General features: G+C 37.9%; 4 protein-coding genes and 1 long non-coding RNA gene across 14 annotated transcripts; 1 reads left to right on the top strand and 4 right to left on the bottom strand.

Annotated features, from left to right (window-relative positions):
• Positions 1-5,576: 5,576 nt before the first annotated feature.
• Positions 5,577-38,069, bottom strand: fnip1 (folliculin interacting protein 1). 3 transcript variants are annotated; one of them, XM_073871023.1, is made up of 18 exons: positions 37,851-38,069; positions 26,397-26,526; positions 22,960-23,091; positions 22,565-22,668; positions 22,405-22,473; positions 22,232-22,329; positions 20,640-20,723; positions 20,134-20,205; positions 18,474-18,609; positions 16,865-17,066; positions 16,428-16,513; positions 11,831-11,977; positions 11,573-11,742; positions 8,739-10,058; positions 8,465-8,631; positions 6,853-7,047; positions 6,347-6,462; positions 5,577-6,235 (listed from the first exon to the last, which is right to left on the bottom strand). In XM_073871023.1, exons 1-18 carry the CDS (start codon positions 37,937-37,939, stop codon positions 6,157-6,159), a joined length of 3,396 nt encoding a protein of 1,131 aa, XP_073727124.1. In that variant the 5' UTR covers positions 37,940-38,069; the 3' UTR covers positions 5,577-6,156. The 3 variants fall into 3 exon arrangements, with proteins under 3 accessions (XP_073727124.1, XP_073727125.1, XP_073727126.1); XM_073871024.1 differs by lacking the exon at positions 37,851-38,069 and adding an exon at positions 29,915-30,164; XM_073871025.1 differs by lacking the exon at positions 20,640-20,723.
• Positions 38,070-39,727: 1,658 nt separating this feature from the next.
• On the bottom strand, positions 39,728-47,168 carry LOC129423736 (uncharacterized). 6 transcript variants are annotated; one of them, XM_055180180.2, is made up of 14 exons: positions 46,931-47,168; positions 46,758-46,848; positions 45,051-45,120; positions 44,883-44,931; positions 44,674-44,796; positions 44,330-44,455; positions 44,145-44,205; positions 42,467-42,519; positions 42,295-42,380; positions 40,574-40,876; positions 40,426-40,475; positions 40,161-40,238; positions 39,994-40,045; positions 39,728-39,875 (listed from the first exon to the last, which is right to left on the bottom strand). In XM_055180180.2, the coding sequence occupies exons 1-11, from the start codon at positions 46,998-47,000 to the stop codon at positions 40,446-40,448; spliced, it is 1,062 nt and encodes a 353-aa protein (XP_055036155.2). In that variant the 5' UTR covers positions 47,001-47,168; the 3' UTR covers positions 39,728-39,875; positions 39,994-40,045; positions 40,161-40,238; positions 40,426-40,445. The 6 variants fall into 6 exon arrangements, with proteins under 6 accessions (XP_055036155.2, XP_055036156.2, XP_055036154.2 ...); XM_055180181.2 differs by having other exon boundaries at positions 40,574-40,644; XM_055180179.2 differs by having other exon boundaries at positions 42,295-42,377.
• Positions 47,169-48,720: 1,552 nt separating this feature from the next.
• Positions 48,721-76,363, bottom strand: acsl6 (acyl-CoA synthetase long chain family member 6). Of its 2 annotated transcripts, none has more exons than XM_073871022.1 (21): positions 76,240-76,363; positions 69,265-69,485; positions 63,810-63,921; positions 61,501-61,565; positions 61,321-61,422; positions 61,134-61,233; positions 60,870-61,048; positions 60,340-60,372; positions 59,820-59,871; positions 56,395-56,468; positions 56,190-56,267; positions 53,913-54,047; positions 53,416-53,550; positions 53,238-53,333; positions 53,082-53,154; positions 52,005-52,091; positions 51,799-51,917; positions 50,664-50,807; positions 50,463-50,564; positions 50,310-50,381; positions 48,721-50,086 (listed from the first exon to the last, which is right to left on the bottom strand). In XM_073871022.1, the coding sequence occupies exons 2-21, from the start codon at positions 69,466-69,468 to the stop codon at positions 49,946-49,948; spliced, it is 2,103 nt and encodes a 700-aa protein (XP_073727123.1). In that variant the 5' UTR covers positions 69,469-69,485; positions 76,240-76,363; the 3' UTR covers positions 48,721-49,945. The 2 variants fall into 2 exon arrangements, with proteins under 2 accessions (XP_073727123.1, XP_073727122.1); XM_073871021.1 differs by lacking the exon at positions 76,240-76,363 and adding an exon at positions 76,079-76,233.
• Positions 76,364-88,494: 12,131 nt separating this feature from the next.
• Positions 88,495-91,426, top strand: irf1b (interferon regulatory factor 1b). Of its 2 annotated transcripts, XM_055180188.2 has the most exons (9): positions 88,495-88,651; positions 89,017-89,108; positions 89,231-89,330; positions 89,420-89,631; positions 89,735-89,831; positions 89,919-90,038; positions 90,137-90,168; positions 90,355-90,484; positions 90,665-91,426. In XM_055180188.2, the coding sequence occupies exons 2-9, from the start codon at positions 89,022-89,024 to the stop codon at positions 90,784-90,786; spliced, it is 900 nt and encodes a 299-aa protein (XP_055036163.1). In that variant the 5' UTR covers positions 88,495-88,651; positions 89,017-89,021; the 3' UTR covers positions 90,787-91,426. The 2 variants fall into 2 exon arrangements, with proteins under 2 accessions (XP_055036163.1, XP_055036164.1); XM_055180189.2 differs by lacking the exon at positions 90,355-90,484.
• Positions 91,178-109,170, bottom strand: LOC129423749 (uncharacterized). The gene is made up of 2 exons (XR_008637849.2): positions 109,044-109,170; positions 91,178-93,327 (listed from the first exon to the last, which is right to left on the bottom strand). It is a non-coding gene; the product is annotated as an uncharacterized lncRNA (long non-coding RNA).
• Between the last annotated feature and the right edge of the window lie 17,851 nt (positions 109,171-127,021).

Genomic DNA, 127,021 nt, shown 5'->3' with positions numbered 1-127,021 from the left:
AAGACTAGTACACACTAAACTAAGCGGATCACTGAGACCAGTCCACACTAAACTACCTTGATCAATGAAACCCGTCCACACTAAACTACATTGATCAATGAAACCGGTCCACACTAAACTACACTGATCAATGGACCCTAAGCTTACCACTGAGACCAGTCCACACTAAACTACATTGATCAATGAAACCGGTCCACAACTACACTGATCACTGAGACCAGTACACACTAAACTACATTGTTCAATGAAACCGGTCCACACTAAACTACACTGATGGACCTAAGCTTACCACTGAGACCAGTCCACACTAAACTACATTGATCAATGAAACCAGTCCACACTAAACTACACTGATCACTAAGATTAGTACACACTAAACTAAGCTGATCACTGAGACCAGTCCACACTAAACTACATTGATCAATGAAACTGGTCGACAATAAACTACACTGATCACTAAGACTAGTACACACTAAACTACATTGATCAATGAAACCGGTCCACACTAAACTACATTGATCAATGAAACCGGTCCACACTAAACTAAGCTGATCTCTGAGACCAGTCCACACTAAACTACATTGATCAATGAAACCGGTCCACACTAAACTAAGCTGATCTCTGAGACTAGTCCACACTAAACTAAGCTGATCACTGAGACCAGTCCACACTAAACTACAATGATCAATGAAACCGGTCCACACTACATTGATCAATGAAACCAGTCCACACTAAACTACACTGATCACTGAGACTAGTACACACTAAACTAAGCTGATCACTGAGACCAGTCCACACTAAACTACATTGATCAATGAAACCGGTCCACACTAAACTAAGCTGCTCTCTGAGACCAGTCCACACTAAACTACATTGATCAATGAAACCCGTCCACACTAAACTACATTGATCAATGAAACCGGTCCACACTAAACTACATTGATCAATGAAACCGGTCCACACTAAACTACACTGATCAATGGACCCTAAGCTTACCACTGAGACCAGTCCACACTAAACTACATTGATCAATGAAACCGGTCCACAACTACACTGATCACTGAGACCAGTCCACACTAAACTACATTGTTCAATGAAACCGGTCCACACTAAACTACACTGATGGACCTAAGCTTACCACTGAGACCAGTCCACACTAAACTACATTGATCAATGAAACCAGTCCACACTAAACTACACTGATCACTAAGATTAGTACACACTAAACTAAGCTGATCACTGAGACCAGTCCACACTAAACTACATTGATCAATGAAACCGGTCGACAATAAACTACACTGATCACTAAGACTAGTACACACTAAACTACATTGATCAATGAAACCGGTCCACACTAAACTACATTGATCAATGAAACCGGTCCACACTAAACTAAGCTGATCTCTGAGACCAGTCCACACTAAACTACATTGATCAATGAAACCGGTCCACAACTACACTGATCTCTGAGACCAGTCCACACTAAACTACATTGATCAATGAAACCGGTCCACACTAAACTACACTGATCACTAAGACTAGTATACACTAAACTAAGCTGATCACTGAGACCAGTCCACACTAAACTACATTGATCAATGAAACCGGTCCACACTAAACTACACTGATCACTAAGACTAGTACACACTAAACTAAGCTGATCACTGAGACCAGTCCACACTAAACTACATTGATCAATGAAACTGGTCGACAATAAACTACACTGATCACTAAGACTAGTACACACTAAACTACATTGATCAATGAAACCGGTCCACACTAAACTACATTGATCAATGAAACCGGTCCACACTAAACTAAGCTGATCTCTGAGACCAGTCCACACTAAACTACATTGATCAATGAAACCGGTCCACACTAAACTAAGCTGATCTCTGAGACTAGTCCACACTAAACTAAGCTGATCACTGAGACCAGTCCACACTAAACTACAATGATCAATGAAACCGGTCCACACTACATTGATCAATGAAACCAGTCCACACTAAACTACACTGATCACTGAGACTAGTACACACTAAACTAAGCTGATCACTGAGACCAGTCCACACTAAACTACATTGATCAATGAAACCGGTCCACACTAAACTAAGCTGCTCTCTGAGACCAGTCCACACTAAACTACATTGATCAATGAAACCCGTCCACACTAAACTACATTGATCAATGAAACCGGTCCACACTAAACTACATTGATCAATGAAACCGGTCGACAATAAACTACACTGATCACTAAGACTAGTACACACTAAACTACATTGATCAATGAAACCGGTCCACACTAAACTAAGCTGATCACTGAGACCAGTCCACACTAAACTACATTGATCAATGAAACCGGTCCACACTAAACTAAGCTGCTCTCTGAGACCAGTCCACACTAAACTACATTGATCAATGAAACTGGTCCACACTATACTACACTAATCACTAAGACCAGTCCACACTAATAATAGTAATAATAAACTTGATTTTATATAGCACCTTTAAAGTTGCATCTCAAAGCGCTTTACAGAATCATATAAAATACATATACATAAAATTTAAGAACATATAAAAAAGATGCGTACAAAGGGAAAAAAATAACTTATATTATAACCTAAAAAAAATAAGTTTTAAGTGAGGATTTAAAATACTTTGGCCTGTCGAATCTCAATGGGAAGAGTATTCCAGAGCCTGGGAGCAAGTGAAGAAAATGCCCGGTCACCCATAGAGCATAAACGCGTCGAAGAAACCATTGAAAAGCCAGAGACAGAGGATGGAATATTGCGTCTTGGTGCATATGCAGTTAAAAGTTCAGACAGATAATGTGGTGCTAAACCATTCAAGGCCTTGTAGGTGAGCATGAGGATTTTAAAATCAACACGAAACCTAACTGGGAGCCAGTGCAAGGACTCCAGAATAGGAGCGATGTGCTCACCATGCCTGGTTCCTGTCAGGATTCTGGCTGCAGAGTTTTGGACATACTGTAATTTGTTTAGGGTAGATTTAGAAACCCCAGCAAGCAGAGCATTACAGTAGTCGATGCGACAAATGAGTTTATCAATTTTTCAGCCACAGAGAATGATAACATGGGGCGCAATCGTGCAATATTTCTAAGATGAAAAAAGGAAACTTTTACTATATTTTGGACATGAGGATCAAATGTTAAATTTGCAACAAACATCACCCCCAAATTTTTTAATTTTGTTTGAAACTCCAAAGCAGAACCATCCACCGTTAAGGTTACAGCATCGGCTTTGCGGAGTTGTTGGGGTGAACCAATTAGCATAACCTCAGTCTTGTCACTGTTGAGACAGAGAACATTTTGAGACATCCGCAGTTTTATCTCAGAAATGCAGTGTTCTAAAAAGGCAACAGCTGTGTTATCGGCAGGCTTTGAGTGAATGTAGTTCTAAACGTAGGTTCGGGAGGAGCCTAAACATTCAGGCCTGTCAATCATCATCATCATCATGGGCGTATATAAGGCAGCCTTCAGGCCTCCGCAACCAGCTGCAATTTTTTCCAGCATCCCTCCTCCTCCCCATCTCCTCCTCCTTCTCTCTCTCTCTTTCTTCCTCTTTGCAGTTCTGTTGGAGGGGGTTGAACTTGGGGCTCGAGCTCCAGCCTCAGGTTCGCTCTCTCTGAAGGTTCAGAGCTCAGGTACAGAGCTCCCTTCGAGGACAGCAAGCCAAGCTCGTTTAGCATTAATCATTAAAACCTGAATGCGAAGGCGAACTAGTGAAATATAAATTTGTGTCTGCATAAAAATGAAAATTAAGACCCAAGGATCTAAGAAAATGTACATACTAAAAAGCAAGGGACTTAGAACAGATCCGTGGGGAACTCCAAATTGCACTGTTCCAATTTTGAATCTGCATCCACCCAGAGACACAAACTGCTTACGATCTGAGAGGAAAGACTTAAACCAATATAACACAGTATCAGTAAGTCCAAAAACATTTTCCAATCAATTGAGTAGAAGAGAATGATCCACTGTGTCAAATGCTGCACTTAGATTGAGGAGAATCAAAATGGAAAGACAGCCAGAGTCCGCGGCGACTAACAGGTCATTTGTGACCTTGACTAGAGCTGTTTCACTGCTATGTAATTTACGGAAACCAGATTGAAGTGGCTCCAAAAGATTATTGACAGCGAGATGGGTGTGTAATTGTGAGGCCACAGTCTCACAATTTGAAATGGGACGAAAGTTATTGAGGTTGTCCCAGTCTCCGTTGTTCTTTTTTTAAGTGCAGCAGGTACAACACCCATGTGCATGAATCATTTACTATACTCAGAACAACCGGGCATAGGGAAGCGAGACATGATTTAAACAAATCACTAGGTATGGGATCAAGTGGAGAAGTGCAGCTTTCAATTTTGAACCTTCCCCATCAAGAGAATAAGCATCCGTTGAGGAGAAATATGAAAAATAAGAGCCGGAAAAGAGTTTCTGCACAGCAGTTATCTTTGATTCTTTCTAATACTTCAATGAGATCCTGACTACAAATGAGTACTGAGAACTTCAATGAGTATAAACTCTTATGCTTGCTTGTACAAAGTAGTTGATTTAGATTAGAAAGAACAACGTTGATGAACGCATGTGATGCTGTCGGTCAGTCAGTAGAGATGAGTCGAGTGAAAATGACAAGATCAGTTGAAAAGAGTTTCACATGCTTGTACATTTGTAATGCGGACATATTTATTGCACAATATTCCCATAAAAATTGGGAAACATAAAGGTCACAAAGAGAGGCATTATGTACAAATACATAAAGGAAAATTAAACAGTGTATACAGCTTACATTTATCAATGCATGCTAAGTAAATAAATTAAATGTATATTTGTATAAAGAAATTACATATAAATACACATTTAGTAGAAGACAAATGGATGCAGATTTGTTTGTTTTTTTTAAATTACAAAATTAAACAAATTTTATACAGAAGCATGTCGTACACATTTTAACCAGCAAAATAACCAGCAATGCCTCTTGCTAAACTTGTTCTTTAAACGTCACATCAATTAAGACTTCGATGCGCACTTTGACCCAAAGACAAAATAAGCCAATCATAAACATCTATGCAACGGTGAATACATGTGTCAAACAAATTCGATTTCCCTTTAGCTTTTTTGTGAAAGCACACCATGATTATCTCGACAGACTTTGAGGCATTTCTTCTGATTCATTCGCTCTTTGCAGGCATTTCAGCAGTAAACACGGTCGAGCTGCAAGCAAAGTGGAGTCATAGCATTAAAAATATCAGCATTTCAATCAAAAAATGAAAATGTCCCAGAATCGCTATTAAAAAAGGTCCAGCAGCACAAATAAAATGTAGTGAATGGTGACCACTGCACGTTTCCTCCGAACGGACTCTCCGGAAAGCATGTTGTGTCCTAAACAATCACACCGATAAAATTCCCTTAACAGGATGTTCTGCTAAGGTGAGTCCTCAGAGCTCATTCATGGGTAATCCTGGTAACGTTTACCTTAAATGTTTCACTGAACTTGTTGAAAAAAGTGTGTCGGTGAAATCGAAGGTTCGAGGTAGGAGCTCTTTTTCATTTGACTCGACAGGCGGACACAACAATGTTAGCTCACTTGTAAACACATTGAAGGAATATACTTGATCATCACTGCGATAATCACTGCAGAATTGTCTGATATATTCATTTAAAATCATAAAACTGATTCTGTAATTACTGAATAAACCATCCCATGTCATTTTCAAGAAGGTGCATTATAAGAAGTTCATAACTGCTGAAGTATTTGTTCGCATTGTGTGTCTTCTTTGGCTTCTACATTCGTACAGGTTGAAGAAAGAAACAAAACAAACACAAAATATGCTTCATGGAATTAAAAATATAGTTCATATGTCCCTTTATAAGGTAAAAAAGTGATATCCCCAGGTCACGTTTCTGGATTTATATGTGAATGCCACAGCATCACAGCAGCATGTAGCTTTGCTGCCATCTATTGGCAGAGCATCTGTCCTGCAGGCTGCTGACCCTGAGATGATGATTCCCACAGGAGGCATTAAACACTGATATCAGATCATTAAACAGGTCGCTGAAGCCAGTGGTCTGTCCAAGTCTGGAGTACGCCGCCCTGCTGCTGACGGGGAATAAAGAGTCTCTAACTCGCCGTGTCCCCTCTACAGGAGAATCTGGGCAACGTACGGCGAGTGAGTGCTCGCGATGGCTGCCAACAGGGGCAGATCATTAGACTCAATCCTGTGGGTATGAAGGAGAAATCACATCATTTGTTGGAAAGCGAAGGTACTGATCAGATTTGTGGCTAACAGTACAACACACAGGAAAGGAGATACTGAAGTACATTCTTACCCAAGAACCATGCCAAGCTCTTTCACGTGCACTCTGGTCTGTCCTTTCAAATACTCCGCCAACATTTTGCTCTTGAAATACAATTCCTGGAGCCGGTCCTCGAGATGCATTATACACTGGAAAGCAAAACATGACAAGTTTGTCTTACGCACATATGTGGTCTTTTTTGTGTGTTGTGATTTGAGGAAAAGCTGTGGAATTGTTAGAAATGGATGTAAATATGGTCAAGAAAAAAAAACATAAAAAAGTAAAAAAAAAAAACACTGAAGGGATGGAGCACGTGCAGAAGTTCATTAATGACAGGCGTGTCTGTGTGTATTAAACGCTAACCATGTCACTGTGTTCCTGTGATGTTTGTTGTGTAACCATTGTCACACAATGAGTTTAGATTCAAAGTAGTTTTATGGGTACAACAAACAGTAACAAAGCAAATAGAAACAGAAACAGACTGGCTTCATCAAAATGATAAAAGAAGAGCAAATGCGAATGTGGCTAAAGTGACTTACAAAGTTTGGAGACACGTTGAGACGGTAGAGCTGGCAAGTAGATTGGAGCAGGACGGAGACGAGGTTGGACACGAGCACTTCTTTACCCAGTTTGTCAGACGATCGCCTCTGGCTACTGGCCACCTGCACCGTCCACTTCTCAGTGTCTGCGATAATGCAGACGGCCTCTGCGATAGGCTCATCCAACACGGGGTGCTTCAAAGTAAGAAAAAGTCGTGTACAAGCCACAAGTAAATCCTGTTCTTGTAATAATCCATCACATTATTGAAATACATTTCCACATCTCATTTATAAAATGTCAGTGACAGTGACATTTGTGAAAATAAGATTGGCTGACACCAGCTTGGGGCTTGAAAAGTTGAGAAATGTACATCTACTCCCGGGAGGAATGCCAGTGAAGCCGACGGATCAACAATTCAGTTTGTTAATGCATGACGTCATACATTCAAAAGTAAATGAGAAGGGTTAACGCTGACGGCCTGTGTCAATGTACACTAAGAGCAGGGCTGCCACGGTGCCCTGTGCCCGTATTGTCTGTTTCCAAGTTTAGTGCTGAGGGCTCAGAGGGGGAAAATGTTCAAATTTTGGTGAAACACTCAGCTCGTCAATGTCACTTTTCACTCAGCCGTCCAATCACAGTGGAGGAGGGGCGGGACAACACCACAACAACCAACTGGCGCATAGATATGTACACTAGATGTCGCCTTGGGGTTCTAAGTATGCGTCAAACCGCCGTCATCTTGAAACAGGGGTCTTGCCATAAGAAGTAGCCAGGTTATGCCGCTATCTCCACCTGTACTTCGAATTCATGGACGATGCCGGACTTTTGTGCTGCTGATGATAGGCCTACAAGCACTATGCATTGCAGTTAGAAAAAGTAGATTTTCATAATATCAAAACTCAATGCTAAATACATGTCTGACTGTTGGAAAGAACCAAAAAAACCCCAAGAAAATCGCATTCATGACGATTTATGATGATTTTATTTCTGTTACCCAATTGCCTACAATGATGCTAATGCAGGGCTCCCCTGTTTCAAGATGGCGGCTCTATTTGACGCATTCGGTCCAATGAACTGCCGTAGCCAAGGCGACATCTAATGTACATATCTATGCAACTGGCGCATCGTACAATGACTGATAAACAAAACAGAAGTATCATAGCAACCAAAGTGCTTAGCTAAAGAAAAGCTTGCGTTTAAACGGCTCGCGATCACAATTCCAAATTTGCAGATCGCACATGCGCGAGTGCTTGTAAAAAATGCTTGCGCTGTCTCAAAAACAGTCGCAGTCTGGAGCCCTACAGAGGGTTTTGCATCTGAACTCTTCATTTATTTTAAATATTGCCTACACTTTTTATCAGTAATTATAATTTGGGAGCTGTAGTCACTAAAGCCTTACAAGTGTACCAAATATCTCAAAACATAACTATTAAATTGCATAAGAACTAATACTTAAAAGTTTATTAGTCATGGTAGCAACAAAATCGATCACCAAGAATAATCAGTGGTAATATTGATGCTAACCAACTAACTACTTGGCAAACAGACAGCATGAACAGGTGATGATTTATGAGTAATGTCAATATTTTATGAATGATAAACTGCAGTTACCTGTACAGCATGGGCGAGGTCTGACATGATGTTTTGCTTCAGTTTCTCATCATTAGGAATTCCGTGCAGAACAAAGTCTGGAACGTATGATGGACAGTATCCACCAAACAATGACCTCCCAAAGTTGGCAATACTTGGTTTAGAGTAGTTCTCTACCAGCTTAGCCCTAGCAGAAAGACATCAATCATGTTCATTTTGATTTAACAGATATTAGCGATACAAAACTAGTGCACACAGATAACACACTCCAGTAAAATGTGACGGCTCTTAGCCCCTGGTAAAGGCACCTCTAGTTCATCTTGCCAGTCGGCCTGCTCTTGGCTGTAAAACGATCCGTCGTGTTCTTGTCTGGCCATCTCCTGTCCCGCATCCTCACTCTCGCTGTCGCCAAGTGCACTATCAGAGCTCTCGTTTCGAGGAATGTCCCAGTCGTTCAGTGGGACGGCTTTCTTCTGGCCCCCATCATTGATTAGGGAAGGGACGCTCAGAGATATTTCTATGCCTCTGTCCTGCTCAAAAGAGCAGCAGGTTTTGCAGCAATTTGTGCCAAGGTTTCCAGTACCACATGTACAGCGATTGGATCCTTCTGTGCCTCTTCCTGCATCAGTCCCTGTTTGTGAGACATCATCAATAGTCCTCGTCTCCACAGGATTGTCCTCATTAAAATACTCATCGAACATGTCCACACAGTCTCCTTGTGTCCTTGGGATCAACTGCGGTAGAAATAAACCCGTCTTGTCGTCGTTGGTCTTGATTTGGTCCACTTGAGGTTTAGCCTTGGCCTCAGTCTGCTGTACACCATTACATGGTTTATACTGGTCGTCTTTTAGGAGCTTCTTGTGTTTCTTGACCTCCTTTTCCACCTTGAGTTGCCGACTCTCCATATCAGACTCGGGAGACATAGAGTCACCGATGAGAAACGTGACTTTGGAAGAGGGTTCATTCCCATCTTGACGGGATGCGAGCGAGCTCTCGTCAGGTGAAGACTTCTCTAACAGAACGTCTGATGAGCGGAAGTTCTTGATGGGCAAACCGACACCCTCCACCTCAGTCCACACTGCCGACGGCACATCTCCCCGAACCTCAAGCATGGCTCCACTCTCATGCGGCGAGGTGGATCCAACCTTTACGACGGTCTCCAGTCGAGTTTCGACCCGTACGCTCCCTGCTTCTCTGCAGACGCTGCTGTCATCCCCATCGAAAACCGGCATAACAGGACACGGATGTCTGCAACCATCTGGAGCCTCTTTATCCGTACATGTGCTGCTCTGTAGGTTGTTATCTTTGGAGGGGTAGCTGTCCTCCTCTGTCTCAGCCCCCTGGGACAGGTAGTCTTGGCTAGGCTTGTGCACAGTAACTAGCACGTAGTCAGACTCCTCCACCTCTCCACGACGCAGCGATGTGGTGATGAGCGAGCCGGGCATCACAATGGCCTCGTCCTCCGCGCTTTCCAGCAGATGCGTTTCCAGCAACTCCGAGCATCGGATGAAGTACGTCAGCACAGAGAGAAGGCGCTGAACGAGCTCCTGACGTTGACCAACCACTACCGTACGAGACAGGCGCACAGGCGAGCCGATCGCCCCGTACAGGTCACCTGCAGCAAAGCATAATGAAAAATCAATGCGGTGCAGTTTGTCTGCAATCAGGGTTCACACACCTTAGTTAACTTCAAATTCAAGAACTTTCCAGGTCCAATACCCTCAAATTCAAGGACTAAATGTGGGGACACATTTCAAGTGAGAGCAAGGGTACATCGTATTACCTTTTAAGATACATTGTTACAGTTCCCTTTCGAGGGAACTCGCGCTGCATCACTGGGGTGACACTTTGGGGACGCGTCTGAATGTGTTTATCAAATTCAACCAATGGTGAGGCTTAACGACAAAAACTGTGTGACGTGGGAGTATATTGCTATCTGAAATATTAGTATGGCAAGGGAGACGCAGCGTCTCGTTCCCTTCTCAGGGAACAACAGTTACATACGTAACCCGAGACGTTTTCATGTGTCAAACACAACTATGCAAAAAAGCATTTTGGTATGAATCAATATTCGCATACAGAAGATATAAGCATTGAAAGTGAACAGTTTAGCATGTGTGCTAAAGTCTAGAATTTATATGATATTATCCTACACTACACAGGGATTAATATGGATTTTTTTTCATTCTTGCATAAAATAGATTCAAGCATCTTCAATGATCTCTATCTGTGTATGTATATTTTCAAAAACTTCCCCAGGCCTTGAATTTTTCCCCACAGATTCACAAACTTTCAAAGATTTCAAGGACCCGTGGGAACGCTGTGCAATGGGTTATATGTACAGTGGTGGCCAAAATTATTAGAACACCTGACAGATCTGAAAATATTGACCAGTTTTTGCCTCCAAATCATGATATCATGTAAATATCAGATGAAGTGAGTCCTACTGTTTTATCCACTTTTAACTTAATATTTGGTTTATCCACCATTTGCAGCACATCTCTCTGGCATAGTGTCAAAATATTTCCTCAGGACTTCATCAGTAATCTTATCCCATGACTTCTGTAGTTGTTTACTGTGAAGTCACGTTTGGCCGCGAGAGACATTGTGTTCTCAGCTTAGACTCGCACTGTTTGTGAAGTTAATCTGATGGTGTGTGTGGTGAGCTGTCATGAACACATATCGACACTCCACACACAACAGGAACAAAAAAAAGTGTTAAATCGTTGATTTTTTCGTCATGTTTGTGGTCTCTCACATTTTAAAAATGATAGGATTAAAAAAATCTTTTGGTGTGGCCCTAGCATTATGATGGCTCTATTAGGCTGTAAATAAGGAGTATAATGATGACCATGGTGGCGATCATAAGGAGATTTAAGTCATCTTCCTTACTGGCCCTCCAAGTTGGATTTGTTGAACTAGCAAACGGCTGATCCTGAATCTGAGGTGTCCACCATCACACATGAATGGGCACACAAACACACTACTGGACTTTTCTGAAATTTACAGCAAAGATGGTTTTTAAGGATTGCCTTCAACATACACATTTTATGGTGGTAAGTAATATCTATCAACACACCACTAGGTGGCGAAATACACATATTTGAACACTACATCAGGCTTCATTACCTAATTGTGCCCAAAGTGGGTTGTAGGGATGCGTTTTGGCCAGCATGTCCACACTCTGAGAGGAGTGCTTCTCCAGAAAGATTTTAATGGGTGGCTGACCATTAGGCATGACTGTAGGAACCCAGGCTAGATGGTTAGTGAGAACAGCAGTCAGAAGCGCAGGGAGGAATCTAGAGAAAAGACAAAGAAGAAATGCGTTACAAAAAACTACTACACGACTATCCGTGCCAAACAACGCCATACTTGACGTTACTCAACTGGTTTTTGGAGGCTTGTTCCATGAGATGGGCCAGATCTTTCATGAAGTGCCCACAGAGCTGGTTCTTCTCGGGTGCACCCGCCATCATAGTGAGCCAGACGGGCTCAGAGACACGTGGCATAGTGTACAGGCTGCAGATTGTTGTCCTACAAAGACAGAAGAGCTTTTGTCAACTCGGAATGAAACAAAGAACGCTTCAGATCCACAGGGACGCCCTGCAGCCGGGAAAGACCTTTACAGCATATTTAAACTTCTGGGAATGTCACGCAGTCCGGAAATATGGGCTGCAATCCAGAGCACACCACCACCAAGATTTTAAAATGATAGCAAATCAGCAAAACGTCACAAGAATAAGTTCAGACCTAACACACATTTTCTAGCTACACAATTTGCATTCCAATCATTATTTTGTGTAATACTAAGCTTTAATACCAACTAATTAAAAGCTCATCGATGACATTCATGTTTGGTTTAATCACAGACAAATATCATTTGATCATTAGCAGGAATATCCATGCTCATCAGAAACTGGGAATTATGCAGATGTTTGCACAAATTCCTGAGCGTACTGCTAACAGTCTGACACTTGATAAAGTGCCAAGTCTTACTACAATTCCCAGTACTGAAGTTAGTGAGTAGTGACCTATAAAAAGCACCTTTCGCTTTATGCAAGTGCCAGCTAACTGACACAAACTTCAGATTGCCTAGCATAGACTACATAAGAGTTATAAACCTGCGAGGGACTTCAAAATACCCAAAACTGAAAAGGAAAACTGACTAGAAACTAAATAGAAAACTACATTTGTAAAGGCACTGCCACAATTTGTTAGGTATATATATTCAATATTATTAGGTTATGTTGATTACATTGATTTATTTATTGATTCTGTATCACCCAGTCATACTGTATGTGGCTAAAATTAAATCAAAGCATTTTATGGTTCAAAACTAGGGCTGTCAATCGATTACAATATTTAATCTAGATTAATCTAATGATTGCAATGAGTTAACTCGTGATTAATCGCAATTTAATCACACATTTTTTATCTTAATTTAACACTTTTTAAGTTTTTAATACTCTCATCACCATGGGCATGGACAAATATGGATGCTTTATGCAAATGTATGTTTATTATTAGTGAAAGAGTCGGCAAAAGTAATTTTAAGTAAAATCCAGTTAAAGATTTTGTTAAAAACAAAATAACAGCATCCATACCTTAAAATCACCACTTAAACTAATAGATTTATCACACACAAGGTCAAAAACTATGTTAAACGTTTTTTTCTTTTACTGTTTGATTGACATTGAGACAGACAGCTTTCAGATCTACTGTAATGCAAGGATCTAATATAATGTTAGACATCAGATATTTTTCCCCAACAGTAAATCAAACATTCACTTAAGACATAACAGATTATATCTGCGTGACTTGTTGTCAAAACAGATACAGTGCCCTCCACAATTATTGGCACCCCTGTTTGAAATGTGTTAAAAGTGATCAAATTAATTCTTTTTTTTGCAGAAGCATAATCTCTAACAGAAATTTTTTGAAAAATATACCCTTTAGCACAAGTTAATAATACTTTTTAAAAAGTCCACGAATTAGGAAAAAAAAAATATTATAAAATCACCTGTTCCACAATTATTGGCACCCCTAACAATTCCTATGAAAATAATAAAAAAAAGTTTTAAATATATTTTTCTGTAGTTGCTAAAATTGGTCAGGGTATCTAGGAAGTTTTAATTAGTAATTCATGACTTCCTGTTTCCCTGGAGTATAAATATGACGTGACAAAGAGGTCTTATTCTCTTACCCATTTGTCATTATGGCAAAGACAATAGAACACACCATTCAAGTAAGGCAGATGTGTGTCGACCTTCATAAGTCAGGCAATGGCTACAAGAAAATAGCCACTCGCCTTAACTTGCCCCTATTTACAGTCAGAGGAATCATTAAGAAGTTTAAAACAACTGGAACAGTGACAAACAAGGCTGGAAGAGGTCCCAAGTTTATCTTGCCACAACGCACAGTGAGGAGTATGGTTAGAGAAGTAAATTTTTTTCCTAAGCTTACTGTCACAGAATTGCATCAAAGAGTGGCATCTTGGGGTTACAAAGTCTCCATAACAGTTATCAGAACCTCTATACATGCCAACAAGCTGTTTGGGAGGCATGCACGGAAAAAGCCTTTTCTCACGAACGTAAACATCTGGAGTTTGCTAAGCGGTACTGGAACTTCAACTGGGATCATGTGCTTTGCTCAGATGAGACTAAGATTGAGCTTTTTGACAACAAACACTCTAAGTGGGTCTGGCGTAAAACAAAAGATGAGTATCCGAAAAGCACCCCATGCCCACCGTGAAGTATGGTGGAGGATCTGTGATGCTGTGGGCCTGTTTCTCTTCAAAAGGCCATTTAGGGTGCATGGCACTATGAATGCTTTAAACTTCCAGGACATTTTAAATAAAAACCAGAGGGCCTCTGCCAGAAAGCTGAAGATGGGTCGTCATTGGGGCTTTCAGCAGGATAATGATCCAAAATCTGTGGCAAAATCTACACAAAAATGGTTCAGCAGTCACAAACTCAAGGTCCTCCTATGGCCATCTCAGTCCCCAGACCTCAACCCAATCGAAAACCTGTGGGGCGAGCTAAAGAAGAGAGGACCCAGGACACTGGATGATCTAGAAAGATTATGCAAAGAAGAATGGTCAAAGATCCCTCTCTCTGTGTTCTTCAATCTTGTGAAATGTTATAGGAGGAGATTAAGTGCTGTCGTGTTGGCAAAAGGGGGTTGTACAAAGTATTAATAGTATTAATATCAGGGGTGCCAATAATTGTGGACACATGATTTCGGGTTTTTTTTTTCTGGACGTGTGGGTTCTTTACCACCAAGGTAATGTACTTAAAGCAAGGGTTGGATTTTTGTCTTTTTTTGCATTTGGGTTCTATGTTGTTTAAATAAAAAGAAGAATTTTTAGAAGTCCACGACCACATATTAAACAGGGGTGCCAATAATTGTGGAGGGCACTGTATTTTTAAAACTGTAATTCTGTGTGTGTATATATATATATCGGGGTCTATGTATGCTTCAGATGTGTCAGTAAGCGTGAGGAAGATTGTTATTGAGTCTTGTCGGTCATAATAACTCTTTAAACATCAATCTGGTCCCAAACTTTATCTCTCTTAATAACTATTTTAACATCAAGCAAGTCCCGCACTTTATTTTCTAATTTCTAATTCTAATATTTTAAAATCAAAACTAATGACGGTATACTCAGAAAACAGACAAAAGATCGTTTGATGACTATTTAGAGAATTTGGGATCACTAGACGAGAGCTTAAATGTTCTTATTTTTAAGAAAACCTCAATTTCGACCAAAATGCTTTTGCCTCAAAAGTTGCTAAAAATGAGGCCCTGCTCATTCAGACTAATTTAGACAGCACAGGTGACATTTACTCTCTAAAGGCTGCGTCTCAATTTATCCAACAACTGGCTAAGCCAAGGGTCACAGAAATTGCACGTTGCATTAATCACACATTAAACATTTTGGCAGCCCTATTCAAAGCAAATAATTTTCTAAAAAAAAGAAAGAACAATAACAACCAAAGTGATTCTGATAAGTGAAGATGAAGATGATAAGGGTTTCCTCATCTTCCTCTCTCCATGTCTACGACCTCATTAATGATGAACTTCTACAGCTCTGGATGTGTATATATAGAGAGATGCTGAGATGAGAGATTTAAAGTATTTGTTTGTCTGTTCACTTGCATATTATTGACTATTCTGGTCTGTCCTGACAGTGTGTGAGGGAGATAAGGTTGCTGTGGTATTAGGGTCAGGTTGTACTGGCTTTGGCCCAGCAGGCATATGACTGGCCACCTCTATGACACGGACACTTGACAAACCATGACTGAACCCTTCTGCCTTGTTTTCTACAGAGTCAATTAAGTAAGCAACAAATCATTGTGTTAGCAGGGTGAAATAACACACAAACTGTTAAAATGCAAATGAGCCTGAATGCACTGTCAGTCACTTTGGATAAAAATGAATGCATAATCCAATAATGATACATTATTTGCAATAAGTACCGACAATCACATTTCTTTTGCATCCTACTTTTATTTAAATCTAGTTACAATATGAGCTGTTAATTATTCATTGATTAATTGATGACAAAGAGCTATGATGACTGGTGAAAACAGATATCCACTAGTATGAAGTGACAAGTTCATTCATTTATGTCATGTCAAGTTCAAGTTTAAGGTTTAGTCTATTCATTGCAGATTTCTCTAGTACTGTAAGAGTTGATCTAAGGACAGCGTGTCATTTACACTGGACATCAATATCAGGTAAACCATTAAACTTGTAGTCTTATCTATGGACCTGTCAGTGAGTTTCCACTCGACACGTTTAATGGCACTCAAGAGCTGTTCACTGACACATGTGAAACTGCTCTCAGATCAGTACTGATTACACCAACTGTGTGTCTAAGTGCTTTAATGGATTAAATGTGCATTGCTGGAATGTTGGTGCAAATAATAAAACACCTGGTGTGCAGCGTCCACTGACAAGAGTGAGGTCTGGTCACACTTACCTAAATTCATTGAGGCCATCTACCATCCGACTGTAAGCCAAAGCTCTCTGACTGGCATCAGCAGACCTGCGGCTCTGGATCATCGCCTTCAAACAAACACAGCAACAACAAACATCAAAAGATTGCAAACTCAATTTAATTTTTAGATGATAACCACACACAGCAAACACACAGAGTAGAGACAGAAAGGGATGATAATTCATGGGTGAACTTCATTTAGAGAGAAGTGTTTTAACCCACAATACTACCCACCATTTAGTGACAATTTACCCAGTCAGCTTATCCATGCTGGTTAAAAACAACAAGTCATAAATAAAACACAACTAGTTTTTTATTAATGCTATTAATAAAGAACGAATGAGTAAAAGTATTGGGAAGTCCCAGCTGTCTCCATTAGAATAGACTGAGCATTTCACAAATATACAAACTTGTCTAACCTGTTCAATGGCAGTTTTGAGTTTGTTCATGTGACTCTCAAAAAGTGGAAAATGGGAGAAGAAAAAGTCTTGGAACTTGGCATTTTCTTCCTCATTAGGTGACAGAAGAAAGATGACACCGATAGCGATTTTCTTCTTCCGTGCAACGCCCAAGCTTGGCCCGCTGTGTTCATCAGACATGTTGAAGCTCTCCTCCACAGACCTAAAAATCAAACATTTGACTATAGTTTCAAATTGTTTAAATAAAAGCTAAGTGGTGCCTACTCTAGGAAAGGGGGGGGGGGGAAATCACATTAACCATCTGATTCTCCATCTTGAGTCAACTCATCAATTAAGAGCAAAAGCTTCCCTGCCAATGACGAGTTTTTAGTGCTCTTACACACAGGGTTCCCACACTTTAGTTAACTTCAAATTCAAGGACCTTTCAAGGACTTTCCAGGTGCAATACCCTCAACTTCAAGGACTAAATGTGGGAAGACGTTTCAAGTGAGAGCAAGGTTACATTGTGTTCCCTTTTAAGATATATCGTTACAGTTCCCTTTTAAGGGAACCGCGCTGCGTCACTGTGGAATGTGTATATCAAATTAAATCAATGGTGAGGCTTAACGATAAAGACAGGGTGACGCAGGAGCCAGGAAGTATATCGCTATCTGAAATATTGCCAAAGACGGCATTACAGGGACGCAGGAAGTATGGCAAGGTAGACGGGACGCAATATCTCGTTCCCTTCTCAGGGAACAACAGTTACATACGTAATAAGAGACATTTTATGTGTCAAACACAACTATGCAAAAAAGCATTTTGTTACGAATAAACTTTTGCATACAGAAGATAAAAGCAGTAAACAAAGCAGAAAACAGTTTAACACGTGTGCTTAAAAAGTCTAGAATTTTTTATGCTATTATCATACACTACACAGGGAATAATATGGATTTTTTTCCAAAAAAAAAACTTTAGATTTAAGCACTCTTAATGACCTGTATATTTATGTATATTTTTTAAAAACTTCCCAGGGCCTTGAATTTTCCCCCCAGATTAACAAACTTTCAAGATTTCAAGGACCCGTGGAAACCCTGTACACAACTTATACAATTCTGTGTATGTTTTGATCATTGCTCTGAATATTATCTCTAACAAAATTCCTTCACAAAAATGCAATTATTTCAGCTTTTTGTTCAAAATTTGGTATTTCTGGAAAAAACCTACACATATTTGAAAGATGATAAAAAGAGAACAAATGAAGATAGGACGAAATCTGTTCTTTCATTTGATATATTGAAAGAGTTAAAAGCTGCTAAAATAATAAATTTTCAAAATAAACAGAGCAGCATGTAATTGGCTCTAGGGTTGTGCTCAACTGAATGGTCAAAAAATATTTCTTTGGTCTTCTGGCCCAAACAAGTATTTCGGTTTAAAGCAAATCCCCCTGCGTTCTTGCTGATTGGAAAATACATTTAAATTTTGTCATTTAGCAACACAAGAACAGCAATAAATAAGTGCACTGGAAAAAGTCTCAACAAGTCCAACACAGTACACATAGCCAAGGGTTGGTTAGTACTTTTTTTAATACTAAGAGGAGATTTAGTGTGTGCATGAATACGTTTTGTACCATCGAGGGAAGACGCCGTTCTCTAAGCTGGTGGTCTGGCTGCGTAACCAGCGCCGTTGGTAGCTACTAGCACAGCTACTGGTGATAGAGGAGCCCGGTGATGGAAATGGGGTGATCAACAGACTACTTAAAGATGCTGTGGAGAGAAAAGAAACAGTGTTGAAACCTCACCATCCACCATTAATAAGCTCAGCACTCCACAGCCTGACAGCATGAATCACATCACACACAACTGAAAGTTTTAACTTAGTGATATTGGGTCTATACAAATCCTCAAGCAGAAAAGCTATAGCAACCTAATAACCTGAAAAATTAATTAATACTTTGGATAATTATACGAAAATGTAAACATTATGAAATGACACTAAGTTAGCATGATTTAAATAGCATTTAAATGATTTAATTGGTTAACAGTATCCATTAGCGCATGCAGTCTAGACTAAAAAACAGCTCAAATGTTTTGACAAACTCGATTTTTAAACTTCAGTTTAAGTAATGTGCATAATACTACCAGGAATGTGTATTAAAGAAAGGTAAAGAGCTCAATGAAAATGAAGCATGTGTAGAGTGAGACCTGAATTAGCCTCATTTACTAGTGCTGGCAGGCAGTTTTAGGAACTGCTAAATATAATCGTCTGCATGTGATGCTGCATTACACAGAAAAAGATCTCAGCTATGCTGCCTGTGACCTCGCTTTCCACTGCACAAGCTTTTCCAGCTCCAATGCATCTTCACAAAGCTGCACGATTCAGTTGCACAGCTCAGATATTCCTTTGCTCTGATACGGTAACTCTTTAAAATAAACTTACAAAAACCCAAAGTGTGTAGTTTTTGTCTCTAGCATCAAATCGAAGACTAATCATCCAATAGAATTGTAATCTAAACATGCATAATGCCACTCTTGCTGACAAACAGGTAACCCCAGCCCAAACTCACATCACTGGTTGAACCAGACTGCTTACATGCACATGTCTTTGAATATTAAAATGGGCAATGAGAAAGATATTTAAAAAAAATGCTAGTTTTTTAATGCTCTCAAAAAAGACAGAATTTAGTCTAGTCTAGTTTATTTCTTTATAAAGCACAATTAAAACAACAGAGCTTTGAGTCTGTTCAATTCTAACAGTGTGTTCACACCAGACGCGAATAACGCAAATAAATTGCTTCATTTGTGCGTGAAAATTAGACATGAATATGCTCAATTCTCAATTTAACTAGCTTGTAGTCTCAATATGCATAGCTCAAATTGAGTAAAAAGCATTTTTTACAGTTTACCAGATTGTCCGACCTCCTCACGCAACTTCTTCCAAGCAAGATCCTTTAATTCCTGTTTCTAGTACAAAGATGTGTCGTAGAGCTCCACATACAACGACAATGATTTTGTCCTCAATTGTTGTTTCATATTTCTGCCTCAGCTTTCTCTGTCGTAATCACATCACTACTAGAGCAAGCTCCTGATTGGTTAACGCTGCGCAAATATCCACCAAAGTTCAGATTTTGTAACTCAATTCGCGCTGCATCATTTGTGCAAATCGTGTCATTCGGGTAAAACTATTTTATTGCGTCATTGCATTGACATAAAATGTAAATCACTCAAGCTTAACACGTCATTCGTGCCTGGTGTGACCGCACCATAAAGTTTCATAAAAAGAAAACTGACCTGATCGGGCGATGCCACTGTCCCTCTCATCATACGGTCCTCTGCCTGGCATGTCCATGGGGTTACTGTGGCCTGTGACAAAAAAAGAGACATGAAAGGATGCTCTGACATTTTAAGAGAGTTTAGGTTTCATCCACACCCACCACCCATTACATCACCACAGTGATCTACCTACAAACTAGCTCAAATGCATGCACATGGGACAGAGAGAGAGAGAGAGAGAGAGAGAGAGAGAGAGAGAGAGAGAGAGAGAGAGAGAGGAAAAAAGGATGGGATAACGTGTGGATGCAACTAAATGAAGACTGATGCTAGTTATGAAACCACCACAAACCTACCAAAATTATCTGTCCTAATAGATGTGACACCATCAAATAATAAAAACTCTACCAAACGTAGTTGCACATGCACAGAAAACAAATGGCATTAACATGCAGAGACTCATACATGCTTATAAAGCCTGACATGCACACACACACACACACACCTTCACACACACATACGCCAACCTGAAAAGAAAGAGGCGCTCTTGATGAGACGGAGAGGGCCCTGCTCTGAGAACGCCCGGCGTGGGCTGCAGAGCTGAGAGAAACCTGTACGGTAAAACGATCAGGAGGAAGAGACGCATTTAACTGTTAGTCAAGTACAGAAGAGACACAGACACAAGAATACATCTGAAACCGTCAGGACGACACAAACACGTGTGCAGCGTCACCACACAAGATCATACTTTTTACTGTACAGCATATTTTTGCTGCTCATTCTGTTCCTTTTATTCTGGTACTCTCATCAAGCAGGGATTCATCACAAGCACTGTCTGAAACACAATGAGTATGCAAATCTAACTACATTAATTGAAAATAAATGCATGATCACATTGTTTCAGGCAGTCTTGTGTGGATTTCAGAGAAACATTATTATTACAACAGAAAGCCAGAGACACACTGACAGACAATGCTGAAATCAAAGACGTAAAGCAAACTGAATGTGCAACATTGCTACATTTTCCGTTGCTAATCTTTCTCTCACAATACTAAAGCCTTTAGCGTAGCAAAGATATCCGCTTGTGAAGTCTGACGCCAACTTCCGGGTCCAAACGTTCCATCAGACTTAAGCAAACAACAAACTATACTAATAACAACTCATAGTGCAGTGTAAGGGGCGATTCACATTTCGCGTTTAAAACCGCACAGAAAATGTGACAGTTGGTTGGTTCTTGTCACATGACCTTCGGTGCGCTTGCGGCATTCTGAAGTTGAAATGTTTTTAACTCAATGCACCTCACTTACTTTATGAGCGCACATAAAGCGCGCATACATTTAAAATAACAATTTGGGCACGCAAAAGACGTGATATGTGAATCGCCCCTAAAACTACAGAAAATTTGTGAAATTAATAAATAGCGCTCATAAACAGCTGTTGAGATTGTAGCTTTGTATGAAGCGAGTGGAGGCTTGGACCCAGAAATGGTTTTCTTTACATCACAACTTGCTCAATACTAGGTTATGGGTTATTCATATCCATGTCTGACTTGTATGACAAAGCTCTACTACTGCATAACCTACTATAGGGAATTACATTTATACTGTATCATTTTGTAATGCCTGTGTGTTAAAGAACAAAAATAAAGACTTTTAGTTTGGGTTATATTTACAGTTGTGATAGAAGGTTAAGGGGGCGTGCACACCAAAGTGTTTAAACACAGCTGAAAACACAAGGCGGACGCCAACTGTGGCCGCTTGACGGCATTTCTAATCATTTTTGTTTATCAGTCTTTGTACAATGCGCTGGTTGGTTGTTGTTGTGGTATTTGTCCTGTAATGGGGGGCTGGGTGAAAAGTGACATTGGGGAGCTCATTTTTCAACTTTGCGTTTTTCCCGCGCTCAGCACTGAGCACCCAGAGCGTGGCCATTTTTTAAAAGTGCGGCACATCCATTGGAAACAATTGAAAACATACGGCAACTGCGGGCGTTAACGCCTTCGTGTACACACCCCCTAATAAACGGCTATAATCTCCGACTGAGCTGAAGTTTGTTGTCGCCGTGTATGCGAGTAACTTTTCACTGGTTAAGAAACATTAATGGGATGTTTTTGCTTTACCTATATTGCCTAGGAAGCCATTGCCTACAGTGTTCTGGTCGGGTCTGAGTGAATTGGAGTCCTGATTGATGAACTCCAAACTGTCCTGCAGTGTGTTATATGAACAAAGAGAGATCAATCAAGCATCTGCATGTAATCTTGTGTATGTGTGTGTGTGTGTTGCTTACGTGTTAAGGCTGCCGCATACACTGCCGCCTGTCCTCGCTGTAAACACTTTACTGAGCATCAGCTGTGGTGGGGATCTGGAGACACACACACAGATATAATAGGCACTGAATGTTCAGCATGAATTTGGATCTGACCTTTCTTACACTCGTTCAGATTCAGTCTCACCTTATCTGGTGAATCTTCAGCGTTGAGCCTTTGTAGCTCATGGCTACAGAACCGAACATCATTTCACCAAGCATATTAGCGTCTGATGAGCACCTGGTTGAGCCCTTAGGAAGTGTAAGAGAGAAATGGATGAATCAAAACAAATAAAGCAGGGTTGAGTACTTGTCAATGAGTAGATATGGGCAATAAGCACTGAATGCAGGCCAGACCTGCAGGTCAAACATTTAACTGATAAACTACATCCATTTCCCGTGTCACATTTATACTGTAATATAAACAATCTGAAATATGTAGCTGTATTGATCCATAAAAAACTATTCATTATAAGTCCAACTTAAAACTGTGTTGATGTTTGTCACATTAGTATGAACTACTGTAGCTTTAAGAGGTCTCACCTGGAAGCGGCTTTGTTCTTTAGGCTCTGAGGTGCAGGATGAGCTGCTATCCAGAGAACTGGAGCTGCCCCCTGTAGGCCTCAGCTGACAGCACCTTCCGAACATCTTCGCCTGTGTCTCTCCACACACCCTCTGCAAACACCATATACAGACAAAATAAACAACTAGACAGTGCAGTGTGTTAGAGTGAAATAGACTGAACATAATGCTTATATACATGAAGAAAAAAGTTATTTAGCCAGGAAAGAGTTTGTGACTAATATACTGTAGTGATCTTGCATATCTAATGTTGGAAATGGAGTCTAAAACAAAATGACAAGAGTTTGGTATCTATTATTATTGGCATTAATGATTAACTGTTAATCTAATAAGCTTATCAATGTCCCCTGTGATGCATTCAGTTATCCCTCCTCGCCTGCATGACGTAATTTTTGTCATCAGGAGGGTCTGCGGTCGTCTGCACACCACGTCCGCATCAGTCCAATTTTTGAGACCACGAGGATGGTACGGGTACAACAGTGCATGCACAAGAAAAATTGTGTTGTACTGTACTTATGCTCCTTTATTCAATAATTTTCCACTCTTAAATCCAAATTACATTTACAGTTATACACACACACACACACACACACATACACACACACACACACACACACACACACACACAAAATCTTACTGGTTATGATGTATGTTTTGTTGGTCTATGTATTTGTATTTTGCATTTCACTTCTATTCTGTAAATATTGTAATTGTCTGTTTGCAAAAAAAAAAAGTTTATGTCTTTCTTTGTTCAGTCGAGAAGAAATTATGTTTTTTGAGGAAAACATTCCAGGATTTTTCTCATTTTAATGGACTTTAATGGACCCCAACACTTAACAGTTTTAATTCAGTTTAAAATTGCAGTTTCAAAGGACTCAAAAGGATCCTAAACGAGGCATAAGGGTCTTATCTAGCGAAACGATTGTCATTTTTGACAAGAAAAGTAAAAAATATGCATTTTTAAACCACAACTTCTCGTCTATCTCCGGTCCTGTGACGCGCCAGCAGGACCACTGGGGCGTAGTTTCGCATACGTCCTCCGTGACCTCTTGACATGATGACGTATTACGCGAGATGGCGCTGGTGTGTCACAGGACCGGAGGAAGATGAAAAGTTGTGGTTTAAAAAAGTGAAATTTTTTATTTTTCTTGCCAAAAATGACAATCGTTTCGCTAGATAAGACCCTTATGCCTCGTTTGAGATCGTTTAGAGTCTTTTGAAACTTCGTTGAAACCGCAATTTTAAACTGCATTAAAACTGTTACGTGTTGGGGTCCATTAAAATGAGAAAAATCCTGGAATGTTTTCCATAATACATAATTTCTTCTCGACTGAACAAAGAAAGACATCAACATTTTGGATGACATGGTGGCAAGTAAATTATCTGGATTTTGGACTAATCCTTTAAGAAGTGTGAGAAACATTATAAAACATTTTCCTGCACTGTGGATATCTTTAAAACAAATCTGAAGTTCAGAATGAATAATGACAGAGATATTTTACAACACAAAAAAACCCTATTTGCAGTCATGTGCGTTAGCCATGATTAGTTTTCTGCCTATCTGTCAGTAGCTGCATTCGCATTACCCTTTAAATTGTGCACATTGACAATGTGAATTAAAAATATGATCAATAAAACACGTCAATTTCGCAAAACTCCCAAATGTCGCAAAAATGTTTTCATATTTAAAATAAATAAAGTCTTCAACAAAAAAAAAAAAAATGAGTTGAAGTCACACAGATTGAGGCTATTTAAAAACGTAATGCAAGTATAGTGCAAGATAACAGATCCAGCACAGATTCAGATAAGAGGACTGAGTTAATAAGTGTTGTTACAGCGAAACGTGTGTGTGTGTTGCGTGCTCAGCTCAGTTTCACTAATGGCTCACACAGAGGCGTCTCGTCCTGCCCTGTGAAGAGCACAAAGAAACTTGAGCATGTGATGCTGTCATATGACTTCCTTAAAAACTCGTGAGCTGCTCACTCGCTCTCTTCTGCTCTCGCTCAATGACTCGCTCTCTTTCCTCTGAAACAATATCCTCTGCCAAAAAATGTCATGTGACTGCAGCCGCAGCTCTATATCAGCAATCTCTAGAGCCTCACCCTAACACATTAGACAGGCTGTTTATCATTCATTAAACACACAAACATTAGCTTGAACCTGTCGGTTATACGACTGATCCGCATCATGAAAGTAGCATTGATTCATCTGCTGTATAAATAGATTTAAATAGTTGAGATGAAAAAAGTGAACACTTGTTTGTTTTATTAGTGAAAGTAAATAATAAATAATCATCAGATTAGGCAGACCTTTGAAAAGTTAAATGTTGGCAGTGTTATTTCAGCCAAAAATGAGTAAATTGTCATTATTTATGTTTCATCCTAAACTAGGGATGCACCGATAGGATTTTTTTGGGCCGATACCGATTCCGATTTAAACAGACAACTTCTGGCCGATACCGATACCGATATTAAACACTGGTATACAATACTATACAGTTGGTCTATTAGCTAGTTTATTTCTGCATCAAATTATTTTTACTGAACATGGATTGGATCTTATTAACATTCAACTGACCAACATAATAAGAGAGGCACAAATTAAGCTAAAACAAATATAATAAGGCAGCATGACAACCCTCAAAGGTGCTTTTTGCTATTCAGCATTTATTTTATTAACAACATTAACTCATTTTTTACATATAATGGATTTCTTTATGCAGTTAATTAATAAACAATCGGTATCGGCTTTTCGTGCTATTGCCGATATGCAGATGGTTTCAAATTCATCAAAAATCGGCCGATAAATATTGGTGGCCGATACATCGGTGCATCACTATCCTAAACGGATGTGACTTTATTTTGCAGATGATGTCAGGCAAGATGTTTACACAGCTACTGTTCATGCAATGAAATTAAATAATAATCAAAAACTGATAAAATATATATGAAATGGTCCTTTAAAATGAGAATAACTTGCATTGCATGGAACAACAACATTTAGTATTCTGTTCAACTTTTCATTTTGTGTTTCTCCAAAGACAGACAATCATGGAATAAATAATTACAATAAAACATAGCAATTTTAATTTTGTAGCAATTATACTGATACAGTACTGATATGCATGTATGTGTGGGAATTAACTGGAAATTGCGGTATTGGTCCATAACCACCTGTAGTCTCATGACAGCTAATGACAAACAACCTGGAGACGTGACAGAGAGAACAAGCGGGTGGGGCGGGAACACCTCTTGTCATGTGAATGTGAAAGAATGCTTACACATTCACTGTCAGCTGATGCTATTATTACTGTTGATAAGGCCTCTGGTACAAACTGGTTAGGAGTTGAGTGCTCTCTGGCTGTAGGAGAGGCCCTGCAGGGGGCACTAATTGCTTACCGTGACCGGGGCGTCTTCTGTGCTCCTCTTTCTGGCATCGGAGTCGAAAAGAACATTTCTCCCGCGCCGCTCGCAGTCTTGGTAGACGATGAGGCGGATCTGACTGGGGTCCAGCTCCGGGGAGGCCCAGCTGGGGGAAGACAGACATGGACGTGAGCATGAACGTGGCACAACGCCAGCACAGTGACTTTTACAGACCGACCACACAGTGCTCCGGTGCGGACACAACACTGACCACACAGACAGCTGACTAATAAGCTTCCTTCAGCTGTCACCTGTCATTGTCTGGACTACCATTTTGACAGCTCCTGCATTGCTACCATTCCTTGGGTTTAAAATTGTCCTGTTTAGTAAAGAGTGGCAGGCAACCTACCCGAGAAATGGGAATAAACAAAAGCGGGTTGTTTATGAGGTGGGATTTGGGTAAAGGGAGCAAGGTTAGGGAATGGAACGACTAAAGGGATGTTCACATTATAACAATAAAGATCACTATTAAAAAAATCTAGTTTAAACATTTTTTATTACAGAGAATAGCAGAGTTCACACCACAACTACCGTACTTTCCGGACTATAAACCGCACCGGAGTGTAAGCCGCATCATTCTAAAATGCGTCATTAAGACGAAATAACATATATAAGTCACAGTGGACTATACGTCGCGTTTATTTAGAAAATTATTTCACAAAATCCAAGCCGCAGAACAGACATTTAATATGGAAAGGCAAGTTATTCAACTAAATAATAGCAAACAGAACAGCAGGCTAAATAGATGTCTGTACATTAAAGTAATAATATCAGTTATTTAAACGATAAACCATAACATACAGAACTTACCTGAAAGGTTGAATAGTCTAAATTAACCGAACAAGCCAACTAGCGTGAGGTTCGTCATTCCACATTACTGAATCCATTAAATTACATAAATACAGAAGCAGCATATGACGGACTCTCGCGGCTGTAGACGGTAATGTTGTCTCTTGCCTCATAAATGTCAAAATTAATTCATACTGACTTACAAGGCACACCTGACAGTAAGACACAGCACCAGCAAAGTTAATAATGACAAAAAAAACACGGCTTATAGACTGAAAAATACGTTATAACAATAAGTGGGTGATTCTCACGAAACCATTGAAACACCACGGCACTAATGATTTTGTAATATAGTAACATTAAAAAGCATCAGAATTAACACAATACCGTCTTCTACCTTTCACAATGTGTGATTTCAACATAAGAATTTATAATTGTAAATTTTATCTGATTTTCTGCTGAAATTCTCATTACCGCAATGTGTCCGGCTGTGGTTGAACATGCGTTATGTTGTAATTTAATCAAATTAACACAAAAAATATTAAGAAAAAAAATAAATGGATGTTTTGCTAGACTACTTTAGATGACAAAAAAATATTTACTGAATATTCATGTATAATAATAATGAAGAAAAATTAGGAAAATGATGTGTCCATGCCTGATGTTCTCATCCTCCGCAACACTTTTTGAGAACAGTTTAAGCACACATACAGAATTTTAATAAAGTTTGATTTTGAGTGACCAAGCACATGGACCAGTTACTTCAAGATGGCTACCAGGTAAGATCATTTTTTACAGTTAATTTGAAATATTGTCTTGTCAGAATGCTTACACAACATTTTGATTATCATTACCGCAACAGATGCTTATTAAATGTTAATTTAATTAATAGAAGCATAATACTTTGATTTTAAACGCATGTGCTGAATCTCCAAATTATGTTTTTTCAGGTTTGTCACGTCATTTTGAAAATATGTCAGTTTTGATGTTTTCTGACTGTTGCGGTAATGAGATTTTTTAGGACTAATTTTTTAAATTATGTTACAAAAAGTGTTAAATGATAAGTAAAAGTTTTTAAATTAATGTTCCCATTTACTCCAGACTTTGTTTTTCAATGTCTGGTGGGGAAAAAAGTAAATTTAAGCAATTTTTACATTTTCATGCTTGACATTTTTAAAAGCAAGTTTTCGTGAGAATCACCCAAAGATGCAAGGAATGATATCATTGGGATCACTTTGAGAATTTTTTTTCTAACTGATGAACGATAAACCAATGACACAGCCATTCAAATCTATTTGAACTTTAAGTGCACGCACATTTAAAATGACAGATGACACTGTGGAGAAGCTGATTACTGAGGTCCATAAACATGAAATGACCTCAGGTATCCAGCGCTGATGTGAAATTCACTACGTAATGCTTTTTTCTACTACACTGACAATGCCAAAAGGTAAAATATTAGATTATACAAACTACTAGATTCACTGTTTAAAGTTTAATGCGGCGTGTTTATCTGCTGGTTATACACGCTGTGTAAGTACAACAAAACAGCATATTTATACATTTAATGACACATAAACAATTACAAGCATTTTTAGTATCGGAAATAAGTCATATTAGTTAATGCCATTGAAGGTAAATGATTTGCGCGAGTACTGCGCCTCGCGAGCGAAATAGCATCAAGTTATTGTTATTGTCGGGTGCTGTGGACCCTAATATAGTTATCGTTATAGTTAGCATTATAATGTGAACGGCCCTTAAGTCAGAGGAAAGAGTTATTTCAGTGCTCTGCGTCAATGCAGGTGAAGAAAGGCACAGGGCAGGCGGTAAAGTGCACGGTTGTTTACTCATCCCACCAACTGCAAATTCCAAACAACTGCTCTCATTCTCTTCACAGAGGAAAATGAGTCAAACATAGGGTTGATGACAGCATCACTCGCTCTATCAGACATCTCATCCTTCATTCAAAATAACAAAACACTACATTTGAGCACAGTTTTGGTCTTTAAAAACACGCCGTAGGACAGTAGGGGCAGAACTCACAGCCTTTGAGGGATTCCTTCAGCGTTCCTTGGATGAGCCAAGAATAACTTTCACTACAGGATGTTAAACATTCACACATCAGTTGCCTCACAATACAGCTGTGTATGGTTTAAAAAAGCCAAACAACACAACCATTTTACCAATGTAGTACACCAGTTCCAAAAGCTCACATCACCCACCTAACTAGCTGCTGTATACATGAATAAGGATCGTTTATCTTTTAAAATTGTATTCGCTTAACCCGAGTATGGCAAATACTCATGTTGTTCAATAGTAGTACTGATAACTATTTTTCATGTTTAAGTTACAGGCTACTGTCATGATGCTACTCAGATATTATGCGAGACTGACAACAGGAAAAACTTAAAGATTACAGTTAATAAATAAAAAGACTGACAGCCTTCACAGCAAGCTCTCAACCCGGTAAGCATAATCTCCCAGCGTATGTCGTATACGTTCTCCAAAGCGAGGAGAATGTATACGACCGCACATCACACTCGTCTCTCACATACAAGACTACACAAACCATAAAGCATTCACTCAGTCACTCTCCATCAAGGCCCCCTGGCTGTCTTGACTCCACACAGACGTTGTTTCTTTAGCAGCTTCGAGCACAGATTCAAACTATTAGCACACAGTTAAAGCAAGCAGGCATGGAGTACCTGGACATCTGTGTAATTGTGCCAGTGCGCTTTCCCATCCTCCCTATCCCTCAGCCTGCTCTTCCTCACCCACGAGCAACGCTAAGAATAGCACTGAACTAAATCCAACAAACAACATGAGACTGTCAGGTGACCTCTAGGCCGAGCCGGACAGCGCCTGGACAATAGCATCTGTACGTCCTGGTTGAATATGGTGAAACTGAAGAAAGTGTGAGTTTGACTAATGCCCATAGAGAAGACTAATCTGTCCCTGGCTCTGACCTCTGACCACATCTCACAGCCCTCCCCTCAGATGACGGTCAGTGTAAGGTTGCACCAGAAGCACGCGGGTGTTACATAAAGAAACTTTTCAGACCGTGACGCAGTTCCTGTCCGCTAACCGGGGTCATTTTTGAACACATGCGATGGGAATTTTTCCAGGCTACATTCCTATCAGCTCTACCAGAGCCTACTGTCCAAAAATAAATGAAGCCCTTCAAGACATCTTTATAGACAACAAAATAATAATCTTAGGGAAAATAAATAATAAAATAATCTCAGTGAAAGCATAAAATCTGTTGGTCTAAGCAACATTTATTCACAGCATCCATTCATAGACTGTGTTTTATAGGCTAACGCTCATATGTTTCACTGTAATAGTAGGAATGGACCGTTAAATCAGCCGATGATGCTTGCGATGAAATGTCACTCACTACATCCAAAACCAGAGAGTGCTCTCGTGCAGAAACTCAATATGGGTTAAGCACATATTTATATTGCTGTTCGTCAAAACTTTTCAGGTATTTTCTGATAATACAGAATCTATATAATGATTATTTTTGACAAATGTTGCTTTTTCAAATGCATGTTATAAACGACTCAAACTAACAGTGATTTCAGATTGATGAGGACTTACTGATCAAAAGCCGTAGTCAGGGTTCCCACACCTTAGTTAACCTCAAATTCAAGGACATTTCAAGGACTTTCCAGGTCCAATATCCTCAAATTCAAGGACTAAATGTGGATACATTTTAAGATAAAGATCACTGAAAAAAATGATTCATTGAATTTAATCAATTTTTTAAGGTAAGTGGTTGCAATCAATTTATTTAAACTACATTTAAACCAAAAAGATTATTAACGTAAAACAAAATATAAAACTTTTGTTTAAATGTAGCTTAAATAAATTGATTGCAACCACTTACCTTAAAAAAATTGATTAAATTTAATGAATCATTTTTTTCAGTGATTAAGATACATTGTTACAGTTCCCTTTCGAGGGAACTCGCGCTGCGTCACTGCGGTGACACTTTGGGGACGCGTCTAGGGGTAAGTGCATTTGAATGTGTATATCAAACTCAACCAATGATGAGACTTAACGAGAAAGAAAGGGTGACACAGGAGCCAGGAAGTATATCGCTATCTGAAATATTGCCAAAGACGGCATTACAGGGACGCAGGAAGTATGGCAAGGTAGACGGGACGCAGCATCTCGTTCCCTTCTCAGGGAACAACAGTTACATACGTAATCAGAGACATTTTTATGTGTCAAACACAACTATGCAAAAAAGCATTTTGGTATGAATCAACTTTCGCATACAGAAGATATAAGCATTTAAAGCGAACAGTTTAGCACATGTGCTTAAGAAGTCTAGAATTTTTATGATATTATCCTACACTACACAGGGAATAATATGGATTTTTTCCAGAAAACTTCTTGCATAAAACAGATTCCAGCACTTTCAAAAAAATTTTTACCCAGATTCACAAACTTTCAAGGATTTCAAGTGCCCAATGGAACCCTGTGTAGTACACAAAATAGCTGTGCATAATATCAGCTGTGCAATTTAGAATATCGGGCAGGTATTATTAGCGTGTATCAGCATTTCTCGTTCCAACCCCAATATGTAATATTCTACAGAGATGAATTAACTTCAAGATCTCCAGGCTCCAAATATTAGTGAACTCTTAAAGACTTAAAACGGACAGCGTATCTTTCAGTACCTTCAATCACCTCTCCTCTTTATTTAAAGCGGATACCTTAAAATATGTGTAACTAGCGCTAAATAATCTCTTAGATAAATTCACACAGAATCTTTTTCAAACTTTACAATTATCATTAGACCACTGTTACATTTACCCACAAAATGTCCAAAAATCAGCAGAGACACTCTTACTATTAAATAACTTGTTTTTTGAGCTGTGTTTTGGTGAATCTTGTAGCTAGTGTTCAAAAAATTTGGGGACAACCAACATTTAAATGATTATATCATGGTGGTTTAAACAAAGATAATTAAACTATCATTAGAAAGTTTTAAAAAATGTGTTCCTCATCAAAATGATGCAGCAGGTCACAAACAATAAAAATAGGCTAATGTAATGTTTTTTTTTTATTCTGCGGTCTTCAGCACTCAATTCATCATAATAACGCGTATTTATTTTCACAAGAATACTGGAGCTGTTTAAGAGAGAAATCTGAGATCTGCCAGTGGCAGGTCTTTGGGTTTGGCTGAAGGTAATCCCCTGCCAGAGCACACAAAAGCTTTTGGCTCAGTTGAGAACGATGTGCAACATGACCATCTGCCCCTGCCAAAACCAAAGAAACTCCAGCAGCATTTTGGTTCTTTAGCCATTCACATGCCCACTTTGATATTCTTAGGGATAATCTAACTTATCATCACTATGAGCTCTTCATACAGAACATGATGCCTTCAATACTTGCCCTAAATAGTTATCATGTAAGTTGTTGTCCACACTGCAGAGTAAACAACTTAGACTAAAGATACAAATTGGAAATGTAATAAATGTAGGCAATATATTTTGGATTTATTACAATACAAGAGACATGATGATGTGCTACCAAACAAGGTAACAACTGTAAAACCTCATTCACACAGCACTTTGGTCCCAGAAAATACCCGTAGCACTTCAGTGTGAACACAAACACGTCCCGTAAATGTTCTGGGATCTTTCCCGAAAAGAGGACCTAGTAACATTCCCGGAAAACCCTCTGTGTGAACAAGACGCAGAAACAATGCCGTAAGGGGCATTGTTATGGTTCAGTTCTTTAAAATGAGCGATTTACAAGCATTTGAGCTTATAATAAATAAAAATGCTCACGTGTCATCGCAACAAGATATATCGTTCAGCTCTTTAAAACAGGGTTTTAAAATGCACATTAACAATCACGATGAGAAATGTCTTCAAACTGGAATGAAGCAGAGATCAGGGAGCTGAGATCATTCACCAGCATACTAGAACAGCATGTCACGCGCCCCTTTATAATTTTTAATAAACAAAAATGCACGCGAGTGGTTTCTGGAGAAAGAAATCACAGATAATAAGCAACCTTTAGACGCTGCAGAGAAAAACTAACCAAGTGCAGGACTTTAAACAGGTCATGTGTCTTTACGGGATCTTAACGATGTGTGTGTGAAAGCACATACAGATTCCGGAAAATCATTGTCACTGTGAATGAACCAAAAATCAAACATTGCTCCAGGAGGCGCAATGTTATTACGTAGTGCCCCGAAAATAGTCCCCTGCTATTGAAAAATACTAAGGGGACTATTTTCGGCTGCTGCGTAATATCATTGCGCCTCCGGTTCTTGATTATTACGCCAGAATGAGAGTATAGTTCCTAGCCATATCTGCCTAGAAAATCGCTACTTTAAATTTTCCATCTGTCTTAGTACACGATGTAACTACAGAGGGGTTAAGTTTTAAATAGGAAAAATATCGAAAGTGGTAGTGCCAGACCCGGAAATCAGCTGAATGGATTCCAAAACGAAAAAAAATCCCTTTAAGTATTTTGGATGAATAAGCTTTGATATGAATTTCGCTGCATTTAGACTGTGAAACCAATTAGACCAGGGGTGACCAACCCTGTTTCTGGAGATCTACCCTCCTGCATATTTTATTTCCGACCTAGTTTCAACACACCTGACTCTGACCTGAAATGCTTGATTGCCAGGTTCAGATGTGTTTGATTGGGGTTGGAGCTGAACTCTTCAGGACAGTAAATCTCCAGGAACAGTGTTGATCACCATTGTATTAGACAATAGGTGTCTGCCTTCAAAAAGCTTTAAACAAAAACAAAACAAGTGATGCTTTTTGTTCAAGGCTAATTGACGCCATTTATAAAAGCAGTGTAGAGAAGGAGACAGTAAATAATCCAGGATGTGAGCTTTAAGAATTACAGCAAAGTCCAGCACTGTGTTTCTTGTGCGTGAAAACAATCATGCTGGACCCGGCCCAAACCACATCTACTCAAAGCAGTGGAGACCCTTGTCTTAAAGGTACTGTAAAATGTAAAACTGTATTTACCTACCTATGCTTAATAAAGAGTTTTGTACATGGTAATGACATATCGCGAGCCTCAGACATGATTGTTTCCTCCTTATTTAAACCTTGTGCATGCAAAAGACCGCTGGAAAACAGGACAATCTCAACATAACACTGACTGTGACGTAGGGCTGGGCGATTCGTCCCCATAAAAAAATCTGAGATTTTTATAAAAAACTCGATTTACGATTCGAATCGATTTTTCCCCACCCCCATTTAAAACAAAATAATTGCAAACTGTATATATTTTTAAAATATATATTTATTATAATTAATTAAAATGCATCAACAAAAAATTGGAGGAAGGGTTAGGAAGGAAGATTTGGCAAATGCAAAATGTATATCAGTGTTTCCCACAGATCTGAAATTTACTTGTGGTGGTAGCTGGTGAAAAGGGCAATCATTATAATTCACCGACAAAAAATGGTCTACTATACATGTACTATACACTACTATACACAATACTTTGAATTATTGAACATTAATATTAATTTCACATTATATTTCATTAATCTAACCACCCCAAACTTTCTTTGCCATAAATAAAGCTGACACTGTTTGTCAAAGCACCACAAAACACTTAATGTTTTTGCACTGATATATGAAGCAATTTGATGACTCCTTTTATCAAACTTAATTTAATTCAATACTATGTACAGTATTTTAATAGGCAGTGCAGGTTTATAGATTATACATGTGACTGGTGTTATAATGGTAATAATTTCTATTAGATAGGCACTTTTACTATTAATAGTAAGATTATAATAAAATGGGATAAAGAAAATGCAGCGCGTGGTCGCAACAAGAGCCAGTTGTTATCACCATAGAAACCGGAGGCACGCTGAAACTGCACTCGAGCATTAGCGCGGTAGCGCTCACGGACGTTCTGCGATCGACTCTGGTTTTAAACACAATACTTATCATACTTGGGACCCAAAGTAATAAACTAGGACCGACCCGGACCAGACTGACCATTTAAAATATAGACCCAGAACCATACGGGTGCTCTCAGTGAAGAAAGACCTCTAATGGTAAAACTCTGCTCAAGTTCAGAAACATGAAAGGATACAATGTGACACTGTGAGCTTGCTTCGCGTCGCACCCAATTCATTGAGAAACAAAGAGCACGTGAACGGACACTCAACGGGAGAGACACAACGTGCTTGCACGCAAAATGAAGCCAACTTGGATGCTATAAACACATATGCACATAAGCATATGCGACCATTTGCATTTTGGTCGGAGTGTAGTTCCCTGGCTGCTCAGTTACCTCAGTATGTGCTGCAGTTGATCCAGTGTGCCGCGCTGAATGATGAGTTTATGATGCGCTGGATGATGAGTTTATGACGCGTGCATCTTCACGGGCTCTCTCAACAAAACACGGGTCATCCAGTCAAGTTTAGAAAATTCGGAAATTCGTAAAGTAATTTTTTTTCCTGGGCGGGTCGCAATTTATCTGGGCGGAATGCCCAGTAGAGCCTATGGGAAACACTGTATTTACTGCGCTATACTTCAGAGGGGAAGAAAAAAATCTAAAAAAATCGATTTTTTGAAAATATGAATCGATTTGACCTACCAACTCGATTTTAAAATCAAATCGATTTTTTTCCCAGCCCTACTGTGACGTAACAGTTGAGATGTACGCCCCCAACATAGGCCTGTCGCGATATACAACAAATCAATTAATCGCACGATAAATAAAATGACCTCGATCATTTTTTTCAGCCGCGATAATTTACATTTGCATGCTTGTTTGTTTTCCTCGTCTCTCTCTCTACCAAAGAGACTGGATGACCACTCCGGTGCAACCTCGTCAGACATTTGTCAGTCGCATGGTCTGTGTGGGGAGAGGGACTCCTGGCGTAGCCTATCACAGAGTAGGCATACTGAGGAGTGTAGCAGGAGAAAACACTAGTTCGAGAGTTGGAGAAAAAGATGGATTATGGCTGTTTACACTTGGCATTACCATTCGTTTTCATCGATCGGATCACAAGTGGATCACCACTTTCGACCATTTTCAACCACATTCAGAGGAAGTCGAAACCCCTTTCTATCGGATTGCTTTTGTAGTGTAAACGCACATGTGGTTGAATGTGTTCGAACGCGACCGCCTTCTCTCCACCCATTTATGTAATCTGAGGTACTGAGCACAATGATTTACGTCTTTTCTGACTTCTGGGGCGAACACACTATTTTTAGCCTTTCATTGATAAATCTAAAGCGGCTGATCTCCGCAGTTTCATTTTGCAAGCGTGTGAAAGTTGTACGATCCTATTTCATCAATTGCGCTGAACATTAAGAGAAAACTCTAACATATACATGTACAAAACACTGTGCCCCATGTTTACTTACAAAACAAGCAGTGGACTCTGACATAATATTAGTTTGCGTCCATATAAACTCATCATTATTCCTGCATAAGATCTGTTTACACACACAGAGCTACTAAAGGAGCTGCTCTGAGAAACAGCCAATCAGAGCAGACCTCAACATTATTATTCATGATCCTTTTAAATAAGGTAATAGACTATTTCATTCTAAAGAGAAATCCTAGGGTTGTAAATGGACATGTAAAACCATCTCTGGATCATTTTGCACTTAATAAAGCCACAAACCTATCTAGATATAAGTGAACAATTTAACAGATTATTTGTTGGCACCTTTAAATATACATGAAGCACAATATTAGTGTACCACTACAATGACAAGGACTACTACTACTACTACTACTACTACTACTAACTACTACATGTAAAACTAGGGTACTCATAAAATGACACATTTTGTTTTGCAGTCCAGTGTAGAGGACCCACTGAACCTTCTTTTACAAGCGATTTCTACAACCAACCTCATCTACAATCACCAAACTTGACGTTAATATAAATAAAGCTAAAGTTGAATAATCCAAAAAGCTTAAAACAATACAAATGTAATATGTAACAGAAATGCTAAAAGCGAACTGCAGTGCTTATGCTAAAGTATAACAATGTTATGATGCATCTATGAAGCTCCCAGTGACTGACTGCACGAGAATGTTGGATGACAACATCACGTGGTGGGAGTCCCGCTGACAGAGGTCTGAGTTATAACACGAACATTACCTACATTAAATGAGCACAGTATAAAATATTCACGGAATATCAGAGGAGTTTACATCAATGAGTTCATGATAGATGGAGGCCATAAATATTCTTCTCTTAATCGTGTGAACAGCACTGTACACGCGCGCGAGACATAATAGCGTAAAGTGGTGAACTATTTAATACAAATTTTAAACACACACACACACACACACACACACTCACTGATTAGAATGATAAATTAAGCTGGGCTGTGTGGTATACGTTCACTTAGTAAAGCGGGTTTCACTTAAACGTTAGATCAAATAACGTTAATGTTTTGATTGAACGTGCTAGCACGAGGCTAAACAAACAATCTGTACGTTACACAAGGAAAACAATACTCCATTACTATATATAAATACAATCCAGGAAATAAATACATTCTTCTTTAACAACATAAATGAATATATAACGAATGTGTTGTCATATTTCCCTCTAGACTTGAGACATTGCGTCTCCTCAGTGCAAATGAGCGCGAGCTCGACACGTACCTGAACACGGCGTCCTCTTTGTTACACTTCACCGGCGGTGATAACGCTTTTCCCTTGTTAAAAAGTTTATGAAATAACGTGGGAGCCATAATGGACCCACCGTTTAGAAATTAAAATTCCTTTTGTCTTTTCAATTCCTGAGATACAATCGACTTCTGCAAACGGACTCCATTTGTGGGACAGTCATATGACTGACATTAGTCACAGGAGCTGCTTGGCAACGCTCTCCGCTCTCCTATTGGTCAATCATTCCCTGCGCTTGCCTTGAACCCTGCTGGTTGGCTAACATTTCAGCCCTTGCATCACGTGTCACAATCGCTGTGTTGATGTTTTGCCGTGTGTCTCAATTCGTTCCCTAGCTCCCGAGGTCGTGAATCAGTATATCGTGTACACAGGTTCGGGCACTGGTAAGGACCCTAGCTCACTTCACATTGGGACGATGTTCACTTATTTTTCTGTCACGGCTGCTTAAGCGCGTTGTAATCACTCACAGCTGTTACTCATCAACAACCGGCAAAACCAACATCTTTCTGACTTAATTTTAAAAACAGTACATTGTGAAAAATGCTGTCATTATTCTCTTACATATCTGTGCATAAAATTGGAGGCATATAATTACATTTTAAATGTAATAAATATATTTACAATTTTAAATAAATATTATTCTTTTAAATATTGAGTAGATTGTGGTCCCTTACTGTGTAGCAATGTGTGTTTATATTTACAACTAAAACAAACGTTTGTCTTTATAAAAGTTCTGTAACATTTCATAAAGTTTATTGAGTTGGATCACGTGATGTTCGGTTGGCGAGCTTCAGAAAAGGTCACGTGATTTCCGGCTAGGGAACATAGGGATCATCGATGCTCACTGTTTTTTGCGTTGCATTGTGGGAATTTTTAGGGAACGAACGTTCCAGTGCACTGAACGGATTTTGCGATTGAGACAGCCCTTAAAATGGCCGACTCCCTGATCAGTGCCCTGACTACTGAACAAGGGAGCTGATTGAGACACACGGTTGGTGTTACCAGTTCAATGTGTTAAGGGTTAATTAATATACACTGCGTGACATACAGTGTTGGGTGTAACTAGTTACTAAGTAATTAGTTACTGTAATCTAATAACTTTTTTCTTCAAGTAAGGGATAACTCTTACTTTCCAACTAATTTAATTACAGTAACTTCTGATGACGTAATTGAACTAAATACTGTGTATGGACCTTAGAAAACTATTAAAGTATGAGATTAAAATTCATATTATTTATGCATCCTCCTCACTTTAAATAATTTGGTGAGTTAATAAGAATAATGGTAAAACTTTAGTGTAGTTTGCAATTCTCACTATAACCTGGTTGGTTATTAGCATTAACATTACTGAGATATTGGCTGTTTATTAGTAACTTTACTTAAAAAGCACATATTAATTCCTGATTCTGCAAAACCTTATTATACATCCTTAATACTACCCAATTCCTACCAATATTTAAACTACTTTACGAAGTATTAATAATAATAATTATTAGGATTATATTGAGGCAAATGTGATTAATAATTAGTTAATAGCGAGAAGTCAACCTTAAAAAGTGTGACAAGAATAATTTTATATGATTTATTCAAGCCTATCTTTCTATCATTTCCTAAATAGAATTTGGAAAGTAATTAGTAAATCGTTTCTAATCTAATTAAATGATTAAAGATGTAATAAATAACTTACCCAACACTGGTGACATGCAATGCACATAAAGCAGGAGTTTTATTATACATTAAATGCAAGATTACATTACAGGAGATTATACATTAAATTCACCGTAATCTCAGACAAAATGTGATGCATTAAAATGTTTTGATAGATCAAGGGCAAGTCACAAAAACAACGCAAATTTTTTTCTTGTCATTCTTTATTTATCTTTTAAACACACATATATATACACACACTGCATAAATAATTGTATAAATAAGTTTTTTTTTTTTAAATAACATTTGTATTCAATGAAGCTCATTTTTGGGTCACAACTCCACCTAAAGAATCTTTAAAACAAAAAACGAATTAAAATAAACCCAAACATCACTTTAGTCCAATAGAAAATCTGATTGAAACACAAATTATGGATTAAAATGGTAAATATATTTTAAACATAGTCCTTACCCATTATCTTATCCAGAATTGCTACACATTGTTGGCTTGTCATTCTCGAGAGCTGCAAAATCATTTTTTAAATGCATTTTTAAAAAAAATAACGTCAACACTAAAGTTGGTTCTATATTACTCTAATGCATCTTCCTTGGACAAATGTTTTCTATATAATGCCTCACCATACAGAAATCATCCACCCTCAAGTCTTCAACCGCGGAGAAGTCAAACTGACACAGCACAAGGCTCTAAGTGAACCACTACATTCAGAAACAAAACACATTTGTTAAATAAAAAGGAAAGCAAAAAATAACTCAACAAAATCATCATCTACTTGTTATTGTCTTTAAGTCTTAGCTTGCCCTCTGCTGGTCACTGTATTCTTCTGTACACTACACATAATGGTTCTTTTAAGGGGAACAATATTAAACAGGAACATTTCCCAACCTTGTTTTGAAGGAAGTTTCCTAAGATGCTTGGGATACTATAGAGATTATCTAAAAAGAACAGAATTACACGCCAAATAAATGATGAGTCTCTTTATAACATTTTCTACCTATTATAACATTGCCAGAAGAAGAAAGACAAAAGTTACCATTTTGGCAGGAAACTGGAAAGAGTATTTTTGTTTTAGTCTCTGAAAAAATGCTTCTCTCTCACATTCATCTGCAAAGTCAAAGAATTTAGCTGGCTTTGAGGAATCGTCAGAGGATTTCAGTGACATGGTCTGAACTTCACTTAAGACGTCTTTGGTTCGTTTAACCAGCTTGTCATTTTGAACTCCATAGTGATGACGGCCTGTTGTATTGCATCTGTGGCTTGATATATTCCTTATTCTCACAATATCACTGAACATCACTTTTCTGCATTTTATTGGTTTCTTATTTTCTGTAAAACACTAGAGAGTAGTTATAACACAAAGACAAAAACATTATATACACACACACAAACACTCATACATAATGCACAAACATATGAAGAGCTCAAATGCAAAACCCGCTAAGTGCATCTGACATGTTTTCTTGTAAATGAGGATTTTTATGACTCTCTCCCAACAAAGCTGAATGACCTGAGGCCGGGATTAAGCGGATTTAAAGCAAAAGTGTGGGGTTTTAGGGCTTTCGCATCTCAGCTCCTCACATATATAAACATTCAAGAGTTTGCGGTCACTTGACTGAAATGTTTTTCATGATCTTAAAAGCCATTAGCTGTTAAGGCATGTCTGAATGTTTAAAACGTATAATTATAATAAAGTGTTAATTTGCCCTGTGCACACCCACAGTGCCCTTCATGTGTATATAGTGTTTTCTGTGTATTTTGTGTGTATATTATGTACATCTATGTATAATGTATACTGTGATTTATACAGTTTGTCCTGTTATACTCTGCACTGTCTGGAGCACGCACTCAATACTTTCATTACATATGTGCTGTTGGTGATGCAACAAGAGATTTTTTTTTATTAGGGGACAAAATACTATTGCATCAGTAGTAGTACCAACATCATAATTTTAAATTAGAAAACAAACATTTAAAGAGCACCCATTTAATTTCTAAAAACAACATTATTTTGTGTATTTGGTATAATACAATGTGTTTGCGTGGTGTATGGTTAAAAAACACATTTTCCACATACTGTAAATTTTTGTACCTCCAGATTTCACTTTCTTCCTGAAACGCACGGATTTGAAAAGATCGGTGTCCCTGGATTGGCCAGCTAATCTGTACGTTGTGATTGGCCTGAATACCTCTGACATCTGACGGAAACGTGACCCTCCTTACCATGTTGAAAAGATTTGGTTGCTAACAGGAGTTAACTTGCAGGCTGTGAGTCCGACGCGAGAATAATTATGATAATATTAGTCTTGTCTACATCACCAATCCCAGGAATAAACTGTTGCCTACAAACGGTGTGTATGTTGTAGTCCAAAAAAGAGATTTACGTTGGAGACGATAACCCGCGTCATCGTTTTTCTTTGAGATTTGTACCATTTGCATACCGTTAACATGTACTAATACACACTTACACATCAAAGGAAATTTAAAAACGCAAATCAGACAATAGGTGCTCTAAAAAGTTTTGAAATGTAAGATTTAGATGAAACAGTTAAAAAAAATCAGCCAATAAGAGACTATTTAGTACAGTTTAAAAACCATCTCAGTGTGAGACATCAAGAAGTTCCTTAATAAAATGACAAGTAAACATTTTTGCAAACTTTAGACAAAGAGCGACCATACACTGAAGATGTGAAAGTACTTAACCAATCCCTATACATTATTATAGCTTTTGACTCTGAATAAGCAAAAAACATTCACCTGCTTTTCCACAACAGGAGAGAAACGTGGCTCTCTTTTGTCCTCGACTGGTGTTTTCTTTTCAGCTGGCTCTAACGAACATCCTGCTAAATGCAGACACTGAGAATTATTTATCATGCCATTTATTTGTAACTTACATGTGGAGAAAAAAAAACACATCTTTTCCAAGTACCTGATGTAATGTCAGATGCCAAGATTTCTGAGAGCACGCGTACAGGGGAGAGGCTAAAAAACATTAAATGAATGAAATCCATGACCTTTTATTTAACAAGAGTCAATCTTTACTTCATTAACCCTTTAGAACCCAAGGCAAAAATAGGTTATTTAGCACACATTTTGTTTTTTGACTGTCAAAATGTTGCTTTTTTTTCAGAAAACAACTGGCTTTCAATAACAATCACTGATCATTACTGTGTGTTGTGAGTTAATTAGACTTTAAAGGGGGGGGGGGGGGGTTTAATGGTATTTCAAGCATTCTAACTTATTAACACAGTTATAGAGTTGTTTCCTCATGCTAAACATAGGCAAAGTGTCAAAAAAGCAGTTTGGCGTGTTACAGAGTATTTCTGTGCCGAATGCATTTCGCCAGGGTTCGTACAAGTTTCGGAAAGTTTTTTTCGATTACAGGTCCAACTGACGTTTTAGGGGTTTTCTATACGTATCACTTCTTTATATGGGCACTTCTCCCGGAAAACCCCGCCCACCCGTCAATCAGCGAGAGACGCTAGAGCTTGCAAACAGCTTATCACGCCACTCAGCTTTGTTTAATTTCAAAAGTCAACAATGGCACGAAAGATGAAGTGTGTTTTTGGATGTAAGGACAAGACATCCAGCCTTATGGAAACGATGGATATAGTTTATTATCCGGATTAGCAGCGGAGTTTTGCGTGTGTGTTTGATGCGCTGGATTTTCCCAACCGGGTCATGACGAGTTGCACACGGTAAGTAAGACTTCTGTCTTATGTTGGAAATAGTCGCGTGCATATTATATAAATGACACAAACATGTAGTGAATCATAAGTTAAACAGTGTTGTATAGTGTTGCATGACTCGTACTCGCTCCTCCCGTGTTATAACTCCTCCTTCTTAATTTTTTCGTACGTTATCGTAAAGATTCGGTAAAGCTAATCTTTCTTTTATAAATCTGATTAAACTAAAGACTCTTCGGAGATATAAAGGATGTCATACTACTCTATAGGTACTCCAGATTAACATCAGAAATACAAAAACAGCGTGTGTTACGTGAGCTTTAAATAGACAAAAACACATTTTACTGTTTTTATTAATAAATAATAGAAGCAAACTGGTGATCACTTTAGAGTTGAAAACTATACTACATATAGTGTTACCTCCGGAGGTCACATATGCAGGTTGCATATGTCATCAAGCCTGATTTATTTCAGTTAATTGAGCATTACATTTGAAGTCATAAGCATATATAACAATTTACGATTAACTATGAATAATTTTTAACTTTATAGTTGTTCATTTTCTGAAATAAGACTTGATGACGTATGCAGCCTACAAATGCACCGCCGTAGGCCTATGGGGGCCGACACATCCCATCCCAGGGGTTAAAAACCCTTCAAGAATTTAGACACAGGACTGTAACAACAAATGAAACTATGTACAATACACACATTTGGGTCTATTTTTTTGATACAACATTGATTATGTTTTTATATTATATTAGCATAAACTGGCATGACCTTTGAACAAAGTTAACATGGTAGTGCAAATTAACACCAACATGAGTGTCCTTCTTGACCGTCTCTGTGATAAATACATATTTTAAAATTTTAACTTTCAATCCCAGACTTTCCGTGCTATTTCAAAGAAATAAGTCTTACCTAACGGGTGACAATGAAGATGAACGTTTCCGTTTCTCTTTAACAGCGTCTAATGATAGTTCTGCAGGAAGTTGAAAACAATCATTATGATAAAGACTCTTGTTTTTTTACTCGGCACTACATCTGAACTAGCCTTTGTATAAAACATCCCTTGCTGTATTTAATGAAGATCAGTCGTGACATACCGAGAATGGAGGAGAGGTCTGGAGCCTGATGTAGCGCTATATCTTCTGCATGACTCAGATCAAGAAGAGTTGAGTTTTTCACACCATTCAACATTCCATCTTTACCAACTATGGTGATCCCCTCATCTGAGAAGTAAACAAACATCATTCTGTAAGCTTTACAGCAAATGATATTTACTTAAAACAATCTCTTGTTCATCGCTCCCTAGCTTTACACTCATTTCCTTCTTGTAAACCAAGCTAACAATAAGCAAAGTCTACAAAGACGCAATGTTTAACGATCCTTCGTTCGTTTGTCACTTTGGATAGAAGCGTCTGCTAAATGAATACATTTCAAGTATTACCACAATTATCAGCTCTGCGAAACTCCTCAATAGATGAAAGCGTGGAGTCAGTGTCTAAAGTTGAAGAATCAGTTTCCAAACAATCCAACAAGAAGCTGGAAACCCCAGAGGGCATGGTTATGCCTGACCACCGAGAGAAAACATTACATCATTTGGAGGGTAAACTTAACCACTAATCCAACTATTAGAGAGAAAGAGTCAAACCCAACTTGTGGTCTCCTGACTGGAATCTTTGGAGGCACTGGCAGTCATCAGGGTCTGCGCAGAGAGGAATCATGCAAAGCTCTTAAAATACACAGCCTGTGCAGGTATTTAACATTTGAACCACATTGTTCATGCTATTTACAGTAATACATGTAATATCATGTGAGTCACACCTTACAATGACCTCCCCTGGATCCTGAAGATGATTGGCCATTGAGATTTCTTCTTCCTGTCTTTACAACTCTGACATTTGCAATTCACACACAAAAAATAAAATTAATGTTGCAAAAGAAAAGCAACAATATATTTAAATAGCGCTTTTTCACATTTTTGCACTGTTGCACAGAAGATTAACAGGAAATAACTTTTAGATCAAATACACAACCATTTAGTTTTATTAAAGGGACACCAGGCAGCCAGGCATGCACAACTCTTGCTGATTCGCTCATGAATATTAATTAGCTCATGTTTGCGTGGAAACATCTGAGCATTTGAAAATGACATTGGGGACATTTCCTGCATGGAGATTTTTATTACAGACATATTATGATGAACACTGTCAGCAGTCGCGCCACCCTCCCTGCCTCACACACAAAATAATAAAATGATCACTATTTTGTAAATGATATACATTTATATTTATATGAAGTGAAATTAAAAATCGTCTGCTTTCCCCATATGTCTCCTCTGCCTGTCTGCACATTTCAAGTTTAGATGTGGGGCAATCGGGAAATGGTCCACAGGAGGCGGGTCTTTGTAGAGGTTTAGATTCAAGAAATAAGGACGTATTATGATATGACATCAAATTTAGCCAATCAACGTACTCAAATCTAATCCGAGATGAACAATTTCTATGTTGCCCCATACTGCTACATTAAAGACTGAGGGATAGGAGCGCAATTTTTACTATGTGACGTGGACTTATTCTGGGCAATCTCCTTCAATACCCATTTGCAAAGAGAACTTTGATAACTGAAGATAAGAGAAGTTACCAATGCTTATGGTTCTCTCCCGTTCTTCTTCAACAAGGGGTTGTGTACACGTGGATCGCTAAATATTTTACTACAAATAAAACTTTAAACTTATTTTTGCTACAGAAACCATAGTTTTGTAGTAAAAACTGTGGTATTTGTAGTAAAACTGTGGTTATACAAACGGTAATCAATGCACCTAAAAGCATATTACTACACTTTTACTATAATAAAACCATGGCATGTTAAAGCATTTCAGTATCAGCAGCACAAATTTAACAAATCAGTAATCAAAAGAAGCTCTGATATGAAACAACATCGGACAAATGCTAAATAAATTCTCATGAAATGAGTAAAAGCATTTGCTTTAGTGATTGTAAGCGAAAGGGAGTATACAAAATACTAATTTCATAATTAGAAAAGTGCAAAAGAAAAACAACCTCTTAAAGATAAATATAAAAAATATATATATTTTTAGATGATTCATATTGTGTTTTTGTTAAGTTAAATATACTAGTTCCCCCTTGCACTTACTTACTTTTGGTTAACTTTGTTTACCTCTCCTGAATTTTCCACAACTCCTAACATTTTAAATTAATTTATTAAAATACTACTACTTTATGATGTGTATAAGAGAACTTTCTAAATATCATTTTAGCGCATGCCAGTCAATTTCAGAGCGCCACCCTCAGGCTGATTTGCGCAAGGACAATAAACGTCTGGCAAATAATCTTCTGTTTTCTGAATGTAAAAACGTAGTTTGCAGTAAATTATCAGTAAATATTGTATGAATCAATGGTGTGTGTGTGTGTGTGTGTGTGTGTGTGTGTGTGTGTGTGTGTGTGTGTGTGTGTGTGTGTGTGTGTGTGTGTGTTTGTATGAATGTAATGTATCAGAAAAGAATCCCACCTGTCTTTAATGAATCCAAACACGTTACATTTACTCCGCTGTCGACCACGGCGAACACTTCGACTTACTTTGGGTACATATGTTCTGATATCTATTGATTAACAACAACTACGAGTAAAAATGTGATTTCACTAGGAATCAGTGCCACATTAGCCTACATAAATACATCATACCGATAGATGAGGTAGCTCTCATCGGGGTCACATTGCGACACTGTCCTGCTGAAGATTTCTTATTATTCATATTAAATGTTAAAAAGTCAAGCAACGCCAGCAGCTTTTGATAGCAGTGTTTCCCCTTCCAAATTAATTATTTAAAAGCCCGCTGTTATCTCAAATAAACCTCGTTGGCTGTTGTTTATAGAGGGGCACGTCGCTTAATTAGTAATGTGCCACCAAACGTAACCTAGCAACGTCATTAATATTAATGAGAATCGATACGTTCGACTTCACGAGGCCGCAAGAACCGACAGCCGGATGACGTCAAAGTACCGCGAGAACGATTTGAGAAATCATACGAAGTCTATTTTCGTCTCCGGGTACTTTGATGTCATCGCGGCGCCGCATGAAGTCGAACAAGCCTTATGTTTAACCCTGGAGAACCCACCGGTCAAATTTGGCCAATTTTAATTGCTGCTAAGAGAAGGGTTCTTGGGTTCTCCAGGGTTAAATATATATGCTATAATGCTAAATACATTTTGTAGAAAATAAAGGTTAATTAAATATATTTCTGAATTATAAAATATGTTCAGTTTTAACCTTCATTTATCCACATATATTTCAAAATGCACATTATTTCAACATGGCAAGAAATGTATTTTAGGAAAATATATTTTATAAAGTGTATTTTTGACATATATTTTATTTAAATTCTTTCAAACCTGTTATGCATATGGTTTGTAACACAAACAAAAAATAAAAAATTTCTTTCAATGGGACTTGTATATATTACCTTGGTTTGAAATATAAAGGGCTAAATATATATTTTAAATGCTTTAAAATATATTTATTTTTAAAATATATTTCAAAATATACAAAAATGCCCCAAAATATGATCTATGTTAAAATATATATGTTGGCACTCTTGAATCAGTCTCACATTACTTCATGTCTCTGGCTGTGCAGCACCACATAAGGCCGAACACACAAACTTAATTTGAGATCTTCTGGCTTTGTCGCTGACAAAGTTGGACAGCAGTGAAGTATTTTTACTCAAGTGCATTTGTCAAGAATCTATTCTTTATCACATTCTTTAGAAAATAAAATTGAATTCACTACATTACCGAGCATCCTTTTACTTCACGCATTTAGTACATGTAGCCTTTTGCATAAAAATCTCAATCTCGCAGTAGGCTACTAGACAGGCGCTGTAGGGATAGCTGCCCACTGTGTGTGTGTTCACTGCTCACTGGGACGGTTTAAGTGCAGAGGTCACATTTCGAGTATGTGTTCCATACTTAACAAACATTTCACTTTTACTTTAAATTACTTTTGCTTGAAGTGAGAGATCTTTTAAATTTAACTGTATCGGGCAAATTCAGCCATGTATCATCTATAAACCAAGTGGCTAAAACTTTGAAATTTGGTCATTCGGACACTTTAACAAGATAAGTTAGTTATAACCATATGGCAGACATATGGCAATTCATATATAATGCACATGCTTTTATTACCATGAAGAATTTGGCCTAGTTTATTTTGTTTGTTTGTTTAAATTTTTTTGTAGAACTCTCAAAAGATTAATCACGATTAATACAAAATAAAACTTTGTTTTTGCATAATATATGTGGGTGCAATTATTTTGTATGAATACATACACATATGTATGAAATATATTCACACACAAACTTTTATTTTGTATGCGATTCATGGGGATTAATCTTTTGACCGCAATTACACCACAATAATTTGTGTGACTTAAATGAAGAAAATTGTTATCCTGTACTCATGACCATCACAACCAAAAGAATTACAAAGAATCCTTTATTTTTACAGTTTTGCACACACTCATCACTATCTTGGACTGGTGAATATGCAGAGATGTACATGCACATGAAAGACTTCAGGAAAAGATTCAAGTAAACCTTCAAAAAACCAAAACATAAAATGGTGGTAAAAATTGTGAGGAAAAACTGGAGCTTGGTGCATCTAAATGAAGTTTAATCTTTAATTATAATAAATTAATACCGAAATATACCTGATAGCTCAACCAATTATCTGTCAAGTCGATAAATTTTTTTATAACCTGCAAGTAAACAGTACAATAAAGTCCAATACTTTAATATAAACCAAACCGGAAGGTGGAAAAGGCCTGAACGTGCTATATGGAATCTGAAATGATTAAAATGAATAAATTAAATTCTCTGCAGATTGTTTTATGATCTATTTTCATCCATATCCCTTCAATAAATACAAAGATAAAGTTCTGATATCATTCAAGAACAGTTTTAAATGTTATTGGGTTTTCTACACTGCAAACCATTGCTTAAATATTTCCACGTCTATTGTTCTTCAGAATGTACACTACTATTGAAATACTTTGGATGAAATGAAATGGAAAAGCTAGTTTATTTGTCAGCCGAAAATCGTATGGCATGCTCACTTTTGGATCATGTGAGCCACAATTGTAGACACCTTTACTACACAGAGCATTATAACGTAACTATAGTGTGTGTGTGTGTGTGTGTGTGTGTGTGTGTGTGTGTGTAAAGGTCTACTGATGTCCTGGAGTACGAACCTGTGAGACACAGCCTCGTGAAATGCTGGGTATACATCATGCATTGCTTTTAGCTCAAATGTGCTGGGTTTGCCATCCAAATTCCCTTTGAACCCGTAAACAAACCCAACACAAGAACGGACATGTACTGTCAAGGGGTGAAATAATTTTGCCCTCCTTGGTCCGGTGAAAAAGAAAACAATGAAGCACGCATGCTCGAACTGCTTCAGTCTCATGAGGAGGACTAATTTGGTTGTAGCGCTGCCACATTTCTAAAGGCGCACCGACTGTTGACATTCACAGCCAAAGGAGGATTTACTCTTAAATGACTCTTTTAGCCAGTATAAGCTCATGCTTTGCCCTGACGCCGGTGGCCCGTTTTCAGTATTTGTGCCAGCTAATTTTCTGAATGAAGAAGAACAAAAAGGTAATGAATGTCAGTAAAATGTCCTCGTCTTCTGGTGACAGTACAGTTACATGGAAATGTTGCTGTACAGTTGTTCGATTTCTGTCTTGAAATATTCCTTCAGCTCCGGTCTCTTGGCCTTTAAAGTGGGGGTCAGCAATCCGTTTTGTATGGAGAACAGTTCTTTATGAATGTGGATGTCTTTAACCTGGAAGAAGTCAAGTAAAAATTGTTACATTGCATTGTCAAGAATTATCTTGAATGTGTTTCGTCATTGCTCATTTTGAGAGTTTGGACCAGGATTATCTGTTCATCGAAACAACTAGCAAACCATGGCAGTTTAGTTAATCAGTAACTTTTTTTAATTATCCAGGCCTTAAAGTAAATTTCATCAATAGCATTTTCGCACACAAGTAATTTCACATGCATACCTGCTCAAATGAATGGAGGCCACTGTTTTTTCCCAAACGCACCATATCATCTAAGATCGCCTGCTTTATTCCCTGTTGACAAAAATTAATAAGATGGAAAAACAACTATTAATGTATATAATGTATTTATTTATGTAATTTATTTATACTTACTTGATTTTCACACAGTTCGTCAAAACAGCCCCCAAAGCCTTTTTTCTGAGCCCATGAGGGTAACACCTCTTGATCAGGTACGACGATTCCAACCAGACACGACTGCACAAACACATTCAAGATCATCTACTATAGTTACACACTCATGTATCATACTATAGCTATAGCTTAATGCAGATCACACAAACATTTGTGACTAACCTGTAGACTGTCACCATGGACGTAGAGCTGAGACACAGGTTCACTTCGGATGTAGATGTTTTCAATTTTCTCTGGAGAAATGTATTCACCTTGAGCTAATTTAAAGATGTGCTTCTTTCTGTCAATGATGCTCAATGTGCCATTCTGATTGAAACAAGATAAAGACAAATAAGGTTAGGAGTACAAAGTACACAAAAACCCTTCATCCATCCATTCATCTGCCCAGTCAATACTGATGGCCACTAGATGGCAAACAAATTGAATTTCAACACGACTTTCTTTCTTTTTTCTGTGTTTCTGGAAGTTATTCTCAATGAACTACTCATGCAATGAAGTGCAGCAATTATGTCATCAAATAAAAAGGTACAATGTAACACTATTGACCAGTGTTGGGTAGTAACTAGTTACTAGTAAGGAGTTACAGTAATAATATTACTTTCCCTGGTAACTAGTAGTGTAACTACTTACTAATAAAATGTTTGTTATAATATTACAGTTACCATCGAAATATGGTACAAAATCACAATTGTTGCTGTTTTAAAGTTCAATCATCCTTGTCATAACTGTCATGCATGAATGTGTATGTATGTGACATCACCAACACAGGAAGCCAGCTCTTTTCTGTTTTGCTAACAGCTTTGGCTGGTTCCATCTGCTTGCAAATTTTACTAGTTGTTTAAAAAATAGTCTGAACCAGTTGTACATTCATTTATCTTTAACTTTTATGGATTTACACCCTGCAAAAATGAAACAATTACCAATTTTGGGGGTGTAATAGAAAGTAATATGACTAGTAGTGTAACTAATTTATGTTGGCTTTGAGTAATAATAAGTAAAGTAGAAATATTACTTTTGAAAGAAGTAACTACTAATGAGTAATATATTATATTTTTGGAGTTAATTGACTATAAAGCATCGTAGTACAACATTTCTTGAATATATATAATATGCCTTGCTACTGGATATGTTTATTATTAATCTCTATCTGAATAGTCGGGGAAAGTTTCAGACAACATGAATTCACAGGTTTAGGTGTCATGCTATTTTACTATCTAAATAAAAGTCATTCAAGCTGAATAAAAAGATACAAGAATAGCAGGATTTTGTGATTTTGGATAACCGAGGTCATACATACCGGTAACCACTTTCCAATATCTCCTGTATGAAGCCATCCGTCTGCGTCCAGGGTCTCGGCGGTCTTCACGGGGTCTTTCAAATAACCCTTGAAGACGTTTGGACCTTTCACACAAATCTGACATAGACAGAAAACTGTACATTTCAGACTCCTTTTCAAAAACATTTCTGACTCTTTACTTTGTTATAATGATGTTTAACACATCTCTCCTTCTCCTTTAGCAGCAAAGTAGTTCTTCTCGGCCACGTCCACCAGTTTAATGAGATTACATGGCAGTGGTGCTCCAACGTGACCTAGAGATGAGAAACGAAAGAAAACAATACACGATCCATACTTAAACACTGTTGCTTAGCTTCTATACATTAGTTTGTATGGTTATCTCAAGTTCATAATATGCAGATATTAACAAAATAAAAATTCTGCCCCCCACATGTTCTTCACATAATAAAACAGCAGGGCTCTAAAATGGCATGAGGGCAATAAATAATGTGCATGAGTGATCTCTTTAATGTTTTCTTGAATTTAATGCATATCTTAATGCAACAGCAAAAAAACCTCAGAAATCCATATGAAGATCTATCAACATTTCAAAACATTCACATTAAGAGCATGTCTTTACAGAAAGAAATATGAGACTAAAAGGAAACATTTCCGTGTTTATAACCTTTACGCTTACACTGAAATTGAGTGTTTGGTGGATATAAGACACAAGAGGGAGCAGTTGACTCAAACATTATTGAAATTTCACATTGTGTTCAACTTTCATGACCTTTTGCAACATCATTCTGGTGCTGTGAACACATGACTTTATGTGAAAAACACTGCCGGGAGCTGATTGAAGTTACTGAAATGACTGTACCCGGCAATCACAACTTTCCTGTCACCTTCAGCTTTAATATTAACCAATTACACCTGAGCAATAAAACTGAACACAGAAGAGCAGTGAAGACACTTCATCTGTTTGACTAATAAAATAACTTTTATATAATGTAAGTAGTAAGTAGTGCTCTGCTGGATGTTTTAACACTTGACTATCCAGTTGATTCAGACACTATAAAGGAATTTAGGGAAGCCCGTGTTTCAGTATTAGTCAAGAGGTTTTCCCTCCCACTCGAGAGCAAATGACAAAAGATTTTATTTCCTGCTAATTAAATCACGTGTTTGTTTATAAAAGTGCTCATGGGGCTAAAAACAAGCTAATAAGTGATTCACCAAATACAGTGAGTCATTCAGGGACTTTTCACGGTTTTATAATACAGAGAAGATTCATGTGTACATCTTACCAGATGTCCAATCCCCAGGGGTGGTAAAGGTGCATCCAGCTGTGCATTCTGTCTGACCGTATGCCTCATAGACCTGCGAAACAGACCGAGGATGTAAAAAAAAAAGGACTGTTGTGGGATTATTATGAGATGAACAGACTGATGTGTAACTCTAACCTGACAGCCAAGAGCAGCTCTCAGAAAGCCCAGAACCGTCGGAGAGGCCGGGGCCGCCCCTGTAATGATCATACGTAACCTGCCACCCAGACTGGCCTGAAATATAAAAATGTGAGCCTTTCATTTCAGTACACATGCTTCTGTGAGTCTCATCATGTGTGCTGTATAGCTCACACACCTGGATCTTATGGAAGAAGATCTTGTCCCATATACTGTCGCTGCGGATGACACCACGGCTCACCTCTGCTCCTTTTCTCTTGGCGGCAAAGTTCAGCAGCCAGCGTTTCACAGAGTTGTTTGCCTGACTGAAGATCTGAAAGATAATGGAGATTACGGTCGTGTCATATCGTGAATACAACACACAGTAAAGTGACTGCATTCATTCATTATATAGCACTGTGCTTTATACAAGTGCAAGTGACAATTATTACAAAGATCATGTCTTTATAGTAGTGTAAAACAATACCATATTAAGGCACACCCTTAAAAATAAAGGCTCTCATTGGGTTCATTGCAGCGATCACATTTTGGAAGGTTCTCTATGAAACCATGCAGCCTGACAGAGACCTTTATATGAATCCTTATTTTTAAAGTGTACTAAATCTCATTAAATCAAACTTCAACACTGAAATAGTTTTACACTGTTAGGTAAGGTTGACTGGTGAGTCATCTCACCTTGTCATACATGCGGTTTAGGAGACGAGGCACGACAGGGAAAATTGTGGGTCTGAGAGCCTGCATATCATCGGGAAGAAGACGGATATCCCCCTGGAAAAAGCCGATCCTCCCACCGTGGCAGATGACTACTGACTAGAATGCAGAACAAATATACATTTACATTTATATGTTAAGTAGTCACGTTAATCTAAACAAACATATTATCTAGAATATTATCATACATACATGGTTATTGGGTCAGATTTAATACTTTAATCCTAAGTAATGCTGTGCTGAAGGTGAGGGGTTAACAGACGACACATGAGGTTATGCCCAATCTCCAAAATAACCCTTCATTTATTCGCAAACTTATTTTCTCTCTAACTTTGAAATTTTATCTGAATATTAACCTCGATAAAATGTCCTGACGGTTAGTATTATCATTTTAAAATTTAATTATCATTACAACCGTGTTTGATTACCGTGATTTTGAAAACTTGTGTAAATCCTGTCCAGCAAGAATCAGTTTGAAGCAGGTGCGCACATGCAACATAGCTTTTTGCACAAGAAATCATTTAAGGGATAATGTATTGTATTCATTCACGTTAAATTTATTTTTATACCACAGAAATAATTTAAGGGACATGAAATATTAAATTGTGATTTTCAAAAATAAAAATAAATGTTTTTTAATATGTTTTCAGTGTGTGTATCAGTTCTTTTTGAACATTTTCATCCCATTTTAGCAAAACCATGATAATATTGATAACTATAATCATGATATGAAATGTTCATACCGTCCCATCCCTAGTCATTTAATAAACTTGTTTTATAGTATATGGTATTAATGATGTCTTTATGCTTATTTGTCTTTATTTGCATTGTTTTAAAAATGGGTCAATTCTTTGGGCGTAAGATGGCACCCAAGTGGGTAGTTGCTTCTGTACTAAGCCCCTCCCCCAGAGAGTGTCAGTCTTTATTGATTGATGATTGGTTCTTTTAACTGGAAGGCGGGACTTCTGTCGCCAGAGCCGTCATATTGTCCTGTATTCATAGTAATAGGGTTACTCAAGTTGTCCTATTTGTCAACCATTTAATTGGGAGGACAGTTATCTTGAACAACATATTTCTGACAAATAATAAAATCTATCATTAACTGTATTGCAGCTTTTGTTACTTAAATTGTGCAAAAAGAAAACTTTATTCAGAGTTGTTTCACCTATTAGATTGTCAAGCGCTCACATGACTCTGTACAGAGCCCCTCCCTTAAAGAGAATCAGTATTTAGGGATTGCTGATAATTGGCTCTTCCGACTGGAGGGAGTTTCTTCGCTTGAGCGCCCATACTGACTGTTGCCTTCCCCCATTCATATAGTAGTGCTCTATCTGTTGACATCTAGTATCTATGGTTATATTCAATATATTTGGTATAGATCAACTTGTCTAGATGAACCGGTTCTCATCATGAATATAGGCATAGATTGTGGAATGGTGTTAAGAAATAATTGATACATAATAATTGAAATAATTTCATATTTTTCCATGATTTTCTTGTAACAATGAAATTAGCAAGAGTTTACATTTATTTTCTCTTATAACATATGGCAGAAATGCATATGGTTCCAGACTTAAAAATATGTATCAAAATGAAAATGTGTTGTTTTATATTGGATTTCAAATTTAAACTCATAGGGGCAGTTTCCCAGACAGGGATTAGCTTAAACCAGGACTAGACCTGAGTTTAATTAGGAAATATAACTAGTTTTAACAAACATACCTTACTAAAAACATTACTTGCATGCATTTTGAGGCAAAACAAAGGGCACTGATGTATTTTAAGATATGTCAGTGCAAGTTGTTTTCAGTTTGGACACCTCTTACATTTATTTTAGTCTAGGACTAGTCTAATCCCTGTCCGGGAAACTGCCCCATAATGTTTCAGCTGTCAATATCGGATTACAGAAAAATAAAAGGTGAAATATTTGTGTTTAAGAGAATCTGGGTCATGTAAGGACAGTTGAACGGCTGGGATGGAGGAAGTGATTTTCACATGCTTCTGTATGTGTTAGGTAGGTGTGGTTTCATGGCCTTGTTTGTGTTCACAGTTGACACAAAGCCAAACTGTAATCTGACACAGCAAAGCTGCGCGAACCAAAAAAGCAGAAGATGCATGAGTTTCTGCCGATGACTGGGAGAGTTTCTTCAGTAGTGACTGATGCTTGAGACTTTACAACATGACATAAAAAGAGTTTAACCCGGTGTGCAGACACATGTTATTATAGCCTACGGGTCTCACCTCTATCAACCTCTCAAACATGTGAGCCAGAGGCAGGAAGGAAATGAGAACGTCGTCTTGGTTCGGAAAGATGACTTTCTGCACAACAGAAATAGATGCACAGAGAGACTGTGGTTAGTAGTCAGTCACATAAGTGTCTGCAACACACGGCACGTCTCAATCCAGTAACTTCATTAGGGTTAAACTAACAAATGACTGCACTTACATCCGTCACTTTCAAAAAGCCAGCAAAGTCGGCGACGACATTCCCGTGGGTCAGCATCACTCCCTTTGGATTTCCTGTAGGATAGCATGCAATATTATCTTGATGCTCCTGTGTGACCTACAGCATCTGTCGTCATTATTTCAACATTCAAACATTGTCTTGCTTTTAATAAACAGAAGAAGCCATCATGTGACAGCACCTGCAAAAATGTCAGGCATGAAGTGATCTGAATGTCATTGAATCTAAAGCGACCCCTTCGTCGGGTGCAGAATGATTCACAGCAATACTTATATATGTATAAAAACAAGTCCTGTACTGTGTTTGAACACTAAAACTAAATATTTTGCATTAGAGAACTACACTGTCCAAAAAGTCATTATTTATTTATCTATCACTGCATGTCATTGGCGGTCTGAAACTTGATGAACATGTGAAGTGATATAACCAGTGAGTGATTGTACTACTACAAAGCTGCCTGTCTCAGTGAACTACAGGAGCACACAGTACTGTGGTTTAAAACAAAATATCATACAAAGTAAAATTTGTTGCAAGAATGCAACGACCTTTTATATAAACTGACTTCCCTTTTCCGAGAAACCATCACATTAGCTGTAGACTACTGTTCAACAAACCAGAAAGTGTCCAAATGTCTTCCTTTTAACACTGCATTTCCTGTTTTATTATTAAAACTTTTTTGTCAACTGTCAACTACTTTTGTGAGTTGCATGTGTCCAAATATTTAATATTAAACTGTTTATATGAAATGTTAAATTCTATATGCACAAAGGATCTAAATAGTCATCTGATTGCAGTGGCGGCTCGTGACTGCTCTTCTGAGGGGCGCAAATTCAAAATAAGTGTTCGGAGAGTCATGTGTGTTGCCCGTGTTTTCAAAATATGTGTTTGTTGCATCATGTGAACCATGTGCATCACGTGTCTTGTCAAAACAAGTGCCCGCTGCACACGCGTCAAAACCGTTTATAATAAAAGAGACGTTCACAAAATACACGCAAGACACTTCCTTAAGTAAACTCTGATTACACATGAGATTATGCGAGTATCTGGTAAACTCGAGCATCTCTTTTATCATAAACCCTTTAGATGCGTCTGCAGCAGGCACTTATTTTGGCATGACACGTGATGCACATAGGTTCACTCGACCCGCAGAACACATATTTTAAAATGATGAAGCACACACATGACGGGCTACATACATGTTGTGATGAACTTCGCATCGAGCGCCCTCAAAAAAAGAAGTCACCGGCCGCCACTGTGTGATTGGTACAATGGTCTCACTCCCATAACAACCGAATACAATAATAAACTTCATAGGCATCCACCTTAAGCCTTGCTTATGCTCGACGCGTTTGCATAAGCGTGTTGGTGTGCGTTGCAAAAATTATTAAATAATTAAAACAAATTATGGCGTGTGGGTGCGCAAGTTATCAATATCAACATCTTTATCAGAGAGCTCAAACAGTGGCTTAAATCGGGCCAAAGTTGTTCTCATGTGTAATTGTGCTTGCTTAGTATACAGTGGTTTTAGTGTTTTTTAGTTGTAAAAGCCTCCTATGGACAGGTGTCGAAAATTAGCACATGTGCTATAACACTTTAAACAATGCATCTGGTTCGTCCAATGTTATTGCTATGTCCATATTAAATTAAATAAATAAATAAAAATAAAAACGACCTCGTTTCATGTGGAAGTGTGCACAGCAATTTTTGTAATTGCACATGCAGCTTCCATCTGACAATGACCCTCCTTGAGCAGGTGACGTATCTCTTTGATCAATCTATGCATATACTATATATCTGACACTTAAAGTAAAGTATGGCAACTTTCCCATTTACAACACAATTTTTTTTACATATGATTAAGAGTTATTGGCCTATATTTGTATTGTATGTACTAAACCTTCAATACAAAAAAGATTTCTATATTGTTTGTTTAGTAAAGACTTTAATGAAATGATAATGTTTAATAAAGTCCAAATTTCATCTGTTCAATTCATCCTAAAAACATTAAGATTTTTCTTTTGGATTCAGATAAAATTGTTAAACAGTAACAGTATGTGAACGCACAGAAACCTTCGCCATGTCACTTGTACTCCACCATTGGGCCAACGGGTGGTTTCCCTTACATAGGTGTCAAAATAGCTGGAAAAAACACCTGTGATGTAAAACAATTGACATTTCCTTCATTTCATTCTTTTTAAATTCTTAAAATGTGAACTAACTTCAGATAATTGCTACAGAGGACAACATGACAGACAGTACAACAGAAAGGAAGTGCAGGATAAATGAATGAGAGTGCTTCATGATGATTATTCATGAAGCAAATCAACCAATCCATGCAAGAAACTGTTGTCACCTACTTCTTTCATCTATATCTGAGAATGAGTACATTTACAGCAAATGTTGAATTTTTAAGTGAATGTAGGATCTGTTTATATATGCAATAAGAGAAGTATGCAAAGCGGAAGTGATTGCATTTATAAAATGGTTCCCACACAATACAAATAATCAAGCAAAAAAAAAAATGCAACTTTTATGAAGTAAAAATCCCTAAAAGTCTTCTTCCCGCTGGTCCCTGACCAACAGTAACCAAATGTTTCACATATGTTTATATTGCCAAGGGTGCTGTGCAGTGATATATTGTGTGCAGTGCTCATAGATGTGTTTTATCATAAATAAAACACAACTACTGACCAATTATAATCTCAGGTCTAAAACAAACCGTTTTTATAAATTCAATAAGGTCCCCGAAGCTGTGCTGTATATTGTAAATATGTCACAGCTAAAGGGTGGAATTGACTCCGCTTTGCATTGTGCCTAACAACACCCTTCAGTCCTGACTTATTCACAATACAACACAGCCTTAAGTACCTTAATGCTTATATAACTTAATGCTTGCATTATGCCTGTTTAAGCTGCCTTTATTTAAAAAAAGCTTGCAATTACACTTGCAATCTTAAAATATATCAATGAGATGGTTGTATCTCAAAATGCACACAAGCAATGTTTCTGCTGTTTGTAAAAAACACTTAAATGAAACTTAAGGCCTAGTCCTGGATTACTTTAAACCCTGTCCGGGAAACTGCCCCTATATGTAGCCCTAACCTGCTTGGACCCTGATAATGAATTTCCACTTGATTTGTGGTAATCAGCAGATTTAACCATCATTTCACCTTAAAATCACAATAATCACATCCTCCTGAGTAGTTTGAAAAACTTTTATACCATTTATCTGTATGCCTGCGTGCATTAGCATATCATTGGCTGAATATTTGCATTGCAAGGTTACTGCTGGACCTAATAAAGTCACAACAAAGTATTAAGGTGTTTGATCACACGTTTACACAACGCTTTATTACATGCATATACAAATGTATAAAGTAAAAACAAAAGAGGTATATATGACCGACCTGTGGTGCCGCTGGTAAAGCACACGATGGAAAGATCATCCGGTTCAGGAGGCTGTGATAAACATTCAATACTGCTGTCAATGTACTGTACACTTAATCATGTGTTACTTAACATAATAAATTATGCACTGTAAAAATACGCAGCATTGTTGTCAAATCAACATACATTTTTATCTTAATAAGCTAAACAACTTGATTGTATAAGTTGTCAAAGTTTTACAAGCCAAAACTGAAAATAGTAGGTTAAACTGACTTGCAAAACCAATTTACAAATATGTACAGTATTTAATTTCAGAAAATAATAGAAAGTGTGAAATTGTATTCATTATTTTATAGAGCAGGCATAAAACAACATTTTAATGCCCAATATTTCATGGGAACTAATAAGGCATTTTAAGTTACATAAGATGGCATCTACTTTAAAGATGTTATGGTCGACTGAGTTTCTTAGTTTCTTTTATTCTTAGTGAATAAAATGACTCTTAAGTTGAGTATGTGAGTTTACTGATATCACACTTACCACAGGCTTCCTGTATTTTTCTTTACCCACAGCCTAAAAAACAAACAAACAACTTCACATGTTTTTAGGTAAGCAATAACATCAATTTTTTTTTTTTAAATATTTCACTAACCCTAAAATTATTCACAGATTTAAAGGCAACAACTTTCTCTCCATATAGGCAATTGGTTCTGGTTTAAAGATGTTAACTAAAGCATTGAAGAAACACATACAGTAAACTTGCGTGTCACAGGTTTGAGCATGCTCTTTTCAGGAATGTGACCTTTCTCAGATAGTCTTTCCTGATATATTTCCAAGGAAGCTAAACATACTCATACATTTAATTTGCATCGGATTACACAATACACAGCTCTTTATCTCTCAAATGACAACAAGACTGTGGAATTCATCCTGATGTGACATTCAACTTTATTTTTTAGAAATGTTTTCACAGAAACAATATGACGCGAGCCAAAGGCTACTTTAAAATACCCAAGGCAGCATCATGTCACATCTAAACTACAGGACTGTGTGTGGACCGACGTTCTTACCTCAAGATCTTTAAGGGCCTGGATATGAACTCCACATCTCTGTCCTTTCTCCACGAGCTGGAGGTCAAAAGCATCCATTAGGATTATGGTCTTAAGACCTGCCGTTTCTCCTCTCTCAACATTTTCCAAAAGCACTTTGGCTTTCTCCGCTTTGTCACAGATCACTGTGGCGATTTCAGCTGTGAAATCAAACATTCATAGGTAAATACACACAAAGCGAGCTAAACTATGAGCAATTGATGGTGGAAATGTTAAGCGTTGTACCTGTATTAATGATGTATCGTATAGCGTCGGGTCCTAGAGTATCATAAAGTGGCACCACCACCATTGAATACGAGTAGCATGCTAGCTCTGATATGATCCACTGAAATATAATAGAAAAACAAAAAACCTTATTCCTGACCGCTTTCCATGAATGGCTTGTACTTTGTGCTTTTGCGAGATCTTTTACCTCTGGCCTGTTTTGTGCAAACACACCAATGAACTGATCAGTATTGGGCTGACAACCCTGAGACAACAAACCAGAACCCAGGTGCTCCGCCCTGCTGAAGACCTAATGCAGATCACAGATGACATGAGGCAGGCCCGCACGGACAAATTTAAAAATAGTACATATTATTTCAAGACTGACCTCTTTGTAGGACAGCCATTTATAGGGCTGACTGGGGAGTCTGGAGCCTAAAAATGGTCCATCACCTGAATAAAAACATACATGTGTATAGAGATAAATAATAAAGAATACATTTTTTGACTATTGGCATAGAGACTGTTTGGCACGATGTCATGGCGAATAATCAGACACTTAAAGGTATAGCGGAAGATTTTCTTTTTCCGGGGGGATCATCAAGACTATTGGTTATCCTAGTTGTCAATCATTCTTGATGATGTGTTTACTAGTGGGGGTTGGTGACTTCTTTTTTTAAAGCGCACGCTGCAAAGTTCGTCACAACATGTATCTAGCTTGTCATGTGTGTGGTTCGTAATTTCAAAATATGTGTTCTGCGCTTTGAAAGATCGTGTGTGCATCACGTGTCTTGTCAAAATAAGTGCCTCAGTCGCAAAGTTTCTACTCGACAGGTAAAGTTTGTCATGCTATTTGGAGAAATCCATTTAAAATCACTGCTACCCTACTGAAAAATCCAGCTAAAACCAGCATAAGCTGGTAGCTGGTTTTAGCTGGTTTTAGCTGGTTTTAGCTGGTTTAAGGTGGTTTACGCTGGTCCTCCCAGCCTGACAAAGCTGGTCATGCTGGTGGGCCAGCTGGTATTCCAGCATGACCAGCTAAGTCCAGCTAGACCAGCTTAAAATGCGACCAAAACACACCTAGACCAGCTTGCAAACCAGCAAAACCAGCTAAAACCAAGCTGGGGACCAGCTAAAACCAGCTCACCAGCTTATGCTGGGTAGTAAAAGTTGATGTAAGCTATGATTAGCAATGCTAGCCCTGGCACAAGTACCATCTTTAAAAGTCCTTTAACCGGGAAGAGGCTGTCTGACAGACCCCTGATAAATCCTTACTCCTATTCTTTATGTGTAAGGTTTTTTTTATCAGTGTGGTGCTCAGATCCTGACACACCTGATGTAGTTTTGTTTTATTATGTCAGCATCTAAACTGGTGCTCTGTGTCTCTTGTGTTCTGTGTTTGGAAGCACATGGCCTTTGTTTTCTGTGTGCCATGTGTTCTCCTGTCTCTCATCTGCCCCTTTTCCACCAAGGCAGCTTGAGTGCTTGTTCATAGCCAGAGCTCAGTTCTTTCTTTTTCAACACCCAAAGCACCTAAAGCTCTGAACCAGGAAAAGTTAAACATTGCTGGTCTAAAAATAAGAACCAATTGTGTCAGGTGCTGGGGGTGGGGTTACTGTGACACAATACTAGAAGGGTAGCTACATGCTAAAGGGGGTCGCACACCAGGAGTGAATTAGACCTGAGTCTGACCCGACCAAGTGGCAAACTGAACCCGAATGTAAAAGGCAATGACATGTGTGCAATCTGCAGCCCCACACGAACCAGTCAGACAGAAAGGAACCCAGTGGCCTCCAATTAATTTAAGTTGTTATCAAATTTGATTGACAGGTATGGCTCAACCAAAATTAACCGCCAACCACATGATGTCACAAGCACCCTTGGCAAACAGAGGAGAGGTTGGAAAATGTTGTCCTGGGTATGTTCGGCAAAAACACATTCATTTTAAATTATCCGAGACCAAATGCCGCTGATATAATACACGACCCGTGTCCGAGGCACATGTGAAACTTTTAGACCCAAACCCACTCGGGTCTTGGGTCGGGCCTCGGGTTTTCGGATCTAAGTGGACCCGTGAAGACCTCTAGCCCGTATTGTTTTTCCTCAATTGCAATCTTAGTTTATATATAATACATCCAGCTGCAAGCACGCGTTGGATTCACCATTCAAAATTTATAGATAAAATTAATTTACTGTATACGGCGCTGCACAGACAGACTGACGTATGACCAGATCAGAGTACCCCAGGAGCAAGTCAAAAATGTAGCAAAATTGCTCTCGTGGCACTTTAATGTCATACACCGATTGGTCTGCGCAACGCGTCATAAAGTTGTGTGTTGTGTAATAAGCAGGCTTGTACGGATTCCTCGCCCAAAGATACCCACAAAAAACTCTGAGATTTCTGCAGTCATTGACAAGTATTCATACGCTGTGCGTGTGTGTTTGTCAGCAGTAGAAGCCTGAGTAATAAAATCAATAATATATAAACAAAGTGTAATTGGTCTTGAGTACTCATTTAGTTTGGTGTGTTTAGATTATGACAGTCTCTTTATTAGCACCAATCAATTACAAATCCTCACGGTAGGCTTCTCCTCTTTCTCAGTGGATGACTGCTGTCATCTGCAGTTACAGACTTTTGTTGGCGGCCCTGTCTTAAACAGTAATATAAGAATAAGTGTGTGTTCAGCTGAAACTCACCAGTTATGTGTAGCCCTCGCTGAAAGACCTCATACATTGTCTTGGCATCTTCATGGTAGTAAGGCAACAGCGTTGAGCTGCTACCCATCATGGACCTGCGAGCTCCATCTTCCTTCAGGAAAACAAAGATGAAGGAAATGTTTAGGAAGCACCAACCTTGTTGGCAGCATATTGCACTGGCGTTACGGGCGAGCTGTCATTTTCTTATGTCTTCACTACTCTGTCTTATGAAGTAAATGATAATAAAGAAGAGAGGAGAACATACTGTAAGTGTAAAATGGTGCAGTCAAATATAACAATTATATTACTTATAGAGTGCATGAAGCTGATTTGTCTTAGATTTCCAGGTTTATGGAAGACAAAGACAGTCAGGCATTCACTGAAACAGCATTTGTTCAGAGTTTAATGAAAAAAAAGTGTTGACGTGGTTGTCTGGTACTTATTTGCATTTGCATTTGTATTTCTATTTGCATGAGACTATATACTGTAGGTTATGCTTGACATTTAAGTTTCAGCAGATGTGTATACTATGGATGTGGTTACTTATGAAACTGGGTGTGGACAAAAAGCTGTCTATGCCGTTGAAATACAACACAAACCAGTGAAACACCTTCTGTGTTATCTAAGGACATGAGCAGGCCTGACAAGGAGGGCAACATTGAGATCGCTTAAGATAAAACATGACATCCCCGACATGAGATTTACAAATGTATGTGCAAACCATTCATAATTTAAACATCAATAACCTCCTAAAATACTCACAAAGGGGTTTGTATGAATGTATGATACATCTGTTCTACATCTGTACAAACTTTATAGGCGACTGGGTGACGTTGGTGTTTTAGGATGCTCTGGTTAGCTTTCTGTCTTAACTACTTTGCTTATGCAAAACACAGCATTCAGGCTCATATACACTGTAAATCATGGAGGCAACAATGAAAGGAGACATTTGTGTCAACACGAATCCTATTTTTATCAAACCTCTGCTAAACAGGATCATCCAGGTGCCAAAATTTTTTTGCACTAAATGGTCTCACCTGTACACTACCAGTCAGAAGTCAAGACACACCTCAGTATCTATTCTTGATTATTATACAGGTCTCTGGAATGCTCGATTCTGATTGGTTTGAGGTTTCTTATTCCCAGATATGGAAAACTAATTACACAGCATCATCTCGGTACTGCCAATCTTGACAGGAGCAGAAATTAACTATAAATATGTCTCATTCATAACATACATAAGATTTATATTTACAACATGTTCTTCTTGTTTGAAATTAGTGTCTTTGTTTAAAGTCGTTTGAAAACATTTATCCTCACAGAAGGTTTTGCATTTGTTAAAAAGGAACTAATACAATTTTTTAAATCAATATTTTGTGTCCATGTGGCAAGTTGTCATGTTATGTAAGGAATAACTGACGACGGGCCGTTAAATTGTAAGAAAATAATGCACACTCAAGGTGGATATGCGGCACGAGGCGAAGCGGCCCTGTGGTATAAAAGCGGGAGAATGAACAGCTAGCTCTTCAGGTTGAAACACAGTGAGGAAAATAAGTATTTGAACACCCTGCTATTTTGTAAGTCCTCCTACTTAAAAATCATGGAGGGGTCTGAAATTGTCATCGTAGGTGCATGTCCACTGTGAGAGACATAATCCAAAAAAAAAAAAAAAAAATCACAATGTATGATTTTAACTATTTATTTGTATGATACAAAGTATTTGAACACCTGAGAAAATCAATGTTAATATTTGGTACAGCAGTCTTTGTTTGCAATTACAGAGGTCAAACGTTTCCTGTAGTTTTTTTTACCAGGTTTGCACACACTGCAGGATGGATTTTGGCCCACTCCTCCACACACATCTTCTCTAGATCAGTCCAAAGATTCTCCCATCAAAGATTCTTTATTGGGTTTAGGTCTGGAGACTGGCTAGGCCACGCCAGAACCTTGATATGCTTCTTACAGAGCCACTGCTTGGTAATCTGGCTGTGTGCTTTCAGTCATTGTCATGTTGGAAGATCCAGCCTCGACTAGGGTGACCAGATGAGATTGGCTGAAATTCGGGACGGGGGGGGGGGGGGTTCATCCAATAATAGTTTTATTTATTAATTTTATTTAATAATAAAAGACAATGAATTTCAAACTGAATCAATCATATTAATATAAGTACATATGCTTATAAATAAATTGATATAATACGTATAGTATTTTATACTTTATACAATAATAGTTCATACAATAATAGTTTTCTTTATTTTACTTAATAATAAAAATAAGGAATTTCAAACTGAAGTTACTGAACTAATCATATTTTTATTAATATAAGTACATATGCGTATAAATTTATATAATATGTAAAGAAGTATTTTTTAACAAAGTGCTTTGCGTGCCCTCGACCAATCTGACTCCTTCACGCGACTGACTGTCACTGCCTGCACTTTCAACTGTTCTCGCGGCTGCTGCAACTTTCGCTCTCTTAGTCAACTCTATAAAACAAAAAGCTCCTATTGTCTTTGTGCATATAGATGAATAAGATAAATTAATAGAAACAATACAACGTCAGCATATTTCGCGGAGGTTTTAACTGCTGCCAGCACAATGAGAGCCTACAGTATAAAAACAAGATGCTGCAGCCAATGAGCAGCCGGCGGCGGCTGGCTGCAACCAATGAGCAGCTGGCGGCGGCTGGCTGCAGCCAATGAGCAGCCGGCTGGGGCTGGCTGCAGGATGACTTAACCTCCTCGCTCATCAGACAACTACTACTCAAGATTTTGCTTTAGTATAATTTACGGGGAAATAAAAGCGGGATTCGGGATTAAGATTTTGCTTCAGTATGATTTTCGGGACAATTAGAGCAGGATTCGGGATTCGGGACAGCAGCTTAGATTTCGGGACTGTCCCGAATTTTTCGGGACGTCTGGTCACCCTAGCCTCGACCCATCTTCAATGCTCTAACTGAGGGAAGGAGGTTGTTCCCCAAAATCTCGCAATACATGGCCCCGGTCATCCTCTCCTTAATACAGTGCAGTCGCCCTGTCCCATGTGCAGAAAAACACCGCCAAAGAATGATCCTACCACCCCCATGCTTCACAGTAGGGATGGTGTTCTTGGGATGGTACTCATCATTCTTCTTCCTCTAAACACTTTTATTGGAATTATGACACAAAATATTCTATTTTGGTCTCATCTGACCACATGACTTTCTCCCATGACTCTTCTGGATCATCCAAACGGTCATTTGCAAACTTAAGACGGGCTGGACATGTGCTGGTTTAAGCAGGGGAACCTTCCGTGCCATGCATGATTTCAAACCATGACGTCTTAGTGTATTACCAACAGTAACCTGAAAACGGTGGTCCCAGCTCTTTTCATTGAGACTCCACAAGGTGAGATCATGCATGGAGCCCCAGTCCAACCCAGTCTCACGGAGTTCGTGTGGGTGGCACGAAGTGTAAAAATTGTGCAATACATGCCCGAGGTTCCACTTTGGCGTGCATATGCGCCGGTCCTTCCCATTCACTTGAACGGCGCGTCTTTTTTTGTCGTTTAATTTATTGGTTTCTCATTTTTTTTCCAATTTTTTTGCCATTTTTGCTTGGGTTTAGGGTTAGAACAACTTTTTGTTATATAAAAATGACATCCTACCCAAACCCCAATTCTAACCCCAACTCCAAGCGACCATTGCTTAAATATAGACAAAAACATGGAGAAACCTGTATATTAAATAACCTCCTTAAGCAAATCTGAAATCCAACCCTAAACCCAAGAGAAAATGGTTTAGAAAAGCAGAAAAAAATTGAGAAACCTATATATAACATGTCAAAATAAGATGCGCCGTTTAAGTGAATGGGGAGAACTGGCTTATGATATGCACGCCAAATTCCAATATGTATCGCACGATTTTCACACTTTGTGCTATTTATATGCATCTACATGAGACTGGGTAGCCCGAACATTTTCTAATGACTGCTCCAACAGTGGACCTTTTTTCACCAAGCTGCTTGGCAATTTCCCCGTAGCCCTTTCCAGCCTTGTGGAGGTGTACAATTTTGTCTCTAGTGTCTTTGGACAGCTCTTTGGTCTTGGCAATGTTAGTAGTTGGATTCTTACTGATTGTATGGGGTGGACAGGTGTCTTTATGCAGCCAACAAGGCAGACTAACAGGTCTTTGAGGGTCAGAATTCTAGCTGATAGACAGAGCTTCAAAGACTTATTTGCAGCTGTATCATACAAATAAATAGTTAAAAAATCATATATTGTGATTTCTGGATTTTTTTTTTGATTATGTCTCTCACAGTGGACATGCACCTACGATGACAATTTCAGACCCCTCCATGATTTTTAAGTAGGAGATCTTGCAAAATAGCAGGGTGTTCAAATACTTATTTTCCTCACTGTAAAACATCTTGATCACAAATGTTTATCTCTTACTTATAGAGAGAATAATAGTGAAATCATTGCAACTATTAAAAAAACAAATGAAATTATGGGATTTACGTAATAGAGAAACATGCACTGTAAAAAATTTCTGTAGAAATTACAGTATTACTGGGTATTACTGGCAACTAGCTGCCAGTAACTTACTGTAGATTTTACATTTATGCTATTTACTGGCAACATTTAGTTCAAAGTTAAATGAACATGAAACATTTTTAGACTTTATCTTCTACAGTAAGTTACTGGCAACCAGCTGCAAAATTACAGCAAATTTTTTACAGTGTGTTTAACAAATCAAAGGAAATCTTCTAGCTTCTCTGACATCATATAAGCTCTGCAGTCGGGCACATGTGTGCCTCCTAGGATCTTAAAGGGATAGTTCGGCCAAAAATTATTCTAAACCATGATTTACTCACCCCCCCAAGGCGTCCGAGATGCATATGTCCATCATTTTTCAGAAAAACACATTATTAATTATTTTAGAAAATATCTTACATTTAATCAAATCTAAAGTTACAGGGTCCACTCCTTCAAGTCCAAAACATTTTTTCTTCATTTTTCCTTCCCCAAAGATATCCAAACGGCACCAGGATAAATAACAAAGGTCTTCTGAGGGTAATCCATGTGGTTTTGTTGTAGAAATATCCATATTTAAAACTTTATAAACAAATAACAATAATCTATAACTAAAATGAGTTAGTCTGAAAAATGATGGATATATGCATTTCGGACGGCTTGGGGGTGAGTAAATCATGGGTTCAATATATTTTTTGGCCAAACTATCCCTTTAATTACTTCAATTTTTAGTTTGACAATTTATTTTCATGTACAAAACTAGCATTATCAGTACATAGATTCCTGCTTTGACATTCTTGCCTTGTTCCTCTATTAGTTGAGCTATAGTAAAAGTGCAAACGAAAGCCATGAGATCCTAAGTCTGTAAGTCTGCATAATTTCCATGACCCATTTTAAGTTGCATTTCATCAGTCTGTGTCCTGTGTGAGAAAACATGACCTACCTCGACTTCCTGTGACTGATGACGGAGGTCACAGGGTGGAGTAATGGCACGAGGACGAGTTGTGAACCAGTAGGCTAGAACGGCAGTGATGGCACCCAGGCCGACCAGCGCAGAAGTGGGAAGAGATCTTATGAAGTGACTCAGCTCGTCCAGTTCTGGCAACTGAAGACCCAGCAGTGAATCCTGTGACTGCATTTTCTCCATAAGAGTGGAACTGAGCTCTGAGACACACAAACACAGACAGACAAGACATCAGCATACATCCAACAGACTACAGGTGCATGGGTTAGGAATTTTACTATGAATTCAAGCTATGGCACTTCATATGCAGATGATGTGTAAAAAAGAGAAGAGAAAAGTAAGTGCGCTCTGATCTCAGACACACAAATCGTCTGATGTATTTTATACTGTATTTATATTCAACTCTTATGACAAAATGTTTGTAATGTTTTGTGACCTTTGATACAAATGTCTGCTAAATAAATAAATGTAAACATTCACATAGAAAATTGTGGAATATTAAATTAAAACATCATCTCGATTTCAGCTAAACTTGATGACTTTTATTAAAACACATTTTTCTTCCTTTTTTCATCTGAGACTAACATCTCTGTTAGTCTGTATCCAAATTCTACAGCTTTTAAGGTGCATCCACCAAATCCTCCACAGTCATTCCAGTTCTGTGCTGTATCTTTATCTTCTCTATGTGGTCATATTAAAGGTTTTTATAAAATGATGAATAAATCCCCAGACTTACAATAACAGAATGTTGCAATGGGCAAAGACTCTTCAAACATCACTGAAACAAACTGTTACAAATCCCCTGATGTACTTTAAGCCGTTATCAAAATCATGTCACATATACATTTTCTAAACGTCATATAAGCACATTCAGCAGTATCAGACGCCCCAAACCAAGCTGACTTTTTAAAGATGGTCTTGATCCAAGCAGTGTACGCATAAAAAACGCAATTATGAGAGCATAAATATTAGTCTCATAACTTAAACTCCAGCGTCTGAATCTCTGAGCAGTAAACTCAGACTATTGACACATCAGCATGTAGTTTAAAGTTCACACTCCTAACTCTCTGAAGTCTGATTTTAATGCTTTATTTTTTGTTTCCTTGTTGCTGAAGTAAAGGCTTGAATCTATGTCTGTACTTCACTCGATAGAGATATTTCTACAAAGATCCACTCACAGACTTTTTATTTTCACTTCAACAAAAAACTGCTTACGTGTGCAAAGCTACTCAGATCATTTCTGCAATATTACTGAACACAGATTCATTACAGCAGTGGTTCTCAAACTGGGGGCCGGGGCCCCCAGGGGGGCCGTTAGATGGTGCCAGGGGGGCCCCAGTTTTATGACATTTTATAAAATAATCATGAATTCTGTGGAATTAAACCTAAAAAAAATGAAGGCTACTAACCAACAGCACTACTTTGTAGCATTCAATATGTTTTGTTTAATTAAAAGTTGAGTTTTAGAACAGTTTTTTGTCATAAATTTTCTTTGGGGGGGCCACGAAGGAATGCGCCGTACACAAGGGGGGCCGCACGCTGAAAAAGTTTGAGAACCACTGCATTACAGTATATCTAGATTTTCTAAAATAGTTAGACTCACTGTTACTAAAAAATGTGTATTGTGATCAAAAAGACGCTTGTGACCTGGAAAGTCTGGCTGGTTTGTTTACCCTCCTTTATGCCAGCCAAATAGCCTTGATTACAGCAATAAAGAGCTTTATACAAACATTAACCTGATGCAACTACACATCATTTTGCTTTTATTTATAAAATGTAAATGATCAAAGTATTACAAACACTAAATTGTAGCCTACAATATAATAGAGAGTGTTGTTCAGACTATACAATGCCATTTTATTGTATTATTATAAAATGAAGTTTTATGACTAAGTTTGGGAGGAGCATGGTCATGTAATCCGACCAATCAGTATATGTAGTATAGCCGGTATATACTGCCGTCCCTCACATAGATATGTATAAATGCTTGATGTCTCGGCCGTGCTGCTGGCCAATTGAGTGGAACGTCCGGATTTGGCGGCCATCTTACCACAGGCAGCTCGCTCACTCGTAGCATTAAGTTTTAATGGTGCAGGTACTTTAAAATGACCATAACTTGCTTAATTTTCTACAGATTTTCAAACGGTTTGGTTTGTTATAAATGTCAAAGATGTACCTATGACATTGCATACTCATACAAAAAAAATCATGAAACATTTTAAAGCATCCAGAATTATAGCCATGGTTCGTTTGTAAGAATCCGAACTGTTTGAGAATTGGTAGAAAATTGAGCAAGTTATAGTCATTTAAAAGTACCTGCACCATTAAAAATCAATGCTACGAGTGAGCGAGCGCCCTGTGGTAAGATGGCCGCCAGGTGATGACGTTAGAGACTCCGCCGTAAGACATCTAGCCTTTATTATTACATATCTATGGTCCCTCACCTCTGTCCCCTGAGTTTTTTGCAGCATCCCTCCTCCACCCCATAGCCTCACACTATCAGCTGGTGCATCTTTCCCTGTTAAGGGGGAGTAGGCTACTCTGGGTTCCGGCTAATATTCCAGGCTTGGATCCCTCCCCTCGGACAGCAAGCCAAATATGCTTTATTGTCATATTTGATTATGTTAAAGCTGAACCTAAAGCTGAACATTGCACGTTATTTTTAATGTAATAAACTCTCTTACAATAAAAATAATAATCTCTCTGGGCTCAAATGTAATGTCCTTTGTTGTTGTCGTTGTTATTAATGAAAGTTGTTATATTATTTCTTTTTTTAACTCGAGTATTCATTCTGACACCAGTACATATTCCCTTAAAAAAGACAAACAGAGTCACAAGGGCTCAATAGTGTTGCTGTAATGCCGCTGTCTTTTTGTATTGTAAATGTATTATAAGATGTCCGAATGGGCTATTAGACACTGTGAAAACCAGGTATATGTAACAGGTTGTAACCATTAGGTAACCAGGTAACACCATCTCTAAGGTATTGATAATAACTCTTGTGAATTAAGATCTAGGGAAACATATTCTCAGCCTCAGACCGCTGGCAGTACATCTGATCCATTCGGCCACTTAACTAGAAACAATTCAGCAGATTTGAAAACGTCCTCTGGTTGAATTATACAGGATGTGTGTCGCGTTCTTTAATGATCTGCCTGGAAACAACACAAAACTGTCTGATCGAAGTATTCAAGGTTCACAGCATAAAGTATTTAAAAGATATCCAAGCTTGAAGCATTTACTGGAATCTAAAAGAGATATTTTAATGTGTTTGCCACTGTTTTTATAAACTTTAGAGATGTTCATGAATGATGGTTGCACACCTGCCGGTTATGGTGGAGGCATCTCTAACCCCTAAACATGACATGGCACAATGCGAAACAGGATTGGTCATTGGCCATTCAATGTGGCTTCAGTATAAAGGTCTGGGAAAGCATGATAAACCTCAGAACCACAGAAGAAGTTTGGATGTTTTATTAATTTTATAGTTTTTTTATAGTCAGTTGATTGATTGATTGATTGATTGATTAATTGATTAACTGATTGATTACAGTATAAGGGTACTTAGGAAGTCCAAATATTATTGGATTGGAAGTTGACTGAGAGTATATTTAAAGTGTTATACGACTCAACTCATCCACTTAACAGCTAAAATGTTGTCTGCCCTACTGACCAGCATCTGACGTGTATTCTGCTGATGTATCTGAACTGAGACACTCAGTGCTCGCTCAGATTGAATTATTTACTAAATATACTTTTGAACTTCTCCTCTTCAGGTGCAGATCAATTCAGCAGAGATTTGAATTCAGGCGGCATTAGATATGTATTGCCTGTGAACAGGGGTGATTTGCTTTGCATCTGCTTTCCATCTTGGGGGAGGAGTCGAAAATGTCCTGCTCCACCTCATGCGCCTTACCTTACAACCCCCCATCCCTCTGCAAAGCGTCAGTAGAAATTAGCCTGCGCTCTCACGAGATTACAGCCTATTAGTCCAGAAAGCTGATGGACGAGAGTAACCCCTGCTCTACAATGGTTATGTAAATGATTTCTGCTTTCCCTGCTGTCTTTCCATTGGCCTGGAAGTCCTCTCCTCTCACGTGTACTTTGCTTCCATCAAAATAGTTACATCAGACTCTAATTAACTACACATGAATGTTAACTGCTTCCTTTAATTGCTGCAAGTGTTATTTGCAATGAATCTGATATTATAGTAGATTGCAGTAGGCAAGCCAGGCAGACTGCATTTATACCACCATTAGTCAACCTGTGAGTACTTCCTGTTATTACAGCCGAAACACCAGCAGAGAGAAAGAGAGAGAGAGAGAGACTGGAATAGAAAAACGCATTCACTGCTATGAACCTTTCTGGCCACCGTATCATACCACCCTCAGCAGATGAGCTCTGCCTCCACCCCTCCCTCTCCTTAATCCACATCTCTCTCTCTCTCTCTGTCTACCCTTGACTACATGATACTGAGTCTTAGCTTACAGCTCATAGTTCCCAAACTCACATACTTAATAACACATCAAACAAGCTAAACTAGTCAGAGAACGCATGTGGTATAAGACACATCCCAGCAAGCAATTCTACGTTTAAAAGATGTGTGTTAGTCGTCCAAACATCTAGGCTTAAAAAAAGTGTCAGTGAAAATTGTCTAACCATAGCCCAAAAAATTCATGAAATAAAATAATAAATTAATGAAACCAAACACATTGTAATCACTATTGATTTTGCTTAGATGATGGAATCTCAAAATGATATGTAACCAAATTCACATTTATTTTGGCTAGAAGTGGGTTACTCTCAGACGAATTATATCGTGTCTGTAGTTAACCTAGACGGTGAAATGACAACTTTTGCTTGCTTGGATAGCTTCACATAGCTTACTTGATTTTTTAACTTTAGGATCTTTATAAAAAGACATTGTAAATCTAAATTCTGCTGTTATCATCTTTTAGGGGTATTTCTACTACATCTAACCTATGAGACGACATTTCTCTGTGTAATATAGTCAGGTTTTTCAGTCGAATTAATAAATTCTAAATATAATTGTGTAGTTGTTCCCAGCTGAAGTAAGTTTTTAGGTTACCAGATGTGAAAATACATTTTGGAAACTGGATGGTGCAAATACATTATGAAAAAATCTAGCGTGTAGAAAGGTTGCCCTTGTAATAACCAGTATCAAAATGAGTGATAATTACAATTACTAGCAACTACAGTATTACACGTGACCAAACCAACAATACCAATGCAAAATATGCATCGTTTATTCAGCAAAATTAGCTGCTTACTAAGGAATATTTTGATCATAAGGATCGATCTTCTCTATTCAGCAAACCACAAAAATCCAGCAAGATGTTTGCTTGTGGTTATTATCATATGACATTTCGACACATGACAGCTCCCCTAACAGGATTTATATCATGACATTTTTCTGTTATGTTCCTATATATCTCTATGTGCCTTGCAAAGCAGAAGTGGTGGATGAAGATGTGCACTACTTACAGCTATCGACTGGCTGATTGCCAACACTCATATGATTAAAGTTAAACGTTGACTTTCTTTTGTTACATTTTTTTCAGAGGGACATTGGTTACTACTCATTACAGACCAAACTCTGCACTAAATACTTAAAAAAAGAGAAATTAATTCATCGCTGTCCTGCATTTCATATTTCTCCTGTAAGGTTTCCATGTCACTGAATGCTTGTTACAGTAACAGGCACAATTTCATCAAGAAACTCACACTGACCTGGTGCTGGTTAGTTTCAATCGTTTAATTATGAAGTAAGGGCTAAGAGATTAGGTTTACCTCTGTCTCTCATCAATGCATCTTTAATAAGCAGCACATGGCAGCTGAACGGCTCAGGTTAGACGCAGTAAGGTTTGTGGTGTCCATGCACCATTCATTAGCATATATACGTAGCTATGAAAAATGTATGATGTGTCAAACACAAGCTGCATTCAGAATGAAATCTTGCGATCTTGCTCTCAAACACAATGTATGTGTGTAATGTACCGAGTTTACTCTCTCTAACGTGAATGCTGTAAGACACACACGGGCTTTGCTCTCTTACAATACAGCAATTTGCTAACAGGACAGCAGTATGTGGGAGGAGTCGCAGTGACGTTTCAGCACCACAAGCTGGACAGCGACTCTCCGCGTGACGTCACCGGTCTCCGCTTAGCGCTGGAAGCACGACACCTGCGAAGCTACAGTGATTTTATCAAGATCTATTTTAAAAATGTCGTCCATATACGACCATGATAACATAGGCAGACACACATAACTCATGTATGTCATGTGTCTCACTGCACTACATCACAATTCATCGACTACAATGAAAGTTATCCTCGCACAGTAGCGTCGCGTGAGATCTTCATCATGTGCCGCATAATGAAAAAAACCCAGAATCAGCATCTTACGTGTTCACGCTCATTACAAACATTTAAAAGCATTCAATCAAAAGCGAATGTGAAGGAATTGCTAATTCAACTAGCTGTTTAATTGCATAAACTGACATTTTTCTTTCGCAATGGCAGCTAGTTCATGTTGTAGAGGCCGCAGAAGCAAACACTAAACACTAAAACGAGATTATTATTAATGACTGAGTGCATTATAACGTCGAGCTTCACGTTTTCTGCATAATCGCGTATTTCATCCACGACATCAACCGCTGCCGCTGCATTTCATCATCGTGCTTAAATCACCGGCGCACAGATGAGCCGGCATATTCCCATCATTCCTTAATCCTCAAAGAAGCACGAGACAGACAGAGCAAAGTCAAACTCACCTAGTACAACCCAGACAGAGCCAGCAACTAAAGCAAAAGCGAGCATGTCTCATTCACTGAGCCATGGAGAGATGAGGAGATGTGAGGACGAGAGGTGATGTCCACGAGCCCGTGCAGAGAGACTGAAGGACAGAGATCTGAGTATGGAAATAATGCCTCACCTCATCTCTCCTCCCTGATGCTGCTGCTGCTCCTGATGATGATGATGATGCACCTATGAGGTTCGCATCGGTTAGCACATTTTATGCTCGATGATTCTTAATAATGCAAAATAGGTGATTGATACTATTTTCATAGCCTATATATAAAAATTGCGACAATTAAAGGGAGGTCAAACCAGATATAATTTTTGCAGTGTAATTTCTGAATAGGTGCTGTTATCTTAAAAATGACTCACTGTTAATGTGGTCAGATTGATTTAGACACATAAAATAATATTTTTGATCTAGTTTATTTGGCCTACAGTAAATGTTACAAGATGCAGCATTTCATGTGGCCTGATAAAATATGTGTATGTATTTTTGCAGCATTGATTATTCATCACTGCTTCTCTTTAGTTATTTTAGTTTAATTATTTATAATCATTATAATCATTAATGTGAAATGCTGTCCATAATAGTTTTTATCAGTTTGCTGCACAGTAATGTGAGGTTCACATTACTACTACGCTTATCATTGGAACCAATCCCCGAAGATAAAACAGTTCACGTGACACTCGTGCCCCGCCTTCCTCCCTGTTTAACCTTGAAGGATTCTCCCTCTATATAGTACATCCAGAGCACCGGAGACTCCAGCTCACGTGATTTAGCATTTTGATGACATGTCCTATACATAAAGTGTAAAGATATAAATGCAACACTGAAAGTGAACTCATGGGATTAACATACAGTAATTTCAAAATGAGTCATCTTAATTTAATGTCAAAGATCTGTTTTATCAGGTTTGGTTTGCATTATTTGTAGAACTCTGATCAATCAGACTACAGCCGATGGCTTAATGCATCTCACCAGAAAACCAATACATTCAGTACGTTGATTCATGCAAATGAAGGCATCAGGTGCATTTTCACTTCATGGTTCAGTGTGGTTATTTTCATGCAGTGTTGGGTTAAAAAGGGTTGAACCAAACCTGTTTTAACTCATTGTTGAGTGAAATATAAACAATTTCATGGTTAATTTTACCTAGTGGCTGGGTTTGTCCATTTTGGTTGAAAATAAGGCTGAGTGTATATTGTAAAAAAAGGAACATTAAACATTAACAAGTTTTTATCTTTACAGAATCTGCTATTATGTTATTATTATTTTATATTAAATGTTATTAAACTAAAATAAAAGCCTCATGCAAAGCATCCTGTGAACCAAAATCTGAAGGGAAAAAAAACAGAAAAAGGTTCCCAGAATGCTTTGCATGAGGATGTTATATTTTTATTTTTATTTTATGAAGATAAAGACTTAATGTTAATGTTAATGTTTAATATTCATTCAACTTTGAACAAACTGTTGCCAGTAAATAACATAAATGTTAATCTACAGTAAGTTAACAGCTGCATAACTACAGGCAGGATTTTTTACAGTGTATATTCTGTTTATTCAGAGCTATTTGTTGGCAAATGGTAATGTATAAAAAGCATAAGAGGAATATAAAAACATACAGATTTGTTCCATGTAGCTGTCTGGAGAGGAGGACAGACTGACCAGTGACGTAGCTGACATAGATTTGTCACTCAATCCAATGTCACCGGGCTGCCAAAGCAGATGGCCAAGGAGAGATTTAGTACAAGGCTTACTCGCGCCCGTTCTTTTCTCTTCCATATAGCCTAATGACAACTGTGTTCATATGTGAGTTTTCAGATGTTTTGGTTAACCATATCTCACTCAAGAATAATTCTAATACGGACCTTATATACTTCACTTATGAAATAGTTTATATCAATATTACAGCAGAAGTCATTCTAATGACTGGTATCTTTAGATGGAAGTACACACAGAAGTGGTCAAAGTTGCTGGCACCCTGAATCGATGCTTCATTCATTTCTGAAAGTGATGATTTTTAAAGCAACTGCCTTGCATGCTTTTGTGTGTAAATTTGCTGTAATTTTGCAGCTGGTTGCCAGTAACTTACTAGAAGATAAAGTCAAAAAATGTTTAATGTTCATTTAACTTTGAACAAAATGTTGCCAGTAAATAACATAAATGTCAAATCTACAGTAAGTTACTGGCAGCTAGTTGCCAGTAATACCCATTAATACTGTAATTTCTACAGACATTTTTTACAGTGTATTGTTTCGACAAATATATTGTAATGTGTCCTGGACTCATTGGCTATACAGATAATAGTATTTTTTAAATATTTTATCATGCTTTCATTATTAAATAAAGTTGTCGTGTGAAGCAATGCCATAGAAGTACATTTTTTATTTTTTTATATTTATTTCTATTAATGAGTCTTTATCTTTACAGAATAAAATTATAATAACAGCCTCATGCAAAGCTTTATGGGAACCAGAAATCCTTATCAACGTTTTTTAGTTTATTTCCTTCAGATGCTGTTTCCCAAAATGCATTGCAAACTGTTGCCAGTAAATAACGTACATTTAAATGTTAAATGTTGTTTATTGTTGTGTTATCTGTTAAAGGGAGAAGAAATGACATAGCAAATACTTGATGATACATTAACTTTATATCTTTACTTGTCTGGAGGTGTCTACCAGACTTGGCATCAAATTGCAAACAATATAACACATTTGGAAGCTACCTTCGATTGTTATAATAAATGTTAAAGAAAGCAAACTACAGCTTAATGTTTAAACTTTACAGCTTGCTTTGGTCAATGACATGGATGAATGCATTTGTCACAAAGTAAAGCAAAGATCCAGAATCCAAGTGCAAGTCCAAAGGTTAATAAAAATCAAAAAAGAGTTGAGACAAAACCACATATGGCAAAAAAAGAAATAAAAATAATTCTCTGGTCAAAATGTATTTTAAAATATCATGTTATGTTTACAGGTTTTGTAATAGAAAGAAAGTTTTTTTCCAATGTGACGTGAAAATTGTCATAGGCTGCATCCGAAACATACAGCAGCTGACTTGTTGCCTCGCTGACTCATTAGAGCGCCTTTAAGCGCCTATAAACAGAGAGTGCCTTTGTGATATCTAATCCCATATTTGAAAACTACAATAGTAATTTCTCGCTAGAAATGCAATCAAAATGTTTTAAATGTTAAAACTTTATTTACGCTAAATTTGTAAATAAAGCCATACTTTCCCCCTGTTTATTGTTATCACCTGCTTCCCATTTGTTTGATTATCATCCTCACCTATTTCGTTTTTAGTTATTATTAGTCCCACTAGACTTTGAGCTTATGAGTATTTGTTTGATGTTGCTGCGGGAGCATCTCATTAATATCTTTTGCGATGTCCATTTGTGCTTTTCAGTAGAAAGAAAGGTCACGCAGTGATATACCGGTTTTGCACAGTGCTCCACGTGGTACGAATTTGCAGGTCAGATTTCACCAGAGCGACCTGCGAAATATCGGTGCACGAGCTTACACTTCCGGTCTGATGCATTCGCTTGCGTATGAATGGAAGTCAATGGGACGAAAAGTCTAGTGTTACCAAGTCTAGTGTTAACATGGCAGATGTAAAGCTGCATCCTCCACCAAGGAATTTCAAATCCAAGGTGTGGAAACACTTGGGTTTTTATAAGAGAGATGGACATCTAGATAAAACCCATGCAATTTGTAAAATGTCATGCCGCTATAAAATATACAGGCAGCACAACTAATTAAACAACACACTTGAAACGGCAACACGGTGTGCGTGCGGAGATGTCTGCCTCCTTGCTCTCAAAGCTATTGTTTTACCTTGAGCATCCTTAAATTGTTTCACTGTTAAATGTTTGAGCTATTAAAGGTGTAACTGGAGATCTTTTAATCTTTTTTGCACTACCAAGGCCGGTTTGTCAAAAGACCATGTGTTAAAGGTCAAAAGGCACTCAATATAATTTATCATTTTCTGTCTGAAACACAGAAATAAATTGCAGCATGGCAATGAAGTAAATCTTTTTGCAGGTAGCTGCTTCATATGTATCTTTAATGTATTGTATTGTAGGCTATACATCGAGATGTGTATCGCATCAGCCTCAGTTATAAAGATGTCTAGTGTCTTTTTGGAATTATCACCTCTCACCACTTTCCCAGATAACTGCGTCTGTACTTTTCTACGTGTTGGCCTCAACCCCGCCAGACAAGCGCAGTTGTCCGAAGTGGGTCTTCAAGGAAGCTTCGCCGCAGTTGTGGAGTGGGTGCTGATCCTGCAGATCTTTGTTCACCATGGAGGATGTCACCAGCCCTAATCATGAACCAGAGACCAGCCAGCCTTTATCCTACTGCACTGAACGTGAGCCAGAGCCCACCGCAGACGGAGAGCACGGACTTTGGAGCCAACGTCTGAGCCCATCTGACCTCCAGAGCCCAAGCCTCTCCAAAGGTCTAACCAGGGGCCCATTTCAATAAGGAAGTTCAACCAACTCTAAGTTAAAACTTGAACTCTGAGTTACTGAGATGGGAAACTACAAGCATATATTCACAAATAATTAGTTGTTGTGGGAAATTGCTGCTCGAGTCATTGCGTAGCCTACATTTAATTTTCATCACTGATATTAAAATATTAGATAAACTGAGGACTGTACATCATTGAACCTTATATTCATTTTCATGCAGATGCAATCACATGGACCAAAAAAAATATATGATAGCAGTTAAAAATAAAATAAGGCATAAGACTTTGGCATAAAAGCTACGGACTTTACAAATGTTTGAAATTAAGAAACGAAAATACACCAAGTCAGTATACGAACTCAGATAGCCGAAAGTACGTAGACGTTGCCCACTATGCACAGCACTACCCACTAGAACAGTGGCTCTATGAATTCATAAAAAACATAAAGCAACTGCTGTAGGATATAAGAGCACGACGACTAAGTTTGTTATTAGTCATGCAATCTTTATCGATATATCTAAAATGAATGCAAAAAGATTATACAACTCAAATAAATGCACGTGGATATGACAAAAATCCATTCTGGGTCTCATAATTCTCTCCCAACATAAATGGAACTCGCTACAAATGAATGCAAGATTATCATCTACAGCAGTGGTAGGCAACATCGGTCCTGGAGTGTCTGGCAGATTTTAGCTCCAACCCTGATAAAACCGTACCTCTCTTTCTAAAACAGGTCTGTTACCCACTCAGGATTAACATACCTCCCATTCTGTTTCCCTTATTTCAGGGTTAAGATACTCAGGGGTGGTTTCCCGGACAATACCGTGCATCACTGTAGGTGTTCTGGTGGAGTACGAGGGCTTTGAGGTAACCCCCGCCCACAATCTCACCACTGAGGGTGAGCTGCAACAGTCTACTGGCTATTTGAACTATTTGAATTTCTGCTGTCTCTGTTGGTCCTGCACAGCTCTCCTTTGTCTCCACTGGTCCCGCCCAGCTCTCCTTTGTCAACCTGAACATCTGCCATCTCCACAAGGGTCCCACCCAGCCTCCCACTCCCTTCTCCTCTTTCGAGGTCAGCTTTCAGATCTGGGTCCTCTGGCAACTAAAGACCCCTCAGCTCTGCGCGTAGGGTCGGCTGAGCCTCAGATTCTCCAGCTGCCAGCTACCTCAGGGGTGGTGTTCCCCATGTTTCCGCCTCCAGCCTTCAAGACCCGGACTCCAACTCGGCCCATCGACGCAATGGCTCTACCTTGACTCCTAGCTCTCTCGTCTCCATGTGGCCTGTCATCCGACTTGCTTGGCCAGGCTCCCTCGTCCCGCCTGCTCTGCCTTGGTCAGTCGTTGTCCCACCTCCACCTCAGAACTTCACTCCTCCGGTGATGCCTCGTCACTCCATCCCATCAACTCTGTTGGGCTCCTCCTTCCCTCCGACGTCACCTCAGTTGCTCAGGTCTCCTTATCTCTGTCTCTGTCTAAGTTGCCTAAACCTAGGGGGTTTGGGGGAAGTACTTTCATAAGCTGTGTTTCAATTCAACGGCTGCAACCTTATAAGCATGCGACCTTAAAAGGTGAGCGCTCGGTCTTTCAAGGTGGAAGCCTCAAAAGTTTCGCGAAGACAACTGAAATGAGACGGACTAACCTTCGGAGAACCCATAATTGGCGTCACCTGCTGCACACGCCCATCTTGCCTGTCAGCAGGACACAGTGGAGACGTTTCTGACATATTAAAATAAATATAAAATCAGAAAAATATTCATTTATTTTAGAAAATATGACATGTTGCTATAGATTAAACTATTCAGCAGTATATCAAATTAATCAACCTTAGAAATATACGCAACATAAAAAGAATAATATTAACACAAAACATAACTTATAATACTAAAACAGTGACAAGAAAAATGTTTTCTGATAAATTCACTTTTATTTAATAAAGGTTTTAATTGTTTATTATCCAGCCATTTTATGCAGCCATTGCAGGCGCGCAATGACTCTTGGGATATCCTGGGCTGTTAAGGATCCATTCGTTCTATCCTTAACAGCGCGGAGAAATAAGGACACATTTTGAGGCTTCATTCTACGCATCCTTTGAATTGGGACGGCCTTACTAGCCTCAAGTCACGCTGGTGTGACGCAATCGGTCTTAAAATACGTCCTTAGAAAGTCGCAGCCTTTGAATTGGGACACAGCCACAGTCTCTCCCCTGTGTTCATTGTCCTCACCTGTTTCCCATTTGTTTGTTCAATATTCATCCTCACCTGTTTCATGTTTAGTTATCATTCGTCCTTGTGTATATATACCCTTGCCTTTGTTTGGTCGTTGTCTGGTCTTCTCTATGTGATTTATTGCACGTTATCCTGTTTATTGTTTTATAATTATTAAAGTTTATTCTGGTTCACTCCTCATCTCCTCCTCTCTCCAGTCACGTACCGTATTTAATAATAAAATATTTAAAATATTTTTCTTTTTAAAATATATTTCAAAATATATATTTTTGTAAACATTTCGAAATATATTTCAGCAAGTATATTATTTGGCCATTTTTGTATATTTAAAAAATATATATTTAAAAATAGATATAATTTTTTATCTGCATTTTCTGCTGTATGGGGATCATGAGCAGACAAACTGGCAAGCAATTGGCACAACACCACACACTGTAAAACATTTCTGTAGAAATTACAGTATTACTGGGTATTACTGGCAACTAGGTGCCAGTAACTTACTGTAGATTTTACATTTATGTTATTTACGGGCAACAGTTTGTTCAAAGTTAAACAAACATGAAACATTTTCAGTCTTTATCTTCTACAGTAAGTTACTGGCAACCAGCTGCATAATTACAGCAATTTTTTACAGTGCAAGAAACCATTGGGTGTATATAAACAGATTTATCAGAGAAATGAGACACAGTTGAGCAAAATCAGGGCAGGGACACAGGGATAGGACTTCAGGAAAAGGAAGTGACATAGGAGTTCAAAACAACAACAAGACACAACACATAACAACAATTTCTTTTTAAAATTTGTATAACATTTGTATGTCTTTTCTGTGGGTGGAACTGCTTGCACTGCAGCTCCTTGCACTGAAGAAAAGAAACCTTTGTTGTTCAAGAAAAACAAAACAAAAATGCATTTCCTTTTAATTCATGAAATCATAATCAACAATTTATGTTTTTGCTTCTGGCTTCTTGAAAATGAGGCCGCAAGTCAATATGTGAATACGACAGAACAGAACAACACTTTTTTGTCATATGAATCACTGATAAGAGACTATATTTTCATTATACTTCTATGAACTGCACACTTAATATATGTGAATTAATCTGTCCATAGCATCAGCTCACAATATCAAACTTAAAGTGTATAAAAATACAATGAATTAGAAAACAAAATATACATTTACATTAAAAGAGAGACATCTTTAAGATATTAAACATATAGTATTATATTTACCATGAAAATGCTTATAAAAGTTGTTTTTTTTATAATCCAGAATAAATTGGTCAATGTCTGCTTCAAAGGAACAGTATGTAGGATTGTGGCCAAAACTGGTACTGCAATCACACAACTGGTGGCCAACACACAAAATGACAACATAAACATCAGTTGAAGGCTGCAACTCCACTTTTTAAATGACAATATCCTGGCCAGACCACTGTTGTCAGTGATATAAGTATTTGAAATGAAAATGATTTCTTAATGTCTAGTGACATATCAGGGCCATTTTATGATTTATTGATATAAATTTCTTACATACTGTTCCTTTAACTCTTCAGATTTCTTTCTTTGATCACAGTTCATTGTTTACAATAAGACATGTGCTCTGCTAAATTTAGGATTTTTATATTCAAAAAATCTAAACAATGTTGAAGTCACAGACACTTTAACATGTCAACTTCACACTGTTTTTCCAGTGTGATCATGTTTGTCAATAGTTGTGAGATAAATCTTGGCATTGTTGTTATGTTTAGTAAGGCAGCTTCAATCGAAGAGAAAACAAATGGCTCCACCATACAACATTTGGTTAAAATAAAAAAAAACTATTATGTCAGCTCTGTCAGATGTCTTCCAGGGTTGACTTGTAGCTGAACACAAAGACTCTTTGTCATGTGTTATCAGTGGAGGACTGGCCATCTGGTCCACTGGAGTTTTCCTGGTGGGCCACTGCAACGTGGGCCGGCTTGCTGTTCCTGTATGCACATACTGTATAAAACAAATAATAATAACAGTTATATTGCTGTTTTTTTCTTTAGGGTCACTTGTTACAGATGTTATTGATGCTGCTACCTCCTTCACTATCGCTTAGCAGCAGTCTAATAGCACTCTTCAAGTCAAAATGTTGACCAATCAAATTAAAGAAGGTGGGCAGGAAAAACTATGAATGTGTGTATATTGTGGAATGGAAGAATTCACAAGTTATGACATGACTTGAAGGATTAGTTTACCCAAAAATGAAAATTCTTTTATATTACAAACCCGTATATTTTTTTATACAGCAAAAGGAAGAAGATATTCCAAACCGGTCATGAGCCTCATTAACTTCATAGTATTCTTTTTCCTAGAAGTGAATGCGGCTCATAATTGGGTTGGTAACAAACATTCCTAAAATATCTTCCTTTGTGTTCATCAGGAAAAAAGATTTATACAGGTTTGTAACCACGTGAGAGTGAATTTTTATTTTTGGGTGAACTATCCCTTTAATTGGTTACCTGGCTTTTAACTTTTCAATAAATTAATTTGTTCTAGAAAATGATTTATAAAACTTAAAGTGAGAGATCATCACACCTTAGGTTTTGTCTTGTTTATGTCATGGTTAGTAAGATGTCATTGGCAAACAGTTTAAATGCATTACTTGTAGCAAGCAGGGTGTGGTGGGCCGCTCTGGATCAGAAAGTCTAGAGCCATTTTTTAGCCCAGTCCAACTCTGTGTGATATATTATTATTTAATTTGTATCATTTGTATCATTTCCTGCATAATAGAATTTTAATTTCATATATTTGTTCTGATTTACATGTCTTGTATACATAGTAATCTGCTACAGACATGCAAGCGCACACAAACTGGATTTTTCATGAATTCCCGGTGGGCTGCTTCACTTTTAAGTTTTTTTTTTTACATTTGTCACATTAGTGAGTCGATCTTCTCATAACACTACACGTTCCGCATTCTGCAGCCTCTGGGTTGTACCATGTGAGTGAGTTTCCCCCTCCCATAGAGTTGGTTCGGTCCATAGCAGGTCTTTCCCAAAACTTTTCTCAGGTAGGCTGGGCCGGCCCTACCGTAACGGTACGCGTTTCAGGAGGATGGGTGGGAGGAAGAGGTCATGAGGGGCTGTAAAAGCCAGGTTGAAAAAAAGAAAGACATTGGAGGAGGATGCTGCCAAATATGCCAAGCTTACCGATTTATGTTCAAGGGGACAAACACAAGTGGCAACAGGTAAAGAGAGATATGACTAGTAATGATTAGCATTAGTAACTTAGTTATTCGGCTAATACCGTTGTCTACCTATTCACAAGCAAAATATAAAAATATAAAATGTAATCAAAATATTAGCCTTTTGTGTATCATAGACTATATTATGCAGTTTATATTGATAACAAAACTCAAGCTTGATCTGTGTATGCAGTGAAATTACTTTTTATTATCATTTTATTTTAATTACTAATTATTTTTTGTAGTGAATAAGTATATTATTATTGAATTAATATTAAACCTTTACATTATTTGTGGATAATGGTATTATGGTATTAATAAAAACTACACAAAAGTAAGTGCTGAACTGTTGCTTCATTTGGAATTCCACCATGGAAAAAGTGGGCCGGTCTTGGGCCTGAAACTCCCGGGCTGAACAGTGGCCCCAATCCGGCCCTGCAAACTGCTTCTTAAACTTTTCAGTGTGCGCCCCAGCTCCTGCGTGTGTGGGGTGCATCCCCTTGCTTGCGCCCTCCCCCTCACAAACTTAATATTTTAATTAAACAAAGCAAAACTGTAGCACTCTTGCCTCACAGCAAGAAGATCACCGGTTCGACCCTCGGCTAGGTCAGGTGGCCCTTTCTGTGTGGAGTTTGGGGTTTACTCCCACATGCCAAAAACATGCAAGTTAGGTGATTGAAGATCCCAAATTGCCCATCCCTCTTTAACGTGATGGTAAGCATGCAGTTACTTAATTTATAATCACAATACATAATAAATAAAACGGAAACAAGATAATCCATAGACTGAAATCAGGACCTAAGACCCAAGACCTACATCCAACAACATCTGACAAAGAAAAACTCTCATCATAAATATAGCCATAGATGCTGGAATAGTGTGAAGAATAAAGAAAAAAAATAATTAAAACATATTCAATTATACTGTAGTGATGTTGGTTAGTAGCTTTATTTTTTGGAGGTTTAAATGCACAGAATTTATGATGAATTAATGTATTTTAAAAAATATCATAAAACCTGGGGGCCCTCTAGCACCATCTTATGTCCCCTAAGGGTGGCCCCCCCACAGTTTGATATGCAAATGTGGAACAGTTCCTTCATATTTCTTTAGATTATAACGTGCTTCCATATAAACAACAACTTTCTGAGACTGACACAAATAACAATGATTTAACCGAGTTGCTTTTTTTAAATTCGTACATTATAGCTTAGATAGTTGAACTTAGTGCAAGTCCATCTGATGCAATATATGAGTTTACATGAATGCAAGCACAGGCTGTTTTTAGATCATGATCTAAGAGTGCAGCAGTTACAGAGTTCATACTTTACATGGATAGCTATTGCACTACTGAATCTCAGTATTCCAGGGGAACATCGCTGGATTATCCTTGGGAAAACCCTGGAATTTACAGAGCAGAAACTCCGAGGAAAAGCCCCTCCCTGGCAGAGACACACCCCCTCGTGACGCGACACGCCACTGCATGAAGTAACTACAGTGAGATCCTTTTATCTTTTATCTGACGGACGTGCGCCGTCACTTTGCCGTCTCTCTCGTATGTTATTTTTTAATATATATACTTGACCTATATGCATTGTCAAATAAAAGTCTTCGGTTCCGCTGCGTCCCATGCGCTAAGTTTAAACAGAAAGCAACCGCGCGTCCCGTACAAACAAAGTGAACTCAAACTAATACATATCCACTACTAACTACACTACACTAACGTGATTTATGCCCTCCATGCAAGATGATGTGTCATGAGAAGAAGTTATTATTTAACGTCAGTGCTATGAGAGGTCAGTCACGGTTTCTTTGAAACACTGCTCTTACAAGAAGATATTTCTGACGACAGACGCCATCTACAGGTGAACACGCGACACATTTCCCGGAAAACTTCTGACTTCTGTTTCTGCACGGATAGAGACTGGATTACACAAACTATTTCAACTTCAGTGAATTTCTGGCTGTACAGTAGTTCAGCCTTAATGAAAAATAAAATAGCATTATATGGTTGGGATGTTTCTGTAAATAAAGTACCCTTGCATCCATCAGTGCATGATTGCATTAATAACATTTAACGAATAAATATTTCAAATAGAACATAAATGTGCAATAAGAATTCAATAAAGCTTCATGCATATTAAATCTGACAGTCCCCAATTTTGCTACGAATTCTTGGACACGCAAGATTGATATGATCTTATTTATTTATTATGTAGATTTCACGACTGTTATTGCTGGAGTAGTGTGTAATATTAAATCCTATTTTTTTTTAATAATGTATAATGGTCTACTATATGGTTCATATGGTCTATTGTGTTTTTTTTGCGGTGTGTGTTTGTGTTTATCTAAACTAAAGTATCTTCCGCATGCAGACAGTCTATCTAACAACAGCATGATTTCTCGGAAATCAGGCTGGCAGGCTGAAGCGCTCACTCAGAGTTTGCGCATGCGCATTCACTCGCAGCGAAATGGGGAAAACCCGCTGCGGGTCGCAATAAAAGCGCGCTGACGGTGAGCTCCTCAGTACAGTAAACGCGAGCTCATCATACATCACTCCTTAGGATTTACGGCTTACCAGGAACTATTGCTCTTTTCACCGTTTCTCTATTTGGATACAACATCAGATTAAACTGTAAGTGTCTATGACATTTTATGCCGCTTTTTGCAATTGTTTAGAAATGTTTATGGAATGCATTTTACATATCTATTACAAAAATATTAATACAAAAAAATTACATATTTTATATCATAATAAATATATATGCATATGTGTCGCGTGCATCAATGTCAGCAACAGCAAAGTTTTTATTAGTTTAAAATCGCAAATTGTGTTTTTCGTAGAAAACCGAGCGATTTAGTAATTATTCATTTTTTAATTGTTTTGATACATTGAAAAGACGTATGCGCTTCGTGCGTTTCTTGAACCGAACATTGCATTTGTAGGCTGCATGCACACAGAAGAAATTAAAGTTTTTTATTTATTTACTTGTGTTACAGAAATCATGCCTGTGTCCCGAATGCGCATGAGGCCATGGCTCGAGGCCAGAATTGACTCCAATACAATTGCAGGACTCATGTGGGTCGACAAGGTAAAGTACTAACCATTATATATGCAGACCTATACACCTGTTACATATGTCAGGTGTCTTCTACAAGAAGCGGACCGATCCATGAACATGCATTCTCATGCATTTTTTTTTATTTATTTTAGGAACAAGGGATGTTTTCAATTCCATGGAAACATGCCGCCCGTCACGGCTGGGAGATGGACAAAGATGCTTGCTTGTTCAAGCAGTGGGCCATCCACACAGGTAAGGAAGTATGCATGCATATGTAGACCGTGCAAGGTTGATAATCACGATCGCATTAGTAACTTGAGCTGTCCATTGTGGATTGTTAGGTAAATTTAAGGAGGGAGTCACCACACCTGACCCCAAAACATGGAAAGCCAATTTCCGCTGTGCCATGAACTCCCTACCGGACATCGAAGAGGTGAAGGACAAAAGTATCAACAAAGGCTGCGGAGCGGTGAGAGTCTATCGCATGATGCCTGCCATCACCAAAAAGAAAGACAAAAGATCAAAGAACCGTGACAGCAGAAGGCGGGCGAAGGTGAGGATGTTTTCGCTGTCTTCAGTGTGGTGGTGTGATTAAAAAAATAGATCCAACTGTAATGCTTAAGGCTAAACGGTGTGTTTGCATTTTGTGTTTTTAGGTTAAAATACAACAAGAGATGGAGACCGACACTTACACACACATGAAAGAGGAAAGAATTACCCAAGAAAACACAATCGACAGCACTGAGAATCCAAGTACGAGCTTTCAAACTTTAAAGGTTATCTTTTAATCTCTTATATGTTTAAGAACACAAAACTCATGTAGATTTTTTTGTCCTAAAGGCACCACCAGCCCTAGTGTTGTTGTCCCAGACATCTCCGGATATGAAGTTGAAATTGGCCCTGATAGCACAATCGATATCTACCCCACGAAATTCCAGGTCTCACCGGTCCATTCAACAGGTAATAGAAACAACAGTTTGGTTTTACAACAACTTTCTTAAAGTTACATTCAAGACAACAGGTATTCATTGGATTTTATCTTTATCTTAAACCCTCAGACTTTGAAGATGAAAACGAAGCTATCATTGAGGTGAGTTTACATTTAAGTTTTTTTTTTTTGCCATTGTGCTTTTTCATTGACAGGAATACCCCATTTAGCATATCTTAAAATGCATAATAATTGGCAAAAATGGTAGTGTTGTTGTAGACAATAAAAACAAAACGAACAAGCAAAACTCAGTCACTTACAAGTTCCGTGTTTTGCTTCTCCATGCAGATCTCACGGCAATTGGAACGTGATAGTTCGCAGTGGCTACAAAACAATATCCTTGGAAAGGGGTTCCTGGCCAATGAAGTAGCCACAACAGAGTCTCTCAGTCCAGAAAGCCAGTGGAGTGAAAGCTCAGGTAAACGCAAAAATAACATAATAGAAAGTTACGTAACCGCAGTGGTCCGTTTCTAATTGAAGTCTTTAGTCACTTCCTTGGCTGCCTTTAAGATGCAATAATTCTGTCTGCCTCCAGTCTTGGTTGGGCCACGTGTCATACATCTGTATTAATTTGAATGTCTTTGTCATTTTGTTTTAGGAGAAGAGCTTGAACTTCGCTTATACACAGAACTAAACCCAGGTCTACCTGAAGATCATCTTTGCACCTACACAGAAATGTGGAACAGCAACTCCATGCCACAGCTCATCTGTCCTCTCTGAGAGCTGCGGAAACCTGTACATATTTTTTTTTACCTCAAACTCCATCTTAAGGACTTATGAACTTGCAGATAAACTCAACCTTGTACCTCAGTTGTATTCCGGCGGGAGTCGGAAGTCGTCATTCATTCAGTTTGGTGTCTTATGCGTACATCTGGACATTTTTCAAACAAGGTTCTTGTGTGTCTTCCAATTTAGGTGACAATCCTTATTAACAGAGATGTGTTTTTACTCTGCGTGTCATCGTGTCAGGCCTTTGTTATGAAACGGGTATTTGTCTTTACATAGCCCTGTTCTTGCAGTGTAGGACTTGTAGGAAAATGTCATGCTTTTTTATTGAAGGACTAAGAGATCTTTTGGATTATCTCAATTGAAACGGACACAAAATGTCTAATTTAAATTATGGATTGTGGATTGGATGCCGGCTGTACAGCTTTGTGACCATGTAATCTCATTTTAATGTGAACTTGTCATATTCCGTTAACAGCTCAAGTCAGGGGTTGGATATATAGGCTACATATACCATACATCAAATGAAGCTGTTGTTTGAATTATGGGATGGGGTTCTTAACTGTACATAATGTAAATATTTATTTGTAATAAAAATGTGAAAACAATTACATAAATCAGTGTTTGATTTTTATTTCCAATGTCGATTTGTGTGTGTGTGTGTGTGTGAGATCCTGTCTGTGAAATCCAGAATAAAGTTTCATAATCTAATGACGAGATGAGGAGCATCAAAGTTTGATTTCCCTTTGATCTTACTCAGTCAGTATTAAAGATATTAGGATTATATTGTCACATAATCTTATTCACATTATCTAGCATGAGTTTATTTAGAAAACTAGCCAGCTGGGTTTACATCGACTGGAGCTGTGTCCAAATTCACCCTCAATCTCCTATGCAGTGCACTATATAGGGTGTCAGCAATTTTGTAGTGTAGTCCGAATTCTAAGTGTACAACTTCATTTCCTATACATTTGTTCACTACTTTTACCCACAATGCACTCTGATTTTGAGGGTACATTTGATGTACACTGGCTAACTTACTATTTCCCATCATACAACATGAGACAAACACGTGACTGGAATTAGCTGAAGAATAGTACATAATAGATAACCATTATGACAAGGAGTTGTTTTAGTTCTCTTTATTATGAACTAATAAAATAAACATGACAAATGTGATAAACAGAATGAAAATAAATGTTAGCGTTTCACAGTACAATACAAACAAGCCGCACAGGTTTAAGGGTTATGTTTATACTACAAAAAATACTTTCTTAGTATTTTAGTCTTGTTTTCAGTAGAAATATCCAAAAAATTCTTAAATCAAGATGCATTGTCTTGATGAGCAAAGTGACCTAAGAAAATAAGTATAGCTTATAGACTACAATTTAAGTGAATTTAAAGCAAATAAATAAATAAATAAATAAATAATCTGCCAGTGGGGTAAGCAAAAAATCTTGAACTTTTTTTAAACATTTAATTCATGAAAAATGTTAGATTTTTTTTGCTTAAATTGTATATTTTTGTATATTTTTAAGGTAAATTTGCTCAGCAAGAAAATGCATCTTGATGTAAGAATTTTTAGATATTTGTACTAAAAACAAGACAAAAATACCAAGAAAGTATTTTTTTTCTTTACAGTGTAGGATGAATTTCACAGTGATGGCTAGTACTCTCATGATAATTACATCAGCGTCTGAAAGAGTCTCACTCATTTTCATTCACTTCTTCCCCATATAGTTGTCTATTTAGCATTTGCTATAGGGTGAACGAGTGAACAAGTGAGAAAATTCAGTCAGAGCTTGGGTCACATTTTTGTAAAGAAGATATACAATAGGCAGCAGGCCCAATAATTTATTGTTGGATGTATAAAAATCATTGAGTGTCATGACAGATACATGCTTCAGGGAGATTCTTTACTGAAATAATTTAATTGTATCTATTTCAAAAGGTCTGTTTGTTTCAAACAATTAAGATTAAATATCTTTTGACTCAATAAGCAGGTGACATGGCCCTATAGTTTCAGGTAACCTGTAAATCTGCTTTTTATGTCAAACAATCTCGATCCACATCAGTTGCTGTATTTTTCTTGAAAAATTAATTGTTGTGACATTTTCATTGTTCTCATTGAAACAGTGGCTTTGCCGTGTATGTTTTGTTCAATTCTTTAGGAAAATCCTTTCATTAGCTTTTCATTACAGAACCTTTAACAACGGTGACCATAACCATTTTCACTTCAAGTCCCATTTATAAGTCCCATTACACAAAGTGTCCAAAGTCACTAAATGAACACATGTAGTAAAAAATAACCTCGAGATTTACAAGAAGATTCTGTTTTACAAATGACATATTTCACAAAAAAAATTATATACAGTATATATATATACACACCATTATATACCACTGGTCCCAGTCCAGGTCAATACAGTAATATTATGGTTGCTTTAATAGTACATTCCATAATCCTGTCTTCAAAGGTCAGCAAGTTTGCACAACAGATCTCTCTCTCTCTCTCTCTCTCTCTTTATAATATCTCTGAAATATAAAGTAAAAGAAAAATATGATTAAAACATTAAGTGAAACATTCAATATTTACCTATGATTAAAGTTACATACTGTAGACTGATGAGATAAGAAACATTTTTCTGCATGTATTGAGGCAGTCTAAAGACACTGTATGTGACATGTTGTTATCTCTAATGATTTCAATCTAAACTATAGACCCTCATCTCACAAGTGTGATAATTATTTTGTCATATAGAGCTCGAGCAATGTCTGACTAAGGTCCAAGTTCCCTAAGCTGCAAAAACATAGAAGGATAGAGTTTAAAACTCATTCTTAATAAACACATTACAGAACGTGTAAAACAACATTCCCAAAGAGACTAAAGCGCTGATACATCACTCAACGCCAACATATTTGATCAGTTGTTTTTGTTCCAGAGAAAAACGAATTCTACAGTAAATTCCAAAACCATAATTAACACAAATACAAAGCGTGACGCATCAAAAAGACCTACAGTATGAATCCTATATGGCACTAATTGGCCAGTCAGTTATTAAAGCATAAACATATTTGTATATACAGTAAATAACACATAATATACTTTAATGATGTATGAGTTGCTTTATAATAACATTGAAATGTCTCCATACATGTTTAAAACATTTACCTGATTTTGCATACACTGTTGTTAAGGTGGAAGTAAGAGTTTGCTAATGCTTGTGTGTTTGTTGGTTTGACCTACATTATAGAGAAAAGAAACATGGCCTCACAGTCTATAAAAATCTTTATTTTTTTATCAAACAACTTACAAACAGTGTTTCAATTTAATGTTTCAATAGAAATGCATTTTATTTTAGAGTTATGTTTAGGGGTGGGGTTAGGCGATAAAACATCATTGGCTCAGTAAGAAAACTAATTTAATATAAAGTTAGTTATAGGAATGTGTACAGACAGACATGTCTGAAATGGACCAAACAACAGGACACTGAACTTTGGTTACTGTAGGTTAATTTTTTTAAGTGAAGTTCTGGATATGTCTTAAAGGCTTGGCTGCCATTTTGGAAATATTGGGGTTTGTTGTCACACTATATGAGATTAGTTGTCACAATCCAATTGATCATTAAACAGCAAAATTAAAACCGTAAACCACAGTTAAGAAACCCCAACCATTTCTGTCATGGTGATCCGTGTCATGTTTTGTGTCTGTTCCATATTGTCATCACCTGGACATTTGTTAATTATCACCTCATTCATTCCACCTGTGTGTCCTTAGTCTTTGTGTATTTATACCCGTGTTTGTGTCACACTCATTGCCGGATCATTGTCAGTACTACCATGTTTGTTTTCCGTTCCATGTTCATCTGTTCCTGTGTTTTGCTTAACTGCTGTTATTTTGATTCATGTGTTTTGTTTCCTGTTTATTTATTAAATGTTATTTATTCAGTCATCAAGCTCTGCACTTGCGTCCTCACTTCCTCACTCCTGCAAACGTATCATGACAATTTCTTGAAACAGTGAATACATAAACAGTTTAAAATATAAAGATAGCTGCAAGCGGCAAGGCCGGGGTCAAGCCCAACAATGGCACAAATGGGCAAACGTCAGGTTATGATCATGATGTCATGCACCCCATGTCTCTATGATGTTCTGATGCAGAGATATAGGTCTTGCTAAACAGTTGCTAGTGTATAATCATTAGGTTCTAGGGAGTCTCTTGGCATCCACAGACATACCAAGTCTCCCGGAAGTTCCAGGAGTCTCCTGAATATTGATAGTGGCTCCCTGATGCCCGCAAATTAGATACAATCTCCTGGAATCAAGAGCGAGCAAGCAAAAGACTGCTCCAAACTGTGTAGCGCACAGCAGAGAGGGAGGGGGAGACCTTGCGTGTGTGTGCTAGTGTGCTTGTGTGCCTCATTAAGCGCATGTAAGACAGAGAATATCTTGATTGGCCTGTTTCGGTAAATCAACCAATCAATTGTCAGTGTGGGCGGGCTTTTATCTCTTCTCCTGAACCGATTTAATCAGTGTATCTAGAAACAGGAGCGCCATGGCAGAGGGAGAGTGCCCCAAAAAGTGAAAATATAAGACACATTTTACGCCAGACTACACGAAAGTCTTATAAGAGTAAAAAATAATGACACGATCTTGCATGCTGTAACAGTGCAGCATTGCCCATGGCGGGTTACAAGACTGTAAAAGACATATTGAGGTGAGTTCAACAAGTTTAATTTCATGTACATTTTTCAGACCGGCTAGTTGCCAAGGCTACATGAAAACAACAAAACTCCTTAGACCTGTTTAAAGTTGCAATGGAATATAAATAAAAACAGTTTACATAAATAGTATAAGCAGCTCATATAAATGGTAAAAGTGATCTACATATTTTAATATAATTAACAAATAATTGGATAACACTTTACAATAATGTTCATTAGTTAACATTAATTTACTATTAGTTATCATATAATGAACTGAACTAAACTGAACTGAAATTAACTAATAATAAACTGCACACTGCATATTTGTTTATCTTTGTTTATATTAATTTAAACATTTACTAATACAATATTCAAATCTTGTTAACATTAGTTAATGCACTGTAAACCAACATGAACACACCATGAACAGCTGATACAAATGCAGTAACAAATGTACTGCTCATGGTTAGTTCATGTTAGTTAATACATGAACTAATGTTAACCTTTCTTTTATTTTTGGGGGAGGGGGGCATCAAGATACCTCCCTGAAATTACAACCCCAAATCAGAAAAAGCTGGGACACCGTAGAAATTGTGAGTAAAAAAGTAATGGAATAATTTGCAAATCTCATACACTTATATTTTATTCACAATAGAATATAGATAACATATCAAATGTTGAAAGTGATGCATTTTGAAATGTCATGCCAAATATTGGCTCATTTTGGATTTCATGAGAGCTACACATTCCAAAAAAAGTTGGGACAGATAGCAATAAGAGGCCAGAAAAGTTAAATGTACATATAAAGAACAGCTGGAGGAATTCCAAGGTTTAGGAATAGGAATGTTGTCCCATTCTTGTCTAATACAGACTTCTAGTTGCTCAACTGTCTTAGGTCTTCTTTGTCGCATCTTCCTCTTTATGATGCACCAAATCTTTTCTGTGGGTAAAAGATCTGGACTGCAGGCTGGCCATTTCAGTACCCGGATCCTTCTTTTATGCAGCCATGATGTTGTAATTGATGAAGTATGTGGTCTGGCATTGTCATGTTGGAAAATGCAAGGTCTTCCCTGAAAGAGACGACGTCTGAATGGGATCATATGTATCTAGAACTTGGATAAACCTTTCAGCATTGATGGTGCCTTTCCAGATGTGTAAGCTGCCCATGCCACACGCAGTCATGCAACCCCAAACCATCAGAGATGCAGACTTTTGAACTGAGCGCTAATAACAACTTGGGTTGTCATTGTCCTCTTTAGTCCGGATAAAATGGCGTCCCAGTTTTCCAAAAAGAACTTCAAATTTTGATTCGTTGGACCACAGAACAGTTTTTCACTTTGCCACAGTGTTTTCTGGAAGTATTTCTGAGCCCATGTTGTGATTTCCATTACAGTAGCATTCCTGTATGTGATGCAGTGCCATCTAAGGGCCCGAAGATCACCGTCATCCAGTATGGTTTTCCGGCCTTGACCCTTTCGCACAGAGATTGTTCCAGATTCTCTAAACCTTTGAATGATATTATGCACTGTAGATGATGATAACTTCAATCTCATTGCAATTTTTCTCTGAGAAACTCAGAAAACTATTTTTCGCTGCAGCATTGGGGGAATTGGTGATTCTCTGCCCATCTTGACCTCTGAGAGACACTGCCACTCTGAGAGGCTCTTTTTATACCCAATCATGTTGCCAATTGACCTAATAAGTGTATCTACAATGTTCTGTCACAAAGATATGTCTTGATAAATGGTTGCTATGGTACTTTGTTTGGTTGCTAGGGAGTTAATTGACTTCCACCAATGATTATACTCCAAGCCACTATTGAAACTAACCCACCTGTGTATCTACAATGTTCTGTCACAAAAATATGTCTTGATAGATGGTTGCTAGGGTACGTTGTTTGGTTGCTAGGGAGTTAATTGGCTTCCACCAATGATTATACTCCAAGCCACAAGTGAAAGAAGCTCTCCCATGTGTCTCTAATATGTTCTGATGTAGAGATATTGGTGTCACTAAATGGTTGCTAGGGACTAAAGTGGAATCCAACAATAAATATGCTCCAAGCTACGTGTGAAACAAAATTACCCCTGTGTCTCTACAGTGTTCTGACACAGAGACATAAGTATTGCTAAATGGTTGCTAGGGTACTTTGTTTGGTTGCTAGGGAATTAATTGGCATTCTTCCAATGATTATGCTCCAAGCCGCGAAAGGAATCAGCCACGATGACTATCATGAATTTGGATCTAAGTTTGCAGTAGTTTTAAGCAGAAAGAACCATTTTACATATCTCGAGCCCACTAGGTGAAGCTGTGGTAAAACCTTGCATACAACCTCAAGCCATGACTATAATGACATTTACCAAGTTTCACGTCGTCAATACACAAAAGTTCTGCGACGATAAAGCCTCAAATCTATTTTTGTGCGCTTGTTATTGAATTCGTTGATGCGTTATACAAGAACGGATTGGCCTATTAAAAAGCTTTTGATAACTTTTTGTCTGGAGTGTCTCTAGATGATACATACCAAAATTTAAGCCAAGTAAACAATTTGAGGAGTTTGAAAAACTCTAGGAGGAATTGAAAAAGTAGGTACATAATATAATATAATATGACGGACAGGAAGTATGTTTGACTATGACATATTTGGTATCATCATACTCAGCATCAGCCAAAGAATCAACAGCATAAAGGCTTATGACAGTATGGCAATTTAATCAAATATTAAAAGCATTTTTATAATTATTTGTATATCTCTTGACCACTAGAGGGTGCAGGCCTGAAGGTTTCACATGTCCTCAAAACATGTTGTTTATGAACCATACCAAGTTTCATATTGATACGCAATTGCGCTCATGAAATACTGAACTTAATAACAAAATTCTAAATGGTCGAAGCTCAAAATGGCTGACCAAAAGTTATAAGTACAAATAGCAGTTCTCAAATGTCATAACCTCTAGGTGGCACTATGATGAAACGGTCCATGCACCCTCAGGTTATGACTCATGACTGTAATGACAAGTACCAAGTTTCTTGTCAATATACAAACATTTTGTGAAGATCACGTCTTTTTTGGCGTGCTTGCTATCAAATACATTTTCGCGTTATACAAGAATGGACTGGTCTATCCAAAAGCTTTTGATAACTTTTTGTCTGGGGTGTATCTAGATTCATGCAAATTGGACAAATGACATCACAGGGTGCAACTGAATAGTCGTGATCCAATTCAGATGGAAAATGTTTTTGTTTTTAGGCCTTTTGGATCAGAAGTTATAAGCAAGTTATAAGTTGTCCAAAATTTCATAACTTTCCTACGTACGGTTCTATGAACTGCCAAAGACACCAATGCAACAAAAGACAACATTCCTAGATGATCGATGTAAATATACTGTATGAACAAAAATGCTTTCGATTATATGCAGTTTAACGTTTAAAAGATAACATACAAAAATAAGTCTAACATCAAATATGCAGTATTTTCAATGGCGTTTATGTAATACGATTCGATGATTATTAAAGGCAAGGTGCATGAAAACCAAAACACACTTGTAGCCAATCAGCAGTAAGGGTCAAGTCTACTAACCGACATCATTGCCTGGGTAACAGTTGTGTAGGGCGGGTCTATCAAAAGAAGGTCCAGATTCTATTGGGGTAGGGGCGTGTTGTTTAGGTGATTTCAAATATCAATGTTGGCTTTTAGAGATCATGGACCCCGCCTTTAAGGTCAGGTGTGTTTTTAAACATATGTTATAACATAGAATAATGAAGTAGGTGGTTTAAACAGTTTAAACACCCCCTTCCAAAAAAGTGACAATGACTAAAGATGGTATATTTCTGCCAGGTCCTGCCATGGTCAGCCTGCTGCAACCGATCGACGAGATTTGCCTCTTGCGGTTGAGGGAGGAGTTAAAAAAAAACAAATGGACACCTTCTATACAGTAGGCTGAACTATACTGTATTGAGGAGTTAAAAAAAAACAAATGGACACCTTTTATACAGTAGGCTGAACTATACTGTATTGCTGTCTTATTGCATGCTTGCGCAACATGTACCGCATCAGATCAGACACTGATGGCTCTGAGCAAAACACACATTAATGTTAATGTTTTAACAGACTAAAGACATGTTTAAATGCAGCGTTAAACTAAACATCACGTAATCTGCAGGCAATGAATGCCTGAGGTTTTCTTGCACATCCATTGCCAATTTTTATGTCATAGACAGGAATGATGGCCACTGTTTAATGTTATCTGCAGCCTGGTGCAGCCTGTGTTTAAATGCGACGGCCTAAAGTCCTTCCTCACTTTGCACTATGGAGCCCAAACAGTTTGTCCCTGCTGTACCACATCTGAAGACGTGATAATATATCAAATGTCATTTTGAGCAAATGAAGGCACTTTATCATGCAGTCCAATGCTGGCAATATTGTGTTCAGATTAAATCTAAAAAGCTTCCCGTCAGAGAAGAGCACTGATTCACAGTAATGATGGTCAAACTAAACGATTCAAATTCACTGCACAATGCCTAAAATAATGCATTGAAATTCTGGGCCTGAAGATATTTTGAAAAAGGTGAATGTACCGCCCTGTTTTATTCATGTCAATGACATAAAAGAGTCAATGTGATCTTGTCTTTAAAACCGTTCCTCTTGTTGACGTAGATGCTGTTGTTATCTTGTCACTCTGCTTCAGCTGGTTGGCTGTGTTTGTATTGAACTTCTTGTCACGCCATCTAGATGTTAAGCTATATGTAAAGTGTTATTGTGAGCTCATCTAGCCAGTCCATCAGCCAAATTTACACACGTCTAAAACACAATAGGCTATTATATCGTATCTATATTGCATTTACATAAGTAATATCTAGGGCATTGGCCTACTGAAGTGCTGTTGTGAAATGAAAGGCTTTGAGAACAAAGTAACCAGCTGATGACCTCATGTATACTGTAAGACACCAGAGTGGTCCACAAAACCAGAAGTAAATTACAATCATGATGAATACCGTATAAATGAATGAGAGAAGTCTTATGATGATGATGTACATACTGTATGATCTAACAAACACACACTAGTGACACAAACATCACAGCTTACTCAACTTTACACAATAATACTTAAGGTCCTGACAACAAGTTTAAACAGAAAGAAATATAGGTTTATGTTTTCATGTCATCGCAGATAAAAAATCCAATAATTCCAAATGTATGAATGTAAATATTGTAAACACTGATTGTATGGGGTGACTTGCTTGTGTTTGTCACAGATCGTGTTCTTACAGGTCTTTGTATCACTGCATCTCTCAACCACTTCCCGTTTCTGTCCGCCCAACTGTGCGCCCACCATGAAACAAGCCTACAAAGCTTTCAGCTTTTCTCAGCTTAAAGAAAGAGGAAGACAATTGTCTGCTTAGTTGACAGATTTCACAGAGTTACTTGTTTCCAGTTATGTGTTAAGAGTAAAAAAGTAAAAAAAAAAAAAGGTTAAAATTGTGGCAGTAGAAAGATTTTGTTACTGTAAAGATATAGTGTACAATAGGATTCCTGCTTCCTTTTTAAAATAGCTCATATGCCATGCACGAGGTGATGTTTAGTAATCTGTTTAGATTGTTACTGCAGTTCCCCATTCAAAGCTTGAGTCAGAATGCACAATAAAAGACTAAAAGTACCGTAATAACCACTTCTAAAACCAACCAGACCAATGTGAGACGTTATCTTTTCAACTGTCATGTGAGTGTTTCACGGTTCTTTCCAAACCATAAAGTATTTAGCTCATTATACAGACTCACCATGTTTATGGGTAATTCTTTATGTTTTCTACATAACAAAATGTGCACTGCTGGTGTATATATGTCAGGTCTGGTGGTACTCATATAAACACCAGCAGTGTATATATTTAACACTAGTGATTTTGCTGTGATAAAGATTTTTTATTCATTATGGTGGTAAATGATGCAATTACACTCTAAAAAATGTTGGGCTATTTTTAAACCAGCATTGGGTCAAAAAGGGACAAACCCAGCCCACTGTGTTGTAAAACTAAATAATAAAGCTTGTGGACAAACTTTATGCTGGGTTGAGAAAGTCTGGCCTGAATGTTTTTGAAGTTAGACAGGTTTAACATATGGACTTTTAAAGAAGTTTACTTTAGTAGTCTAGCGAAGTGGTTCTCTATACCAATCATTGGGACCCCCCTCCCTGAATGTTGTAGATGTCTCCTTATATGAAACACCTGATTTCACTCATCAGGCTCCTTAATTAACCTCACCAACAAGCTGATGAACTAAATCAGGGGTTTTATATATGGAGACATCTGAAACATTCTGGGAGGGGGGTCCCGAGGACCGGAATGGAGAACCACTGGTCTAGCCCCTTATGCAAATTAACCAAGTTTTTTGTGTGGTAAAAGTGTACTAACCATGTTTTTTTGGGTGTATTGATTACTATTAGCAAAACCATTTTTGGTAACCTTGGTTTTACTACAGTAACCATGGTTTTTGAGTTTTAACTGTAGTAATCCCATGGTTAATTTTCGCAAGGGGCCAGCTGTTAGCATGTTTTAGCATGAAGCTAGTATGATGTAGCTATAAGCTATCGTGCTTTTGTCAAGCCAACATAATTATGCTGGGTTGGTTTAACTCATTTTAGGTCAAAATTATCATTTTCTGGGTTATCCAACCGCTGGGGATGTCCCTTTTGACACAACGTCGGGTTTGTAATTGCATAATTGTTTGTTAGTCTATAAGGTTACCAGTGTTGGGGAAAGTTACTTTAAAAAGTATTGCATTACAATATTAAGTTACCCAAAAAGTAACTAATTGCGTTACTTAGTTACTTTTCATGGAAATTAATGCTTACATTACTTTTTAAGTTACTTTTGCCTTATTTTTTCTTACTTGGCTAAGGCTTGATCTCTTTCAGGCCTTGCAGGTGTTTTTTATGACTGATAAGCTCTGCATTCAGAAATTGCATATCTTCATCGCAAAAATGTCAAGCTCTGGCCTGCCATCTCCTTTTTTGACTCAAACTGTTCCTGATCAGGCGCACACGCATAAAGTGCGTAGTTGTACATCGAATAATTAAACTGAAAAGTAACTTGCATTACTTAAAGTAACCTAAATATTAAAGTGTACATTTATAAAGTAATGCGTTACTGTACTCGTTACTTTAGAAAAGTAATAATATTACGTAATGCACGTTACTTGTAATGCATTACCCCCAATACTAAAGGTTACTGCAAATATGATGTTACATACACAATTTATAAAGCTTAAATGTATCAGATATTATTGTCTCCACTACTCAAAACTGAGTTTAAAACTTTTGAAAGATCAGATTTGTATTAAGATCAGTGTTTAAATAGTAAAAAGTCTATTAAGTCCTCTGCCTGGACAGCAGATTGAGGTTGTGTTTATTCAACAGATATTTGCTGGATTATAACAACCCACCATTGGATCATTTTTAACCCAACGGTGTGTTCTGTCCAATATTTACCCCAAAATTCAGAGTGTGGATTTATCTTGCACATTAAAATGAATGTTTACTTACTGTTATACAGTGAGAAAGGAAAACAAGTCTTTGCAACAGCATCAGTGAGTCACCCGACCACAGAGGTATCTCCCTAACAGTCTGTTTGGGGCCACTGTTGGTATTTCCCTAAATATATAGCTCATACCCCCATAGATCCTGATCCTGTGGGACATTAACAATAGCTACTCGTACACTTGTTGATATAAGTTGACTGCACTGGAAGGATGTGGTAAGAAAACGTTAAGGTGACAGATGATTTAGTGCGCTACTCTTCCTCTTAACACGGAGGGCAACTGGTTACGGTTGAATGCTGTATTTGGGCTATAACTGCCTCTAATCTGGTACCTCCTCAGATCTGTGGCCAGTTGCATAAAATTCGAAGACTAAAAGTCATTCATGTATTTTTCTCTTTAAGATTGATAATATAAAGGTGAAGTGGTTCAATTTAAATCAATTTAGACTGATTATCCCTTACTAATTCCAAGTTGTCAGACTAGTTCTTAAAACACTTACTGTAACTTCACAACTCTGTTTTATGAAACCGGGCACTGGTACAGGATTTCCAACAACTGCTCCACTCCATTAGATGTGAATACAAATCAAATCATCTTATCAGAACATCTAAAAAATGTGTTTAGCAACACCATGTTTGAAAGCAGAACAGTCACAATAACTGTGTGAGGAAAATAAAACATTGACCCCATTTACTAAAACCTAGGTCAGATCTATTGTTGTCTGCTTGTATGCTTTGTTATGTTAACCATGAAGAATTAAACAAAGGTGGATCTTTGATAGTATCATAACTGAGACAGCAGGACGTGGTTATTGAATTTCATCATGCATTGACTGGCCATGATGAATATTGTTATATATGTTACTTTAGCACATCTCCAAACTGTGTACTGCTCGTGCAAATCGTTTTTCCATTCCTCAAAGCATGACGTTCAGAGACTTAACTCTACAATCAACAAGGTGCAAATGCAAAGTGCCTGGGCAGAAAGAGTGACATAATATTTGGAGTTGTAAAAAAAGAACACTGATGTGAAAACAAGTGTGTCATTCTTCTTCATTTCTCAGATCTTACAGACAAATAATTGTTTTGTTAAATAATGCAGTATGCAAAAAGATCTATAGTTGTTAATTGTGAAGCTTCACCAAGCAACCGCTTTGATAGTAAACAAGGAAGGCAAAGTTGTCTTTCAAGTTTTGATAGACATTCATTCACGCAAGCATTCTTTACATGTATTGTTTAACTTGGCAATGCACAACTACACACCTGGATATGATTATAGGCTTTAATAACATGGCAAGGCTGATATACTCTATCTAGAAAAAAGACCATTCCAGTGGGTTATGCAGTGTTTTTAACCAAAAGATAACCACTTCATATGCCTAGTTTCATTTTGACTCAGACAAATCTCAGAACTAGTGGCACTGAGGTCTGCTGGATGAAGGAATATGTGGCATATAACACGTGAAGGCATTTAGGTCAGCTGACATTGTATTAGAGACAGAATTAGCCCGATTAAACAACAAGTACATATGAATGAAGCACATATTAGATAGCATCATGCTGTCTGGGGTGCAAGCGATACTGATCTGAATCCTGTTGAATGATATGTTAGGCTTTCAGACTGGAATTACGTTTAAAGCAACAAAACACTAAATAGCTATTTTGATAATCAAACTATTTAGCTAGGTCCTATAAGGACACACCTGTAACCTATTCACACCTGCTATCAGAGATTTTCTATGTCAACAGATTGAGACATTTCCATGCAACTCAACTGAATTTCAAGAAACCTTTTAGATTTTAATAAAGCTGCATTAAAAAGAGAAGTTTATTTTAAATGTTTCACTAATGAACAGAAACTAGGCATGTTTTAAATTGTTGCATTAAATCTTTTATACAACAATATGCACTCATTTCCGGTCTAACACATCAAAACTGTGTTAATGACTCAGATACAGACTTTAAACTCTCTGCACATCACTAATACTGTAAATGAATAACCATACAGTAATAGTGCCACAGTTACCTACTGCCATGTGAAGGCGTTATATATATAAGGCCAAGGCCTGCTGCGTATCTTTGAAATATTAAGGTCCAAATAAACCCACGTACAGTGCACCGCCGTATGCCTGCGACATAACACACAGTCTATTGACACACATTAACATAAATGCACAACTTTGCAAAACTGTGGGTTTGGGGTTGTTGGAAGATGAAACCAGAATAATTAATTTTAACATCAGTATGACATATCTGAAAGGCCAAGATTGAACAATGATATATGCATCGTTATAGTGTGGTCAAAATGTAAAATAGTAAGTTAAAATGACTATGTGAATGTTTATAGTGTAATTAGTTATAATAACATATTCATAATAATAACAATTCTAAAAACCCAGGTATCTACATTATGTTTATGTGAAAAGCATTACTGATACTGGAAAGTATTTGGCAGGTTTGTTGATAAGCATGACAGCAGTGCCTGAGGACACAACAGATCATTGCTGGATCCTCAACAGTGGTAGCTTGGATTTCTTGTAAATCACGTGACTTTTACACCAGCCGTAATGCTGCGACGTGACCAGGCGGAGTCGCCGTTGAGAGGAAACGCAGGCATTTACAAGAAATCCCTCTCTCTCTCTGTGGAATTCACCCAGCTTCCCTAGATGCCATACTTTGACCCCACCTAAATTTGTCAGCCTGTATAACATGCCTTCACCTATAAACCAATAAAGAAACATGAACCTTGTGATCCAACAGCCTGAAAGCAAGTCAGAATATTTATCTTTACTAGATAAACATTATATGAGCTAATTTGTTTTGTTTTATATGAAAGAAACTCTCAGCTACAGATGGATTCTCCAGAAGCCTACACACACAAAAACACCTGCAAACTAAGATATACAACTGTGTAGGTGGTGTTTTAATAGACATAATATAATTGCAATTGTGCAATAAATATGTTTATCATCTTTTGTGCTTTTGTTGAGTCGCATTTACAAAGATTGATTGATATAATATTTATAATTTATATAATATAAAGAGCGTCAGCTGGACATTCAGCCATTCAAAACAAGTACAGTAGTTTAAGCAAACGTAACCATTAATGCCTGAGATAATATTATGGGCTGTCATCTCTCACCACATTTCAGCTATGTGCAGTGAAACAAAAACTGAGAAAGCAAAAATCATTTTAAAGCCAAATCATTTTGCAGATGCATTCATGACTATTGTTTTTTTTAACATGAGTTATTGCATCTGGACTATGCTGGAATTCTCTGCCTATACAGATGATCTACTCTATCTACCCTCACAAAAGTCTACACATTTTCTTCTAGCAGACACATTATTGAAAGAGACAACAATTTGACTGAAAGGTCAACAACTGCCATGATGTGGATGATTTATTTTTATAGTCACATAAACACAACGTGGACTTTCAGAAAGGGTTACTTGGAGTTTATCCAAAATAAAATAAAAGCTGTTGTTATGGAACATTTAAAGATTCATTAAGACTGTATCGATAAATTTATCCTACTTTTATCCTAGTTTAAATTCCTGTTTTAATATGTTTAATATGTATGTCCTTTATAACGTTGTACTATTATACCACACTCAATGCCGTTTAAATGAAGACTTCACATTGTTCATTAAAAAATATATTTTAAAGCATGCTATGACATACATACTGTAATGGCAGTGCTTATTAAATCAATTTATCAGACTGCATAGCTTGCAAAAAAAACTTATAACCATTTGGAAGCTTATGAAAATGTTTCTTTTTGTTTGAAAACAGTGGTCACTAACTTTGCTGCTAGTTTAAATGATAAATGTTTGAGTATGTAAGAGGTTTCTTTTAGTGTAAGAGGTTAATTCTGTTATTAAATCACACAGCGCCCTCTGCTGGACACATGCTGATTTACTGCCAGACAAAGGAAGCAAAACAACTTTAGTCTTTGCCTTCCACTTATGCGGGCGGTTTCCCGGACAGGGAATAGACTAGTCCTAGATTAGACTGGAAAAAAAAGACTTTCTTACTTAGTAATTTTGTCTTGTTTTTAGTAAAATATCAAAAAATTCTTAAATTAAAATGTATTTTCTTGATGAGTAAAATTAAATAAGTTTGTTAGACAAAAATATATAAACTTTAAGTAAATTAGTGCTTAAAAATCTGCCAATGGAATAAAAAAACATTTCTTGAAATAAGTTTACTTATTATTTTCATAAACACTTAATTCAAGAAAAATGTTCGTATTACATTGGTAGATTTTTTGCTTGTTTTAAGCACGAATTCTCTTAAATTTTATATTTTTTGTCTAAAAACTAGACCTATAAAAATACATCTTAATTTAAGAATTTTTAGATTTTTTTTACTGAAAACAAGACAAAAATACCAAGTAGGAAAGTAATTTTTTGCGGTGTAAACATTTTTAAGAGCTATACCCAAATGAAAAAATACTATAGTATATTATAGTAAAATTACCATAGAAAAATTTAGTAAAATTTACAGTTCACTATAATAAATACTAAAGTATACTACAGTATTTTTTCATGTGGGATCCAAACTGAAAACAACTTGCACGGACATATTTTGCCTCAAAAATGCACACAAGTTAAGTTTTTAGTAAGGCACGCTTGTTAAAACTAGTTATATTTCCTAATTAAACTAAGGCCTAGTCTTGATTTAAACTAATCCCTGTCCGAAAAACACCCCAAAGTGTCTATTGTAATGCATAACGTGTAGACCAACGTTAAAAGCATTATACCAAATAACCAAACCAACGTAATGTGTAACCATACCGCTGAACATTTTTGCATCAAACATTAAACAGACAAAATAGAAAAAAATCACATAGATTATCAATGTAATGTTTCCCAAATAAAATAAGGGAAAAGATAAATAAATAAATAAATATTTATTTAAAAAAAGATAAACATAATACAAATGAAACATTATGCATCCGTGGCATTACTAAAAAAATGTAATTCATTGGAATATTAGTTTTATTAGTTATATATTAGTTATATTATATTAGGAATATTAGTTAAATTCGTTTTGCCTTCATAGTAACACAAATCGCTGACCATGTTCTACCATCAAAATGAGATTATGACGTTAATGATGATTTCTGTGATCAGACTGACATCTAGTGGACAATAACCAGACAGATATTCACCTTTAACAGGCCTACTGGGATTCATTTCAGTTTAACTCAACATTTTGTACTGCCAAATAATTATAAGCAAAGACAACAGTACCAAACAACTGTAAATAAAGTGACGTAAATATCTATAAAATATACACAATGACAGAACTTACAGGATTCTAAAGTAATTCCATAACTTTGTATACATTTATACTACATAGCACAATGCAGTAGCTGCACTGTATTAAAAAGTGAAAGTTGAATTAATTTAAAAATGACTTCAATTGGTTACACCTAAACAATTAAATGTTTACCTTAATTTAACATCAAATCCTTTTTTAGGTGTTAAACTAATTTAAATAATTTTAAAATACTTTTTTACCTTTAAAAGTGAAAAAAAAACTGTATAGAGGCAATGTTGCAGATAATTGATCACTTAAATCTTTCACTCGTCTACTCTACTTTACTTGACTGTAGCGCATGTACACAGATTTGATATAACAGAAATATAATCTCATGGTTGGTTCTGTAGACTTAAGTCTACGTGAAGTGATTAAGTCACACGTTTCTATGGCACAAAGCCTTTTAAAACCGAAGTGCTTTCTCTTTCACATTCGCTGAACACTACATTAAAAACTATCAACACAAAACTCGGTTTAAAAGCTATATTCGTTAAATAGAGTGCAGGCATAAACCTTTTTTAAACATGACATTTGTTTCGCTACCGATCTTTTAATTAATCCGAATTTTAATTAATCTGAAATAGCCTACGACGGACCATATGGAGCGCAGTTATTGTTGTATTCGTAGTGTATAAGAAAATAAAGTATAAATCATGCAATTAATGTTTAACACGTGTTATCTCTTACCTGGTGATGATCATCGTTTAGTAAATCATATTCCACAGAATTAAGATTATTTATGAGAACTGATGAACTGAGGAAAAGGTAGCGGCGATGCATCAATGTTTCAGCTTGAACTTCTTTTACTTTCGCTTTTCACTGAGTCGTATGGGAGGGACATATGTAGGCTATACAGTACACACAATCCCTACTTCAACAGTGAAGATTTACACTAGATACCTTTTTAGTTTTATTTATTATTGGCATCTTATGGAGATAATAATGATTAGATGAATAAGTCCGTTTTTTTATATTAATCTTCAGAGTATTTTTATTGCATGTTTACTAAACATTACGTAAGAGAAAGCATACAACATGACGTAACATATAACAGGGGAGACAGATAACAGACCTTACTAAATTGATATACATAGCTTACACAGAGAGAAAATAAATAAATTTGATACATTTCCATTTCAAAGCCACACGATCCAGACATTAAAAAAACTCTGTTGCAGTGAGTTTACCAGCTGGATAACATAATCTCAACAATCTGTTATGTAAAATTAATACAGTATAATTCAATGTTAAACATGATTCGGCTATCATACCAATTTAATATGACTTATTGAGATGTGTTTACTGTTCAAAAGTTCACAAAAAATAATATTACATCACTTAAAAACATATTTTGATCTGAATGTTTATGCTTAAATGTTTTGAAATGTTGAAGTTACTTTTTTAGACAAAAATATAATTAAGAAGAAGAAGAAGTTTTATTTATATAGCGCCTTTCCATGGCCGCTTCACATAGTATAATACAGTACATTAACACCTCCACCTATACAATACAACACATAAGACTATATACACAATAGACCCCTTCAAGGTTTGTAAACATTGAATGACTATCGGGTGCGCGCGCAGCACGGGGTCGAACTGTTCATACCATTTAGGCTTTATAATTTAATCTAACAGTGCTGAAAAATGATGACTTACCTCAAATGAAGTGAGCACTACAAACACAAGCCTCTATGATCTTTGCATTGTCCCAGTCTGCACGTTAATTGCTTGCAGACGCAGATGTTGTATTTTTTTGTTTTTGAGATTCTGCATGAATCGCGAAAACTTAACGGAAGACCTCGTGCGATTTTCACAGCCCACGACGTAAGTAGGCATTTTTGACGATACCGAATAATACGTAACTCAATCAGCTGTAATGACTTTTCTGACCCCGACATGCGCAGTGGGAACAGCCTGTGACGTGAACCGTTAAGGGGTCTATACAAACACATTAGATCAGATTCAACAACATTATCCATAATAACTTTTGAAGAGATACGTTTTAAGTTGGGCCTTAAAGGTAGACAAAGTTGGTATTGTACGAAGTGAAAGGGGTAGGGAATTCCATAGTTTGGGTGTTACGGTGGACAGACGAAAACGGGGAATGGACAAAAGACCAAGCTCAGATGATCTGAGGGACCGGGCAGGAGAATAGGGGCAGAGAAGGTCAGACAGGTATGGAGGTGCAAGACCATGTAATGCCTTAAATGTGAGAAGCAATATCTTAAAGTTTAATGTGTGACGCCACAGGTAGCCAGTGAAGATCATGCAGTAGTGGCGTAATGTGAGCAGAACGCCTGGTGGAGGTGAGAACTCTTGCTGCAGAGTTTTGAACATATTGTAACCTTGATATGAGTTTTTTAGGCAGACCAAGAAACAGTGCATTGCAATAGTCCAGACGTGATGTGATCAATGCATGGGTTAAAATTTCAGCGTCACCTAAAGTGAAAGAAGGTCGAAGACGGGCAATGTTACGGAGATGAAAAAATGAGTTTTTAACAACAGAAGAAATATGAGAGGCAAAAGATAGAGTGGAGTCAAATAAGACACCAAGATTACGGACGCAGGGCCGGTTCTACATGTTTGGAGGCCCTAGGCAAAATTTATGTTGGAGGCCCCGTGCACCCCCCTAATTTTCAAAATAATGTGATATAGTGTCATAAAGTGTTTTTCCTACCCTAATCATTTAAGCACTACAGTTATCAAACATGTTTTAGCCCATTACTTTTCTTTTTTTATCAAGTTAGCCAATGGATTAAATTTATGTTCAAATGTAATTCGAAATTCTGCAAAACCACCCGTGTTAAACATTTTAAGGCAGGTAAAATTTGGTGTTGTGGATGCAATAATTTATTTTCAAAACCACCGTTTTTGGGACAACTAACCGTTTTGCTTTCTCTAAAGAGTACAATTAAAAAAGACAACACTCCATAGCAAAATCCCTAACTTTTTTAACTTGACTATTTTGATAGTGAGCTCCCCACACGATGCTATCGTGCACAAAGTGTTCCTCAACTTCATGCGGTGCTGCAAGAACCAGCAATCGGATGATATCAAACCACCGCAAGAATGATTTGAGAAATCATACATATATAGTCTTCATATCAGTCGTTCCCGCAGTACTTTGAAGTCATCCACCTGCCGTTCTTGCGGCACAGCATAAAGTCGAACTCACTTTATAACTTTGTCTATTGCTGTCAGTAGTTATTGGTGGATTAGCGCACATGGATTTAAGGCCCACCTCCAAGCCTGAGGCCCTAGGCATTTGCCTACTCTGCCTATAGGTAGCGCCGGCCCTGTACGGACGGTTGAAGAAGGCTTAACATGAACCCCATCAATTTCAATGGACAGGTCCATTCTTTTGACCGAGGTAAGTTGTGCCAATCACCAATATTTCAGTTTTGTTGTTATTGATTTGGAGAAAATTCAAGGACATCCAGTGCTTTATGTCCCTGATACATGCTGTGAGTGAGTCAGGCAGGGATAGCCTATCAGAGCTGGTGGTAAGATAGATTTGGATGTCATCAGCATAGCAATGAAACTGGAGTCCGTGCATGCGTATGATGTCACCAAGTGGAGAGATATAAATGATAAACAAAAGTGGACCTAAAACTGATCCTTGAGGAACACCCTGTGAGACTGGAGCAATAGCAGATTTATGCCCTTGTATAGTGATATAGTATTTTCTGTCGCTGATATAGGAAATGAGCCAGAAAAGAGCTGAACCAGTGATACCGATATTAGAAAGGCGGGTGATAAGTATTTCATGACAGACCGTATCAAAAGCAGAGCTAAGATCGAGAAGAATAGGAATATTTACTAACCCTGAATCCATGGACATAAGAATATCATTAGTCACATGAAGAAGGGCTGTTTCTGAGCTATGTGAAGTGCGAAAACCTGACTGAAAAGGTTCAAAAAGGCCATTTTCGCTTAAGTAAGATCTTAACTGTGAAGCCACAACTTTTTCCAGAATTTTGCTTAAGAAGGGTAAACTTGAGATTTGTAATTGTATGAAAATGTTAATTTCTTTAAATACAAAAAACAACATTTTATAAAAAATAAGTTTTATTATGGCTGATTTGGATTAGATGTTAACTCCTTTAATACTGTTTAAAATACATTTCAGGGTGAAACCATAAGAAGCTGCTTGATAAGAAAACACTAAAGAAAACATTTCTGTAAATTCTTATAGTGACTACACCAAACATAATCAAATAGTTTTGTTGAATTTTATTAGTCACAACATTATCCCCATTGTTACATCATAAATATGAGATTTTAGTATTCTAATAAATCTGGAAAAATTAAAGAATGAGAAAAGAGACCGTAAACTTTTGAATGGAAGTGTATATGTTTTACAATATTGCTTTAGAATTGTAGGTATTTTTTACACTACAGATTAGCTTGATGTTACCAAATATAATATGTCCACATACATGTACAGGATTGTCTAAGAGTACTTAGAGGTGCAAGACTTCATTTTAAAAGAGAGAAAGAAAGAGACGTGTGTGTGTGTGTGTGTGTGTGTGTGTGTGATACACATGTGACAAAGTAGGTATTGACAGTTCTACACTGTATAAAGTGAAGTGAAAAGTGAATTTACTTACAATTTTCACTTTTAGTTACCAATTTTTTAAGTTGACAAAATTTTGTTATGTGTTACCAACTGAAGAAATTTAGATGCAACTTTTACTTTTTACAGTTCATAACAATTGTCTCATATTATTTGTTTGTAGACCATGATTGTATTGTGCTATTTTGCGGCTATGGATTTTCTTTCTATATTGTTTTTTCTATAAGACTTAAGAGCTAAGGTGTTTATAAAAAGTTATTATAAAATGTAAATGTTTATCTAAGTTATTCTGGGATGTCCATGATAGGTACTGGTGTGGTGAAGGACGAAGAGAACAAAGGAGATGAAGGGTAGGAATGAAACTACAACTACACGCACATCAGTGTGCAACGTTTTGCTATGGTTTTCCGGGTTAAACTACATGTTTTCTGGAAACGGTGTGGACCGGTGTGCAACACGTTTGAGATACGTTTCTCTTATTTGGTAGGTGTGTGTCAACATGATATAAACCAAGACGTATTAAAGAGACAACTCGCATAATGGGTCCAAGTAAAGTAATTTGCAACGTGTTCTCTTTTATTGTTATAGAAACCTGGGAGTGGTCATTGATGATCAGCTTAGCTTCATAGCTCATGTTGCCAGCACCGCCCGCTCTTGTAGATTCATTGTCTACAAAATTAGGAAAATTAGACCTTTCCTAAATGAGCATGCCACGCAGGTCCTAGTCCAAGCTCTTATCCTGTCCAGACTGGACTTATGCAATGTGCTACTGGCTGGACTTACAGCCTTTTTTCTTACAAATTCTATTGTTTACCTCATTTGTAAGTCGTTTTGGACAAAATCGTCTGCTAAATTATTGTTGAAACACTGTGCTAAATGACTAGATATAAATGCATACTGGACAGCAAGGACAGTGACTGTTACATTTAGTCTATTTTACAGTATTAAACACGTATTTATATGATTTCATCTTGCTCTGGAGACATTTTAAAAACAACACAAAGAATGGCCTTCTCAGCTACCATAGTTGCAACTCTTGCATCATCAGAACAGGGTGTTCAACATACCACAGTTTCTGTTAAAAATTTTGTACAATGTGTTGTTTGGCTGAACGTAGCCCAGGATAACCAAAACGGAGATTAGCCCATGAACAGAATACACACATGTGATGGCAATGATAGGTAATTAAACAAACAATGAACTATGCTGCGTTCAGCCCTGACAAAATGTTGCACAACGTTTTTTAAACAGAAACGGTGATGTGTTGAACACCTTGTTCTGATGACGCAAGAGTTGCAATTACAGCAGCAGAGAAGGCCATTCTTTGTGTTCTTTTTTAAATGTTTCGTTATAAATACGTGTTTAATACTGTAAAATACCCTCGATGTTACACTCACTGCACTTGCTGTCTAAAATGAAAGACAACATTTTTACATCTTACTTGTAGAGTTTGTTGGCATCATTGTAATCTGCACAACAAAATCAGCAGTGTTAAATGTACACTGCTGGTGTTTATATGAGTAACACCAGACCTGGTAGTCGCTATATATACACCAGCAGTGTTGATTTAACACTGGTGATTTTGCTGTGTGTGTTAGCTCATTTGCATTATAAAGGACACACCCAAAAACTGCACATTTTTGCTTGCATCTACACAGCAAAATCAGCAGTGTTAAATGTACACTGCTGGTGTATATATGGGTATCATTACGTGTGATAGTACTCTTATAAACACCAGCAATGGACATTAAAACACTAGTGATTTTGATGTATACAAAGTGGGAATTTTAACATGCTATAATACAGCGGTTCCCAAACTTTTTTCTGCGCACCCCCTTCTATGTCCCGACCGGGTTGGCGCACCCCCAAACCCCACTTCAAAAAAAAAAAAAGACTCGCCATAAAGACTCATGTTTAATCATGTGCAAATAACCAGGGGCCGGTTGCACCAGCCGGACGTAAAGAAGTTGGGTGTAAGTCAGTGGCGTGTTTACCCACCACGCAAACCACGCAATTGCATGGGGCCCCACGGGCTTGGGGGGCCCCCTACTGGCCACAAGGTGTGCGAAAGTATGTTACGTTTATTCAGACCCAAATCTAAGGTACGGATAAAGCATGCACGAGCAAGATATGTGCGAGTCTGTACGCAGAATAATATTTGCGCGCATCCTTGTGAGGGCACATATAGGCTACTTCATGAGCGAAACTCTACAGGAAAACGCACCTCTGCTCAGCGCTCACAAATGCAGCCACACTAGTGCTGGAATGAGCGCTCCCTCGACTCTCTCTGCTCTCGTAACTGCACAACATTCACTCTATGGTCAAGTTTACTTTAAAGACTTTGGGCTTCACACCTGTGATTGGTGACACGTATTTTTTGTTCCACGCTCGTACAGGTGTAAACATGATAAAGACACCACGCAGGGGTTTTAATCATGTCGAAAATAGATAAATCATATTCTGTATCTCATTATTGTCATCAAATCTCATCTTTAATGTTTGTCTAGTCTATATGCTTGTTGTATCTCACAGTAAGTTTGGTTTTACAATATGAACATGAGAGTTATGTGATTCCCATCCATAAATTCAAGCAATAACCAACTTACAATGTTGTTTGCTGGTGTTTGTTAGTTCAGCTTGTTAGATCAGTCTGAATCATAATCTAAAGCTTCCTCTTTTTCCTCATTTAGTTTTTTTAGGAAGATGTCAGACATTGAAGTTGCAGTATTAATTACATTGTTTGAAATACATCCTGTAAGACATTTGCGAGCAAAAAATATATCTGAGAGGGGCGTGAAAAAATTTTTTTAAACCAAGAATTTTTGTCATACCAAACTGTAACAATTTAGTGTTATTTTAAGCAGTGTAAAACAAAATAAATCCGCTTTATATATATCTCACTTAATTCTATATACTGAATATTATTGTTGTGCAATTCAAATGAAAAACCTTGGGCAATGCTGGGGCATGGGGGGCCCGGTTCTTGGACTTTGCTTAGGGCCCCCAAAATGGTAAACACGCCACTGGTGTAAGTCCTACGTCGGGCTTAGCTACGTCTGACATTGTGAAAAATATTTACGCCTGTTGCACCATCTGAAACTACGACTAGACTCAGCTACGCTCAGCGTAGATGATGCGCGCCCCCGTGTATGAGTTTAATATTTAGACGCCATTAGAGTTTACTATGGTAAGAAACGTACACTTACTGCCGCCAGCTAATAGATGACATATGAGAGCTTTCCTCATGTTTACCAGTGCGCTCTCCCTCAAGATGCGTGCGTCACGTGCAGACCCATCAAACACATTCACAAAAGCCTTTACAGTTCGCACAAAAGGTGTATAATAGTTTGCAGATTCATTATAACAGCTCAAGTTTCAAACAAAATTAAATGAAAGCTTTTAATAAGTTCTCTACAGTGTCTTTGTAAGTATTTATGTATTTTATTATAAAAATTAATTGCCGGTCTCTCTACCATGCATGAAAGCACATTGCTCGTGTGTGCCTGTGCATTAGACGCGCCCATGTCTCGTCCCATTTGATTATTTCTATTTTTGCCATAGAAAAAAGTCTCTCTCTCTTGGTCCCTCTCCTCCTTCGTGACTAACAACTTTATCATAAGACATCCCACTTGACAGTTTCCCTGATTTCAGCCAGTTAAGCATATTTATAATATGGAATGAATGAAACGAGTTGACGCGCATATAGCGGCTGCAGTGCATAACAGAAGAGCAGCGCGTAGAAAAAGACAGCAGCTGTCTTCTTTGTTTCTATCAAAAACTAAAAGTATAGTTTTTTTATTTAAAATAAAAGCGATTACAAAGGAAATGTTTACTGTTCATGTTTTTTATTAATTTATTGTATGGAAAAATCCCACTTAAAGAACCAGACCGCCATTAGATTTTTCCACTCGCGCACCCCCCGGTGGCAGCTCGCGTACCCCTGGGGGTGCGCGTACCACACTTTGGGAATCCCTGCTATAATAAATTATCTATACAATATTTTGAGCTTAAACTTCACATATGCACTCTGGGGACACCATAGACTTATTTCACACCTTAAAATAATCTCATAATATGACCCCTGTAACTCTTTTGTGAGTCAAAGAAACTCTGGCCTAGTGTTAAAAATGTAATGTAATCTTGAAAGTGTTTATTTAACTCTGATAAGTGTGGAGCTATATAAACTCTGAAAAAGTATTGACATCAACTCTGTGAGAGTTCATTTAACACTGGACTTTTTGCTGTTAGCTCAAAGAGTAAATAAATGAGTACAAGATAAGGGACACAAAAAGCTCTTGAAAACATGCTGGGATCAGAGACATCAGATCAGGGACTTCATTTGGATTCTGATGCCTTGTACTGTGTCGTCCTACAACCAGTGGTGGCGCCAGGGAGGAGCTAGGTGGTGCTGTAGCTCCGGCTATAATATCCATAGCACCCACCCAACACCCCCAAGAAATGTCTGTAATTTTTTTATATTTATATTTTAATGTTTGAATAGTGTTTTCATGTTGTTAAAAAGGGAGTTAAATAATAATTTAAAAATATATATTTAGCTAAAATATCATGACGCCCAAACATGTATCTTCTTTGGCCAATGGGTGCAGCACCCGGTGAACTTTTGACCTTAACGCACGGCAGTTTGTTTTTGATAGCGAGTTTGGAAATTTAGCCAAGTAAAATACACCAAAATGGATACACCTGTAAGGGGAACAAATATGACCCCATCCATCCGTTTGGCCCAACAACGGAATCCAAACGGCATGGCCGAAGGATTATAGCGTTTTGGCATTTATGCGATTTTGTATTATTATCTGACTCCAAGATAAAGTTAATATAAATCGTATTGATAATTACTTTTAACAGTTGCAGAATTTGGGTGGATGTTTGGTTATTCTTGTTTAGCCCTACTTGTTATTGCATCTGTTCATTCGGCTACTCATGTCGCTTTGGACTCAAGCACCGGCCGTTTATTAATCTTTAATAATCATGCGGACCCACGATCACAACCGAATCAGGCTTGGTCGCTGCTAGAGGTTAGACCATATGTTCAGAAGGCCGCCTTTTATGCGTGCTCATCTCTGAACATACTTTATTTAGTCCCCATTGAGGTGCAACTTAATTATTACAATATTTATTTCTAACCAGAGGTGCACGACCACTATCATAAAACAAACTGACCGTCTTCTCCAATGATAGCTTTGTATAATCGTGCCATAATTTAATAAGCAACTTAGATTAATATTGAAATAACCAGAGGTTGAGGCTCATCTGATTTAGAGTGGTCAGAAAACATTTACGTGTTACTCTAAACAGGAAATTAGCCTCCACGCATCTAATTTAACTTAAACTAACGCCAAGTGCTAGTCGGATCCAAAACCCTCCGCTGATGTACTACTATGCCATCTAGTCTGGGATTTTAGTCCGTTATACTAGCCTGATTTCAGACATTGCGGTAACAAGGATACATCGTAATTTACTAATCATGTCAATAACTTTCGTAGCCTAAATCAAAGATACATAATCATGGGGGTGCATTTTTAGATATAGAAAGTCCCGTCTGAATTTTCTACACATCTGCTTAAATAACCAGAGAACAAAGCATATAGGAATTTGGTACTGATTGGTTGTTGTAAAACTAAGGGCTGTCCTTAATTTGTATACAGTGGGTAATTGGTTTATGCTTAGAATGGGAGGTGTCTATCAACATTGAATGAAGTTTCACCTATACTTTAACATTGAATTCATTTCTTATATGAGTGAGACCATTGTAACCACATGCAATGAGATATTTCAATAGAAAACAAATAAGTTCAGTTTTAGATTCTTTGTGCATGTAGAATATGGTATTTCATGTACAGTTTGCTTTTAGAGTATGAGAATACAAATGTATGACGCCCTAAGGTGTGATCTTCGAAAACCAAATGTGCTCTCGGTTGGAAGTCCACTGTGAATCATGGAGAGTTGTTTTCCAGGCTCACATGGCGAACTCATGCTGTGTCCTTTGGGGAGGGGCTATCTTTATTCAGGAAATTGTCTTACACACCAAAAACTACCCGAGGAACAGCAGTGGACACACTAGGACCAGTAATCTGGCACTTTTGGCTATAAATACGGAGAGAACAAGGACCCTTGACTGCGTCAGCATCATTGATGATGCTGTTGTGTTGTGAAGACATCACGTCTATGATAAGTGCTTGATTTTCCCCTCTGTTGGCTATTACTAATTGAATTAATTTGGTGGTTAAAGAACAAATCTTGGCTCTGCATTGTTACATCTATAGGGTGCCCTTACGTGTCATACTTCCCGGACGCGTCCTGTCCAGGATTTCGGTGCATCTTCCGGAAGTCGTATTTGTTGACCGCATACGCCATTCAGTTAAAAACATAAGACATACAATCGTAGTTTCATTCTTACCTTAAAATGTAACAGTTGCTTTTCTGTAATAATAATAATAATCCTCTATGACGTATGCGGCAGACAAATATGACTTCCGGAAGATGCACCCGAAATCCTGGACAGGACGCGTCGGGGTCCGGTAAGAATGGCAAGTATGGTCACCCTATGATGCTCCAACAATAGAAACAATGCTGATTCATCACTAGTGTTGGTAACTGGCTGTGTGATTTCGTGATCTGAGCATTTTAAATCCAAAGCGTGCACAGTGTCTGTTGCTGTGTTTGCTGCTCCGTTGTATTCAGGGTTAGACTGTGACAGAACTGTGAAATATTATTTTCAGAGGTTTACATTGGCAGGCTTATGCATGTTGTATCTATAGACCTTGTGTTGAATAATTTTACAGGAACGAGTATAGGCTAGTTAATGCGGGCGTGTACGCGTGTATAAAGGGTGGTACGATGCGACCTCATTAATGAAACGCCCCAAAATTTAAAGCACCTTCTCTTAAGTGTTGAGCATCCCCATAGCACCTGCATCAGAAAATCTCTGGAGCCGCCAGTGCCTACAACAACATTTATAATACAAATTATGACAATTTGAATGCCTGACAGTTTCACTAAAGAGTATTACTAAGATAACTACTAAAAAATTAAAATTGCAGTAGCCTAACATGTTTGACTGGCTGCTGTAAAAAACGCTCTGAAGCAGCGTGAAATTGTGGGATTTGTAGTCTTTAACTCAACCGCTGATGGCCATCAATCAGACGCGAACAAGAAATCACGTTGAAGGATAAGGTAATCAAGTATTATAAATGTTGCGTTTGATGACATCGTTCATTTCATTATGTAAGTTTATATGTGATGTTCAAAACGAAATTGTTACTCATAGATGTTACAGTATTAGTCCAAATTCCGTGGTTAACAGAATTACGTTTTCAACTTGCAATCTACAATGATTTTTCACATTATATATTGACAGTACAAATCTTATTGTAAAGTGTCTTAAAATGACCATTTATATTGCTGTACAATACCTCTTGATGTGCATATCATCTGTGGGAAGACACGCTGATTACAGTCTACACACTAATGTTGTGATCGATATAATAGCAAAAGTTTTTTGAAGGGTTACAAATCAAAACAACTCACCCGCGCGTAAAACAAAGGATCAGAATCTCTGTCTAGTTAAATGTTGTCGCGAAGCTCTCTCTCTCCAGATAATGCAACACCAAATTGATCCTCAATCTTTCTCTCGTTTTGTTCCAAGCTCTTCTTGGGTCGTTTGGTTGGCCCGTACGCTTACGGGAGCTGTCTTTGCTGACACAACCAGCGGCAGACAGTAAACAGTAATCCATAAGTCCATAAGCAAGAGCGTAGCCCGACAGGCGCTAACGCATAGTTCCGCATTTGTCCACGACACTGGCTGCGTCAGAAAACTCAAGGCAGTGTCTTGTTGCCTCGCTGCCTCATGAGGAAATGACTTCGGAGGCATGAAGGCAGCTCAGAGAAAGGCTTTCAGACGCACTTCAAAGGCAGCGTGTTTGAAATATAAACAGAGAGCGCCTTTGTGATAACTAATCACATATTTGAAAACTACAATACGAATTTCTCGCTAGAAGTGCAATTAAAATGTGTAAAAAGTGAAAATATACATTTATTTACACTAAATTTGTGCTCCAGTCGCTTCCTTGGCCGCCATTTTATTTTTTTGAACTCGACCACTGTTGTCATGTGGTTTTTACGCCAGTAAAGGCGGTGACAAAGGGTCACATGGATATTAACGTCAATGACAGGAGACTGCACTGCCCCATGTCAATGTTTTGAATGGCAATTTTCTCACGATTTACAAGTAGTTGAAAACATTACAGATATTGATCAGTAATCAGCTGGACAAAATATATAACACTGGCCTAGTGGTTTTTGGACAATTTACTGCAAATATCTTACAAATTGCACCTTTAAGAAGTTGTTGTCACAGTTTCTTAAAATATACAGAATATTGTGTGTTTATCCCGCATCATAGCTGCTTCCTCAATCTAAAGAGAAAATCAGCAGTAAAGGTTAACAATAACAATAAAAATTAAAACTTTAATAAAACAAGGATGATACATTCTGTACACATACATCAAACGAGATCAGACAAGGACTGAACAAAGGCAAGAGTATACACATGACACAGTTGATGACGATTAAGGTGATTAAAGTGCACCTTTTTCATTGCTAAAACAACGCTATTTTGTGTATTTAGTATAATACGTGTTTGCGTGGTTTATGGTTAAAAAACACATTTTCCACATAAACCAGACATTTTTAAAGTGAAGGCTGCCTATCTCGGCTGCCATGTCATCACGTATCATTGAAGGACATTTCAATGCAAAGGATAGCCTGGGTGCCAGCCGATCTTAGCCCCGCCCACAATATTTTTGAAAACGGGAAGATCGGTCTGGGGTTTCTCCGTTGAGGAGCTTCTATGCGAGACCAATCAAATTGTCACGGCGGGCTTTATACGATGATGGACAGATGATCAACAGTAACGTAATCAACCACGAAATGGCTGCCGCTGTAGAATTCAAATGTGTGGATTCTGACATTGAGTCTGTTCTAAAAGATATCGACAGAGCATTGATTTTAAAAGAGGAACAGAGAAACGCGATCAAGGCATTTGTTGATCGGAAAGATGTTTTTGCCGTCCTTCCTACGGGATTCGGCAAATATTTTATTTATCAGCTAGCTCCGATGGTCGCTATGAAGACGTGACATGAAAACCCTATTGTCACTGTTGTTTCTCCTTTGGTCGCACTTATGGAGGACCAAGTTAAAGAAGCAACTGAAATGGGTATCACGGCGATGCAACTCGGCGTGCATGACGAGATGGATATATAGCGGTCGTTGCCAGCGTCTTTTCGGAAGCCCGGAATTGTGGTTGCTGAAAAAGTGGAGGGACATGCTAGGCTCTGATATTTTTTGAAGCCAACGTAATGGGTATCGTCGTGGATGAAGTTCACCTAACGTACAAATGGTAAGAGATAGTCTGACTGTATGACTTAGTAAATACTTAATGTTGTGATCTAAATGAAATGTTGTAAACATAGTAGGTGTTGATGTACGTTCGCTAACTCAGACTTAGTATAATCACAATGTTAGTGTCATTGTAGCGAAATAACTAGCAGTTCGGTCAGGCTGCTAAAGATGCCATTTCAACATACGTCACACACTCCGTTGCTCTGATTGGTCGTAGGTCTATCAAATTGAGTGTAGAGGCATTTTTCGGTTGAGGCACGCCCCATAATCATAGCCCAATGAAGCGGTATCAGACTCAAATTCTGACTAGAATTGAGTATGACAACGTCAGGCTATCCAAAGGATGCTTCGAACACTCAAATCACCCACAATCCTTTGCCCACACTTAAAATACATTGCGGGAATAAAATTGGGAAATTCGTGACCCAATTTTATTCTAAAATATAAGCCAAATATCTTTAGGATGTAGGAAACATTTTATTGTGAAATGTAAGACAAAAACTTGTTTTACACACAAATACATTTATGTTTTCCTGATTTTATAAATTAGTTAAAATGTTAAACTGCAAATTCTGCATAGAAAGGGTTAATATATGATCATGATTCATGACAGGACCACAGAGTAGGAAACGCTATGATGTTGCAATGGACACTTATATTCTAGTGTCACAGGTCGGAGCGGACCACAGATGTCGTGAGTCTCGCCCCTCCCTAGTTTCCACCTCGAGGAAGTCCCAAGAACACTCAATGACCAGACACACGAGAAGAGGTAAGTATACTTAAAACAAACTTTATTTAAATTATTTAAAATGTAAATAGGGGAAGGGAAAGGGGGACAAAAACAAACTCTCGGACCGGAGAGTATATGCCAGGGATGCTTGCGTTTCGTCACGGGAGTGCTCGGGTAGGTCTTCCCAGGTGATGCACTGTTCCCAAACGTGACTTTCCTCTACTGTTTCCAGCTAACACTGCTTTCTATCTTACAGGTGGACTGCCCGTGGCGCCTTTCCGTCTTCCTTAGGCAAAGAGAGAGACATGGTAAGTGACACGTGGACGGAGGTAAGTACCTTGTATTGCGGCATCTACTTTGAGGGCAATTGGAGTCTCCAAGGCCGGCTGGACTTCCTTGACTACACAGAGATTGGTTAGTGGTCGGTTCTTAATGTATACGCAGCAAGGTAAGTATTTCTTTGCCGTAAATATGTAGGTAGGCGTCCCAGGTAGGTGGCTTGAATGTGCGGAACTGGATGCACAGGGATGACTGGATCTTCACAGGTACGTGTTCAAGAAAGACAACTGGATCTTCACTCTAGAGTCATACAAGAAGGTATTCACAGGTAAGTGATTCGTAGTTTTAGGTATACAAGGACGTATTCACAGGTAAGTGGCTCTTAGCGTTGGGGGCATACAGGCTCCTGATTTTGCCAGGAGCGAGGAGCGGATTTTTGGAATGTCGCAGCGTCGTGATTTTCTCTCACTCTGAAAAAGCTCCACTATTGCTCAGTCACGAGCAAGAACGAAAAACACTGTGAGACAAGGGAGGGACACTAAAAATGTTTCTAAACATATATTTTGGCCCCAATTGCATTTGTTTTGTATTGTTTAACTACACAAAATTAATATAATTTCATGTTATTTATTATGTTTTTAATTATATTTTACTGACCCCCTCGCGATTTCTGAAATACTACAGTGCAATGGGGGCAAAATACAAATGTATTTTAAAAGGTAATGATGGCAAAGAAGAACACGAGTGCGGGGAGGTGATTACAGCATCAAAAGATTCATTGTGTAATATTAAAAGGCACGTGTCAAGAAAACACAAGTTTTCTGCTTACACTTGGAAAGAAAATCTAAAGGTCGGTATTAATACAGCTTTAACAACCTAAACCACCAACACAGAATAAAAGAAAAAGCCATTTAAATTTGTAAATAATTTGCGGAATTTACCTTGCTACAGCGCGGTCCGTGACACAGTTATGCAATATGCTTTGTTAGAGTTGGACAATAAATTGCGCATTCTGCTACAGAACTGCAATGGACTCTGATATTTTAACGAGCTAACGAGGTTGGTGTTTCAAAAGAGAATAAAAATTTACAATGGAGCGAACGCGGAGCGAGGCGTTAATAAGGAGGGCGTGGGGAGGGAGCGAGGAACGGAATATTGTACACCCAGAGCGGAGCTATTATGAAATGCTTTGAGCACGGAGCGCAAATTCTTTCCACTCCACTCCGCTCACATACTCTGGTACACAGGTAAGTGGCTCTTAGCTTTAGGGCAAACAGGTACGTATTCACAGGTAACTGGCTCTTAGCGTTTGGGGCATACAGGTACATGTTCACAGGTAAGTGGCTCTTAACATTGGGGGCATACAGGTATGTGTTCACAGGTAAGTGGCTCTTAGCTTTTAGCTCGACGTTGCAAAGCTAGTATTAGACAGACTCACAGCAGTACTTCAAAATGCATATACTTCAGTGAAGTTGGAGAGAAAAGATACACCACCTCTCAACTTCTAGCCAGGGTAGGTGGGGGGATGTGGATCAAACCTGCTGCTCGTTGGACCTACCAAAGCCAGGCCACCGTCACCGCACTGGGTGGGTTCAGGTCAGTTGTTTATACCAGGCCCATGTGTAGACAGTACCGGAGTCGAAGGCTTCCCTCTCCTCTCTTCCAACCCACAGGACAAGAGATCTAGACAGGGGCGAACTTCCCGAAGTAGTCCACATACACAGAAGTCACACAGTAGTCACTTCATACAGCAGGTAATACTTCCCCACGTTAACGTCCTTTCCCACACTATTCAGTGTACCTTACTTCTTGATGATGCCTCACCACCTCCGGGTGGGAAAAGGGTCAGGAGTTATGAGCAGGCGTACATAAAAGAGGTGGTCACCACTGGCACAGCATATGTTCTTCCCCACGGGATTTCCTTCTCGGCCTAAAGGGTAAATGCAGACAACAGGGACACGGCACAGCACTGCAATCTTCAAGTGTACACACGTCAACACAGACTCCCCCACTGCACTTCACACACTCTAGTGACTTAAGGTCGGCACTTTACGTTTGGACTGAGGGTTCGTCCAGAGGAGAGTCCAAACCACTGACACAGCGAATGGCCCACAATCAACGTCACAGCCACAGCAAGATAACGTCCTCCCAATACAATCGATACTCGGCTCGCCTACCAATCCCTTCCCGCCGTGGGGCCGCTTACACACTTTTTACAACTCAACACAACTGCATATTCAGGGTAAGATACATAGACGGGTTGATAAATCAATGTACTCACAACTCCGTTGATGCTAATTTCCTCTCTTTATCCTTCAGCTACTCACACATATACAGCCAGAAGAGTGACATCTGCTTGACACTGTATCTTCTAGCAGCTCTTTGGGGTAAGTATCCCTTTTTTCATAAAGACAGCTTAAATCAACAAAGCGCTTCCTCCATCAAATTTTCTGTTTCAAACCTGTATATTCCTGTGGCCCACTCCTTCCTTCGCTTTGCGAGTGTCCAAACTCCACAATACGTCCGTCTCTGTTTCCTCTCCGAATGCCCCAATCGTAACGTTCCACCCGCAGTATCTGCTGGAAATCGACCACACTTCCTGTATTTCTGATGCCCTCTTTATACGTCCCTTTCCTGTTGAATAGCCCAATCGGTGATCGCCATGCTCAGCGACACACCTGTTTCCAATACTGCCCAAATTTTGGTCTCCCGGAGTTCCCGGAAGTGACTGGTGTTCGGGGAATAGGGTCCGGGCAGAACTATTCTTCGCCCACTTTCAGTTCCGCCCCTTCAAAAAGTCACTCCGTGACACTAGCTTTTAAAGTTGTGAGGACTCTAACCTTGAACTATCAGAAGGACTGTACTAGGATGAAACAGGATTCCTAGAGAGCCTCTTTGTGTTTGAGAAACATCCTGTAACAAACCATGGTTACTGTAGTTAAACCATGATTTTGCTGATAATAATCAATACACAAAAAACATGGTTACTACACTTTAACCATAATAAAACCATGGTTAGTTGTCGTAAGAGTGGTCCTGCCATTGAGACTCTAGAAAAAGAAACAGAAAAAAAACCTTTTATTCTGATCATCTGACTTTTGAATTATGAAACCATTATACAGTGGCAAGAAAAAGTATGTGAACCTTTTGGAATTTCATGGTTTCCTGAATAAATTCGTCTATAGCCCTATTCGGATGGGATTAGTTGTACAGGGGTCCTATGTATTTATAATCCCATCCGAATCGGCCATGTCTGTGTTTTTCTCTGACGACCTCGTAAAAATTCCAGAGCAATTTACTTACTGTTTTTCGCCAAACTCAGAGGTCTTCTGAGAAATTTAATCCCGTCCGGATGCAAATGTCTGTGTTTACCCGCAATATCTTTTGAAAATGCGGTTCTTGACGTCTTTTGGCCAACGTGATCTGCCGTAAGGTCTTACTAACGCGCATATATTGTACTTCCTGAGGTTTTTTACATTCGGCGAAATAAAATAATTAAATCAAGACGAACTGCATATCAAAAATTGTTAAGACTGGCCACTGTAATATCAGTATAAGATAAACTCAACCTTATTTTGTTCAACTATGGTAGTAGTGGTAGTACTCAACAATGGTAATGTTAATTAATAAAGATAATAAATTGTTATTAATCATTAT

Source organism: Misgurnus anguillicaudatus, chromosome 9 (assembly GCF_027580225.2).
Source record: "Misgurnus anguillicaudatus chromosome 9, ASM2758022v2, whole genome shotgun sequence".
Classification (NCBI taxonomy): domain Eukaryota; kingdom Metazoa; phylum Chordata; class Actinopteri; order Cypriniformes; family Cobitidae; genus Misgurnus; species Misgurnus anguillicaudatus.
Note: the sequence above shows the minus strand (reverse complement) of the source record. Positions and strands in the feature narration are given on the sequence as shown.

Coding starts and splice junctions, on each gene's coding strand:
- irf1b (XM_055180188.2), top strand. CDS start 89,022: ATGCCTGTGTCCCGAATGCGCATGAGGCCATGGCTCGAGGCCAGAATT. Junction 90,039..90,136: donor CTCACCGGTCCATTCAACAG/GTAATAGAAACA, acceptor TTAAACCCTCAG/ACTTTGAAGATGAAAACGAA. Junction 90,485..90,664: donor CCAGTGGAGTGAAAGCTCAG/GTAAACGCAAAA, acceptor ATTTTGTTTTAG/GAGAAGAGCTTGAACTTCGC.
- acsl6 (XM_073871021.1), bottom strand. CDS start 76,124: ATGCTCGCTTTTGCTTTAGTTGCTGGCTCTGTCTGGGTTGTACTAG. Junction 56,268..56,394: donor GCTTTTTGAAAGTGACGGAT/GTAAGTGCAGTC, acceptor TCTGTTGTGCAG/AAAGTCATCTTTCCGAACCA. Junction 50,808..51,798: donor ATATTGGAAAGTGGTTACCG/GTATGTATGACC, acceptor TGTTTCAATCAG/AATGGCACATTGAGCATCAT.
- LOC129423736 (XM_055180180.2), bottom strand. CDS start 47,000: ATGAATAATAAGAAATCTTCAGCAGGACAGTGTCGCAATGTGACCCCG. Junction 44,456..44,673: donor TCGCAGAGCTGATAATTGTG/GTAATACTTGAA, acceptor TTTACTTCTCAG/ATGAGGGGATCACCATAGTT. Junction 42,381..42,466: donor GGCATCTGACATTACATCAG/GTACTTGGAAAA, acceptor GTCTGCATTTAG/CAGGATGTTCGTTAGAGCCA.
- fnip1 (XM_073871023.1), bottom strand. CDS start 37,939: ATGGCTCCCACGTTATTTCATAAACTTTTTAACAAGGGAAAAGCGTTA. Junction 17,067..18,473: donor AACGGCGTCTTCCCTCGATG/GTACAAAACGTA, acceptor TTTGATTTTTAG/GTCTGTGGAGGAGAGCTTCA. Junction 11,978..16,427: donor GATGGCCTCAATGAATTTAG/GTAAGTGTGACC, acceptor CTGTCTTTGTAG/GACAACAATCTGCAGCCTGT.